Here is a 127,762-nt window from a genome sequence, read left to right as displayed (position 1 = left end):
AATCCTAAAATAATTATAAAAGTAGAATAAAATACAAGTAAAATAAAATGAAAACTCATCATTAAAAAACAACAAAATAATATATAATATCTATATATAAACAACTCTATTTATGCTTAGTACTTGTTGATGGGCTGACTTCATCGACATCACATCCTAGGATTCATGTATGTCCTCATCTTTAATTGGTGTTGTCCTCAACCACGACATCATCTTGAGGGTTCTAGTTTTACCTATGTTTTAGTTTATTCATTCCATAATTATTTGTTGAGTAAAAGATTGAATTGATGATCATATGCATTTTAGTACATGTCAACATGTGTTTTTTAGAATGCATCTATAAATTGGATATAATCAACTTGACATTCCATATAATATGTAAAGAGGTGTGAAATGGTCAATGAAACATTTTACATTCATCACACATGTATTTTTGTTCTTGTATGTTAATTATTTGCCAAGTCTTTCTTTGAACACTAGTTTTAGGGCGGTGTTAACTTAAAAATATTCTATTTTAGTGTTGAAAAGAGTTGTTGTATGGTCTTTTGATTTGTTTGAATATTTTATGTGTTCACAAAGTATTTGCGGAGGCCACAATATATGAAAGGGAATGAAATCTTATACTGATACTCTTCAACAATAAAATAAGAATATGACCTATACAAGGTTAGCTAGACTAAAGCTATAGTGGCCAATACACATCCACTTTTCAAGAAATTATGAAAAACTATTAACATATAAAACTATTAACATATATGTTGTCATAATGCCATAATGATGGTCCCCATCATATTGTTATTATAATATCCATTTTTCTTTTAGTTCACGTTCAAGCCATTTTTTTTTATTTGGGGGTCCTTCTCAATCATTATATCATACCATGTATTAAATTTTTTTTCTTTTTTGTTTCATAACACATCTTTCCCAAAACTTTTTTTAAATTTAGATTTTTCAACCTAGTGTTGAAGTTGTTTGAAAAGTGACGTGAATACCAATGACGTTCAATTGACTATATTCCATATCTTTAACATTATATTCTTAATTCTAATATATATATATATATATATAAAACCACTAGAAATGCATTGCTAGAGGTAATCTAAGAACCACCTCTAGTTGTAATTGATTTCTTATTTAACTAGAGCATAAACCAAAGGAAATATTATATTATTTGCGTTAAAAACAACTTCACATTAAACATCTCATATATATGGGTGCCGTCAACATTAAGCAATAGCCTACACAACCTTTAAACCCTCAATTACAACTCTAAATACTTAGAAAACTCTATCAAATATTGTTGTTTCAATATCAAAATATCCATTATGATCCCACTATATAACTATACTAGTTTTTTTTATTCTTAAAGAGTCAACAATAATCTAGATAACATTTCAAAGGACTTCTCATGTGGATTACAAAGCTGGATAAGCACCTTCTATTTTGCTTGTCATGCTTTGCAGTATGAGATAATAAATATATATTATGTACTTATAGTTGTTTGTGTTGATCTTTGGATTGTATATTAATGTTTTATGTATTTTGATGATAAAAATTAAATAAAAATGAATTAATGATATGATTGAATGAGATTAAGTTTAAACATATTTATATAAAGATCACATTAACAAACATGGGGTATTGAATGAAGAAATCAACTAACAAGTTCAAGATACAAAGCAAATGAATACTTAGTTTGTAAGTGTTCATTTTAGTACTTAAATGTAAATCTTTATATCATACTTGATACAAATTAAAATGAATAAACACACTTTACTTTGTATGTAATTTAAAAAGGCTTGATAAAATGGTTCGAAGAATTCATCAAGATTAAAACTGATAAATCTAGTATTCTATATGAATTGATCGACCATTTGGTGATACCTAATGAACCAATCAACTGCGTGTTTATACGTGATGAACACTTGGAATTTTGCAGGAACTAATTGATCATTTTAGCTATCAAATAAACAATAACAACTATAAACAACTATATATATATATATATATATATATATATATAACATGTTTAATTGCAGAATTATGTATAAAATTTGAATATATATCATATACAAGTATTTCTAAGAGCAAAAACAACTTCAAAATCATCAATTATATCATATTTGTGCACTAAAACCTTTATATTCTTGCATAAGAGTATTTCATTCTCATTCTCACAACATTTACACACTTTCAAATCTCTTAAGTGCTATTGAGTGAGGTATAGAGATTGTTGCTACCCAATTTTTTATCCATGTTTTGATAAATTTTCAAAAAAAATCCAAAAAAAATATGTTTTTAATATACTTGCATCATATTAGAATTTTTAGCATTGTCTCAAAAGAATTTAAATTTTCAAAAGTTTTTAAAATGTGTTCGACTTTTAACGTGTTATTTTTAAAATCACCAATTTTCCTTATTCGAGTCGATGTTGATAAAAAAAATCCAAAACAATAAGAAAAATTAAATTTACAAAAAAAGAAAGAAGTTGAGGGACCAAGTTTGAAAACCTAGCAATATTTTTACCTATAAATACTAGTCTCTACAACACACATAAAGGGGGGTAATTTTGTAAAATAGAGGGAATCCATAAAAAAACCTAAACCACAAAAAAAACCCTAAAAACCATAACTCTTTCTCCCCACTCACACAAACCAGCCGGCAACGCCTACTCTCCATCTCTACCAAAAAAGATGCCTAAATGCATGGCGAATGCCTCCTTTTATAGGCCAAAATTTGGAACTATTGATTTGATGACTAATTGTTGAGTGGGTGGCCACATATTGACTTGGTGACAATCCTTATCTTCTTGTCTGAACAAAACGTCATTTATAACGTCCAAATTTGAACCAACTTTACTCATGAAAGTTCTAGAAAATTGTCTCAACTTTCCAGGAAAAAACATTGAGGTCATTTAAACTTCTAGAACTTGAGATATGGGCTGAACATTGAACAGTGTCTGGGCTATAGGACAAATTCAGACTTCTCCGTTGTTGCTATAATTTGGACTTAAAAATGACCTTTTTAAATCTTAGACTCCACATGAAAGTTTTAGGCCTATGTCTTAGCTTTTCATCCATATCTAAGATTTACAGCTCCGGATATGATCCAATTACTAAACAGTGTTCTAGTTTGGACTGAACCAACATCTCTTTTCTAAGTTTTGCCCTCTTTTTATCCTTTCAATTTCAATACTTAAACTCATCAATCAATCTTTTTATTTATGTGATAGGCCTGAATTTAAGATGAATATTTACCATAAATCAAAGGTATCTTATATTATTAGATCTGTTATTATAAAACATGTTTTAGTTAAGGAGTTAGTAATACTTCAAGTGTAAAATGATGATATAAAACCTTGATAAAAATACACTTTTAAGTACTAATCAGATATCAAAAACCTCATCATGATTTTATGTGTGTAGAAATCAAGGCAATATAGGGAGTGACTCTTGGATAATGCTTGTTCAAGATATATGATCAGAGATGATGCATTATTTTCAAGCATTACTAAGATCAATGGTGGAAAAGTCACTTTCAGAGACAACACAAAAGGAAAGATCATTAGAGTTAGTGATATTAGAGGTAAGTCCCCTCCTTCAATAGAAAAGGTGTTTCTTATAAATAGTCTAAAATATAATTTGCTAAAAATTAGTTAATTGTATGATAAAGGCTACAAAATCATATTTGACCATCCATGTTGATTAATCCATGATAAAGTTTTATTTGTTGGTAATAGAAAAGGAAATATTTATAAGATTAAAATTGATGCATCCACGAGGATAGAAAATTGTCTTGTTGCCAGCATTAATGATAATTTTCTTTGGCATAAAAGATTAGATCATTTAAGCATGAACATTCTTTCTAAACTTGTAAAAAATAAGCTTGTTAAGAGACCCCCTCATATTGCATTAAAAAAGAGAGTTATGTGATGCTTGCTAAATGGTTAAACAAATAAAAAACATATTTTAAGAGCAAAAACCACATTTCTACCGAGAAACCTTTATAATTATTACACATAGATCTATTTGGACCAACTAGAGCTAGAAGCATAAACGGTAATAAATATTTGTTTGTAATTATGGATGACTTTACAAGATATACATGGGTTTTGTTTTTAAAATTAAAAAAAAAAGATGAAACTATTTATGAATTTTTAAAGTTTTCAAAAAAAGTTGAATATGATAAAGGTTTTTCAATCATAAACATAATGAGTGATTATGGTGATGAATTTATATGCGATTTATTTGAAATGTTTTGTGAAGAAAAAGGATACCACCATAAACTTTCAACTCTCAAAACTCCCCAACAAAATAGGGTTGCGGAAAGGAAAAATCAATCTCATCAAGAAATGATAAGAACAATGTTAAATGAATTTAATAACCTTAAATGTATTTTGGCAGAAGCCATAAATACTTCTTGTTATGTTTTAAATCGTGTTATATTGAAACCATAGTTAAAAAGGACTCTTTATGAGCTTTGGAGAGGTAAGAAACTTAACATCTCATATTTCAAAGTTTTTTTTTTTATTCAAAATGCTTATAAAGTTTATAATAATAGAACATTTTATCTTGAAGAATGCGTGCATGTCACCTTTAAGAAAACTCAAAATGAAAAATCAATGAGATTCTAGATGACATAAATGAAAGTGTTCAACATTTAAGTCTTAATGATAAGACACCTATGAAGGAAAATAATGAAGAGATGAACAAGGATCAACCAAGCACAAGCCATCAACAAGAAATGATAAGTAACTTTTTTTATGCCACCAAAAGACCTAAGGAATGTAAGCTCTCATCCTTCCGAGTTTATTATTAGTAATCTATTTAAAGGAATTAAGACTAGGGAATCTCTTAGGAACATCAATGAGCATTGTGCATTTATTTCGTATATAGAGCCCAAATCTTTTCTAGAAGCCAAAAAGGGTGCTAATTCGATTTTGGTCATGCAAGATAAGCTAAACCAATTTGAAAGTAAGATAGTTGGAAAATAGTTCCTAGACCTAAAAATCAATCAATTATAGGAACAAAATGGGTTTTTAGAAACAAAGTTGATGAATATGGGATAATAGTGAGAGAAAAAGCTAGATTAGTCGCTAGAGATTATAATTAAGAAGAAGTTATTGATTATGAAGAAACCTTTGCACCCATAGCTAGACTAGAACCCATAAGAATGCTTTTAGCTTTTGCATGTCATATAAATTTTACACATTTTCAAATGGATGTCAATAGCACAGTTTTAAATGGTTTTATCATTGAAGAGGTATATGTTGAGCAGCCTCAAGGTTTTGAATACTTTCATTTTTCCTTATCATGTTTGTCATGACCCATTTTTTGGTTATTCCCTAAAAGTTTTACCATTTTTCATTCAAAATAAAAATAAAATAATAAAATAATAATAGCAAGAAGACTAGCATTTTGGCAACAACAACTTGGGAGGATTTCAATTATAGAAAAAGTCAAGCTGTAATTTTGGATAGAATTGAAAGCATATTTATACCCTATTATGGCCTCGTTTAGAAACACGGGCCAACCCGCGTTTTCAAAAAAATTCAATTTTGTTTTGCGAAAAATTATTTTTTTTATGTTTTTAGATCATTTTGATGTGCTAATCCAAAAAAATTATTTTTAAAAGATAAAAAAAAACATCATTTTGATGCATTTTTAAATGAAAAGCACTTTAAATTGCAATAACACTTCCAAACAGGCTTTATATCCAGAACTAGAGAGACAATGCAAATTCAAGGTCAAATTAAATTATTATTAGACAAATCAACATAAAAATTATATCAAATGATATATTTAGATTTTTAATAGGCTAATTTGATTTAATCATTAGCCAAATTAAAGTTTAATTATGTTTAAAAATTAATTTGAGTCCAATTAAAAAATTTAATTAGGTGCAGGGACTTAATTCTACTTTAAAGCGCTTAAATTAATTTTATAAGGGACTCAATTTGTGAAAACTTAAGTTTGAGAGCCTAATTTGGGCTTAATTAAGAAGATTGAAATTTTAGGAGACCAACTTAATTTTTACAAAGTCAATTTGTTTAAATCAGGGATAAAATCGCAAGAAAATTAAAGTTTTAGGGTCAATTAAGGGTTAAATTGAAGAAATTCGCGGCCAAAGACTAATTTTCAAGAGGCGTCAAACTATAAGGACCCAATTGATTGAAGTCATGGGTGAAATTGAAAAAAAATTAAAAATTTAATGGTCAATGACGGGTCAATTTACATAAATCCAAGAATAAAGACCAAAATGAAAAAGGTGTTGAAATCCAGCGATGGCATTAAAGTTCGACATGGGCAAAATTGCATAAAATTGAAAATTTAGAACCAATCAAAGGTGTAATTAAAAGAAATTAGAAGATGAAGGACCAAATTGAACTTTGGCCAAAATCCCTAATTTAAAGGCCAAAACAACGTCGTTTGAAAAAACAGAACAAGATGATGCGTCGTCTGGTCACTGTTTATTGTCTTTCTTTTTTGACATGAAAAGGTTGTTTGGGAACTACTTTTCAAAGACATTTAATGCTTCTTCTCTCCATTAAATTGAGCAAACCATACACCCCCATGATTAGTGGTGGAGGTGTAGGGGCTGGCAGGGGCCCCAACCCCTGCAAGGAAATTTGGCCCTCTAATTTTTTGTTCTTGCTCTGCCCCTGACCATGATAGTCTGACACTATACTACACCCCAGAGTAAACCTCGTCAGCAAACAACCCCTACAACTGTTGTGACATTGCCCTAAAATGGCTAACACAATCAACCTTTTTGCAGCCATTTAGACAGTTCATGATGACAACTTTGAACCAACAATTAGGATTATTCAGGTCGAATCAAGGGCCAAGATTTGACACCAGTAAAGATCAAATATCCCTCTTCCACCCTCTATAAATAGGGGTGGATTTCATGGCTTGAGAGAAGAGAAATCAGGGTGCAAAGCTGATAAAAAAAAATCATCTCTTCCTTAATTTTCTTTTGTTCTCCTTTACCAGCCTTCATTTCCCCCTCGTTTGCTCCACCTCCAACGACACCACCACCTCCGGCCATAGCGCATGACCTTCCTTGCAACACCAAGAACATTGCCAGCCACTTTTTCGATTAGGTAAGCCTCCCCCCTTGTCTTTTTATTCTTCTTTTTCACCCTTGCTAGCCACTGCATGCAAAATTTGCATGTAGTTGTGGCTTAGTTAATTTTTATTATAGTCTAGACCCATTCCAGCCCAGCAAAAAGAAAAGGCCTGACTTGTTGGGCCGCCGATCGGCCCAACCAAACCTGGCTGGGTCTGGCCTAGTTAGCTGGGTCATGCCTAGCTTAATATAATAATATAATATAATGTATAAATAATGAAAACATTCCAAGGGTTATTTCAAAATATTTGTGATTTCCTTGCATGTTTTTCTACTAATTTTGCATAATATCGGACTGTATATTTACACTGTAAGATACAATCTAGTATTAAAACATCGGTTTTCTCCGAAACATTTCTAGAAAAATTTGAAAATTCAAAGAAAGATCTTGAAATTTTTTAAGTTAATTTCCTATTTCAAAAAAATATTTTGTTTTTATGCTTATGGTCTCATCTTAAAAGTTCTCCAAACATATTTTCACAAAAAGACAAAAATACATCTTTCTCATGTTTTAAAATTTAAAATGGATATCATAATTAGTTTATAATTATTCATTAGGATTCGATCAAAATATCAAAAACCCTTCAACAATCATTTTATTCATTTTATATTAGGGTTTAATTGTTGACTTTAATATTCGGGGAGTGTAAAACTACATAGTAGAGTACACCTTCAGGTATGAAAGATACAAAGTGTAAAATAAATGCAATGTTAAAATTTAAATCTTAGAATGGTTAGGATTTAACCTGATAAGGTAAAAACTTTCTCAAGAATAGAGATCTATCTTGAACCTTAAACGAGACTAATGAATAGAAACTTGACCTAGAAAAACAATTAAACAACAATGCAGCTTATCTCAGGTAGGGTGCACTTAGGGTGATGCATCTTCCCCTTTACACAACGAGTCCCTTACCCAGAATCTTGCATACCATAGGTTTCCTAGTAATCATAATACTAGGTGGTAACTCCTAAATCTTAATCATAATTTTATAATTAAACCTAAAACTCTTTCTTTTCCTAACAATAGCTCTCTAGAGGCATTTAATGCATCATTCGACATTGTGTCACGACAATGTTTTCAACCTTAAAAATGCTTTATATGGTTTAAAGCAAGCTCTTAGAGCTTGATATGAAAAATTAAAGTCTTTTCTCATTAAAAATAACTTCAATACTAGCGAAATTAATACCACCCTCTTTACTAAGAGAAATGTAAAGATATCTTGATTGTACAAATATATGTTGATGATATTATATTTGGTGCTATTAACGAATCTCTTTGTAAGGATTTTATAAAGTAAAATCAAGGCGAATTTAAAATGAGCATGATGGGTGAATTAAGCTTCTTTATTGGATTGCAAATCAAGCAAACAAAAGATGAAATCTTCATTAAAGCAAGTACATCAAGGATCTACTAAAAAGATTTGGGATGGAACAAGTTAAGGAAGCCAACACGCCAATGGGGACATCAACAAAGCTTGATATGGATGAAAATAACAAGAATATAGACATACCAAATATCGAGGTATGATTGGTTCACTTTTATATTTAACCCCAAGTAAACTTGATATTATGTTTAGTGTTTGTCTATGTGCAAGTTTTCAAGCATGTCCTAAAAAATCCCATGTCAATGTTGTAAAATGTATTTTTTTTATATTTATATGGTACAATTGACTTATAGTTGTGGTATAAAAAAAAAGTGAGTTTAATTTGATTAGCTATTCGGATGCTAATTTTGTTGGATGTAAAGCTAATAGGAAAAAAAAAATACTAGTATAAAGTGTTACTTTTTAGGATCATTACTAGTATCTTGGGCTAGTAAAAACAAAACTCAGTAGCCCTATCTATAATTGAAGCAAAATATATTGCAGTGCGTAGTTATGCATAGATGTTATGGATGAAACAAACCTTAAAAGATCATAGACTCAATTTTAATCATGTTCCTATTATGTGTAATAACACAAGTGCTAAAAGTCTTTTTAAAAATCCTATACAATACTCATGTGAGACATCACTAAAACATATTGAAAGGTGACATTGTACTTCAATTTGTTAGCATAAAACATCAACTTGCAGATATTTTCACAAAGCCTTTAGGTAAGGATTGTGTTTGCAAAATAAGGAGAAATTTAGGCTTTCTTCATGATATTGACATTTGAGATATTATCCATTTGTGTATACATTAATGGAAATAAGCTGGACATGTTTAAGTGATGAAATATATACCCTCTTTAGCATGAAAAATTTGTTATGTAGAAAAATCCAATTTGAGATGAATTGGTTGATCGATTCGATTCATTATACCATTTCAACCAGTCAACTGATTGAAACAGAGAAATAAGTTGAACAAAAAAGGTATATTTAAGTCTTATAAAATATTTGATATGATCAAAATTGGATAAATATGATTTTTGTGTGAACCAGTTGACCGGTTCATACATCTGAAACAATTAACCGATCGGTTGAGATGAAGGATAGAAACCTTCACTATAGCCCAAATTTTCAATTTTTGATCTCTTATTTTCTTTGATTTTTAACGAATTTTTTTCGTCAAAATGATCCCTTTTAAGTGTATAAGAAGGACCAAAAGAGAAACTTTAGAAATTTCGATGTTTTAAGTTAAACTGGTTGACATGTTTAACTAATTTAAGGAAACTGATCGGTTGCTTGATAATAGAAAAAGGGCTGTCATTTTCTAGCACAATGCAAAAATCCCTAAACCAAAAACCCTAACCCTGACCCTGAACCAAAAACTCACCCTCAAATCACTCAAATTCCACTATATTAAGCTCAATTGAAGTTACTTTCTTGGATATTAAAGCTACATAGTGCCTAATTAGTACTTAAAAGTGCATTTTTATCAAGATTTTATATCATTATTTTGCACTTGAAATATCAATAACTCTTTAACGAAAGCATGTTTTATAATAACAAGTTTGATATTGTAAGATACCTTTAATTTATGGTAAATGTTTATCTTAAATGAAGGCCTATCATATAAATCAAAGGATTGGTTGATAAGTTTAACTACTGAAATTTAAAAGACAAAGAAAGGGCCAAACTTAGAAAAGAGATGCTGGTTCAGTCCAAACTAGAACAATATTCAGTGATTAGGTCATATTTGGAGTTGTAGATCTTGGATTTAGGTCTACTCTATATGGATGGAAAGCTAAGACATATGCCTAAAACTTTTATGGGAGTCTAAGATTTAAAAGGGCCATTTTCAAGTCCAAATTGTAGCAACAACGGAGAAGTCCGAATCTGACCTGCAGCCCATACATTGTTCATTATTCAGCCCATATCTCGAGTTCTAGAAGTCCAAATGACCTCAATGTTTTTTCCTTAAAAGCTGAGACAATTTCCTAAAACTTTTATGAGTTAAGTCTGTTCAAATTCTGATGTTATCAATGATGTTTTGTTTAGATAAGAAGATAAGGTTTGTTACCAAGTTAAGTGATGGCCACCGGCTTAACAATTAGTCATCAAATCAATAGTTTCAAATTTTAGCTTATAAAAGGAGGCATTCGCCATGCATTTATGCATCTTGATTGTTCAGATCAAGATCATGCTTTTTATTTCTTTCTTTATATTTTTGTAATGTTTAAGTTTGATTTCATGTTATATTTTCCTTAATCTCTTGTCTATGCTTTTTATTTCCTTTACTATACTTATGTTCTTATGTTGTTTATTTATGTTTCTCTTCTTCATTATGTTTAACTAAGTTTATTATGTCAAGGTGAAAAGTTTTCACTAATGGTGTTAGAATAGATATAATATAAACTCAACATGGACTTCAATGTTTATATCCAAGAAAGTTTGTTATTAACATGTCTTATCTTTTTATCTTACTAATTCTTAATATCTTGCTTGTTAAATGGTTAATCTAGATTGTGTTGTATAACACTTGGTACAACAAATGCTTGACACTTTCATAGTCAACCGTGTGGTATAACCTACACATGTAATATGAAAGGAACTTAATTTGTTATTAACATAAGTTAGCATCATAAATTTCTGACATGTTTAAAAGTTTGGTGTTACTAAAATATGATAATTAATATGATCATGTTAAAAATTTATAATGAACTATTAAGGATAAATCATCCGATTGGAACCTCCTTTGTTTGTGGTTTCTAGTTGATTAATAAAAAGAGTTTATACTATACTTATTTCTAATACTATTAGTGGATCTTCTAACCTTGACAATTGTTTTATACTTGTTTAATCTTCACATTAATCTTACATCTCAAAGTCCTCTTTACCTTATCATCATCATCATCATCATCATCATTTATAATTTATATAGTTAACCTCCTTTTGGTTCGACCCCGATTTTGCTGGGTTATTTATTACTTCGACACTCCTGCACTTGGGAGAAGACATCAATTTTTTGGTCGTGTCACTCTCTATGAAGCCTTATATGGTAGAAGATGTCAGATGCCAGTGTGTTGGGAAGAGGTGGGGGATAGGCAGCTAATTAGGTTGGAATTGATACAGGTTACCTCAGAAAATATATAAATCATAAAAGATTGAATGAAAGCAACCCAAGATAGATAAAAGGGTTATGTTGATAACATAAGGAGACCTTTAGAGTTTTGTATTGGTGATAAAGAATTTTTTAAGGTCACCGTATGAAAAAAAAATGTTAAGATTTAGCATAAAAGAAAAATTAGCATCAAGGTACATTAGGCCTTTTGATATCACCAAAAGAATTGGACCTGTGGCTTATAAATTAGCTTTGCCTCTACATCTGCTTAAGATCCATGACGTGTTTCATGTCTACCTATTAAAAAAGGCCAAAGTGGATCCATTTTAGGTCCTACCATAAGTCCCTCTAGAAATTGATAATGATTTCACATTGGAGGTGAAGCCGGTAAAAGTATTAGATTATAATAAAAAAGAACTGAGAAGTAAGAAGATTCAAATGATCAAGGTATTATGAAGGAACTCCCAAATCAAAGAGATGACTTGAGAAATAGAATCTGAAATGAGGAAAAAAAAACCCCGAATTGTTTCTAAATTCAGGTACGTTCAAATTTTAAGGGCGCAAAATTTATTTTATAAGGAAAAATAAAAGAGATTTTTTTTTATTTAATTAATTTGGAAATGAAGTACAAATAGATTAAATAAAATAATTTTAAGTAATGTGAGGGGGATATAATAGAATAAAAGAAAAGGCATTAAGGTATAAATTATGCAAGAAGGATAATTCGTGGGGCAAAAAGAGAAATGGGAAATAATAAGGGCTAATATATAATATAAGAAAATTGGACTATAAATATCCAATTTCTTCTCTCATTGGCTGACGATTTATAACCAAAAGAGAGGGAGAGGTTTTGTTTGATTTTTCTACTTGTTTTATCACTAAATGCATCAAAAACAGATGTAATTAGAGTGATTAAAACCTAGTTAGTCAATCAAGAGAGGTGAATTACTGTTGGGAGGTTATTTTGAAGAAATTAAAAGTTGGGGTTTGAAAGGGGGAAGATAAAAGACTTTGGATTTTTCTTGCATCCATTCCTTGAATTATCATCCAATTAAGGTAAAGAACATGTTCAAAGTGATTAATTTCTATGATTTTGTGTTTTGATGAAAAAAATTAAATTTGTTACAATTATATGAAATTGAAGATTTATAGTATTAATCATTGAAATGATGCAAATTATAATTGAACCATGTTAGAAAACTTGAATTATGATTGAGTAATTGTTTAAATTCAAAATAGAAGAAAATCCCTCTCTAATTAGTGGTTTCGACCAAAGAGGAAGAATTGAGAGATTAGGAAATTGATACATTTGTTTAAAATTATGTGAAATTATAGGTTTATAAATGTTACTAGATGGAATGGATAAGGATTTTACAAAGAAATAAGAAGAATTCTCACTTTGTTTCCTTATATAGGTTTCAACTAAGAAGAAGAGAATTAAGACATTAGAGTTTTTATAAAATTATTTAGAAATTATGTGAAATTATAGATTGTTAATGCTAATAGGTAATATGGATAATGATTTTTGCAAGTAAGAAGAGAAATTCTCAGCTTTTTTCCTAATTTATACCTTAATGCCTTTCCTAATTATGCAATGCCCCTCACATTGTTGATGTTTTGGATATGACTCGCAAAATGGGGCATGGTTTTGATTTGGGCTTTGTCAATATAAAAAGGTGATTTTAAATGAATTAGGTGGATTGTTTGATGATTAAGAATTTAATAGCGATGAAGGATAAAAAAGGAGAAGTTTATTCTCTTTGATTAAGAAATTAGACCAAACCTATTTAAAGGTATTGGACTTAATTAAATCAAGAAATGTGTAATTTATTTTAAGTCGTACCAATTCAAAAATGATACTTGTGAAAAAGAAGTAGACTTTTATATATGACAAAAACATGGAATGTACAACATAATTGAAATGAGATATTTATCATTAATTTATGAACGATAAATGACGTGTTAATTATGTTGGTATAAAGGAGATCGTAGAATTTAATTATCAACAAGGGAACTCTTCACACGCACAGACATCAGGTAAATGTTTAACACCTTTAAGTAATTTAGTAGTATGTGATTTATACTTAAAAGTGTATTTTAATTAAAGTTTTATATCATCATATTGCACTTAAAGTATCATTAAATTCCTTAACTTAAGCATGTTTTATAATAACAACTCTGATAACATAAGATATCTTTAATTTATGGTAAATGCTCATTTTAAATGCAGGCATATCTCACAATTTAAAGGATTGATTGATGTGTTTAACCATTGAAAGTGAAAAGATAAAGAGAAGGCCAAGCTTAAAGAAGAGATGTTGGTTCAATTCAAACTAGAACATCATTTGGTTATTGGATCATAATTGCAGCTATTGAACATGGATTTAGATCTTGTTTATATGGATGGAAAGTTAAGACATATGCCTAAAACTTTCATGAGAGTCCAAGTTTCAAAACGACCGTTTTCAAGTTCAAATTGTAGCAACAACAGAGAAGTCAGAATTTATCCTACAACTAGACATTGTTCAGTGTTCAACCCATATCTCGAGCTATAGAAGTCCAAATGAGCTCATTCTTATTTTGTTGAAAATCTGAAACAAATGCCCAGAACTTTCTTGAAGACTATCTATTCATATTCAGACGTTAACAATGATGTTTTATTCAGACAAGAAGATAATGGTTGTCACAAAGTCAAGAGGTGGCCACCCACTCAATAATTAGTCATCAAATCAATAGTTTTGAATTTTAGCTTTTAAAAGAAGGCATTTTCCATACATTTAGATATCTTGGTTTTCAAATCAAGATCATTTTCTTGCTTTCTCTCTTTGTAATATTTCAAGTTTTTATTAATCTCTTATTTATGTTTTTCATTTCCTTTACTACTTTTAGTTAACTTGTATCATAATTACATTCTTATCTTGTTTATTTATGTTATTCTTCTTCATTATGTCTAGCTAAGTTTAATTTGTCAAGGTGAAAAAGTTTTACTAATGGTGTTAGAATATATATATAATATAAACTCAACATAGACTTTAATGTTTATATCTAAGAAAGTTTGTTATTAATATGTCTTATCTTTTTATCTTATCAATTCTTAATACCTTGCTTGTTAAATGGTTAATCTAGATTTGTGTTGTATAACACTTGGTGCAACAAATACTTGGCACTTTCATAGCCAATCGTATGGTATAACCTACACCTATGCTATAAAAAGAACTTGATTTATTGTTAACATAAGTTAATATCATGAATTTCTGATAATATTTAAAAGTATGGTGTTACTAAAATAAGATAATTAATATGATCATATTAAAAATTTATAATTAACTATTAAGGATAAATCATCATATTGAAACCTCTTTTGTGTGTGATTTCCAGTTGAGTAATAAAAAAACTTTATACTATACTTATTTCTAATACCATTACTAGATTCTCTAACCTTGGCAATTATTTTTATCATTGTTTAATCCTCATATTAATCTCACGTTTCAAACCTCTATGTGGATCAACCCCGGTCTTGCTGGATTATTTATTACTTTGACACTCCTGCACTTGGAATAAGACATCAACTCTTTGATCGTGTTAGTAAGAATATATATCAGAAGGAATATTCTTTATCATATCCTAGTGTACAATTTTAAAATAAAAGGTCCCCAAGGGGCGTGGCGTGATGGCAAAGGGCTTGAGATTTGCACAGCAGGTCTCGAGTTTGAGTCAGGGTGTGCACCTCTTGTAAGAGCCTGGGACAATCAGGGTTTTACTCGCTCATCTGGGTCAATAAAGTGCGCTTTTCAGGGAGTGGAGTTTCTTCGAATCCAAAAAAAAAAATTAAAATAAAAGGTAAATTAATACCTTATTGAATGTGCGAGTTGAGAAACTATTTTCTCAGTTGAGGATTTAACTCCTTAAATAAAAGAATTAATGCCTTAGTTAAGGGGCAATTAAAGGAAATTAAGTCCCTGTATAATGAGATAAACGCTTTGTCTAATGGTAATTATAGAATTTAGATAATTTAAATATAAGTTAAATATTTGGGGTTTGTCTAGAGGCAATTTCAATATTTTCATAAACTCTTGAAAATTGTATTAAGGATTTTTAAAGATGTTAGTATATTAAAGACAAGCTATTCCATTAAATGATGTGGTGAATATTTTTATGAGCATTAATAAATAGTTCTTAATTCTTTTGTTTGCTGTAAAGTGTAAATTTTAATCATACCTAATATATATATATATATATATATATATATATATATATATATGAATATATATATATATATATATATGAATATATATACCTTGCACCCTCGAGTTGGGAAATAGTTGCATGGATAGGTGTCTTTTGTTAAGTGAATGCGTATTTAGAATAACCAATATTTTGTTTTAATATACTTTTATATCTAACGAATTGTATTGTTTATTTTATTTAAATATGAATAATTTAATTAAGGGATTTTTCATCACTAAATTAATTTATAGTCTTGTTATATGCTTATTTAAATGTATCTACCTTTAAAAGAAAATGATATGTACCTTGAATAATATTAGCTTCAAATACTTGTTTTATAGAATGACATGATGCTAATCCTAATCCTAATAAAAATAATGTGAAGTTAATGTTATGGTTAAGTTATGGAAGTCCTATATGATGAGACAAGCATTTGTGAATAATGTTTACACTACACCGTTAAAATTGATATATTTTAAAAATTTTATTGTTATTATTTTTTTGGGTCATAACATTTATTGTGCAATTTGTTAGTTGTTGTTTGTTGTTGTGATTTTAGGTTTAAAAAATGAAATAGGGATTATAACAAATAAACATGGAAAAAATAATAATTAATGAAATATCGATGGAATCATTGATGGAGATTTATATTCTGTTAGTTATATCCAAACCAAATTTGTTAGAGAATTTCATTGGTGATATCGTCAATGATATTCACAACTTAGCTAACATATCAACAATGAAAATATCCATCAATAATTATTATATCAATGAATTTGCGCTAGTCGGTAATTTTTTTAGTTTGAATATTCCATCAACATGTTAATTTGCTAATGGAATGGTAAAAAAAACATCAAATCCTTGACACCAAGCTAACTTATAACATGAATATGTCGATAATTTTATTAGGAATTAAAATTTCAATGAACATCAAGCAAAAACATAGATTGAACATTCCATTAATGCTCAACAATTTTCTAGCAGTAAGTATTCTCGCACAAAAGTACAAAAATATTAGCTATCATTTCTTGCATGATTATATATAAAAAGATGATACTACTTTTTATTATGTTGATACAAGGAAATAACTTATTGACATTTTTACAGACCTTTACCAAATGACCAATTTTATGTTCTTAGATATTAAATTAGATTTTGAATTATTTTTGCTTAAAGCTTACATGTTTTCATTGCATTATATTTGGTCATGTTCATGCATATCTTAGTAATATCAAACATAGCTTGAAGGAGATGAACATATGTGTATCAAGGATATAATTTTTATGGATTTTTGGGATAAATGTAAAGGTTTTAGAGATTAATGAAGAAGGAAAAACTAAGTGAAAGAAAAAATAAAATTTTGAAGAAGTAAGAACTTGTTAAACAATAAAGAAATCAACATACTAGGCCATTGGAATCGATCAACCAGTTCTATTGAAGTAAGATTGGCAAACTAATTTATCTTGATTTTTCTATCCTTGACTGATTTTCTCATTCTTTTTTTCCATAATAGCTATTGTTTATAACAGAACTAGAAAACCTAGTTTCCAATCTCAAAAACACCTAAAACAAACAACTAAAACTCAAACCAAACAACTAAAACTCAAACCAAACAAAAGTTTCTCACCCATTCTTTCAATGCTTTGAAGTTTTACCTTGCTAATAAAGTTAATTGGTACAAGAAGAGTGGTGGTGGTGATAACTTAAGAAAGAAGAGGCTATTTGATTATGATAATAATTTCTCAAGGAAGAGTGTCTTTAGTATAAAATAATAAACTTCAATGATTTAGACGATAATGTTGGGTAAAGTGAATTTATATCTATTGACATGTCTTGGGGTTCTAATTTAGTTAACCAATTCAATGCTTTACTTGAATTATGAACATGATGAGAATGGTTAATAGAGAATTATTAATAGAACTAATGGCGTAGACATAATGCTTACACCTAGGATTTTGCATGATTATTTTGGGTGTAAGTTTTCTAATATGCCTCAAATTTACAAGACTAGTGGCTTTATTAAGGAGTATGGTTTTCCAACCAAGACAGGAGATTTGTATTCATGTTTGGTACTAATATTGATGCTGATACTTAGTGTTATACCTAAGGCTAGTATGGCTATTTCTACAACATGTATATATTTGAGTATGACAATTGATGGATGCTACTTAATATATGAATTTTGTTACTAGCTTATTGTGCTATGAGAGGTACTAAGATTGACTTATTAGTTTCAAGATCTATATTTATAGAGATGTCGGTAGAGTAAAAAAAAAAAAAAAAACCTATGAATGCTATGTTTACCTACATAAAGAAGAATCTTCATTTATGATATCTAAGTTTTTCACACATCATATTGTATTTATCTATTTGCTATATATTTGAAACATATTTGCACTTATTTGAGTATGTAATATAACTCAACTTGGATGCTATATTTATTGATGTCTACTTTTTATGTTCTTTCCCTTGTTGGTTGAAGATAGAAGGAGAATTATTATGATGCTAGTGATATTCTACTAATTAATTTGAATGTGGATTATATATTTATAATTATTGATATGATCAAGCTTATATTCCTCATGATTGGTATATGAAAGCTTTGGTTTACATTTACAATATATAGGTATATAAATAGAGCTCAAAAGGCAATGAAGCTTGAAGAGGGGGAGCATTTTCTATCCTTTAATATATCTCGGTAAGCATGTATAAGACATACAATTATTATGATGCTAGTGATATTCTACTAATTTGAATGTGGATTATATATTTATAATTATTGATATGATCAAGCTTATATTCCTCATGATTGGCATATGAAAGCTTTGGTTTACATTTACAATAAATAGGTATATAGATAGAGCTTAAAAGGCAATGAAGCTTGAAGAGGGGGAGCTTTTTCTATCCTTTAATATATCTCGGTAAGCATGTATAAGACATACAATTTCTCAGTTATATTAGTTTTGAGGAATTACATGTACGAGATATAATATTACATAGTATATATCTACTCTTGGCATCATTAAGAATTATATTTGAATAAAACACAGCTAGCTCTATTCTTGCTTCAGCCAACAAGCTTCCAATTAATCGAGTTCTCTTCTACCTCCATTATCCTCCTGGTTTTGAAGGTAGCAGATATGATGGTGGATTTGACAAATACTCTGTGATCTTGTCGAATGCATTCCAATGTTCTTGTCTCCAAACAAAGTGATTTCAGATTCAACAAAAGAGTGCAGAACACCTTCGTCTTTCTTGGAGCTAAGAAAAAACGTAACCATTCAAAGTAGATCGGTCAAATATTTGCTAATATGGGACCGCTCAAGATCTCTGTCATTGCCATGAACGTGTTGTACGTGCCAGAATGAAGAAGAGCAAAAAAGAAAGAAAGAAAACCTCCTGGTTTAGGCACGCGTGATGCAACGATAACCTCCTCGTTCATGGTTTCTGTATTATGAGTCCCTTTCTTCGATCTGCATGCTGTAGCTGGTCACAATAACCTCCTAGATTTGGCAATACTTTTATGACTGGGATTGCTAATTATACGATACTTGCCAACATTACATGACTAAGACGGAGTAAATGCAAGAATATTTAGCAAAATGTTTTTACTATTTATGTATTTACCATTTCAATAAACGTGACAGTGACCCTTTTCTTTTCTTTTCTTTAAAAAAGAAACACATTAGTGTAGAAAGTGTATGCCAGGTGAAAAAAACCAAAAAAAAAAAAAAGATAAAAAAAGATGTCTCATTCACCATCTTCATTCCCAAGCATCAGTAATCTACCAAGTCGGTTAGCCGGTGTTTGGCCTATGCTAATGGGTAATTAGCCGGTTACCAAGTCAGTCCCTGTGGCTATAAAAGGAGAGGGGGGGCATGCATACACATTCATGTCACACACACATGCCGGTGGATACCGTACGTCTTCATTCTCTCTCTATGCTCATCATTTTCATTAACTTTTTGTTGTTCTAGATTTTTCGTTGTGGGTTTCGTCTGTTTGTTTCGTTGAAAAGTGGTTGCTGTTTAGAGAAGAAACATTTCAGAAGAAGAGTCAGCTGTACGTATATCATGTTTGGAGATGCATTATGAATATATCCATGCTTTCCAATGTTAAACTAAACACTCATAAGTAGTAGTCCCGATCCTTGAAGTTATACATTTTCAATCTTTTTAGGTTTCAAGATCTCCCCCCCTCTCTCTTGTTCAGCCAAGAAAGCCTTCAACAGCTAATTAAGGTTAGTGATGTTGCTTGCTTCTCTATATATTACAAACTTTGTATAATACTTGTATTGGATGTAGACGCACATGTTGTGAAAGGGACAAGAAATTCATTGGTTTGTAAATGTATATATGGAGTTCCTATTTATGGTTACCCATCTCCGTGACAAGCGACTCCTTCCTTTATTATATAAATATACGAAATACAAACAGATACTATCAGTCATAGAATGTACCATCAAGGGCTGCACATAACGAAATTGTATTTTTGCATTTTTATAGAATACATGCCAAGCTAACATGTCAATGTCTTTAATGGCAGATGATGAAGAGCAAGGCGTCTGGGGCTTGAAGGAGAGAGGGAGAGAAGAAGAGAAGAGGTGTGAGGTTATGCATGCTGACAGAAGAGAGGGAGCACAACCCTGGAAAAGCTAAAGAGAGTCTTTGCTTTTGTTGGACTGTGCTTTCTCTTCTTCTGTCACCAACCAACACAGTATCTTCTCTCTGATCTGATGTGATCCACTACCAAATCAAACCGGCGTCTTAAGATCTTCCTGGCTTTGGAATTAATTTTTTCTCCCTGCAGCATCCAACTTGGTTCATTATGAAAGGGTTATTTTGGCTTTACATAGAAACAAGAATATACAAATTCAGCTTGATTTAGGGACTGATGACCATTTCTTTTATTTTGATTTCAGCTAACACAAGGAAGCAATCAATTAAAGAGAGAAATCAAGAAATCAGTAGCAGTACAGATCCTGAAAATGGAAGATAGCTTGTTTCAACGATCATTCACTGCTAATTTGTCCTGGAAGGGCAGTCACGTCGCGTTATCTTATTTGGATGTCATTGCTTCAAGTAATTGCATCATTCATGCTATTCGATGGACGCTTGTGACTAAAAACATCATAAGATTCACAATCCATAATGTTCTGAATTCAAGATGTATTCAAAATGTAAACAATTTATTTTATATGTTAACCCTTTCTCCAGTCCCCTCCTCTAATAAAAATGAGCTGGTAATTCTAAACCCAAAGGATTACGCAGGATACATTCAGTTATCACCACTACATCTTCGATGCAGCAAAGAGATCACTCCTTCCCTCTTGGGATTACAAAGATTATGAATCACACCTGATTAAACTCATCTTCAGACCCTTACTGGCGAAGGACTTCGGGCATTCCTTACAGATTCTTGACATTCTTCAATGTCAAACCATGAGGTTCATGGCTGAGGTGTAGATCATTGAATGTAGCAAGTACTGGTTGTGAACCATGCTTCAGCTGTATGTGTGATGGTTGTACTTCCTGAAATACAAGTGACCTCGGTTGGATTTTCAGATCTATAAATTATTTTCTGTCATAAAGATAAATGCAATGATTGCTGAAAAATTAAGTATGGTATATTTTCTACTGCACAGTTTGCTTCAGCACACCGATGATTCTGCAACGTTCATGGACATTCGTCCAAGCAAAATGCACTTTCAGAGAGGCATGGCATGGAAAGGAACAGAATAGAGTGCAACTTCTGGAGTAGGAGGCTTAAAACGAGTTGACACTGAAAAATGGACTCGAGAGCACGCTTGAAACATAGGAAGGAACACAGAGGAGAGAGTATCAAAAGTTTGGCAATCGATGACCTGATACACATTAAAAAGAAGAAAATAAAAATAGGATGTTGACTGTGGTATGAAATGTGCACAGCCATTTCCCTTTAAGGTCAAAAGATGGTCCCCAAAGACTCCCATCTGTTGCTCACAGCCTCACACTTAAACTCTGCATCTGCCTCCCATCTGTTGCTCACAGCCTCACGCTTAAACTCTGCATCTGCTTCGATCACATCATAAAACAGGAGTTTCTCTTTTCCTTTGTGTTTAGATGTCCTATATTTCAATGGAAGCATGATGGATATCTTGTAAAATATTTTGCAAGAAAAAAAAAAGGGGGGGGGGATTAAGTTTCTAGTCATGAGACCTCAGGACACATAAAAAGTTCCATTACGAAGTCCAGAGGGATCAGCTATTTAGAAGCAGATTGGTCCAGGTAATCTTGCTCGGTAACATGTTTTTGTCCCGCTTGCTATAATCTCATCCAGCTCCAAAAAAAAAAAAAAAGTTCTCTCAAAGGATCTGGTTGCAGCCTAGAAATTATAACAATTAACAAAGGAAAGTATATTTTTTTTTAAGATTTAAATGAATCTTTAGGCAGGGAAGACAATTGATAGCTTTTGTTGGTAAGGGAAGGTGCTGATTTTAACCCTTTCCCACACTGTTCAGGTCAGTGTGGCGATCATAATCGTCATCTGCCTCCTTAAACGTTCACAAAGTTTCCATGCAAACAATTCTTAAGTAGATGTATTTTGAAATGAAACATGTGGGGATGTGCGATGGAACACCATCACCAAAATTAGAAGATAACTCAGAAGAGGAAAAAATCCAGTGCCGAAACATTACTTGTTTGATTACTGTGGAGATCAGATACACATTCAAAGTGTTGCAAGAAATTGTCCTATAACATGCCCAGGACGTGGCAGAGACCACACAGTTCAATACAATAGTTTTGAACTATGGCCTAAAATCTCGTAGCTAAACTTTCTAATCGCTGAATATGAACACTAACAAATTTAACAAAAAGAATTCAAAGAATCAAAACAATCAATAAAATTTGAGTCAGCAACATGATATGCAACATGATATGACACTAATCACAGTTAGAAAAAATGTCCTCAAGCGTCAGTGCAACGCCGCAAGAGAATGTGAGGCTCGGCTTCTTCCTCGCCACAGCAATAGGCTCGGCCTCGCCATTGAGGATTTGAAGGACTCTTCTCATCGTAGGCCTCCCCGAGCTGTCCGGATTAGCACAACTCAAACCCACAAGTAATAGCTTCCTCATTTCTTCCTCAAACTCCCCACTCAACCTAGGATCAGCTGCTTCGATTATATTTCCCTCGCCATACAGTCCCCATACCCAGTCAACTAAATTCACCATTTTTTGGCTGACTGGTTCTCTCTCAATGGGCCTCTTGCCGCAAACCAGTTCAAGTATCACCACTCCATAACTAAAAACATCAGTTTTTTCCGTTGCTTTCCCATAATGAAGATACTCAGGAGCTAAGTATCCCATTGTCCCAGCAGTAAGCGTCGATGCAGGACTCTTGTCGTGCTCCATTAGCCTTGCCAATCCAAAATCACCCAGCCTTGCATTTAAGTTTCCATCCAGCATTATGTTACTAGTCTTTATATCTCTGTGAATGACTTGCTGCTCGCATTCGTGATGCAAGTATGTCAACGAAGAGGCCAAGCCAACTGCAATCTTTTGCCTATGAGCCCAGTTTAAAAATATTCCTAGCTCAGAACCTTCTTCATATAGCATCCTATCAAGGCTCCCATATGGCATAAATTCATATACAAGCAGCACTTCACCCTTCTCAACGCACCAACCTAGTAGTGGAATCAAATTCTTGTGCCTCAGGCATGCTATAATTGACAACTCAGCGAGGAATTCAGTTTTACCTTCCTGGGAATGCTTCGATCTTTTCACCGCAGCAAGGGTACCCGAGGAGTTGAAGAGGGCCTTGTAGACATTGCCAAATGCACCTCTACCTATTATTCTGCTTGAATGAAACCCTCTCGTGGCTAACTTCAACTCTTTGTAACTGAATTCCTTTGGCCCTGTCACTAGCTCTGCTTTCAGGCTCTTAACTCTTTTGATCTTCTGCCACTTCCTGACAGAAAAATAACCAAAAGCCACTAGGAACGCACAAAAGAAAGCCGGACCCGCAATCCCAAGACCCAAGCCAAGTCTCTTGTGACGTTTATTCGCAGCATTTGATATAGGAATAACTGGTGTTGTTACAGTCACTGAACTATCAGATACATTGTGACGATTTGAATTTGGATTCACAGGAAGGAACCCAGAGGTTCTAAAGCTCCAATTTGCAACCAAGTGAAGCTCAGTGCTTCCTTCTGTAGAACCTGAAAACCCAACATACATATCCCTTTTAAGATACTCTGAGAGATCGATGTCTACAGTTAGTATGGGATTTCCTGGTTTCAAACTTGAATAACTCATATAGACTTCCAAGACCCTCAAATCATTCTTGTAATCAATCCAAGCTGTGATCAAATCTCCACTCTTCAAATCAATATCTTGCAAGATTGGATCAGCAGTCTTGATTGAATTAAGGCTATCAATGTCTAAACCAACATGGTGGTCGTTTGGATCATTGAAATGGGCATCAAGTCTGGTGTCAAACTCAATTGCTACAAACTTGTTCTTGGTCAACTGAGAAGAATTAACGAGACCCAAGTACTCTCCAGGGCTACCAAGAGTTTGGTTATCTTGTGAGAGAAAAAAAGACAAACCATCACCATAAGAGTTTTCATTGACACCAAGGATAGAAAAACTGAACCTTGTTGAGAAAGAAGCTGTGGTATTGGATTCTTGATCAAAAAAGGGAACAGGGTTGTTGTAGATTACAGTGCCTGAACTTGAAGAAGGCACCGTGACATCACGGGTGAGGCCAATGACACCATTCCGGAGATAAGAGTCACCAAGGAGAGTGAGATTCCGGAGACTGAAAGAAGGGAACTCAAAACTTACATTGCTACTGCTTGCTAACACAAAAGGGGAAACTTTCAAGTTGAAGAGAATGAAGAGAAAGATGCAAAATTGTATCTTTCTTGGACTCATACTCACTGAATCTTGATAGGGTTTTGTCTCTCTTACTAAAGCTTTAAGAGCGAGTTCAAGATGGAAAAGGAGAAATTTGTTTCTCTTAAACGGTAGACTTGTTGTTTATGATTTCTTGAAGACGAGTTATAGGATTTGCCGAGGGAAGATGGGGGGATTAAGCGGTTGAAAGACATGGGAGCGTGGGTAGTTGGAAGAAAGAATAATTTGTATGGGGGTCAAAATGACAATGAGATCAGATGTGGGTCTCACTTCTGGGATCAGTTTGTGGACTTTTTGACAACAGACCGTTTTAAAGATGCTGATGATTTTCATTTGTGCATTCATACACAGTACTACTAGTCAAAGCGCGACTGTGAAGTAGAAAGCAAACCAAGTGGTCATTGCAACCCTTGCTGCCAGCCACTATGCGACTGGATAACTGGATAAGTACTGGCCACAGGTTGCAGCTTTTGTTAATCATATTCATGGGTGCTGCTAGTGCGAAGGAGCTGGGTATGGCGATGATGGAATATTTAGTGTTCTTGTCTGGAGTCATGGATTTCAACACCTGGAATCGTAAAGTTTTAAAGGCATTTGGAATCTAAACGGCAACATAGAGAGTAGTGAGAGTGAGTGCATCATCAGTATGGAATTGCTTTGGAAGGCGAGTCACATGCAAAGCCGCAATGTGGATTTGGAGAATTCAATAATGACAGGAGGCCATGTGAGCGTGGGTCCAAGTAATTCAAATGGGAAATGGTTTTTCTTACACGTCAGTTAGCCGTTGCATGGATCAAAATCTTGTCGACGACATCTATGTCACTTTTAATTCTAACCCATATTTATTTATTGAAAAGTAATTTATAAAAAATTATCTTTTAAACTTTTTTATATTTATTTATTATTAAACAAATTGATCAACAGAAAATATTATTCAGTCAATGAAAAATTTAACTTGGTTTTCAGGAAAATAATTTTTTTTTTTAGCTGTGTTTGTTTACCGGAAAGTGGTTTCCGGAATCCAAACTTTATTATGTTTGTTTACCATTAGAAAAGTTGGTTAACGGAAAAAACTTTTCAGTAAGAGAAAAATTTGGCTTGGTTTTCAGGAAAATGTTTTCCTGAAAAATTTAGGCGGAAAACACTTTCCGGAAGTTGTGAAAAATTTAGAATTATCATTATTTGCTAATTATATCAAATTTGATCCTCAAACTTTTAATTGCTATATATATATATATATATATATATATATATATATATATATATATATATATTTTGTTTTGAATATTTATTTTTCAATTTTATCTCTTAAAATTTTATTTTTATATTAATTTTAATCCTTATTTTTATAATTGTTATTTGCTCTTTCCTTGTTATTTTTTTATTGAAATTTTTTATTTATCAAATTTGATCCTCATTCTTTTGATTGTAATTTATAAAATGTTGATTGTTATTATTTTAATTTCTTCATCTTTCATTTTTTTTTTAATTTTTTAGATTTGATCTCTATTATTTTAATTATTATTTATTTTATATGAGATAATTTATGAAATTATATTTTTTTCAATTTCATTCTCATTCAACTTTTTTAATTTGTAAGATTTGTTCCTCATTATTTTAATAAACTTGAGAAAAATAAAATATTAATAATTTATTTTCCAGCTTATTTTTCATGACATAACCAAATACTGGAAAGTATTTTCAACTTATTATTAATTACACTACTAAATATCAAAAAATATTTTCTCAAAATTTATTTTTTTTTAAATTCATTTTTCCAGAATTTATTTTTCAAAAAAAAACAATGATTTCCAGCAAACAAATGACCTAGTCTAATCACTAAAGTAAGTGGAATAATAACTAACCAAAATGGAACAATGCATGTCGGTCACCCACCCGAAGACCTGGGAATCCTGGAGGTGAATGCTAACAAATGGTTTGCAGCTAAGCCCATGAAAAGATCGATTACTGCATATCGGCTTTTGAGATGCTACTCAGAAATCCATGATTATCTGATCTAAAGTGACTAGAGATTTTCCATTAGAATAAGCTTTGCTGAAGTTCTTCTACTCATCATGCGCGCTGGTTTTATCACTCAACCAGCTTCTCCTGCAGCTGGAAAATGGCAGCAGCCAGGTGAGCATCAGGACGTCGAACAAATAAGACTCCTCTAAATCCTTGGTTAGACAATTTCTTCCTCCACACTAAAGAACACTTTTTTGTAACTTCATGTCGGTGAAGCTTCGTTCACTTTGGCCGCTCACCGGACAACCAGAGGTGCAACAACACAACGGGATAGTTTGTTTATGCGTGCTCGCTTTGCAAAAGATCTAATTGAGACATGATAAAAGTATTTACATGGTGGCAAACCTAAGATTTCAAGCTACTTAAATGCTAAGAACACTCGCCTACCCTTGCACTCCGAGTACAAGTCTTCATCACAGAAGATCAGCAACCAGTTACTTTCAGTTTTTCATGATTATTAAAAACAAATTGTTAAATACATTTACACTAAACACCAAAGTTTATCTTTCATAAATTTGATTCCTGTGACCAAAGACTCACAGCTGAAGTCAAGAATTACGCAATTTAAATCTCATTATAGACCGATTTTGTTTTCTTGCTTTTCGGATGGCTTCTGCTGATAAATGACCTCTGGTTTAGCACATCACTCTAGTTCCGTTACTGCTGATTTCAAACAGGAGTTCAATAACCCAACTTTTGGCACCGAAGTTCCATCATACAGGAGTGGATATGAGAGCATTAAAAGTCAAGTTGAAATCAGGAAGTCTCACTAAGTGATATGACTGCTAAATCCGTGTTGGACTGAAGATAAGCTCCATGCAATTAGGTCCAGTCTATATCGTTGATAACAAGTGCTCTGCTGTGATGTAGCAAGTCTATGAAGTGACTAAGATGAGCATGTTATATGTAAAAAGATACATTTTTGTTTAAGTGGATGCAAAGAATGAACTTCAAAAACACAACAAAGGATTAGATATGTACTTGGAGATAGAATTAATGGCAGCCATGAAGGATAAAATAAGGGGCAGTAGTTTTAGATGGTTTTCGGTTTGCCATTCTTAACAAGGGCCTGTAGATGCAGTAAAAAGGTTTCATTATTAAGAGAACAGAATACAGAAGATGGATCCAAACAATTGATCCCTGCACCAAGTTTGAGAGTGAAACTTCATTCTGTTTTTTTTTTTTTTTTTTTTTTCCTACAAATATTTGAGACAGAATAGGTTGAGATGGAGATCTAAACAAAGAGATGGGGAACAGGTAGGACAAAAGAGAAGAAGAATTAGATTTTACCTGTAACAACAGCCGCTGCTTGTTTTTGATGCACAAGTGGAATGAAGGAAGTGATGTTTGAAACGATATTGTTATGTTTCAACTTCATCCCTGCGAGACCCGAATCTCCTTTCCTCAAACTGGTTTTTCCAAATAAGATTGGCTTATTGAATCTGTTATCATGAGATTCTTTGGCCCTTTCAACATCATTTGCTCCAAGTATGCTTTGATTCTCCTTTGCATTGATGTTACATTTCCTTCTATTACCTTTCTAAGTTCTGTGTTCATGGAAGCTAGACTGCATCTATCACTGACTATCTCAGATTCATAAACCGATATTGAAGGAAGATGAACTGAGATAGCAAATGCAAAAGTGCAGCTTCTCTTTCTTTCTTATTAATTACTGATTACACGACTGATCCTATATATATACACATATATTACGTGATGGTGTTGACAGCTTGGTGTAACTGAATAGCAGTTACTAGTGACAACTGGTGTAACTGAATGTCTGTTATAACTGTTCATTCAGTTATAACAGATTGCAGGTTGTTACGTGATGCCAGTGATAGCTGGCTTATCATCCCCCCTCAAGTGAAAAGGTCTGGGAATGATACAAAGCTGAGATTTAAGAGACAAGAACTTTGAACTTGTGAGATTCTTGGTGAGCAGATCAGCTGGTTGCTCTGCAGTAGGAATGAACTGCAGCTGAAGCTTGCCTCGGGTGACTTGATCACGGATGAAATGAAGATCGATTTCGATGTGTTTGGTCCTGGCATGGAACACAGGATTCTTGGCCATATGATAAGCACTGATATTATCATACCAAAGAAGAGGAATTGCAGGGAGAGAGACACAGAGTTCTTGTAGTAGAGCTTGCAACCAAATCATTTCAGCTGTAGCAAAGGCAAGACCACGATATTCTAACTCTGCACTGCTACGTGAGACCACCTTTTGCTTGGATGAGGACCATGAGACAAGATTGCCTCCTAGATAAACCAGATAGCCACTGGTACTACGTCTATCATCAGGTTGTCCACCCCAATCGGCATCGCTAAAACCTTCCAAAGTCAGATGACTGGAAGGACTCAATACGAGACCATCATGCATGGTGCCTTTAAGATAACGAAGAATTCGTTTAACAGAAAGCCAGTGAGCAGAAGTAGGTTGCTGCATGAATTGACACGCCTTGTTGACAGCAAAGGCAATGTCAGGTCTGGTCATTGTAAGATACTGAAGAGCACCTATAACACTGCGATAGTGCGTAACGTCTGATAGAGGATCACCATCAAACTAGGATAAGTTCTGCCCAACAGCACCAGGCGTCTGTGCTGGTTTGGTATCAAACATGGAGGTTCAATGGAGGAGATCAGAAACATATTTGCTCTGACTGAGAGTCATCGAGCCATCATGATAAGTAACCTCAATACCAAGAAAGTAGGAGAGCTTGCCTAAATCTCTCAAGGCAAAGACTGAATGAAGTTTATCAATGAGGGACGAGATCTGTGTGGATGAACTGCCAGTGAGGATAATATCATCAACGTAGATAAGAACAGTGAGAGTTGAGGATTTTCCAAAGTGAACAAACATGGAACTATCAGTTTTGGAACTGCTGAAGCCCCATTGTAGAAGAGCAGAACTCAGACGTTGAAACCATGCCCGTGGGGCTTGTTTCAAACCATATATAGCCTTGTTCAACCTACATACTTTGTCAGGAAAGGAAGTGTCCATATAGCCAGGAGGCTGAAGCATATAGACCTGTTCTTGAAGATCACCATTGAGGAATGCATTGTGCACATCAAGTTGACGCAGTTCCCACTTAAGACTAAGAGCAATGGTTAGAATGGTTCTAATAGTGGCAGCTTTAACAACAAGGCTAAAGGTTTCAAAATAATCAAGACCATAAGTTTGATTATATCCTTTAGCAACAAGTCTGGCTTTATACCTGTCTATGCTTCCATCAGACTTGTGTTTGAGTTTGTATACCTATTTACAGCCTATGATATTAGCATCTGAAGGTTGTTGAACAAGATCCCAAGTTTGATTGCGATGTAAGGCAGCTATCTCTTGATCCATAGCTTGAATCCAGTATGGATCAGTGAGAGCTTGTTTGAGAGTGGATGGTTCTGAGATTTTTACAGCAGAGAGATCAAAAATGGGCTTTTTCTTTGTGATACCACGCATTAACCTGGTTGTCATGCGTGGAACTGGGGAAGAAGATGGAGGAGGAGTGGGAGGACACAACTTAGGGAGACTATTAGAATCAGGAGTGAGCTCAGAACTGTTTGGAGAATATGAGCTGGGACTATGATCTGGCAAAGAGGATGATGGGGTTACAGAATGGTTAGAAGAACAAGTAGGAGAAGGTGTTGAAGGAGTGATGATTGATGGAGGAAACACCTCATTTGAGATGACATTTGTGGAAGGGGAATTTGTAGCAAGAGGGAATTTGTGTTCATCAAACACAACATGAGAAGAAGTGTAGACACGTCCAGTGGCAGAATCAAGGCATAAGTAACCTTTATGATGGAAACTGTAGCCAAGAAAAGTGCACTGGACAGATCTATACTGCAACTTGTGACTATTGTAAGGACGAATGAAGGGATAACACAAACAACCAAATACTTTAAGAAATCTATAGTCAGGTTCTTTGTGAAAAAGAGTGAAGTATGGGGAGGCATGATTGAGTACCTGGCTAGGCATTCGGTTGATAAGAAATGCAGCTGTCTGGAAAGCATATTGCCAAAATGGCATTGGTAATGAAGCATGAGCCAACAGTGCTAACCCAGTCTCAACAACATGCCGATGCTTTCTTTCAACTCTGCCATTCTGTGCTGAGGTGTAGGGACAGGAAAAGCGATGAAGGATGCCAGACTGGTGTAAAAAAGTCATAAAACACCTGAACTCTCCACCATTATCAGACTGTATGCATTTGATCCTAGTCTCAAATTGATTCTCAACTTGCAGTTTGAACTGCTTGAAGACAGGCAAGGCTTGGTCCTTTGTATGCAAAGGATAGAACCAAGTGTAGCGGGAGTAATCATCTAAAAATAAGATGAAATATCTGGCACCAGAAGTGGCCTTGATAGAAGCAGGTCCCCAAATGTCAGTGTGAATAAGTTCCAGTGGTTTGGATGCACGAGAGCTTGAGAGATGAGTGGGTAACCTATGACTTTTAGCAAGCTGACAGGAAGAACAAACAGTAGATTTATTCTTTGCACAAGAAATGTTACACCTTTGGAGGACTTTGGTTACAATCTCAGTAGTAACGTGGCCTAGTCTGTGATGCCACAGCACCAATTTATTATCAATAGGACGAAATTTATAAGACTGAAAAGCCGAAAACTTATGATCACCAACATAAGCTAATTTCTTGTTCTTCAATACTGGGAATTTGTAAAGACCATCTTCAAGTCTGCCTCGAGCAAGCACCTTCATCGTATGTAGATCCATTCCCACTTGTGATTTTATCTTTTCCATTGTAAGGTGAAGAATCAGTGAGATTGTCTCCATTTTGAGTAAGATGATGACTTGCGCCAGAGTCAAGGTACCAAGATTCATCTGCAACAGTATTAGAAGAGGCTACCATAGCAGGAAGTGTTTGAGTTTGATTACCAGTTACCAGAGAAGAGGTGCCACTGCTCTGAGGACTCTGATAGGAGATGTCAAACCTGTGATAGCAGGCCTGAGCCATATGACCAAATTTTCCACATAACTGACATTGTGGTTTCTCAGAATTGTTCAAATTATATCTCCCAGTTTGTCTATATCTTCCTCCTCTGCTACGGCCTCTGTAGTTATTGAGATTAGAATTGTAATATTGACCTCTACTACCAGTGTATGTTCTTCCACCTCCTCTGTTACTAGAGGAGGATGCATAACTGGTAGTCATGGCTGAAATTTGTTCAATTGAGCTTTGTTTCTCAAGGCGATGTTCAAAGGCCAGAAGCATGCTGTGAACAGCTTCAATAGAGATTTTGTCATCTCTAATGTTAATTGCAGTAACAACTGCATTGTAGTCTGCTCCAAGGCCTCCAAGGAGATTCATAACCTGATCCTGCTCAGAAACAGGCTCTCCAATAGCAGCTAAACTATCTGCAGCTGCTTTAACTTTCATGATGTAATCTATCATGGTCATAGATCCTTTCTTTGTGGACTGTAGTTCTAGTCTTAATTGCATTATCCTGGCTCTTGAAGATGACGAGAAGGTTTTCTCTAATGCTTTCCATGCACAATGAGAAGAATTGTGACCTATGATCTGCGCCATGATCGGTGGGGTGAGGGAGGAGTATATCCAGCTCAGAATGGTGCGATCCTGTCGTCTCCATGCAACAAAAGCTGGATTGAGGACTCCTGGACTTAGTTCCTTCTCTGGACAGATAGTCGATCCATCTATAAAGTCTTCAAATCCATTGGCAAAAATCACATTGTCAACTTGAGACCTCCAGAGGATGTAGTTGGTATGATCAAGCTTTACAGGCAACGTGTGGTTTAGCATTTGATAAGAAGGTAAGGGCGCCATTGTTGTGGTTTGTGTAGAGCTAAGAGAACCGGCAGCTGAAGAAGACTGAGTGGGAGCAGAAGCCATCTACTGGATCTTTGGAAAAGCTCTGATACCAAGATGAACTGAGATAGCAAATGCAAAAGTGCAGCTTCTCTTTCTTTCTTATTAATTACTGATTACACGACTGATCCTATATATATACACATATATTACGTGATGGTGTTGACAACTTGGTGTAACTGAATAGCAGTTACTAGTGACAGCTGGTGTAACTGAATGTCTGTTATAACTGTTCATTCAGTTATAACAGATTGCAGGTTGTTACGTGATGCCAGTGATAGCTGGCTTATCAAAGGATTAGAACTTTTTTTGTAATATCAACAAGTGGTTCTCTTTTGACTTAGCTAACCGTCTGTTCTGAACCATCGCCATCCTGAAATGTTTCAGGTACCTCATTTGTGTTCTCATTTTCTTCACTGAAGCAGGGAAGATCTGGAATTGAGCTCACTCTCTTCTCTGAACTGCCAGACTTCAATGTGATTCCTTCCCAGAGCTTCCCAACTGGAGACATATAAGGTTTCCTAACACCCCATGCAGATCACTCCCATGCAAGGTATAGTTCACTTTGTCACTGAAGCAATTGGAATTAGCCTCAAGTTGCTTGCCAGTATTGCAATTCGTATTGATGGTGTTGGTCAGCTCCATCCCTGCTAAAAATCCTACAGGGACAGGCTGATATATATTTAGTGTTTTATGTTTGTCATGTGCAGTAGAGAAATGGGATAAAGGTGTTTCAAGGCAAACAGATTTGCAAAGCCGCTCCACAGCAATTACACTTTCTAGTGCGCTATCTGAGAGATCCAAATTTTCAAAGTCAATTCCCTCAGTTTCCATCCATGTACAGGCACACTTTGATCATCACTAAACAAATCCATTGATTGACTATGTGGAGAACTAACTGAAATAAATGGTGAAATTGCCATTCCTTTCCAACTCAAAAGTTCAGCACTTCCCAGTTTGATTCATCTTCAAGTTGCAGTGAAACTTGGTTCTTTCCTGCAGTATGCTGCCCTGTTTCATCGAAGATGACAGTAGTAGACTTTACCGCTGGAACTTTTTCCAAGGAATTACCTTGCGAAACTCCAGTGGATGGCTTTTGTCAAACTTGATGGTGAGCGTGCTCCAATGCTCCACGTTTATCTGCACTTGTACTCCCCTTCCTTCCAAGCCAGGTTCAGCCTGTCAAAAGACACTTAACCATCAGTTCCATGTAACAAAGTTCTTAACACAGCCAAGAAAACACAGTAAACAAGAAAATCCACCACAGTCAAATTCCGTTCAGGCTTAATTTTCTGCAAAAACACGGCAGTTTGGAGATCATTGAGGGGATCAATATTTATATCAAATTTTCTGTCTGAAGCAAAATGTAAGGTAATTTTACTCTTTCAAAACTGAATGTATCGTCATGGCGGATGGTTAATTGGAGGACGCAATTAGCATAATTCATTCGTTTGATAAAGATTGCAATAAATTCTTCTGTTTCCATTTAACAGCCAAAGAAAACCCAATCAGCACATATTACCATTTGGAACTGGAAGGGAGGGGAGGGGAGGAGCCAGCACAGGTATTTAGAGGCGAGCCAGTAATGGAAGAGATCCGCCTGCTGCTTCAGTTGTTCCAATATCCACAACTTCCTTTCTAATCAATCGACGTCATTAATTAATACTCAATAAATCTACTGATGATGAGTTCTAAGTACAAATTGAGAGAAGAATGCGAATTTTCTCTTCTGTTATGCGACGGAGACAGAGGGACAGACGGTGGAGATTTGATTGCAATTACAGCCCATTTGGATTTCTGATTTTTACCACGGTGTTGCATTTATTCTTAAGGTTCTTTTGTGGTTTTACCTTGGTGTGAAAGATATGGAATGTAATATTATTGTTTTTAAAAATATTTTTTATTTAGAAATATATTAAAATATTTGTTAATTTTAAAAAATTTATTTTTAATATTAAAATATTAAAATAATTTGTTTAAAATTTTTAATTTAAAAAGAAATTTGAAAACAATGTTGTAATGTTTTTTCATTTAAATAAAATGGTGGTATTTTAAATTAACTTGAATCAATCTAAATTAATTTGTTAAACACGTGATGTAAATCATGGGCTTGACTAAGTTTAATAATTTTATTTTTAGAATCTATTTTTATTTAATTATATAATAATAATAATAATAAACATAAAGATAACAAATAAAATATGGAAGAGAAATATATTTTTTTTTCAACAAAATTATCTTCTTTGGTTCATGTAATTTTTTATTTCAACAATAAAATAAATTTTTAATAGTATCATAGTTTATTTGAGAAAACTATAACAATTTAAATTAAAAAGAAAAAGCGAATGTTTTAAATAAAAAATTATTTTTCTTATTGACACATTTCTTTTTTTATTTTCATGAAAACATGTTATTTCATTAGAGACATTATTTTTTAAGCAAAAAAATTATTATTATTGTAAAAGCAAGAATCAATTAAAAAAAATTATTAACTGATTATCTATCCACAGCTATATAAAAACAATATGAGACTAATAAAATTGAGAGAAATATACATAAAAATATAATTAGAAAATTAAGAAAATAGATATTTTAGTCTTATTCAATATTAGTAAACAAATTATTTTAGAAATTTTGCATATCAAGCTAATACATAATTATTCATAAAAACAATCGATAATATTATTATAAAAAAGTCTTCATCTTCTTAAAAAGAATGCATAATTTATTATTAGCAACATGCTTTTAAAATAAAAATGTAAATAAAAAAAAGTAGTAACAGTTAAAATAAATACTTGTTTAAAATTTTAATCGTTTGAAATAAGTATTAGAAATGTATATCTTTATTATTTAACAAAAGAATATTTTTTTTTAATCATAAGCATTATTTTTTTTAATTAAAAAAAAACTCATTATGATCTCAAAAGCAAGTTCTAATTAAAAAAAATAATGTCTTTATATTTTTTATGTGATTGAAGGAAAAAAAAATTAGTTAATGAGATAAAATCATATAAAAAAATCTATTTTTTTTAATAGAAATTTAATTTTGATTAAATATCTACAATCAATTTTATTTTTTCGCATATCAAGTATATAATAATTTAAAAATAAATTGTTTCTCTTTAATTTTATATAAAAAATGTGGCATAAGTGACTAATAATTTAAATATAATATTAAGTATTTTATTAATTGTACATTTCATTAAAAATCTCAAAAAAAATAATTGGAAATAAACTATAGAAAGTGGTTAGGTGCTGGACCAAATAAATTGGGCTTTCGCACCTAGTACAAAAGAAAGAATGTTTTGGTTGCATGGTCTTGCAAGACTAAACTCGTGTGTCTAGCTTTATATTTTATATTTAAAAGGAAACAACACCTTATTGGCTCTTTTATTAAAAAAAAAAAAAAAAACATATAGCAGACTATGAGTTATTTACTTGTCTAGATTCTGATCAGTTGTGTATTTAAAAAGTTAAGCTAGGGTTTTTTGGACTCAAAAATTTATTTTTCACATATTTTCATATAAAAATACAAAAGAAAATATCATAAAACTCAATGAATTATTTATAACCTCAAAACACAACCGAATCATTCAAAAAAACACTAATTTAAACTCAATAAAAATCATTTCTTAATCTAAATATATACCTCTTTAATATTAAAAGGTATAGCTCAACTGGTCAGACTTTAGGTTTGTTTTTTTAGAAGCTACTAGTTCGAGTCTCACAAACCTCAGAGTCACTAGAAATTTATATGGTCGTCAACTTCAAGGTTTGTGGGATTAATTAAGGTACGCACAAGTTAATTCGGACATCCATGTTAATAAAAAAAATTTAATGAAAATTTTCTTGTAAAAAAAACTTATTAATATTAAGATTAATTTTTTTTAATTTTAAAATGTAATAAACCTGCAACTTCCTCTTTCCTCCTTGAATTTACTTTGGTACCATCGTCTGATCTCAGCTTTCAAATGGATTTTAGATTACTTAATGTGCCATAAATAAAGTATATAAAAAATACGAAAAACGACAATTTTTAACAAGATAGTTATAACAATAGTAGGCTGCGTTTTGTTTCCTAGAGGTGATTTTCAAGAAATTATTTTTTATTATATTATTAAATATTAGAAAATAATTTATTTTAAAAAAAAAATACTTTTCAAAAAAACAAACCGTTTATAATAAATATTTAAACAGTCATGCATTAGAGGAAAAGGATTGCATAGGATCCAGTTGCCCACGCTATCATTTATAAACTAAGCATTAAATATCAATGGTGGCATGATTGATGCGAGTAACTTCTGAAATTTTTTTTTTTTTTATTTATGTGGGTGTCCGAGCCAGCTTCCGCGTACCACTACTAATCTCACGGTCCACTGAACATCCTGCAAACTCAGTGGACATATAAAGTACCACAATGATAACAAGCGTGCACATAAAAACTCGAACTTAGGAGCAGCGGAAGAAGATAAACTCCTCCCACGGCCAAGCCAAGGCCCTCAGGAGTAACTTCTGAAACTTAAACCTATTTGATGCTGACCAGTGCTCTGTCCAATCGTATTTGCATATCCCTGAATGTTTACGTCCCCTGTACATTTGCATTTTCAAACTTGTTCAATCATCCTCCTCCCCTCGTACAAGTTAAAGGTGGCCCTAAATTATTTGTTTTAAAATCACTAGTTTTTTCTAACATGAATTTAGCTAAAAAAAAAAATATATACACAGATAGATTTACAAATAAAATATATCCATTGGCATTTAATAAAGAGTTAAAAAACATTTATTAAAAAAATTCCAGCAGAATTGAGAGATAAACATATTTACTAGGAATGTCATTATCATTGATGAAATATATGTGTTGGTATATTTTCAACATGAATTTTTTTTTACATATATTTTATTTTTATAAAACCATTAATAAAATTATTTTTTTTACGGATAAATTTTGTGATGAAATATGATATAACCGATAAAAAGTATGCCGACAAATATTATTTATTGGTGATTTAATCGGTAAAAAAAATACTGCTTACAAGCAGGAGACTTTTTTTTGTTTTTTTTCCTGTTTTACGGATGGCTTTTGTCATTTTCTACGTGAAATCTTCTTTACTTGGAATTGTTTGCCACAGCCAAAAGCCTCAGAAGGAATGATGTGGTCAGTCTTGTACTGACAGCAGACATTTTACTGTGCCTGAGATCTTGGGTTCGGGTGGCATATGATTTGCAATATTTTTTATTTTTTTTCATATACTTTTGATAGAAAATGAAATTAAAATAAGCATATAGTATTTGGATGGCATAATCTTGGCAAAAATCAAACTACCAAAATCAATAAATCTATGCCGTCTAGAAACGAGGCAGTGGAAGAATTGGAAATCTCCAGTCATTTGCACACAAAGGTTCCATATTACGATGACAAGAACAATATTTTTCCATAGATCTACAGTATCTGCCGCGAGATTCAGCTCACAAACTTTCCAAATACACAAAAATAAAAGACAAATAAAATGAGAAAAAAAAAAATAATAACAAATAAAACACACTCTAAATGGGTGATGAATTAGCCCTCGAGGTCTGACTTATTCCTCGCCGTGAGTAGAAAATTCTCAATTTAAAGGAACTTACAGCAGCAAAAGCCCTGAGCACAAACTCAATACCATGGCAACAAGTCTTCCGCCATATAATGTCACACTAGCATTGTCATCAGCTGTTTGATCTGCTACGTCGCCATCAGGTGAATCGGCCGGTGAGTCTGATGGAACAACATCGGAGGATGGCTTCTTATGTTTGCTAGATTTTGGCGCATCAGCCACCTCCTTCTCCGGGGCCGGCGCTGGAGCTGGTGTTGGTGCTGCTTTAAACAATTCCTTCGGCAGCAAGACCTTATCAATGGTATATATAGCCAGTGGCTGTTCGTCGATCAAGGTCCCAACTATTTTTGCAGTGATACTCCTGGTCTTGAGCGTCACATCCTCACCATCATTTTGAACTGTGAAATCAAACTTCTTTTGGCCATCTGTAGCTAAAGTGTTCATGATTCCGTTGTTGGATTTTAACATAGCTAAGGACTGATAAATAGGGACACCGAAGAATTCAAGAAATGACACTTTGCCAGAAGCTGTTAAATTCTTGAATTTAGGGAAAAAGGCCTTGAATGGATCGTCGAGAGGGCAAAACACTGTTAATCCTCCATCAACATTGTCCTGAAAGCAGCCATCATTTGAGATTAATGTCAATAATAAGTGATAACATTGCAAATTAAAGGAAGATATCAAGTCTATGTTGCAATTCCATCAATGGTTCGCAACGGGAGACGAGAATTACAATGCAAGTAATTTAATAGTAGCTTCTTTATCAACACATATTAAAATCAAATATTTTCAATATCATTAATATAATAAAATATTATCGAAAACATCAAAGTGTAATAAATAAAGAACAACCAAAACATGAAATAATAAATTTAAATTCAACAAATCCAAAGAAAAGAGAGAAATTTATTAATTATAATAAATATTATGTGTTTTTTAGAATGCGCGCATGTGGATTATAGATATGAATTATGGTGTAACAGATTAACCTCGAACTTGAGTGATTTAAGATCTTGGTCAAGTTTCAAATCATAAAATATAGGGCTGTAATTAGTCCAGTCAAACTCAGTTAATTCACTCGCTAAACATGAAACTCGAATGACCCGATGTAATCTAAGCAACACCTGATTTTTTTTTAACAAATAAAAAAAATTAATTTATAAATATTTGGCATCACACTTTTTTTTTTATAGCATACATCCACATAGATCATTTCTTAAATTTTTAATAAGAGATAACTATATTATTTTTTTTTCTTTTCAATAATTTACATCAATATAGATTGTTTCTTAACTTTTTAACGTAAAATAACTATATTACATTTCATTTATTTTTTTAGTAACTTATATCCACATGCATTATTTCAAAAAAAATTTCATGTGAGATATTAAAATATAGATATATATTTTTTTTCTAGTTAACCCGAATTAATCTATATGACTCGAGGCCCGATCTCTTGACCAGATCAATCCTCGGGATGAGTTTAATAACTATGGCGTGGGCTACTTGATAAGCAAGGATAAAATATAATAAAATCTCATTAAAATACCATAAATAAAAGATACATAAAATAGAAAATAATAAATTTAAATTTAACTAAGCCAAAAAAATAAAATAAAAATATTAATCGGTGAAAGATTGTGCACTATATAATCAATATTATAAGACCTCATCAAAGTCTTAGAAAATGTCGGTTATATTAGTTATGATGAATATTATATAATGTTTTAGAAAGGATTATGATTTATTAAAAAAGATATAATTTTTTAAAACAACCGAAAGAAAACACGAAGCGACTGGCTAGTTTAAAGTACTCTATAAAAAAAATCAAATAAATAAAAATATATAATCATATATCCACATTACACGGGCACACTTGTTACATAACTTTTGACCGACATGGAATTAAGTTCTTGGTGGCAAATCAATAGTTGTATAATTATAAATTTCTTCAAATTTAATTTGGGATTGATTAAAAATATATTTCTTCAAAATTAATTTGGAATTGATTAATGTATGGCGATCTATTATCGATATTAATTAATACAAACAAGTGAAAAGTATGTATTAACTAACACGTAAGAAAAATCAAATTATTTGTTAATTACCTGATATGTCTTGGAAGCTTCAGGATTTGCAATCAAAGTATCAGCAAAAACCTTACACCCATGAGCTGACATTATATCAGTTATATTCATAGCACTTGGCTCTGGTGTGGGCGCCGCTGCCACGTCCGACGGCAACACCTTACTGATCTGTATAACGGAAATGTTGTAAGGTATCTCCTCCAAAGACTTGACATAAAAGACATCAAGATTCCCTTCATTATCCTCAGGTCCAAAAGCCACTTTCCCTCCCTTAACATCCGTTATGTTAACGAATCCGGTCGACCCAGGAGCCGACCCGGTGGCCTGGAACATGGTGGCTGCCAACGCCGTTCCCTCTCGTATCTGGTGGAGTTTCTTGGTGCCGAAGTAATCCAAGAGGACATGGAGGGAAAGGATGTTTTTGACGGTGGCGATTGATGGGTGTTTTGAAAGGAGTTCAGACATCGCTGCGTTGTCGACGGCGCAGATGGTGATGGTGGTTCGGCTGTTGATTTCTCCGGCGAGGTGGGTTAGGGTGAGGTAGTGGTTGAAAGTGGAGAAAGATGGGTGCTTGCCAAGTATGCGAGTAATATTGTGGCCACGAGTGAAGGTGGTGGAAGTGGACAGGAGGAAAAGTAGAGAAAGGAGTATAGTAAGCCGCTGCATTGTGTTTAGAGAGAGAGAGAGAGAGAGAGAGAGTATGAGGCTTCTTGTGCTGAGTCCTGGCGAACGAGAGAAGGAGGTGTTGAAACTGAAGTGAGTTGGAGGAGAAAGGAGAGGAGAAGGGGAACTCTGTATAGAGAGATCTTGGAGGAGAGGTAAATGAATATGGGTTTGGGTTTTGATTAATTTACTTGTCAAGCCATCCTATGTGTCTACTTGTTGTAATATTTTTTACTAAGCGAGAGAGAGAAAAGACAGCTTCTGAATATATATCCTGTATTGTAATGTTGAGTATTTAAAATATATATTTTTTTAGAATTATATTAAAAAAAATATTTTTTTTGTTTTTAAAAATTACTTTTAATATCACTACATCAAAATAATATAAAAATATAAAAAAATATATTTTAAACAAAAAAAATTAAAAAAAAATTGGAATGCGGTTTACATAGCGTTCCAAAACACACCCATAATAAACTGCATTTAACCCCAATATTTAGAACCCGGTTATTTTTATGTTTGAAAAGTATTTTTAAAAAACTTTTAAAATTTAAAATTTTTATTTTAAATTAATTCTTTTTTATATTTTCAGATTGTTTTAACATATTGATTTTAAAACTGAATTTTAAAAAAATAAAAAAAATATATTATTTTAATACATTTTCAAGCGAAAAGCACTTTAAAAAAACAACCAGTACTACACTATCAAATGAGCTATTAGGTGGTGTTTGTTTTTGCGGTCAAACCATGTATTTTTAAAAATTGAATTTTTTTTAGCTTTAATTTATTATTTTGGGTTTATGGATCGTTTTGATGTGCTGATGTCAAAAATAAATTTTAAAAAATAAAAATAAAATATTATTTTAATACGTTTTCAAATAAAAAACATTTTAAGAACTTTAAATTTCAAAAACAAGAGTGTTTGTTCTTGTTTTGGTATAATAAATGCTCTAAGAATTAATGTATAAAATGTAATAAATGGAGTATTTATAGCTCATTAGTCTTGTTCGTTTGTGGAGATAAGGGTTGAAAAGTCATTTCATCCATGTGATATTTTAAGTTGTGTTCCAATCAAAATAATATGTATTAGATCAATATAAAATATTGAGGGACTTGTGTGGAAATCCCAAAAAATTAACGAGGGAGTGTAGGGCTCAAGCGAATTGCCTAAGCCTATTAGGGGGGGGAATAGGCCTAGATATCTTGCTTAAGGCCCATTGTCGATGGGTCCAGGTAATGCCTAAACCCATTTTTTTTTGGGCTGTTGGGGGGTTTAAAGCCCGTTAAATTTGAGTTCATCAATAGCCTCCTTAAAAAAAAAAAAATTATATCCCTTCATTGGAGAGTAATGCTATTACACTAGAGAGACCTCATACAAATCTCTTTCAGAGTGGTATTATTGCACTGCAGAGACCTCATATCAATCCCTCAAAAAGTGTAGGGCTTGTCTAACAGGTTGATCTCACCTAATAAATGGAACTCATATAATAGGTAGAATTCATTTTTTGTGTATCATCAGAGTCCCCCCAAGTTCCGGTGACACCTTTAGGCATGTACAAGCCACCTTAAAAACTATTTGTGAGCATGGCCTTGGGGCGTAGTTGTGAAGTGTAGTTGTGGGTATAAACTGAAGACATAACCGTGGGCATTGTTATGGGTGTAGTCGTTGGCACAATCGTGGGCGTAACAACAAGCATAAACATTGGCTTAGCTACTAGCATGTTATTGGCATAGTCATAGACATAGTTGCTCATATAGCTACCGCTATGTTGAGATTTTGTTAGTCATGAAAAATGCTGAGAAATAGGAATGAACTAGTTTTTTGTTCATTTTCCAATAGATGATGCCAATGATAAGGTCCTAAAAAATTCAACTAGGTTGGGAGCAAGACTTATATATTGGATAATTAGTTAATTTTCTAGTTCTAGTAATTTAATCCATTTTCTCTAGTAAAAGTGGTTGGTTGTTGATACCTCATACCTGGTAAGCCAAGGTGCCTAATAATTGATACTTATAAAATATCCTCTATAGATTTGAGGACTCTTAAATATATAAATAAGTTTTTTTTCAATAGAGAGGAAGTGAAATTATATTTTAGAGATATTAACTTTGAAAATATATGTGCTAAAAATTATTGAGAATGAATAGATTGTAAACCTAGAACTTGGAGGATTAATGAAGTATTTATAGTCTATGAGTCTTGTCTTTTTGTAAAGAGGAGGGATTGAAGAGTCATTTCATCTATGTAACATTTTAATTTATATTTCATTCAAAATAAACATATTAGATCAATATAAAATATTAAGAGACATGCATGGAGGTCCTGAAAAATTATCACAAGAGTGGCGTGCCCAAGCGAGAAGCCTAAACCGATAAAGGGTGAAAAATAAGCACAAATATGCTACCTAGAGCCATTGTTATTGGATCTAGGTAAACCTTTTTTTTTTTTTTTTGGGTCGTAGAGGGGTTTTGAGTGTATTTAAATTGGGTTCATTACCTATTAATTATGTATTAATAATATGTATTGATTAAATTATGAATTTGATATTGTTTATATGTATTTTACATAATATATTAATATGTTATTATTATTATCATAAATTAGGATTTACAAAAGATAGAAGTGCTTCAATCAAATAAATGTTCGAACGGAATCAAGCAATTAAAACGATATATAGTACAAAAAAAAAGGGTGTGCATGAAATTGGAAAGACGACAACAGACTTTAATCGTTTGACTAAAACTAATAGAAGATTGTAAAACAAGAAAAGAAAAAAGAAAAGAAAAGAAAGATTATTGGTTGAATAGAGGAGCGGCAGGGAAAAGATCACGTGGTTTGAGAATCACTTGATCAGAAATCAAGGCACTAAGAAGTACACAATAAAAAGACGCACATGACAAAGACTAACATCACAAGAATGGCATATACCCCGACGCTCACTGCCTCTCCGCTACTCTCTCCTTCCTCTTTTTACAATGCTTCACCGCATGCACTGGACGGCCCCACCAAAGTCCGATGGGCCCCAGAACTATAGGACCCACCCGGTGTTGGAGGTCATGTCATTAACTCTTCTTCGATTCTGGTGGATCGGTACTGATATTGTGTCTCTGTTTACCAGATTCTCGCCGATTATTAATTGTCAAATTGCTGACCACAAGATTTTCCACGCACTGACGACAGTGATGATGTTGAAATTATACGAGTATGGCGGTGCCCTTTTAAATTATAACATTTATCTTCCTAAGTGGTTGAAAATACTTTTATGTAGATATTATAAAAATCAATTGAAAAATAATTTATTAGTATTCTAATTTTTTTTTAGATTTTTTAAAAGAATATGACTAAATTAACATATAAAAACATTAAAAGATGATGAAATTAAAAAATAAAATTTAATTTCATAAAATTATCTCAAATAAAAATAAAAATAAAAAATGATGATATAATCTGATAAATAAAAAAATTGAAGGACGGTGAATTGAAAAAAAATAATTTTATTAATTATTTAAAATAAATAAATTGCAATAAAAAGAATGAGACCAAATCTGATAAATAAAAAAATTTCAATAAAAAAAATAGGAGAAAAATAAATAACAAAAAAAAAATATGATCAAAATATATATAAAAATCAAATTCTAAAGAGTACAATTAAAAATTAAAAAAAAAACAACATAAAATAATAAAAAGATTGAAAACTACATTTGATATAATTAACAAATAATATAATATTTTTCTAAAAATTAAACTAAATTTTTCTAACAAGAAAATGTTTTCCATTAATCAGTTTTTCCATGAAACAAGTAAAAATATATGTTTACATGCCACACCAATAATTGCACACTATTGGTTAATATGTACAATTAGTTTACTGTATTAGTAGTAAAGAATACAATAAATAGTACTAAAAAAAACTCTTAAAAAATACTTATATAGACATAGATTTTTATGTTGGTTAGTGTTGTGGGGTTAATTAAAGAAAGTCTAGAAGAGTGCCAGTTATATATATATATTCTATTTTAAAATCAAAATTTAAAAGAACGGCTTGCTATATGATAAAAAATTTATTTTGAAATAATATTTTGAATATCTGTTTTTCAAAATATATTTTACTGATTTACAATTAATTCATAAAATAATCTTTCTTAGAAACAAATAATTTTGAAAGGATGAGATGCATAAAATAATTGAAAGGCTGCTTCAATTAACTCTCTTACATTTTTAAGTTGAGATGGAATCCTGTGTTTACAATCATCTGTTTTTGAAGCATGGGAATCAGAGTCCATAAAGGTTTCTACAGTCCACACGCCATGAGCTCAGCAGACTTGGTTGCACACACAGATATGGAACACTAAAGATGGCTTGGTTTTTGGGCGAGAAACGAAAGACTCAGTGATCGTGTGTCGTGGTTCAACCTTTCTTTAGAAAGGCAAGGAATTAATTAGCCTTTGCATGTAACAAAGGTAGGAATAAGCTATGCCAACCTAATGCCTGGCATTTATTTATTTTTTGTGTTTTTAAAAATATTTTTTTAAAAAGATTTAATTTTTTTATTTTAAATTAATATTTTTTTTAGTGTTTAGATCATTTTATATATTAATATCAAAAATAATTTTTAAAAAATAAAAAACATTATTTTAATGTGTTTTTCATAAAAAAAACACTTTAAAAATAATCATTACCATATTCCTAAAAACTTATTATATTTTCTTGTTTTCTTGACATTATGGTTCATTTTAATGTATTTTTATTTTTAAATAGGACTCATAATATCTTTCTTTAAGTTTTTCATGTAATTTAAACATGTAGGTTGAGAGTGGTTTTTTTATATATATGATATTGCATTATTTAAAAACGTTATGAAATTGTAAATAAAAATTGTGAGAGATAAAGTCATAAATTTATCGTAAATGAACTTAGAATAAGTAAATATATACTCCTACCATAGAGGAAAGAAAAAAGAAAAAGAAAAAAAAAAAAAAGAGAGAGAGACTAGATAGCTAGCTGGTCTGTCATTTCGTAACCTTGGTTGAGTTGTTCAAGTAAAGTGTAAATACCATTACCAAACGTGGCTGATTGATTATAGAATAATTCGCCATGTCAGTGTCGGCACGGCATCAAACTAATTGTAAAAAAGGCACCACACATCCTTAAGCCTAAGCCGGGGCATTTTCGTAGTTAACGTTAATTAAGGGGGTGAAATTGTTAAAAAAGCCAAATAGAGGTATCGACATAGCTTTAATAGTGTTTGGGATTTTTTTTCAATGCAATTTTTGTTTAAAAATATATTAAAATAATAATGTTTTTTATTTTTTTTAAATTTATTTTTAGTTTCAATACATAAAAAATTAAAAATCAAAAACACTTTTTTTTATTTTTTAGTTAATACTGTGGGATCTTTCCTTTCGTTTGTGCCCTTGTGGGGGTGCGAGCTCCAAAACGTGCCAGGCTGGCAGGTACAATAAGAGGGTGCACGTGAATCCAGCAAAATCCTCCACCGACAATCTCAAGTGTGGTTTGTTTGCCCGTTAAGGATTCTTTGCTCTGTTTTCTCAAAGTTGTAACGCGACGCCTCCTTCCCTGCTATTCGAAACGATCAAGACAATATATATAAAAAATATAATATAAATTTAGATTGTAAAATTATAAAATAAAAAAATTAACTAATTATATATATTTGATAATTCTAATTAAAAAAATTAATTACATTAAATCTGATAATTATATCAATAATATTATAATCAATGAAAAAATCTAAGTAAAATAAGAAAGATAGTATAAATCAATAAATTAATGACTTGAAAAAAAATAAAAAGTAAGTCATAATAAAAATTTTCAATGAAAATTACACATAATTCATTAACAACTTGGTTGTTCCATCACAATAACTCTTCATAGACCCATTTTAGATTGCAAGCTACTAAGTCTAAATAAGAAATTAATTAACATAAATTCAATAATGAAATAAACTTCTAAACAATATCTAATGCGCTAGAAAAAATTTAAATTAAAAATAATTATTCATAAATAAATAATACAAAAAAGTCTTCATATTAAAATTTCTCCATGTAGCTTGAATCTCTAATTTTTTAATATTCTTGATGGATTTGAGTCCTGATTTCAAACATATCAACCTCTCTTGTCTTGATAAATTATTGGGCCTACGATATATGGTTGGCAAGCTTCAAATGTCTAGTTTCCAACCCAACTTGAATCACTATAAAATCCTACTGGTAGCTCTAGATATGTCTTAAACAATACACAAAGGTCTAGTTTGACATATTTGATAAGATTCGTCAACTAACATTAACCATCTAAAATATTATGTTCCCAAACTCCATTTGACCTAAAACTTGTGCTACAATATATTTTCATGTGTCTAATATTTTTGTGTAAAATTTAGCTATATCCAATATACAGTTTGAAAGATATGCTCAATCTCGCAAAACTGGTCAGCAGACATTTTAAGGTCAAATCTGAATATGACTTGATTCATATAATAAATTTAGTAAACTCGTAAAATCAGACTGAGTTTGCTGATTTTGCACGAGTTAAGTCTGATTTTACTGGTTTTCAAGTTTTAGTCCGATTTCATACGTTAGATACATGTTGACTCGTAGAATCGTATAATTTTACGAGTTAACAACAATGGTGTAGATTTCTCTCTGTCTCTCTCTCTCTCTCTCTCTCTCTCAAAACATCAACTTTGAAAATTTTGTATAGTTTTTTATCATAGTAAAAAATTAAAAAGTATTTTAGTTATCTTGTCTTTTTTTAAAAAAAAAAAACTAAATTTAGTTTTCATAAACAATAGAATAAATATAATCAAATACAAAATAAAGAAATATGATAAACTATAATCTAATTTCATTTTTAATTCTTAATTTTAATTACAAATATGTTGTAGTATACATCATAACCCAATTTTGGAACCCTAATTATTTTTATTTTTATATAAATATACACCTTTTATTCTTTTACTTATATTATTGTCATTTTTATTCAGAAAAAAAAATTCAAAACAATATTTTCAGGACACAAGAAGACAAGCCTTAAACCACAAAAGATCAAGATAGGTTGAAGAAAGACTTGATTTGAGATAAAGTTTAAGTTTGGAATCCTATTTGGCTAAAATTAGAAGAATTAATTAAGTTTAATGACTTAATTAAACTTCTAATGGGTTTTAAGGATTCAATCAAGGACTTAATTGATGAAAAATTAAGTTCTAAGGCCTAATCGGGTCAATTCTCAAAGATTCAAAGAATAGGGATTTCATTGAAACTTTGAGAAACCAAATTGTTGCAATCAGGGATTCAATTGAAAGAAGTTAAAAGTTTAAAGGTTGTTGGAAGGTCAAAATTGAAGACTTTCATGACCCCACCAACTAGCAAAAACACGCGTAACTCTAGAGACTAAAATTGATCAAAGCAGGGGCCAATTTGAAAGAAATTGAAAGTTCAACGTTTATTAGGGATCAAATTGAATAAATTCAAAACCAAGGATCACTTAAAAAAACACTAAAATCAGAGGAGGCATTTTGAGATTTCAAAAGGCACAATTGAATAGATTAAAAAATTTTAAAAGCCAATTGAGGGCATGTGTGATGAAATTTAAATAACAAAGACCAAATTGAAGATTTTTCAAATCTCAAATTAAAAAAAAAAAAACATAATTTATAGGGTTTAGCCAAAACGGCACCGTTCAAGATATTGCGCATCTTCTTCTTTCAGTTTTAGCTTATCGAGTAGGCATTGTTAGGTGAATGAACTTGGCAACTCTAACCACCTCTTGGGCTCCAACCACCACTGACTAATATAAGAGTTCCCCTCTTCATGATGGTGTCACCCTTGATTGATTTTTGTACCCCACCTGCCATATGGAAATCCTTAACTTCTTGTCCTAGGTCAGCTTTGACTGATTCAAAAATTTCAATAGTTTTTGGTCCAACTTTGAATTAATGGCAAAAAGCTACAAGTCTCCAAATGGAGTGTAGTTTGCTTTAGTTGAAGAAAAACATCTCTTTTACAATGTCCATGGTTTATTTTGTTCCAATAACATTTTATCTACCACAATTAAATCAAAGAAGAGGCACCCCTAGTCAACCATTTTTTGACTAGTTTCAACTTTTTTCTCCCAACTCTTTCAAGAAACTCCCAAAGGTTGCTAGAGACCTAGAGACAAAGAAAATTGATAGAAAAGAGAAATAAAAATGAATCTCTAACAAAATAAAGAAGTGCTCTACCTGTTAGTTTTAGAATACCACTAAGGGGAAAGTGGTTTTGTAACCTCTTGCCCTTGAAAGACTATAAAGAGGGAGAGAAAAGAATGAGAGGGGGTCAGATGCAAGAAAAAAACACATATAATAAAAGAAAAATGAGATAAAAATATTTAGACTTTTGGAATAAAAAGGGAGAAAGGAGGTGCCAAAGAAGGAAGGAAGAGATTTTTGGTCTTTTGGAGCTCGAATAGAAGTTATGAATTCAATTAGTAATCAAAAAGGAATCAAAAGGAAACCCATTACTCTCATTTTTTTAGGTAAGTCTTCAACTTTTAATGAGAAGGTAAAGCTCAATGAGCACTCCTCTCCCTTTTTTTATTCATGTTATAACTGTTATTTGATAGTTTAGTATTTTGTTTGAGATGCTTTTAAGATGTGATTTAATCTTTGTTATTTTTAATATGTTATTTTTAGTTATTTTTATGGTTTTTATGTATGTCTTTCTTGTTGTTTAGGTTTGGTTTCTGGGTAATAACTACCATAAGTTTATGTATTTTTAGCCTGGGATGTGTTTTGGATTAATGCTTTTAACTTGTTTGATTTCTAGATGCTTTTGTTGAGGGGGGGTTTAAATGACACTATTATATTGTTTTTGTTTTTCTATTTTACTAGTCTATTTAAAGCATGTTCTTGCCTTTTGAGTTTTGCTTGAGTCAAGTGTAATGATAAAGTGTTTGGTTTGGATCCAAATTGCATAAAATGTAGGTTGCTTTAGGTTGATATTTTTGAACTTAGAGGGTTTTTTTTTTTTTTTTGCATGTTTATGATGATTTTGTTGTTTTTATTAATTCTTTTTAATTTAAGTATGTTTGGTTTTTGATAATGTGTCTTGGTAAAACCAAAAAACATGTTTTGAAGGTCAACAAGGGTCACTCTCGGTTTGGCAGTGTTTTCTAGGTAGTTCTGGTTTTGTATTCATCCTATGAATATTGTCTTATATACTAGTTTTAGAGCTCGTTTTGATTCAATTCTGTTTTCTGCAGGTTCATATATTTTATTAGTAATTAATCTAGGACTTTTAGGCATCAATATCATGTTTTTGTGGGTTTAATCTTAGGATTTTAATTTTTAAACCAAAACTCATTCTTGATAAAAATGTGAATTTTGAGTGATGATCAAGGCAAAATTACACTTAATTCTTGATCTATCTTGGTTTGCGCATAAAAGCATGCTTTTTATTGCTTATGACTTGGTCTCTTTAGTGTTTTGTGTTTTTAGGTTCATGAAGAACATTCATCGTGTTCTTCATTCAATTGTGTGTTTGATCTGTTTTTCTATGAAATTTCTATGTTTTTTTGTGTTTTTTAACTTTGATTTGTTTTGGTTCAAACCTTTTTTTTCGGTTAGTTTTTTGGTCAAATCTTGCTTTTTTTGCTTAGTTCATGGTTGAACCAACACTATAGGTTGACCCGAACAAGTCAATTTTAGGTTAGTTTGTAAGGCTTTGTTTGGTTGAATTTTCTTTTTGTTAAGGTTTTTTGGTCTAAAGGGTTGTTTGGCAAATACACTATTATACCTACTTTGACAATTTTTATGTTTTTGAATAAAAAAAGGTTTCACCAAACAGACCTCCAAATAATTTCAAAAAAAATATGAAAAAATCCAAGGACCTTTTTAAATTTAAATTCAAGGATAATAAACTTTATATTGTAAAGTACTGATCCAATATTACAAATACTTGTCTGTTGTTGAAAACTCCCCAAAAAATCAAAATTACTTATAAAAAATTCCAAAAAAATGTGTTTTTTTTATTTATTTATGTATATATGCCAAAGTCTCTAAAACAAATAGGTTATTTTTGCATATTTTCTTATAGAAAAACATAAAAAAATATTTTGTCATACTTTGAATACATCTTTATTTAGGTTTAATAACTAGTATATTAAATACATGAGAATTTAGCCTATATTTCAAAACACCAAAAAAATATTTTTTTTTCTTTCAATATTTGGGATTACAAACTTATACGTAAGATTTATTTCTGATTTTTAATAAATGATTTTTTTATCGTTTATTTTATATGTTCTAAATCTTTTTACCAAAAATTTATTTTGTTTAATATATGAAATTGTAAACTTGTACGTAAGATGCCTTTTCGGTATTAAATAAAAGATAGTTCCTTTTTTTATATGTCTTGACTTTAGACTAACTAAGTTTTAACCTGATAAGATAAGGACATCCTTACCAAGAATGACTTTTTTAAAACTTATACAGATCAATGGTTAGAAAACACAATAAGACCTTAGTTTATATTAGACAAATAACAAGGCAGCTTACCCTAAATAAGGTATTTTGAGGGTGATACGTCCTCCCTATTCACAACCTATCACTTTATCCAGACTCTCATAAACTAATAGGTTTTCTAGTGACCATAATGTTAGGTGACAACTCCTATTCCTTTGGTTTTATTAATAGCAGACAATAATTTCTTGTTCTTTTCATCGTTCCTAATCATGCTAATCCCGCTCTGAAAGGACAATCACCATGATGTTACACATGTGTTTATGTTTTTTTTTTTTTTAATGTTTGATGATATTTTTATGTCTTTTTAGCACTATTTTATGTTTTAGCATTCACGTGAATTAATAAAAAAAAATATTGTTTTCTTTGCTTAATGTTTCTTTGAGTTAGTTGTTAATATTTGGTGGGTGTTCAGAATGGTGTTTGAATGTTGTTCTTACTGAAATGCATGTTTTTTGGAATATGCCAAATGTGGTAATAGGTATTTGATGCATATTTCTAGGTTTTCAGCTCATGTCCTAGGTTTCTGGATTCAGTTTTTATCCTAAAAAGTCAATTTTGGATTGAAGTTTGATGTTTTATTGGCTATCAATGGAGCTGTATTTTTGGAAGTTAAAATCCTAAGCATGTTTTCAATGATTTGATGCTATTTTTTGTTATTTCTAATTCAAACATGTTTGTCATGAACAATGTGGTTTATATGGAAGTTTACAGACCTAGAAGGTCAATTTATAGGTTTGGCAGTAAACCTTTTCTGAGCAACCTAAGTTCGTGTTCTTCATGTTCATCTGAATAACATTGTCTTGAATACTAGATTTAGGTTTTCTTTCAAGTTTATTTTGGTCTCTGCATGTTCGTACATCATCATTAGTTAATAATTTAGGTTGTTCTTGCATCAATAACATATTTTTTAATCTTAGGGTTTAGTTTCAGACTGAAACCCTCTTTCAATAAAATTGTGTTGGTTTAATGATAATCAAAGTAAATGGACCCTCGATTCTTGATCTATGCTTGATTTTGAACAAAATCTTGCCTTTTATTACTTCGAATCTGGTTTGGTTTGATGTTTATATTGTTGGGTTTGAATTTGAATATTCTTCATTATTCTTTATGTTTGATTTATTTTGGTAAGAAATTCTTATGATTTTTGTTTTTTTAGTTTTGATTTTATTTTGATTTAAATCTTTATTTTGGTTTAATTTTGGGTTGAACTTTGATTTTTGGTTCGGCCCATGGTTGAATCAATGTTTTCGAGTCAAACCGATCAAGTCAAAATCGTATCACTTAGTAAAGGTCTATTTGGTTTGCTAATATTTTTGTGAAAGAGTTTTGGCCTAAAGGATTGTTTGACAAACACATCCTTAGACTTATTTTGACTGCTTTGTTTTTTTAATAAAAATAGATTTTGCCAAACAAACCTAAAAAAATATCCAAAAAATTTTAAGACCAATCTAAAATTATTTGTGGGTCTCTTGCATCTTTTGTCAAAACTTTTATTTAATATCGGGTCTGTATAATTATACTATAAGAAGTGAGCCTGGTATTAAAATACCTATTTTCAATCAAATTTTCAAAAAAAAAAATAGTAAAAAAGCTTCTCATTTCAAAAATATAAAAATATGTTTTGGATTTAATACATGTTTACATAAAAATATAAAATTGATTGTACATTCATTTATAAGTTGACGAAAATGAGCCTAGTTAAAAAAGTTACACTTTTTTAATCCTTTGAAAAAGAGACAAACTTTTGAACTTAATATTCTTACACTTTGGCTAAACATGAGAGAAGATTTTTGGACATGAAATGAGATCAAGAAGATTTGGTTTACAATCTTTAAATCAATGGATATTGGTTTTAACTATGTTTGATGTGCTTTTATTTCCATTTAAATTATGAATTTGTTATTTGGTTATATAATATCATGTATCTATTTGCTATTTGATGCCTTCTTTTTTGATGTACCATGGTTGAATCAATGTTTTCGAGTCAAACCGATCAGGTCAAAATCGTATCACTTAGTAAAGGTCTATTTGGTTTGCTAATATTTTTGTGAAAGAGTTTTGGCCTAAAGGATTGTTTGACAAACACACCTTTAGACTTATTTTGACTGCTTTGATTTTTTTAATAAAAATAGATTTTGCCAAACAAACCTCAAAAAATATCCAAAAAATTTTAAGACCAATCTAAAATTATTTGTGGGTCTCTTGCATCTTTTGTCAAAACTTTTATTTAATATCGGGTTTGTATAATTATACTATAAGAAGTGAGCATGGTATTAAAATACCTATTTTCAATCAAATTTTTTAAAAACAAAGTAAAAAAACTTCTCATTTCAAAAATATAAAAATATGTTTTGGATTTAATACATGTTTACATAAAAATATAAAATTGATTGTACATTCATTTATAAGTTGACGAAAATGAGCCTAGTTAAATACATATTTACACTTTTTTAATCCTTTGAAAAAGAGACAAACTTTTGAACTTAATATTCTTACACTTTGGCTAAACATGAGAGAAGATTATTGGACATGAAATGAGATCAAGAAGATTTGGTGTACAATCTTTAAATCAATGGATATTGGTTTTAACTATGTTTGATGTGCTTTTATTTCCATTTAAATTATGAATTTGCTATTTGGTTATATAATATCATGTATCTATTTGCTATTTGATGCTTTCTTTTTCGACGTACGAAAGAAGGACAAAAATGTAGTGCTTGTATGCTTAACATTTATTAATTTAGAGACAAAAATGTGGTGTTATAGTTTAATGTGGATTGTGATATGCATGAATTTTAGTTCTTTAAGTTATTATAGTAGGTTATGATTTTGATGATGACAAGTGATTAATATTTTATGATGATACATTTATGAAATGCTATATCTTTATTATAGCTCAAACATTCAAGTTGATATAGGGAGCTTATAATATTTAAAAATTTATATTGTTTTTGATTAGGAGAGTATAATATTAAATATCATCTTTATTTTTTTATTGCATGAATTGCTTGTGATAAGGGGAGCATGATATTAAATATCATATTTATATTCTTATTGCATAAATTGTTTTCAATATAAAAAGAGAGGGATTGTTAATCCAAAGGTCTTTAAAATCATGGATTAATTATTTTGATGATAATAACAATTAGTGAATTTAATATATATATATATATATATATATATATATATATATGTGTGTGTGTGTGTGTGTGTGTGTGTGTGTGTGTGTGTCAAATTTTTAATGTTATAGGAATCTTTTTACATTAATTTGAAGCAATATGAACTCCTTAGATGTAAATATGACTTGAAGATGCCTAAGTTTATATTAATATAATCAAGTCTTTATAAAATTTAATTTGTTATAAAAAAAAATGAATTTTATCCAAAATTGTTACCATCAATGTTTCTTTATTTCAAAAACCTACACATAGTGAAAGATACCTTATAATAAATTATTTTATACAAAATATTGGTATTACCACTCAAATTTGAACTTTATCATATGTGTTCTTGCACTTTTAATCACCAAAAAAGCTTTTTATTCAGTTTTAGCTAAAAGTCCTCATATATGGGTTCTTGTATTAAAAAAAAATTTAACCAATTTTAGCTAAAGTAGTAAACTCGCGATTTTTTTATGAGTTGTACTTGACTTTTTGCAGAAGAGCTAACTTGTCTGAAGTGGTTAAATTTTTTCTTTTTTATATTCAAACCTTTACAACAAATCATTTTCTCTAAAAAACAAATGGTGATATGGCATTCCTAATAAGAGGAAGAACACTCCAAAAAAATCAAAATGTTTAATGGCTATGTGTGAGTTTTTTTATCTATAAATACCACTATTTCACTTCATATGAGATAACACACAAGCTTATCTTTTTACAAGTGGTTACAAATTCTGTTATCTAAAAACTTTTATTATTTTTATAATCTTTACAAAGCTTTAAACTTTCTTTACATCAAATTATTACTTTCTTAAATGCTTGGGCTCAATTTTATTGATATCTTTATTTTCATTGTAAGGTGTGAGAATTCTTATGAGAGACATAATTATTGTAAAAGTGTAAGTTATATTTGAACTTGGAAAAATATTGGTTGTAAGCCATTGGAATATTTGATCTTGATTCTTGAAAAAGATTGTGAGTAAAACGTTTTCTCATCTTGATCCTATAAAAATATTATCTTATTGGTTTCACCCATTAAAAAGGTTGTTAGTTAATAGCGAATACTTGAATAGAAATTCCAGAAGTGAAATAAAAGATTTTTCAAACCATTATTTTATGTTTGAGAACTCATGGTTATGCCTGATCCAAATTATATGGAAAAGAAAACAAAAATATTCAAATTGTTAGAATAATTTCTTATAATTTGACATATTAACGAGAGATTTTATCTCTATTAAGAGAGAAAATCTCTCAATTATCCTTATTTAGCAAGGAGAGTCAACTCTCTTAGTTAAAAATTAAAAGTTTTTTTTTTTCAGTATGTAGTAATGATATATACAAAAGCTAGAGTTCTAAGTGAGAAGAGACTCATCCTCAAACAAAAAAGCTTCAATCAATATTGTTCAATATTATAAGATTCTTGAAAAGTAGAATATTGTTTTGAATCATGTTTTCAAAATAAATCATTGGGTATTTTTTGGTTGACACATAAAAAAATTTAGTTTTGATTTTGATGAAATTTATAGAAACTTTAAAGGTATATCTAATCAATCACATGCTTCTGCTTATGAATACTTGTTATTCTTCACTCTTTTCTCAAATTTGTTTTAGCTATAAGTTTTTTTTTCCTTTTGAATTTTCTCATTGTCCTTTTTTTTTTTTTCCAACTCTTATGGTTTGTAACACCTTTTTTTTCTTTAAAGATAAAACAATAAAATCTTCATAAAGATGGAAAAAAACCCATTAAAATGTTTTTGTTTATTCATCTATTGCCTATTGAATTCAGCTCTGATTTTCTCAATTTGATGGCTTCGTTGTTTATTTGGACAAGAGTTGTTGTCATAAGAGAAAGTTAAAATCATTTAGTTTTTTTGTGTTAACTGCTTGTATATAGTCATTGTGCGCAGAAAATATATGATGGCTAGCATGCATTGTAAATTTTGGGAGCTTGGTTTCATCCTAAATAGGATTTATCACATTCTTTTATATGTGAATTCTTTTGTACTCCAAAACTAATGCAAATATGCGTATTTGTATTTTTTTTTTGTGTGAATAAACTATGTGTTTGCTCTTTTTTTATCTTACTATTTTCTCATTAACAAATATATTTAAATATCTAAGGTGGCTATCACTATTCATTCTAGTTCTTTCAGTTAATTACTACATCTTAACTTTTATTTTTAATTTAATCCTTGTGTGATCTAATTTCATCAGATATTGTTTGTTAATTGTCAATTTGTTTTTAAAAAAGTTAAAAGTGAGAGAACCAAACCATTAAATATTGGAAAATTGCATGGTCAATCTAAAATTCATGAAAAAAATGCTTTTCAATCCACCTAATTTCCTTTTTCCTCCCTTTCATTCCCTTTATTTTTTTCATAATTTTTTTCATTCAAAAGTTTATTTTGTACATTTTTCAATGTTTGGATTTAAGAGATGAGAGAAAAACTTGCTGAAAAATAGTAAAGGAAAAAAAAATTATTAGTTAGCCCTATTTTGACCACAAAAAAGAATGATTTTTGTATCAATAAGTTTCTCTTCTCAATAGAAATTCAATAAAGATGTGTTTTTCTCTAAACATGCTAGTAAAAAATAGATCATGTTTGTTTGACTTTTTATGATTTGGTTGATTTTTGTTTTAGACTGATTTTTGGGCGGTTTAGGGTTGGTAAGTGTTTATATATATATAGTTTTGAAGGTGTTTTGAGGTAAAAAAAATAAACAAACAATTTGGGTTTATAGGAGCTAAGAACTTATACCTTTTTTTTTTTTTTTTTTTTATCACTAGAGGTGACCAAAAAACAACTAGTTAAGAATACATCAACTACTATTATTTATGACCGGTCGCCCTATTAACAAAAAAAAAAAAAAAACAAGAGTGTATGCTTTTTGTTGAATGGATAAAACACAACAAGGTATGGTATGGGCTTTTTTATTAAGGCCATATGACATCTTTTTCATATTTTTTTTTTTATTTTTTTATTCCTTTCCATTGTTATTTTTATTTAAATATTGATTCATGACATCTCTCTTATTTTTTAAACAAATTGAATTACCTTGTTTTATATATATATATATATATATATTAGTTGCATGATACTTCAAATAGACTTGGATTTGTCTTGAATTTTGTTTCTTATATTTTGGATGGACAGGTGATGATGATTTCAAACAAAGTTTAGTTCAAAGAGGTCAATTTTAAAATTTAAAGTTGAAAGATCAATTCTCAAGTAACTTGAAAGATCTCATATAACATCAAGTGCTCTATTAGAAATTTGGATGATTTTGTAGTTGCAAAAATCTTGAAAGCTCAGGCTAGCAAGTTGAAAAATCTTTTTCGTTTAGAATTGGCTAAAATTTAAGAAGGGTTTTGCACTTTTAAAATTTTATTTTTATTCCCGCAATATCTGTTATAATTGACATGGTAGCAGGGAAAGGTGTTAGTTTGATTAGAAGAAAAATGAAACAAAATTAATTCAAACTATTTGGAAGCACAGTTGTAACCATATTTAAAAAAAAAAATTAATTTTTTTATATATTTTAATGCGCTGATCTTAAAAATAATTTTTAAAAAATTAAAAAAAATTATTTTGATATATTTTCACATACATTTTAAAATATAATCACAACCACTCTTCCAAATATATCCTTGACTTTTTTGCCTCTTATCTCATATCTTAATTTGGAATTTAGAATTGAAAAAAGAGATGAACCTTCCCTGTCTACTCAAATCTACACATCTAGTTTGTAGCACGCGGTCACATTAAAATGTGTTATTTTAGTTAATTTTTTTAAAACAATATTTGAGTGCTAATTTTTTAAAAGAGCCCCCCTATGGAAACCAAAACTGCTCTATCAGGCTCAATGAACCATGTCCACCAGCGTGCGGTGGTGGATGAGACCGAGACCATCATCCATTCCGGCAGCTAACTATTCGGTCTCTAAATACTCGTGTCCTGGCCACCACGTCCACGTCAATGCAATGCCAAGTTTCCAGATAGAGGGGGTTTTACAAGCCAAAACTCGTTGCTCCTTTCTTCAGAATCTTTTCATTTATTACTTGTCAGCATGATTGGAAACCAACTTTTCCGGTGTCATTTAATCTCCACCGTGGTATTTGTTAATTTTGCTGGAAGCAACAAGCCAAAAAAAAAAAAGGCTGTGATTGCTAGCTATATAAATCTAAATCTTCGAACCACTATCGTAGTGTAGTAGCTCCTAAAACAGACATCAATCCCTCGACTACACGTAAGATGCCGACATTTTCCCTCTTCTTCCTGGTCCTGATCTCACATGCCACTATAACATTCTCTAGACATCCTCTGCACAGAACATCAGAAGCAACCAAGTGGTAAGTCAATGTTTCATGCTACATGTTCACAAGAATATTTAAGATCAATTTCTGAGAAAAATAATGTAACAGGAGCTCAACGAGAAGGCAGCTGGGAAATGATGCATGCAGAACCGGTAACCCTATTGATGATTGTTGGAGATGCGACCCTGATTGGGAAACCAACAGGAAGGTGCTAGCTGATTGCGTGATTGGGTTCGGACGCAATGCTGTGGGGGGACGAGATGGTAACCTCTATGTAGTAACAAATTCTGAGAATGATGACCCTGTAAACCCAATTCCAGGCATGCTCCGCTATGGTGTCATCCAGGAAGAGCCTCTGTGGATCATCTTTGATCAGGACATGGTCATCAACTTGAAGGAAGAACTTATTATGAATTCACACAAAACAATTGATGGCCGGGGGCATAACATCCAGATTGCGGATGGTCCTTGCATAACCATTCAAAATGTCAGTAACATTATCATACATAACATCTACATACATGGCTGTGTACCAGGAGGAAACGCCATTGTAAGAGACTCCACAAAGCATTACGGTTTGAGAGGTATTTCGGATGGGGATGGGATATCGATATTTGCGGCTAGGGATGTGTGGATTGATCATTGTACACTAGCTGCTTGCCATGACGGACTGATAGATGCTGTATCTGGCTCAACATCTATAACAATCTCAAACAACTACATGTTCAATCATAATGAGGTTATGCTTATGGGTCATAGTGATGATTTTCTTGATGACAAGAACATGCAAGTCACAATTGCCTTCAATTTTTTTGGTGAAAATCTGGTTCAAAGAATGCCTAGGTAACTGAAGTTATTATTAACTTTACCCTACAACAAAACTGCATGAGCAACTGTAAATATTCATGGCGCTCCCTTTTCTTCTCTGCATCCCTGGAGTTATCAGTGAATTGCTATCTAAATGTATCTACAAAGTGTTACAGGTGCAGGCATGGTTATTTTCACATTGTTAACAATATATATACTGGTTGGGAGAAGTACGCAATTGGTGGAAGTGCCGATCCAACAATCAACAGCCAAGGGAATGTTTTTATGGCATCAGACAACAGTGACACTAAGGAGGCAAGTTTCTCTATCTTAAAGTGAATAGGCTTTACTTAAACAAAATGAAGGGCGTCTTTACCTACAGATAATTAATCACTTGACAGCTATCTCATTTCACCTGAGAGCTTACTTTTTTTATCCCTCCAAGGGGAAGGGGAACAGTTCATTCTTCACAAATGAAGCAATAACTGAAGTAGAATTTTAAATGATAAAAAAGGCTAGTGTCAAATCATGGACACTTCAACTGTCCCAGTTAAACATAGTTGTTCAACTTACCAGGTTACGTCCAGTTAGGGAACTGCTCAACTTACCCTTTTGTTCCTAAAAGTTCACTTCACATTCAGGTGACTTGGCATGAAAGCTTGACTGGATTTGAGGAGTGGAAGAGCTGGAACTGGAGATCAGATGGAGACATGATGCTCAACGGTGCTTTCTTCACGCCTTCTGGCCAGAAAAGTCCTGCAAGCTACATAAAAGCATCAAGCATGGTACCAAGACCATCTTCATATTTAACAAACATGTCCCCGCAGGCTGGAGCTCTTAATTGCCAGAAGGGTTACCAATGTTGAAGGCAGGACACCTAACTTTATGCTTCTGTCTGTTTAATTTTCCCCTTATTTAATTAGCCAAGGCTCAATAAGATTTTCAATGCTTTGAACTCTACCACCATGGTAAAATTAACGAAAGCTTCGTAAAACAATATGAATTGGTCTCAAAGAAGCACTCAATTGCAATGCAGTCATAAGTCAGTAAGGATTAGTAATTAGCTGAAGCTTGGAACAATTCCCATGTATCAAGGGATACAACACCACTGTTCTTGACAATTTAGTACCATGTTCTTGTTAGACTGGGTTTAAAAATAATTTAACAATCTGTGAACATCTTTGTAACAAAGAGAACACAACAACTCAAAATCTTATCATTCAGTCTGAAACACGTAACTGACCTTACAGCTTCTTCTTGTGATGGCAACAGTGGTAAGTATTTGCCTCAATCCTGTCTGCAAGAAAATGTAGCCATATGAATAGAGGAAAGGAAAGGGGAGAGAACAGGGGCGGCATACTAAAAATGAACACTTATTTTTCTAGATAAAAATTATCAAGAAAAATAATAAACATGCAATTGATTAAAAGATATCTCGCTTCTCTGATAGAGTATGAAATGAAAGGAACACCTCTCTCAGCTCTCACCCTATTCCAAAACAAATGATGAGTGAATCTTAGTTATAAAATAAATCACAGTAACAGAACAACAGAGAAAGACGAGAAAATACATCATTGGCAAAAAAAAAAACGTGGGTCACATCTGTTTCAGTAAACATGATTTTGGAATTCAGGATGCAATTCTAAAAAACCCTAAAAATTATGGCTAGAGTTTACTCCTTCTGAACTTCGCTGCAACATGCAGCAAGATTGCAAACACATAAAGATCTTGGTGAGACTCTCTGAGATTGTTAATTTTTTTCAAACATATCCAGAAACACACCAGCCAGAGCAGCATATCAAAGATATAATCCCAGTGAAATTCTTGTGCAAACTATTTTGAGCTCTGAAAATGCCATCACAACAGATAATCGATATCCTAATAGAGAAAATAGTTGCTGTTAGTCCATCCATCCATGAAACTAAATATGTAACTTGAAGACATCATAAATTGATTACGTAGATGTCTGGTTAGAATAAACAAAGGCAAACAAACAGTGGATTTGGTTGGTGCCTAAAATAAAGTAAGATTTTACCTCGTCAAACAGGTCACCAGCATTTCTTCTTCTGAACAAATCTATCCTTCCTTGCTTTGTTATTATCCACCGATTGTCACCCATTTCTCATCCCTCTCTCTCTTTCTCTCTCTCACAGAGACGAGTGTGTTGATTCAGAAGAAATGAATTTCTCTCTTCTTTTTTAAGGTTCGATTTTTTAGATAATTCTAGATTTCTATGGATAAAATAAAAGCCAAACCTCAAGAAAGCCCCCCTGACGTCGATCAAAGTTATCAATTCTGCATTGGTAGATGTTTTATTTTTTAAATTAAAATAAAATATTTTAGTTTAGTAATATTTCAGCATGTTATATATATATATATATATTCAACAAACATAATTTAAATTCAAGATAAATTAATTATAAATTATGTAATACAAACACAATGCCAAATAAATATAATTTTAAAATTTAAAATATTTTTAAATAGTCAAAATTAAATAGATTTTTAACTTAAAGTAATTCAACTTAAACAAAATATCAAAAATATTATGAAAGTAAAATGTTTTAACACAAATATTTTAAATATAAAGTTAGGTCAATGTTATAAAGGCTCATAAAATCTAAAGCATCCCTTATTTTGCTCAAATTCCTACAAAGTATAAACATGAAAAAAAAACAACATGAATATATACCATATATATTAGTGATAAATCTAATTTTAAAAAATTAATATCATTGTTAATGAAAATAGTAATAATAATTTTCAATATTATTATTAATATCATTGTAATTGAAAATAGTAATGAAAAAGAGCTTTTTATACTTTGGTGGTTTAATTAATCAAATTGAACAAAGTTCAATTTGATTCAATGACTTTTTAATAGCGGAACGGAACATGTGGAATGAAATCGGAACGTTCCAGCTGAAATTTAATCGAAAAATCCGGAACGGACCAATATTTAAAATGAGATGAAACTTGTTCTGTTTTATCTCGTTTTTTAAATTGGTATGGAACGTTTCGATCATTCTGAGCGAAACAGAACGGAATTGACAACCTTGGTCTTGATTGGATCTTTAAGATATTTTTCATCCTAATTAAATCTTAACTTATCAATGAATTCTACATAAAATCCTTTCTCTTGCTTTTAGTCAATAAAACTCTTGAATACTTGCATTAAACTCATATGAATTTATATTTTTCATACAAAAACCAATGAATTTGATGATTCCCACCATAATTGATCAATTTGATGTTAAATTGAGATAGATCATGGTTATGTTGCAAGTATAAATAAGACAAGATTTTGCGTGGAGCCCATGCAATGAAAACACTTTAAAAAAAAAATAAAGTAATACACTTAATATTTATAAAATGAAATGTTCCTTATATGTTAAATACTAGTGTAGAATATTATATTAGCACAGGCAAAGTTAAATCTACTTTGGGCAAGATAGAGATAGTCAACTATAAATATATCACAAAAAAGTTTTTAACCATTTTACACTTAATATTTTAGGTTATTACAGTTGGTATCAGAGCTAATGATTTATGATTCAGTAAACTTATAAGAATAAAAAATATGACCGATGAACAATATGTATTATGAGATAGGATGGTAAGCATCAGAAACAGAGCTCAAACTAATCTACTATCACATAAGAGCAAAGAGCTAGTTCAAGATGATAGAAGTGATCAACTAGAAGATACGACGAGGGGACATTGTGTTTTATGAGCCAATTATACCTTTATCATTGCTATAGAGAGATACCCTCATCAGTTTCCTACGATGTTTAGAAATCTTCAAAGAGACCCCTGTCTATGTTACTACTAGTACCACATGTGTTCTAGTTAGCCCCTGTATACTTTGAATAGATGGTGAGAACAGTGATGACTGGTATTACAAAAACCATAAACAATATAGGTAGAGAAAACACATATACTTTATTCATTATGTGAAAATGTTTGAGAGATTAGGTGTGCTTTCTTTGATGGAGTTAAAGATGCAGAGGTAGCTGGACACTAGCTTTACAAGGTTGATGAATCATTTTCCAAATTAGATCCCAATACCCATGAAAATCCATGTTAATTATGTATTATATTTATTGGTGAATAGTGCATAATCATGATAGTTCATTGTTAAACAATGAAGGAGTGGGGAAGCATTGGTGGGAAGGACTTTAAAACAAAATCTAAGACTAAGTATTGCTCCAAGTAGTATAGGAAGCAAAAAAAAGTATGAGTTCTTAGCACTGTAGCAAAGGATATATTAATGCTTGAATATATCAATGACTATTTCAGGATCTCTCTATATTTGCCTCTATTTTAATGCCTATAAAGAAGCATTGTATTGATAGCCTAAGAGATGGGTTGTATCGAGAGATCATAAAGGGGTTAGTTACTCTCTAACTAACTAAAATCCAAGAATTAGTGGAGGTAACTCAATCTTTATAAGCAGTGCTAAATAATCAAAGTCAAGGCTTGTAAGAATAGGACCTATATTAATTTAGAAGGAGAAAAAGACTTGGATCATATCATAAACTAGCTATCTTGAAAAGGAGAGGAGGTGATGAACAAGTAGTAGTAAGTTGTGTAGAATTAGAGTATAGAGCAATGACCAATTTTATAAAGGTGAGAGCTATTTTGTTCTAAAATAAGCCTCTGGTAGGTCATCATAACCTATCAAAAGGGGATCATTTAGAGGACAATCTCATCCTAGAGTGAGACAAGCTGGTAGTTCTTTTGGAACACTGATGTATGTGCATTCTATATATCCCTATTGTGAACATTGTAATAAGAAACACCATGGTGATTGTTCAATGATCGGAAGTAGGTGTTATTTATGAGGGCAAGATGGTCATTAGTGGAAGAGCTATAAATACTTGGATAATGGATGTTATTTATATGGTGACCTGAGACACTTTAAAAAAAGTTGCTCCTATTGGAACCTAAAGAGGTCTTATAGGTATAGTAGTCAATGATAGTGAATCGACCATGTAGGGGTTCATAAAGACCTGCTCAATTTGCAATAAACTTTAGTAGGGGTCAATCATATGTGTTATATGAGAGGGTTTAAGGGAGGGTCTTCAATATTATTCAAAGGGATGCCAGGACTTTCCCAAATATGATTACAGGTATAATACTATATTTATATTATTGTGTTGTATAAATAAGTTGCATATTAAATTGTGAGTGTATAAGCAAACATGAAGGTGTATATATGTGTATGTAATTGAAACTTCATTGTTATATGTTTTGAAATCAAGGGTTAGGAACAAATAATAAAATAGAAAATATAATGTTTGTATTAAATGATATGTAAGATAATGTTAAATTCATAAAGAGTGTATGATTTGCTGATCTGGGAGCAACTTATTCTTTTATGAATAAATTTAACATTCCAAAAGGTAGTCTGAGGAGAGGATTATTTTGTAGTACTACTCTAGGAAAAACCATAGATATTGATGATGTATATGAGAGGTGTGTTGTACAAATTAGAGACTAGGAGTTAGAAGTGAATTTGATACCCCTTGTCACTACCCGACATTATGATAACTTAAAAAAGGGGAAATATATATATATATATATATATATATATATATATATATATATATATATATATATAAGAGTAAAGGTTTTATTTAAGGAGTCATTACCTAATATTATTGTCACTAAAAAACTTTAACTAGTCAACAAAGATTTTATGATACGGGACTGGTTATGCTAAAGAAAGATTCTATCACCCCTAAAATAACCTACCTGAGGTAAGCTGCATTGCTAGTTTTGTCCTAAATTGTTAACGGTTTTTTATGTTATGTCATTAATACTCTGCCTATAATATTCATAACTCTGACATTAATGAATATTTAACAAAATACACAAAATTCATTCAACTTGTTCTAACCTATATCGCAAGGCCTTGCTGAACTCCGACTGACTTGAAAATTTACTTTAATATAGAACAATATTCCAGAAAACTATGAGTAAAGATTCGGCCTCATCTAATTGTCGGATTGAGAATTATGATTGTTGCCGTAAAACTAAATTGTAGGCACAACTACGCTAGAATCTGAAATTCCTAGTTTAACCCTTTCTTAGATCATATAATTCCCTCTCAATTCAAGATGATTCATCCTTAAATCACCAATATAATAGATGTTTCATAAGCCCCTTGTTTAAGCCTTCAAAGCTTTTTTCTTGTCAACACTTGCCTTCAACAATTTTGTATGAACATAGCAGCCATTATCTTTCATCTTTCATCCTTTCGATGTTATTGTTCCTCTCTCTAAATGAAATTAACAGAAGAATATAACTTGATTAATGAAGCCAAGCTATGATACCAAATAATAAGGACCTTTTGATTACGTGGTCAATCAACCCACAACAAAGATGATACAACTTCTGAAAAGCTAAGAAATCAGGTTTGATAGGGGTGTGACATTATAGAAACCTGTCTCAAGGCATTAGCATTATTGGAATAAGAAACTCACATCCAACGAATATCAATTCATGAACAAGTATAAGGAAGACTCCATGAAAGCTAGTTTATCTTTGATAAGTCAAATTTGTTCTTTCTCTTAGCAAAGAAAACGTGCTCTATCATGCAAGACATAAGATTATTTCATAAATCCATGATTGTTGAAGATTTTAAGTTACAAAACCTTAAATAATAGTTCAACTAGCAACCTTGATAGACCTAAAACTTGCAAGCTAGCATTTACACACTCACAAATAAACCTAAAGTTTGTTAACTAAGCCCAAACATGAAGAAGATAATAAAAACAACAAATTTGATACATGAACTAAAGTTACTGCACATAATTAAATAAAAATAACCTAAGATAGATAAATTACTAGTTTAAATAATGTCATGGATGAAATTTTCATCCTAGAAACACTAGGATCTTTGTTACCACTTTTAGATACCCAAAATAAGCTAGGAAATTAATTGTTGAAATTGTATTCCCTTTAGTTTTCTTATTCGTCTAGGATAATAAATTGTAACTTGAAATAATCCTCTCAAAACATGAAAAACCCTTATTACCTCCCTTTAACCTTTGTTGTAGGGTTAAAAAACTCCCAAAAAATAGCTAATAAATTTATCATTAAACTCCCCAAAATACCACTAGCCATTCTTTTTTTATGCAGCTAGGATAAATAAAGAATCTTTGTAAGAAAATAATTTAAAATATTAATGAATTCATACCATACTTAAAAATTATGTTGCAGCTCATAAAATATCCTTGTAAAATTAGAAAATTCTCAAAACAAGTTGCCATATTTTTTTAGAAAAATAATTCTTGCCAAATAGAAAATCCACAAGTCAAACTAAAGTAAATAACAAAATTTATTCAATCTATTCTAGGGTGTGTTTGTTTGCAGAAAAACAGATTCCGGGAATTCACTTTCCTTGTTTTCCCATGTTTGGTAGCCATTTGAAAAAGCAGTCAATGAAATCTAAATTCCAATCAAACTTAAGAAATTAACGCTCGGAAAGGAAAGTGTTTTCCTTCTGTTAATGAAAGGAAAACACTTTCCTTTTGGCGTGCGTGGCGCACGCCTGCCGCTGCACAATGAATTAATTCACTTGCTACAGTAGCAGCGAATTATAATTCACTACTACTGTAGCAGATAATTCACTGCTACTGTAGCAGAGAATTACGGTTGGTTTATTTTATTTAATTCCTGGGTTTTTGATTAAATTAAAGTTTAATTAAGTCCTCAAACTCATTAATTCTTCAATTAAACTCTTGATTTCATTAATTAAAATAATCTAAAATTTAATTAAATCAATTCTCCAATTAAACCCTTGATTTAATTAATTAAACTAGTCAAGAGTTTAATCAAATCTTTAAACTTCCAATCATGTTGCCCTTAACCCAAATTTTAATTCATCCTTCATTTATTTTATTTTTATTTTTCATCATCTTTTTTTTTTTTAAATAATAAAAATAAAAAAGGTCAAAATTTGGGTTATGACAATTGTAAGTGATTAAATATTTTATATATATTAGATAAACTTGAAAAAAAATTTAATTCATTAATAAATTATTTTACAGTTCATTTTCCATAACACAACCAAACACTGGAAAGTGTTTTTCAGTTCATTTCTCATAACACTACCAAACATCGGAAAATACTTTCCCGGAATTCACTTTCCAAAAGAAAACCACTTTCCTGCAAACAAACGAAGCCCTAACTTATATTACAATGCCTTCCTAAATTCTGATTGATCTGAAAATTTACTCTAACATAGAACAATATTCCAAGAAACTCTGGGTAAAGTTTTAGCCCGATCAATTATCGAATTAAGAATTATGATTATTGTTGTAAAATTAAATAGTAGACTTAATTACACTAAAATCTAAAATTCCTACTTCAACCCTTTCTAAGAATATATCACAGAAATAATGAATCTTTAAGCTAAGCCTATATGTGTTGGAAGTAACCGGTTGTTTCATGATTTTTCTAAATATAAAGGGATAATTATATCTTATGTAAAGTTCTTTCTAGTAACCTTTGAAGCTAAAGTAGTATACAATGTTTAATGCTGTGAATATTTAAAGATGGAAATTGTATATTTTCATCCTATTAATTTTGAAATTTTAAGAAAAAAATTTCATTCTTTTATTGTTAAAGTAACCTAGTAAAAGAGAATATATATAGACACACACATACATACATACATACATATATATATATATATATGTATATATATATTTTCTTGAAAAAATATGTTAGATAGTAAAATGACAAAGAAAAGTCTTTAGAAAACATTTTATTTAAAAAATAGCACAGCATAATGTAACAGTAAAGCAGTTATGTACAATATTTTATGATATCCTGTCTCTTGTAACCGAACGATCACAAAGGCAAAAAATTATGGATGCTTCTCCGAAGCAAACACAAAACTGTCTTGTCTCCCCAGGCTCATCTCCTCAACCAAGGCAACCGTAGTGTCTGCATTTGAATATCAAATCAGGACCGTAAAATCCCATATACTGAAAAGATATAATAAAATCAGAGCCATCCATCCATCAGTTCCCAGAATCTGACAGTTTCATCCTAGGTGGCATTCAACTACAATTTAAATCCGGATTTTGAGTCCGAGAGATAAATAAAAAATAATAAAGACACCCATTTCGAAATCGAAGGAGAATGTGTCCCAAGTCAAGGAGTTTAATTTTATAAGCTAAGCAATCCTATCGAATCAACAAATTAGAGTAATAATAAATCACTGTAAGTTTCTATTCTCTTCATTTTCATGTTTGTTATGAACAAGACTCGTCAATTTTGCTCTTTCTTGTTGTGCGAGAGTGTCTTTTTAACTGCTGTTTAGGGTTCTTTTTTGTGAAGTGTGACTCTTGATTTTTGGGTTTGGTTCTGACGTGTAATTGAATTTGTGTGTTGCCTTTGGTTTCTGTGAAAGTGCTGGAAATGAAGGGAAATTGTCGATATTTTAATTTAGGTTTTTTGTTTCTTTAATTCACAGAGACTACGGAGCTTGAATTCCTGGAATTTCTGCTTAATTGAGCTTAAGAAAGTAACTTTGGCTTAATTTCAACTTCCATTTTTTTTTTTTAAAAAAAAAAAACAATACGACAAATATATTTAAAAGATCTGTGGTTTTTAAACCAATACGACTGGATTTTATTTTATTTTTTCTTGTAAATCTCGTGTTTTGGGTTTTCTCTAAATTTGTGTTATTATTCCTTGTTTCCTTCAGAGGAAAGTTGCCACCTTTCTTTCAAATGGACTCTTTTGCCTACTTTTTTAAAATTGTTCCATGTTTCGATTTCCCCTGTGTGCATTCGGACTTGTGTGCTTCTCTTGGCTTTCTTCATTTGTTACTTGTTAATCGTGACCTTCTTATTCAATATGATTTCCCCCCTGAATGCAGCCTTTTGCTGTCTACTCTAAACAAATGGGTGAGGAAGAAAAAGGGACCAAAGTTCCAGAGGTAACGGCAAATGGGACTAGTGCTCCTGCAAAAGAGAATCCCATTGACGTTATGACTGAAAAAACAGAGGAAAATAATGGAATAAAAGAAATGGAAGAAGATAAAAATGATAGCGAGAAAGTTGAGATTGCAAGGATGGATGAAGACCCCAAGGTGACTGAAGAAAGGGAAAGCAAAGAGAAAGAAGATGGATTAGAAGAAGGAAGAACTGAAGCAATGGAAGAAGAAATCAAACCCAAAGTAGATGGAGAGATGGAAGAAAAGGAGAAGGAAGCCAAAGAAGAGGTGGAGGCGAAGGTTGATGTGTCCAAGGAGAAAGAGGAGGTGGAGGAGAAGGTTGATGTGTCCAAGGAGAAGGAAGAGGTGGAGGAGAAAGATGGTGGATCCAAGGAGAAAGAAGAAAAGTTGGAGGAGGAGGACGGGGAACGATCAAAGCAACGTGGGAAAAGGAAGAATGATGGGAGGAAAGCTGAAATGAAGAAGGTAATGGAAGAGAAGAAGGAGCCGGAGCCAAGGACTCCTACTTTTGATAGGCCACAGCGTGAAAGAAAATGTGTTGAAAGGCTGGTGGCTACTGTTGACAAAGATGCTGTCAAAGAATTCCAGATTGAAAAGGTGTTTTTTTATTGCATTTTCAGGGTACAAATTTTGTATGCATGTCATCTGGGGAATTTAATTTATACTTCGCTTATGTTAAAAATGCAGGGCCGAGGTATCCCACTTAAAGATATACCTAATGGTATGGTCCATCTTTTATTTCTGAATTCCTTCTTATCTTGAATTTCAATTTTGATGCTGTCAGACAATTTCTTGTTTTGCTTGTGCTCTTTTTGGTGTAACAAATATATTAAATGAAAGTTGATGATCTTGAAAGTGTTTACTGTGCAGTATTGATTCTATTGCACCTTGGATATCCAATTTCTTTTTAACCTGAGTTTCATCCTATTGGGATTATAGGCCTTTTCATTGTAATATTAAAAAGTGCTCAATTTATGTCTATACATTTGTTATTGACATTTTAATTAATGTCTGAAGGCTAAACTACGTGTTCAGCTGTTTTGATTTTTTATTGTCTTCCTCTTAGAGGGTTGTAAATTGATTATATATTGTCTCCAATTTTCATTAGTGCTCCTATATTTTTACCTACATATTGATTTGGAGGTAGTTTTGACTTCTGATTCTATAATAAATAGTTAGATTTTGTGCTTGTGAAAAACTCAGGATATCGTTTATGTTGTGGTGTAATATGACTTTTAAATGTGTAAACCAGAGTTAACAGGATGTCTACCATGCCCCTTGAATGCCATTTTTTGGATCATGCGATCTAGAATGGCATTCAAGGGGGATGGTAGCCATCCGAGTTCTACTCCGGTTTACTCTGATCGCATGATCCAAAAGTTGCAACGTGACTTTTTCTTATTTTTATAGTTAGTACATTCTTTTGTCATCCTTTACTTTTCCCATGCACCCTCCTTCCTTTTGCTTTAGCCTTGTGATTGTTTTCCAAAACTTGTCAACTATGGTATTTCTTTTCTTTTCTCTTTGTAGCAATTGTTTCTTACATGAATGGTTTTTACCATGTCTATGAGGGTGGTTGAAGAATAAGGGAATATCTCTTTCATAAATCATTCATTTTATAGTGGGTGTGTTGAACATATCCATGCAGAGCAATGGGTGATTGAAGTGATCCCTGAAAATGTTTTCTCTACAGTGGCGTTCAAGTTATCAAGAAGGAAGGCTGATGATACATTCAAACTGCTTCATACAATTCTCTTTGGAAGGAGAGGAAAGGTAATCCGATTTCTCTTTAATTTCTTATTTGCTCTTGCTGTGATCTTGTCTTTCTCACCTTTCCCTTGTGTTTGATTTGGAGGATGTTGAACACAAATATAAACTGGGTTCTTATCCATTGTTTGTGGAATGGAACAACTGGGGTTTGTTGCATTCCAATCCTTTCTTTATGCAATTTCAGTTCCTTGTTTTTGCAGGCATTGCAGATTAAGAGTAATATATCCCGGTTCTCTGGTTTTGTGTGGCATCAAAATGAGGTGAAAAAATCACCTTGAGATACAGATGATTATTCTTTTTCTGTACAAGTGCTAATTTTAAATGCAGAATGTTAGAGGGTTTTAAGAATTTTGTTTATCTCTGTCATTAACTCCTTGGTTCCTTATACCATGTTAGTCTTCCGAAACACTGATCACTATTGTCTTCTATAATTATTACAGGGGAAAGAAAAGAGTAAAGTGAAAGAAAAATTTGACAAGTGTAATAAAGAGAAGCTGTTGGAATTTTGTGATGTGCTTGACATACCAATTACTAAGGTTACTACAAAGAAGGTGAGTTAATCAACTAATTGTTGTTTGTTAGGTTTCAGCTCATGTGGTCCAAGGATTGATTCTTGCTCTCCATGATTTTCTGATCTCTCTAGCTCAGACAATTATTTCCTTCATCCACCATTTATGAGGAAATAAATCAGTTAATTTAGATATCTACACTGCTTCCTTGATGCTGTGCACGGGGAAGGGATTTTTCCAAGTTATTTCTAACTTTGTTAATGGTATAATTTTGTTAATATGTAATTTGATTAACCATATAATTGTCATTGATTAGAAAATCATGGTTTAGCCTTGTGAATTCTAGGTTTTCTAATCAACATTGCTTCTGTCTCTGTGTGCACATGAGCATGCACGCAAACAATCTAGCATTATGTGAACCTACAAATCCTGCTGTTTGAGGGATGCATTGGTGTTGATTTTACAAACACCATTGTAGTTTCTTTCTTCTATTGAGGCCTATCCCTAAATGTCAGGGCTTGTTCTTTCTGTTGAGTTAAATATGCTACTACAGTGGTCTTAAAATGCACGCACAGGAAGATGTTGTTACGAAGCTGTTAGATTTTTTGGTGGTCCCCCATGCTACAACCAGTGATTTGCTTGCCGAAAAAGAGAAGGTTTGTTGACCTTTATCCTCCATTCCTATGAAGTTCGGGTGTTGCAAATTGAATTCCTTTTCCATGACATCTATTTGAGTTTTGATGTTTATTTGGCTGTCAGGAAAACGTGAGCAAAAAGCGCAAGAGAGTGGCCAAAAGTTCAACATCTGGGAGCACACCATCAAAACGTTCAGCTAAGGTATAATTTCTCTTGTTGTAAGTGTGCTTTGTGATTCGGTCAATGCAGAATCACATCTAGAAGCTTTGCAAGATTATGGAGTTGTTGTGTATGTCAAGGTTACCCATTGTGTACCCAGTTGGCTCTAAGGACATGCTTGTGGGGAGGGAGAGGAGGAGGGAGGGTGCAACTGTGATGCTCCTTAAAATTTGGTGTCATGTCACATACATATCTTGTATTCTGTTTGTGAAAGTCTTTCGCTGAAAAGCTGGTGAATTGCTGTTTGTGCAATTCTACTGCTTTAGAAGAATCTGATAGGTTGCACAAGTTTACAACAGCTTGAATCCATTTGTGCCTCTAGAGTGTTTATATTATTTTCCCTTTTTAAAAGGGTGTGGGTTGTTTTGCAGAGTCGAAGAAAGGCTGCTGATAATTCAAAGAGGAGAGATAAAAGGAGTACATCTGATACAGAAGACGAGTCAGAAGAAGAGAAAGCAGAGGAAGATGAAGAAGAAGAAGAACAGGAACATGAAAATGTAGAAGAGCAAAATGAAAAAGGTGCTCTTGAAAAATCTGATGCTGAAATCTCTGAACATTCTGAAAGTGAGGAGAAAAATGAATCTGTAGAAGAATCTGAAGAAAACTCTGGAAAACACAAAAAGAGATCGGCTACATCATTGAGAAAAAAAGCACCTTATGGAAAAGCTAAAACCAGAATCTCCGTCTCCCATAAGTCCAGTCCATCAGTGAAAAGAACGCCTAAAAAATCTTCATCAAAACACATTCTTTCTGATGAGGATAGTGATGCAAGTCCAAAGGTTTCCCCAATGAAGAAGAAAACTGAGAAGGTATCAAAGGAGAAACACTTGCCTTCAAGGAAATCTACCTCCAAGGAAAACACAGGTAAATTTCCTTTTTGTTTGTTCATCATGGTTTTAATATGTGGTTGCAATAATACAGGTATAAAATATTGGTTGCAGTTAAGAATCTTTTTGCAACTCTTAGAAAATTTGTAGTAAATCACTTATTTTTAATAATTTTACTAAATAAGCATGATAACAAAACTTCCAATGGTTTAATTACATATAATGGTACAAATAATATTCATTGCAACTTGTAGTTGTGTAAGAAAATATTCATCTCCATAAAATTGAAAATTAGTTTAATAATAACAAGATCCATGTACAATATAAGCATTAAAAAATGAAACAAAGAAATCTAAGAAATCAAAGTTCAAGGTAATATAAATTTAAAAATATTGGCAAAACTTAAGATGCTAACCAAACTTTTGAAAATCATTTAAAAATAATATCAATGCCACTATAAATCTTCAGTTAGGTATAAAATTATATAACTAAAAAATATTTGCAAGTTGAGTATGAAGTTTCAACAGATTATTTGTAAATAATGTAAAAGAGTTGGGATATTTTGTCAACCTTCCAAACTTACAGTTTATAATATTCACTTTAAAATAGGCAATGAAATTTTTTTATATTTTATTTAGGTTCAAAATCATGAGATTTTTTAAGAATTTGGTGTGGGTAGAAAAAGTAGTGAAAGTTGAAAAGATGATATGTAAAAAAAGTAAAGGGAACATGTAAAAATGGAAATAGCTGGAATATTGGAAAGTAACAGAAAATAATTGCCACAACGCCATTTTCTTGTGAAATGGAAATGGTAATGCAGTGAAAAATCTGTTAAATTATGGCTTTACAGACTGTAATGTCCTTTTTAGATCTATTATTTATTTAGTTGATTGTTCTCGTTTAGAAATGGATTGCTGTTGTTTATTTGGTCAGAAGATGATAATATTTGGAAATGCTATAACTCACCCTTTGAATCTATAATAGAAGTTTCTTTGAATTTAATCATGGCTATCTTACTCTCGTGAAATTGAAGTGTGGTGCTATTGTTTTTCTTTACACTGGCGTATGAATTTTTTTTTCTTTTACTTGTTAAGGTAAAAAAGTTGGAAAAGGGAAGGAAAAGGCTAAAGTTAAAGAGAACAAATTGATGCCAAGTGATGATGAGCTTAGAGATGCAATATGTGAAATTCTTAAGAAGGTGGATTTCGACACGGTAAGATCTGATATCATTGCTTCCTATTGATGTGACAGGCTAATAATAAGCAATTAGAAATGCCACAAACACAGCATGCTGGATACAAACGTAGTGACTGATGATATTCTGCTGTTTTGAAAGATTGCTTAATTGTTCAAAACAAAAGACTCTAGTTATTGTGGTTGTCATTTTTACCAGCTAGATCTTAGCGATCAAATTTGGCGACCATCATTTTCTGCATAGAAATGTTATTGAATTCCAATGTCATTTTTTCCATCTCCTTATTTCAATATGTAATAATTGTCCAGAACTAATCAGTAATTTGTTATTTGCAGGCTACATTCACTGATATTCTAAAGCTACTTGGTATGTATTTTTTACTTTCATTGGTTTGAGTAAAGTGTGTTTCTTCTTATCTGGAAAATACCATGACAAGCAATCTTATGAAAAATTGACATGGCATGCAAAGTGAGGGCCATCTCAGATTGAGTAAATAAACAAGCCCGTAGTCTCGTTTCTATAGTTGTGATCGAACATGCTTGCTTCATCCGCAAATTGACTAGAGAATGTACAATTTTACCATCAATCTTTACAGTACATTTGTAGAAAGGCAGGCATATGTAGTTTGTCTTTCAGTAATTAAAGTGATCCTTGTGGTCCACATGTAAAAATGAATCGCATCTTGAATGACAATACGTCTGTCAAGGTTTGTCCTGTTTGGGAGATTTCTTAAGATGTACCGGGCATAAAAAGAAATAGCAACATTTGCCTTAAATTCTGTTATTGTAATTTAGAGAGATCATGTTTGTATTTTATTTGTGGTTGCCTGAAAGTAATCTGGCCACATTGCAGCTCGGCGATTTGACAAGGATCTCACTACAAGAAAGTCATCTATTAAGCTTGTGATCCAAGCTGAGCTCACCAAACTAGCAGACGAGGGTGATGATGAAGACGGAGAAGGTGAAGCATAGAGAGATGAAACCCAGTCTGCTGGTCAAGAGGTTTTGCAGACTTTCCGGGAATAGTGTAGCTTTGTGTTTTATGTTTTCATTTCACTCGTGCACAAATGATTCTTTCTGTAAGAATGGCCAGCTGTAATTCATTCTTAGTTTTCAATTTGCTGGCAAGCAGACAGGCATTTACTAGAAACTAGAGAAGGTGAGCCTCGTCATGCTTTCCACTATATATATTATGTTCTAATCATGTGAGGTCGGTGATGACAGGTTACTATTTCTCATTTTTTTGTAATCTTCAATCCAACTTGTTATTTGCCTAGCTGATTGTGTGTTGATGATATCGTTTTTCATTTGTTTCAATAAATTGAACTCACAGGTCTGTCTCAGTATGATTCCTTCTGGTATTGTACAAGATGCGACCATTGATCAAACTGTTGCCGATTGCCAAGCTGGTCGGCCGATCACCAGAGCCTGGTCCGTTGTGAGGGAAGCACCGGCAAACAGGCTTGCGAAAGCTTTCCAATTTGAACACCAACCGAGGAGATGCATGGAGTGAGGATGTTCGTATGGTCTTGGTACTAGGAAATGGGAACTCGAGAAGCGGTGCCTGAAGAACCTTTAGCCCGTTGTCTCTATCAAGCGTCGTTTTTCCCACAAGAAATTTGAGGTTAGAGACGCCATAGCAATAAAAGGTCGTCAAAAGAAATAATTGATGAAAAGTGTCTAATGTCTCATAATTAACGTTAGGGGGGTTTTACTGTTAACGAGTCCTATTCTAAACGTATAATGTCAAATATTTCTGAACATCCCATTTAGTCCAAAACCAATAGATTTGTGCGGCTCCATCATGAAATAAAATTTGAGCTAAAGTTCATTTTGGTCCTTGCAGTTAAATAAATTATCCATTATGTCCCTCAAAACTATTAAATTAGCCCCTCCTAAATTCTTATATAATAAGAGTTCTTCAATAATAAGTGCTTCCTTATGTGATCTAATATATAGATTTGTGTTTTTTTTTTTTTAATATATATTGAGATTGTGACAATTTTTTTCAATAGTGAAATAAATATGAAGAGTTTAAAGTACTAGACCTAATATTCTTGGGTCTGGCTGTGGAGCCAGACTCAAATACTATTGGGTTTGGTTGTGGAGTCTGATAAAATATCATTAGGTCTAGGTGGGTAGCCAGATTCAATATTATTTGGTCTAGTTGTGAAGCCAAGCTCAAATGCTATTGGGTATGGTTGATAGTCAGACTCAGCAACACTTTTTGACTCAAAATAGAAAAGACAACACCCCTAGATACTACAATGTCGTTCACAATACAAACATTCTATATCTGCAATATGGTTTCCACTATACAATGAGTCTATATCCACAATGTTATTTTTTTAAAATATTTTGTTAAAAAAATTATATTGAGATAGTATTTTTTTTATTTTTTTTAAATTTACTTTTTATATCATCACATCAAAATACAAAAAACATAAATAAATATTAATTTGAAGTAAAGAAAAAAATAAAAATTTTGAAATTTTCTTAAAAGCGTTTTTGAAACACAAAAATAAACATGCTTTAATAAAAAAATTCAACCCAATCTGAAATGAAAAAAAAAAATTATTATTACCGAACTTTTGTATAATATAAAAAAAGTCACATTAATTTATTTATTTTTACAGTATGAAAACAAATCAATAAGAGAAAAGAAAAAAAATTCAAGAAAAAAAAACTAAAATTAAAAATATCTTAAAATAAAAAAAATTAAAGGGAAAGAAATTAGTGCCGGTGTATGAGACATTGCTACTCTGCTATGCGCTATTCATGGTAATGCTACTATAGAAAATATTTTATTTGAAAATGGTGATGATGTAAATACATTTTGTGCTTTTAAACCCAATTCAAATATTTTTGCATTTTTAAAAAATAATTGTTATTGACCTGCTGTAGAGTGCACGCCACTATACTTAGTTATTATATTATTATACGTAACGGTTATTTTTTAAAATATTTTTTTTTTTTTAAATTTTATTTTTTATATCATCACATAAAAATAATACAAAAAATAAAAAAAACTATTAATTTGAATTAAAGAAAAAGGTAAAAAATTAAAATTTTTTTAATGAAATGCAAAAACAAACATACTTTAATAAAAAAATTCAACCCATAACCTCAAATGAAAAAAAAAAAAAATATCACCATCTAACTTTTATACAATATAAAAAAATCCCATCAATTTCTCATTTACTGTATCTTAAATTTTTTATATCTGATTCGTGCTTGCATTATTAAAAAAAAAAGTAAAAATTAAGAAGCATATTTATTAAATTCGAACCGGTTTGATAGGTCCATTATATAGCTGAACCAGTCTGGTAAGATAAAAGATAGTATAAACAAAAACCTGACAAAATCTAGTATCGAACTCGTACGTAGTTTGTAAGTGACAGGACCATATATGTGTGTGTGTGTGAAACTCCGTTCTTCTGATTTGAGAGATCTAGAAGTTTGTTTGTATGTCCATTACTTGTCTTCCTCATGTGCGCACACACGTATTTCCATTTCTTGCTGAAAGACAACTCATTTGGAATTTATAGGATAAATTTGGCAATTAGGATGTAAAATGCCGAAGCAATACTCTTTCTTTCTTTCTTTCTTTCTTTTTTATTTTTTGGTTAAATAGCTTCTTCATTGTTTTCAAACGGGATATTTATTATATATTGTAGTTAAAAATTATAATAAAATTTTGGTTTTGCATGAAATAATTGAACGATTATAAGATTATTTTATCTTATTTAGGAATAACAATATTTAGTTAAATTAGGCTTTTTAGAAACACAATTGAAAAAATAAAAATGTTATATTTCATCAACTTATTTTTTAAAATAGTATTATTCTTCCACAACATTTAATTTATCATGCTAATTTTTTTTATTAAATTTTTTTTCTAACCACCATCAAGGCTTTAGTTGCTGAAAAGATTCTACCCAACTACGGATACTAGTGTTTCTGACACTATATTATTTTTCCTCTTCCTTTTGCTTTTGATTAGTATTTTTTTTAAAAAAAAAAAAATAATTTTTTTTTAATATTTTTAAGTTTTGATGTGTGATTTTAAAAATAATTTTTAATAAATAAAAAATATTATTTTATTATATTTATAAATAAAAAACACTTTAATCACCATCACAATTAAAAAAACCATATCAATTGTTTTCTTTGTTTTTTCTTTTTACTTTTTACCTACCTCTCACTTTTATTAATACCAGGGAAAGCAGAAATTCAAAAAAAACAAGAGAATGATGTCCTCACACTTCAAACTCAAATGGATCATCATGTCTCATTGGGTATTCATTTTCTGCAAACTTCAATTACAGAACAGCCACATTTTGAAAAACTAGATTGGCAAGCGGACTACTATTGCTGCAACACTAGAAAAATCAGTGGCATACATCCGAGTGTTTTTACAAGGGGGGAAACTACCAAAAAAAAAAAAAAAGGAATCTTGATTCCTCCAATAATCTAGAAAGTTTAGTAAGAATTATGATTCCAAGAAGAGGGATGAAAATTCACAATTTCTTGTGTCCGGCATTAAAATTATGCAGGGAATGGAATTTCATCAATTCTTAGATCTAACAAGGAACCAGTTTTTAGTGAAATATTCTTTGATGTCTTCAATGCAAATCTTCACTTCATATCCCTGTCTACCAAAACTTCAGTTACTACTACATTTTACATTATCCTCGAGCCCTCAGCGACGCCAGAGGCGGCCTTGCTGCCTTTGTTCTTGCATTCGCCTGTATCATCATTTAATTCAAATCAAAATGCCATACAAATAAGATTGTGCATGCTCAATTTAGATCTCACATTGGTATCTCAGCTTCTCAGCATAGAATTTCACATATTCAACAAAAATAAAATTAAACGGACAACAATGCAAAGTACCTCTGATAATCTTTAGAACGTTCAAGGAACTCTTTTCCTATATCCCTTCTTTCATAAGATGCCAAAACTGTTCTGATGTCAGATGGACTATTGCGAGCAACATCTGTGTGAAAACCAAAATAGCAGGATGCATTTTATACAATACTAAAATGAATAAACAATTATGATGATGATCGAAATAAGGTAATAGCCTGGGGATTTACTCCAGGCGCAGTGTGCGAACTTCTATAAATGGAAGAACCAAAAGTATACAAGAGTCTCTGCACTTCACAAAATATACCCAGTTTTTTCAGTTTCAGCAAAGGTTATAATATTTTTGCCTTCGTTTTGGCTGTAATACTTCAAGAAAAATGTTAATACCTTGTATGCAATGAAATCCAAGAATATAACTGTTTCAATTCCATGAGGACAATCAAATGGACCATAATATGTGCTTGCAGAAAGGAAATTCAACTTACACTCAAGAAAAGGAATAAGATCCAAAAGTGCTGTATCCAGAGGTACATCACCCGTTTCATCGATCTTGAATGGCTTAATCGGGACACAATTTTCTGGCTGAAGGCTATTTTCAAATGCATGGCCACTCACATAGAGGATTTTGCCCGGATCTCTATTAAGTTTTGAAAGATCCTGCAAACAATAACATACATTAAATACAGCTTTCCAATTCACAAAAGCACGGTAAAAATAACACAAAAATTTATACACGGCAGTGAAATTGAGAATAGCAAAAGGCTTAGAAGGCATGCCAGAATTACCACATTTCATTAAAGGAAGCAAGCGTTTTGAGAAGTAGCAGCACAGAAACTATACAAATTACAAAATGGTAGAAAAGCAGCTGATATGATCTATGGGAATCACGAAGCTTCACTTACCTTTCCAGACACCACTGATTTTGCAAAATCCACAATGATAGACAGCTTTTCACAAAATTTAAGCTAATTAATTGGACATGCTGAATGGAAGCCTCCACTGTGCCCAAATATCTGCCCTAACTCCAGTGGATTTCCGCTCTTATCCTGTAATTCCTAGACCACTTAACAGCATGTCATTGGTATATCTATATCATTTTCATTAAGACTCTATCCCAGAACCCAGCCCACCCAAGAACTTGTGCCAGGGACTAGAGCATCACTTCCTTTTCCCCTTCTTTCTTCAAGGCTTCAGTTTATATCTAAATCTTATGAACCTAAGATAGAATTTCAAATTTTGAGTTCCAAATTCATCCTTAGGGTGTGGTTTTGGCATTGCAGTTCAAGATTGCAACCGCAGTTTGCTAGGTGTGGTTAGCCCAAGCATACCTAATGATAATTAGGCCAACAATTCTAAACCCCATGATCTGTATTTGCATTCCAAATCACCATTTCAAGCATTCTTTTAAAACATCCACAAACTTTGCAGCTTCACATCTAGGATATGAAACTTTAATCAGCAACGACAACTAACATCCATGGCTTCAGAATCGTTTAGACAGAGTTTCTGGTTTAGAGAAAGTCAAGCAGCATAGCAGTGAATTGTAACCAGCTAAACAAATCCATGTCACAGACTGTTTGGTAAAGATCAATTGTTACTGTAGCTCACAAATAAAGTATACTTGAAAGGACTTAGAAGTGATGCAAATTCTGTTTGTAAGAAACCTCTACATGTCACCAGCATCAAATTGATGACGAACAATGCAGAACTAAGAAAACATGCCAAGGGAAATGGAATGACAAAAGTCACAAAACATGCTGACAAAAAAAAATATTTTGAGAAATGAATTTGTAACATGATTACAGAATTTTATCAAACTGATTCAGTTTTGCAGATAAGCAACTGACAAAAGTCACAAAACATGCTGACAAAAAAATATTTTGAGATGAATTTGTAACATGATTACAGAATTTTATTATACTGATTCAGTTTTGCAGATAAGCAACTCCAATTCATTTAACTGAACGTTCTAAAGAATGGTCATGAACTCCAATATAGCAAAATTAAACCTAATGCTTATACGCAATTCAGCAAGCAAGAACATAACCAGAACCAAACAGCATTTCCAGATGGAGGACCTCTAATGCCATCACCAGGCCACATGCAGAGAAGAAATTTTGACTTTCAAAAAGAGAGAAACAATCAAGGAAACAGACAATCATCTACAAGCAGCAATTTGCCAGAGTAAAAATGAGAACAATTGCAAAACCTGAAAAACAAGTCATCACCCTTAAATGAAATGCATCTCAAAGATAACATAAACTATAAAAGGCATGTAAAAGAAAATATGACATACTCTATAATGCTTGCCATCCTGATACTTGGTAGCACTCCTTGATAGCCTGTACCTGATAAAGTGGTTTGTATCCAACCTTTCAACAACAGGATCGACATACTGCAGAAGCCCAAAACAGAAAATTCATAATCACAGTGCATCATGGATTATAAAGATTATCCAAAATGGGAGAAAATGAATCTCCATTACCATACTTAGCTGATCTGAATACACAACAATTTCATAGAACCGTCCAAGGTGTTGCAAGAAGTCATCTACTCCCGGTCGTTTGAATGTTCGCCAGCCCCTGTCACGCTTCACACAGAGGAACAGAGAATATTATCATTACAGTTTCACTGGATAAAAAGCTTATGTGCATATAAAAGTAAAAATTAGACTGCAAGCATGGATAATTTTATACACTGAACATACAGAGACCAGAATGGCGTAGGGAATGTCCCATCTTAGTTTACTTACCAGAACAGAAATGTCAAATGACTGTAATATAAGCATGCATACAAGATCTAAAGTTATTGAGCAAAATCTTAAGACATGTTTGATAATACATAATTCCAGCAGAGGCCTTACCTTCCAATCACTATAAATTATTGTCTCGTTAAGATCTAAAACAAGAGTAAAAACATGTTGCTCAGCAGGATGCAAATCAGGAAGAAGTTTATCTGAGGCTGGTTCAGTAAAACCCTGCATAAAGCATATTGAGTTCATGGTTTATGAAGGAAAACATGAAGCCAAGATGTAGAGGAACACATATAACAATACTTGCACTCACTTTGACATGTTCTTCCAGTAGCTTCCTCAGATCCAAGTAAAGTTCCACCACTTTAGCAGGAACTGGAATATCATAGGCAGACAAATGAAATTAGTCTAAAGCAAATGATAACACTAGAGAGAGTATATGTCACCTTGCATTAAAACAGGCATGAAAGAATCACTGAAACAGCCTGAAAACATGCAAAAACCTAACTACCAAAAAAGCAGCATTCTGTCCATGGCTAGTCCTGACTTGTGTATTTCAACATTCTAGAGGTATAGAATGTTTCAGCAATTAATTGGCATGTCTTAATAACACGAAAAGAAAAGAAAAGAAAATCCAATAACAAGTAGTTTAAGAGAATCCATCTTAAAATCTCAAATTACAGTCTGGGGGAGGAAATTAAAAGCTTTTGATGAAAAACAATTTGGCAGAGAGAAGTGGAGTGTCATTAACACTTGATGGGGTGTTTATAAAACCAGCCTTTGGAAGTCAACAGAGCATTGAACTTAATACAATGGTAGCTAAAATCCTATTGAAGATGCAACAAAAATCTTAGGACATGCAGATGAAAAGGGGGGCAAAAATAGACTGTTTATGTAATAATAATAATAATAAGAAGAAGAAGAGCAACAATTAGAGGAAGGGGCAAACCTGTCATCACTGTGGAGTACAGCAAACCTTGATACTTCTGAGCAGAAAAATATCAAAATATGTTTATGTCTCGTTCCTTGGAAAAGGTAGGTGCAAACATAAAATCAACTCAACTATATGCCTACGAGCTAATTTACTACTGAGATACCTCGACATTGGAAGCGTCACTACTAGCAGTATAGTTTACTGATTCTCGCAAAGTTTTCGTCTTCTCCTCCACTTCATCCAAACTGTAGGCTGAAACATCACCAAAAATAGTAGAATTTTATTTTATTTTTTCCCGCATTGCCAAGTTCAAACACTCAAATATACATACTATTAGGAGGACATTTTGTTTATATAGTTCAAAACAAACCGTAAGAAGCGTATCCAGCAAAAGCAGTGGCTCCAGTGAGAGCGCCAATAATTCCATACTTGAAAAATTTCCATGCCTTATTCTCCCGAATCCCCGAAGCCTGCGCCGGTGCTTCCTCCGCCGCAGCAGCAGCAGCAGATTGATCGGGTATAGTTGATTGAGAAGAGATGATGCGTTCTTTATTTGAACAAAAGAATCTGCGATTAGGTTTATTGTTTCTTGATATGATTGAGAAAATGCGAGATCGAACTACTGTGGAAGCCATATATAATTTTAATTTTATTTTTAATTTTATTGCTTTTGTTTCTGGGTTTGCTGGGTTTAACAAGGGTTTAGTGTCTGCCTGGAATTTTGTAGAGAGGGACAGTTGGGAAGGGGAAATGAGTACTCGGGTTGGTTGTTTCGTTTCAAGTCTTTAAAGGATCTGTTTGGACGACGGTGTATCGTGTGACTAGTCAGAGTCTAGAATGTAGAAATTAGAAACTGCCCTGTTTGGTAACCGACTTTAGACTCAGGAAGTGTTAACCTGTTTTTTTAAATATTTTTTCTTTTTAAGAAAACAATTATTAATTTAATAATTTAATTTTAAATATTTTTTAATATACTGATATCAAAAACAAATAAAATAATATTTTGAAAAATAATTTTAATTAAAAAATATTTTATATTACATCTGATTTATCAATTGTAATCTTTTCTATTTTTTTCTCTCTTTTTTACCATTTAATTTCCTGTTTTGGGAATATCATAAATAAGTTAGTAGGAATGACACTTCCAATTTTTACTCAACTTTACTTTAATCGAAAGTAGCATTCACAGGTGAAGGTTTCGTCCGATCTTTTTTCTTTTTTTTTACTATTTCTTTAATTTATATATGATTATTATAAACCTTGTAAAACAAACCTTTAACTTTTAATTAAATTTTACTTTATAAATAATATATTTTTTAATTATATAATTATTACTGCAACATTATATTGCAAACCTACAAAAAAAAAAATCTTTAGGTTCCTAGTACTCTACTTTATAATTGAATCTTTTTTTTTGTTTTTTAGTAATCCGAGGTGTTCAGACCAGCTTACGCCCACGACTAATCCCCGGACCTACTTAATATCCTGCAAGCCTAGTAGGCAAGTAAGGCACCACGGGGTGGCAGGCTGGTGCGGAGAGAGAATCGAACTTGAGACAGTTGCAAAGCAAGCTTTGCAAGTTGACCACTAAGCTAGACGCTCAAGTGCATAATTAATTAATCAAGTGCATAATTGAATCTTATGTTATGATTGTGAATGATGGATAACAATATAATTATAATTAATGATTATTTAAAAAAAAAATTGTAAATTTAACATGTAACAGTATGCTTGGAACTCTTAAATTAAATTAAATCAATTCATATATTTAGAGTTTTTAAAAGTTTTTTAAAAAATAGACCGGTTCAGTTTGAGTTTTATAAGCCTGAAATTGAAAAAATCAAACCAAACTGAATCCAAACAAAAAAAAAACTGAAAAAAAACCGAGTCAAACCAGTTTGAACTGGTTTTTGTTCTAAAATAACCGAACCAAAATCAGTCGGTTTGAACCCGTTTTGGTTTGGTTCTGGTTAAAAAAAAAAAAAAACAGTTCTATTACTTTTTTTTTTTTATAAAAACTAAACGAGATAGAAAATAATCACTCATATGACTTGCTATTTCAGATCTACACTAGCCCTATTTTTAACAAAACCTCAAGTGACTCCTCGAGTCTTTACCTTCTTCAACTTCGCCGACGGGCTTTGACAATTCCATTGCATGAGAAATCCGGCGAAAAGTGTATGGTAAAGCACTTTTCCTGGCCGATGTCATCTCCGTAGTCTGTTGCTGTTGTATTGAGAATGCAAGCCTAGAAATCTTGAAGTGATGCAATTATATGGTATGAGTCATGCCAAGTTCACTCGTTTAAGAATATCTTTTCCATGGAAGTTTCCATTATACTCTGAAAAAACCATCACCAAGCCCAGATTCTTTGAATAATACATGTTACTGCCAATATATTTTCACCAAGCTGTTCTATGGGGCTGCATATCAGTGCAGTTATTGGAGTGTCGTGTCGGTTGTTTTTTCAAAGCGGTTCTATGGTGATGAGTGAAAGTATTTTTTTTTTAATATTAAAAATACATTTTATATACAAGTTTATAATTTTATATTTTGAAACAAAATAGATTTTTGATGTTTTATCGAAATGTAAACCAAGTTCTTGTGGTTTTAATAAACTAGTTATTAAATTCAATATGCATGTAAAATAAAAAGATTAGTTTTGCGATTTTCAATATGCTAAATTATATAAATAAGATTTATTTTTGAGAAACTTGGTCATATACAAATTAAAATAAAAATTTTATTTTTGAATGAAAGATTTTTTGTTATTGTTTTTGTGGAAGAAAAAATGATTTATTCAATACCCAAAAAACATCTCATGTGTAGATTAGAATTACAAATATTAAATATGAGAAGATAGAAAAATACAAGGAACTCAAAATTAATTGCAAAATGATATTTCAAAAATCTTGAAAATTTATCAAAATTAGACTAAAGTCATGTTTGGCAAAACACAAAAAAAAAAAAAAAAAAATTTAATCAAGCTATTTTAACCATGATGTTAACTCAAGATGAATTATCATTCATCAACTCAAAACAAAGCAACAAAAAAAAATCCACACGAATCTTATTATTTTCACAAACTTTGTTCAAATCCTATATTAATTCAAACTTATCAATAGAAACCAAACATAATTCATGTATCAATAATTAATGTCAAAAAAGCAATCATAATTTGTCCAATAAAATAATTTAAGGTTATGGCTTGACCTTCTAAGGCATTTGATGTGTTTAAGATGCATTGAAATTGACATTATAAGTATGGGAAAAGTGGCGACACGTGGATCCATGCGTCATCATTGATTGAAGAGCAAGAATCGGTAGAGTTGAAGTGACTTTTACTCTTCTTCTCCTTGTGCTGGTGGTGAGTGTCACGGTTACCTGCAAAAACACAAAATCACACTAGACAATTTATTTTATTTTTGTTTTTTTAGGATTGGTTCTCAATTTCCCTTTTTATTCTCTTTCGCAGATAGTCAATGAGTCTATTAGGAGAATGTCGCTAGCAATGATTGCTGGGAGGAGTTAGTGGTTGCAGGATCAATGATGGGTTGTTGCTAAGGGAGATTGGATCGAGTGTAGGAGCGAAGATCTGTGGCATGAAAGAAAATTGCAATATTGGCACAGGGCTATGGTTTTTGGACTGTTTTTTGGTTAAGGATCTGTGGAAGCGAAAAACAATGATGGGTATCTTGGCAGAGAAAAAAGGGAAATGATTTGTGAATGATGATTCTCTTGGTTGTTTGAAAGACCTAGCATGGTTTGAAGCAAGAGTTAATACTATTGTTGGTGGTGGACATGAGAGCTGCTGGTGGCTAATTAAAAAGGTCAATTAGAGATGAGGCTATTGCTAGTGATGGTGATTGGGGGGAATGGTTCTTGCTTGCAATGCCGATAAAGGCAGCTCATGGTTTGGATTGGGTTGAAAATGAGAGGGATTGTGCTTCATGAAGGGTAAAGGAGAATTAATTATTCGGGTGTTTTATTATTATTATTTCCTTCTCTTCATAGGGGTCACTGGTTCTTTGTTTTTTCAAAGAGGGAGAAAAATCTTTAGTGTGTTGTTAAATGTCTAGAAGGGGATAAAAGACATTTGTTTTTTTATCGCCGAGTGATGACTAGGTTGTTTCTTTTTTAGGAAAATGAAGGCTAGTTGTTTTTTGTGTGTGGGAGGGAGGGTCTCTCTATTTAATTGGTTCTGGTTTATAATTTTAATGGCTCTTCTAAAATTCCTCATCCATTATTTTGTGTGGTACAACCACCTATTTATAGGTAAAACAAATTTCTTCTTCTTCTTCTCTTAATTGTCTGATCCCCAAGCAAACTTGGTAACCAAGTAATCCAAAATCATTTTGGTCTCTCATTTTCCTTCTTTACACTTTGGTCCCCTTTATCCAAATATTTTTTTTTTAATTTTTAATGTATCTTGTATTTTTTGTGTTTTGATATTTCAAATCCTATCAATCTTTCATACCAATGACAAATCAAAAAGCTCAAATTATTCTCAATATTTTCTTCTTGAATGATATCCAGGCTAAAACAAAAATAAGGGTGTTTGATGTATCTGACTTGCAGCAAATTATAGTGAATTTTGAGGTAAGACATCATGAATATTTTGATGAGCTCGGGGTGTTGAGGAAAAAAATTACAAACTCTAATTAACTAGAAAAACATCTGAAACTCTCTTTTTGACAAGGGAAAATTTGCAAACTTTGATTAATCAGATAAACATCTAAAACTCTTTTCTAAGGATATATGGAGGGATAAAGGGCATACTCATAGTGAACTTTTCAGCATTGGCTTCCATGTGTTGGGGGTCTTTCTTTGTAGTGAATGGTTCGTCCTTGCAGATTGGTTAATCAAGCCTTCTCTCTTTTTAGAAAGTCATCTTGCTTTTATTCATGCTGAACTCTTCTATTTTCTTCTTTTAGGGGTTGGTGTTTAAGGGTGGGCCTATAAATATGACATGCATATGAAAAAAAAAGTAAATTAAATGCAAGTTTGCCCTTCAAGGGATGATAATGGTCGTCACTTGGTGTTTTATTACATCGATGATAGAATTCATATTCGTCTTAATCAATTTTTAATAATCTAGACTTTTGTAGAATCTATGTGATCATTGTTTGCCACCTAAAAATCCTAGAATTTAGGATGTTTCATGTTAGGCTTTTCTGGATGCAATTTACAAATGACACATACATTCTAAAGACAAGTTCTAATATTGAAGTGAACATGGGTAGGCTTTTTATCTTGTCTTAAAAAGGTCTCAGATATGCCTAATGACAGTATTTGTAAAGATAATATGGAGGTGTTGCAAGGAATGGTTAAGGCACATATGCACATCATTACCAAGCTGACACTCAAATATGAATTGGGCATTTCACGCATCTAAATCATGACTGATAGTTATAGGACAAACTGTTAATTATACAATGCATGAACAATATGTACAAAGATTTAAACATATAAACAATATTTACAAATGACATGTTGAAATTAAACATAGACCAAATAAATTAAAACACAATAATCAAACAAAAAAACAAAGCTTAATCCATATGTATCCACAATAAAGTTGTCATTATGTCGCGCATGTATAGCATCATGATGATCATCCTCCTAGAGTAAAATCTTTGTGGTAATGGTGAAATAATAAGAAATTCTTGATCTTTATCAATAAAAAAGGATGGAGTTGTCACCTAGTATTTTGGTCACTAGAAACTCTAACTTGTTTCAAAGTCTAAATAAGAGGATTGGTTGTTTATAAAAAAGACGTATCACCCATAATACACCTTATTCAAGATAAGTTGCATTATTTATTTGTCTGATATAAACTAAGATATTGTTGTGTTTTTTAACCGTTGGTTTGTCTAAGGCTTAAGAAATGTCCTTTTTGGTAAGAAAATCTTTATTTTATCAGGTTAAAACTTAATCATTTTAAAGTCAAACACAAGAAAATAAGAGACAATTTCTTTTTATTCAATATCGGGAATACATCTTACATATAAGTTTATAATCCTATATATTGAAACAAAAAATATTTTTGATTTCTTTGAAATGTAGGTCAAGTTCTCATGACTCTAATAAACTAGTCATTAAATCCAATATGTATGCAAAATAAGAAGATTATTTTTGTGATTTTTAGTATGCTAAATTATACAAATATGATCTATTTTTGAGAAATTTATCCATATGTAAATTAAAATAAAAAACTATATTTTTGAAAGAAATTTTTTTTATTGTTGTTTTTATGAAAAGTAAAAACAATTCATTCAATACCATAAAACTATCTGCATGTAGAATGTAATTCTAGATATTCGAGGGTCAAAAATATGGGGAAATCAAAATTAGTTGCAAAATGATCATCTAAATTTTTTGAAAATTTATATATAAAAAAAATAGACTAAAGTCATGCTTGGCAAAACATAAAAAAAAAAAATATTTTTAATCAAGCTATTTTGACCACGATGTAAACTCAGGATGAATTATTGTTCATCAACTCAAAACCAAGCAACACAAAAAATTCACATGAATATTATTAATTTCATTAACTTTTTTCAAATCACATATTAATTCAAACAAATCAACACAAACCCAAACCAAACATAATTCATATATCAATATTTAATGTCCAAAAAGAAATCACAATCTAAAAATAAACTCACAATTCACCACAAATATTCAAATCATTTCAAAATAATAATAAAAACATATCAAACCAAATTAAAGTGTCCAACAAAGTCTAAAATTATACACAACAATAAATATTATTCAAAATTTCACAATATTTCAGCAATTTATCTAAAAAAATAATTTGAGGTTATGAATTGACCTTCCAAGGTGTTTGATGTGTCCAAAATACACTAAAATTGACACGGGAAGTATGGAAACAGTGGCGACGTGTGGTCTTCACACGCCATCAAGATTGGCAGCGTATGGCTTTTACTTTTCTTCCCCCTTGTGATGGCAGTGGTGTCAACAATACTTGCAAAAGGCACAAAATCACACTACACAATTCATTTTATTTTCATTTTTTTAGGATCTATTCTCAGTTTCCCTTTCTTCTTCTCCTCCACAGACAATTAATGAGTTTATTATAAGGAAGCCATTAACGATGGTTACTAGGAGGAGGTGATGGGCCACGAGATCAGTGATGAATTGTTGCTAAGGAAGCTTTAGTCGAGCTATAGGAGAGGAGGTCTGTGTTTATGGGTTTTTAGATGTGGAAAAAAATTACAATGATTGCATATGGCTATGGTTTCTGGAATGTGTTTAGGCTAAAGATCTTTAGGAGCTAAAAATGATGAATTGTATCTTTGGTAAAGATAAAGAAAAGGCTAGTTTATGTGATGGTGGGAGGAGGGGAAATGAATTATGAATAGTGATTCTTTTGGTTGTTGAGAGGTTGCTGGTGGATGTGGTGTTGTTGAAGAGACCTAATGTGGATTGGAAGGAGAGTTATTGTTGTCGTTAGTTATAAATGTGGGAGCTACTGGTGGCTGATTGAAAAGGTCGACTAGAGATGAGGCTGTTGTTGGTAATGGGGATGGGAAAATGGATGTTTTATTATCTTTTTGACCTTCTCTTCACAAGAGGTCATATGCTATTTGCTTTTTTTAAAAAAAGAAGATGAATCTTCAGTGTGCTATTAAATGTCTAGGGATGAAGAATAAAAGTTTTTTTTGTTATTTTTGAGTGACAATTAGGTTGTTCTTATTGTGGTAAAAGGAGAGCTAGTTTTTTTTTTTTTTTTTTTTTTTTTTTTTCTGTGGGAGAGAGGGTCTCCCTATTTTATGAGTTTCTAGTTTGTAATTTTTAATGGCTCCTTTAAAATTCCTCACTTTTTTTTTTATGTGATACAACCATCTATTTATAAGAAAAATAAATTTGACATTTTTCTTCTAATTACTTGGTCCCTAAGCAAACTTGGTGACCAAGCAACCCAAAATCATTTTGGTCCCTCATTTTATTTCTTTGCACTTTAGTCTCATTGTCCAAATATTTTTTTATTTTTGATGTATCTTATATTCTTTTGTGTTTTGATATTTTTTAAAAAGACGATACTAACATTGACTCAATAAGAAAAAAATGATTAATGATTTTAAAATGAGCATGTTAAAAACTGAACGCGTTGAAAGTAAATTTTTGAATTTTAAATTCTTTTAAAAAGATGATGAAAATGCCAAAAACAATGTAAATATATCAAAAATATATTTTTTAAACTTTTTTTGTTGTTTTCTTTTAAATAAGAAAAAAATGGTCAAATAGGGTTATGACATAAGTGATTATTCTTTAGAATTTAAAGAGATAATTTGTGCATTGAATAATATTGCACAAGCTATTATGAACATAAACCATTAAATTAGGAAGTCTGAGATAATTAAAGTAAGAAGAAAATTGGAATTGAAGGGATCAAATCTTTTTGAAATAATTGAATGACTTGTAAACAATCTTAATCTTATTAGAATATATTTTTTTAATATCTAATGAAGCTACGGTTTAAATAATTGGTAAAATTAAAAATATGTTATTAAAGAGTTCAAGTGAAGCATGGAAAATAATCATAGACTTGTCTATTTGGTAATGTGATTGTGTTGGTATGATATTTATTTTATCTATGTTTGGTTTGAGTAAAATGTTATAATTTTTATTGAAATATTTGTAGATTTTTTTTCTCAACATTCCAATTAAAAGATAAATTTGATCAAATTTTTTTTAGCAAATATATATTTTTTGAATTTTTTTAATAAAGAATTAATATGAGATCATTTTTTATATTTATATCTTTTTTAAAATGTCTATATTTTATGTCATTATAAATAAATATAAGGGTCATTGTAATAAAATGAAATCTTTTTTTAACCAAAAAAAATAATGATTTATGAATTAAGAGCAGAATAGTCAAGATTGCTAATTAAATTTATTTCTATATATATTCCAATTAGTTTGATTGAATTTAATTCTATAGTTTAATATTTTATTTTAAACATAAAAAATTATAATGGATTATCAATTGAATTCAAATATAATTATAAATTGAATTCAATTTTATATGTAAATTCCAAACAAGATGTTAGTATTATATTATACCTTCTTTGTGAGCAAAAGTTTTTTTTTTTTTTATTAAGATATTTTCATATCTTGTCATTTGTCTTAGTGTTGTATTAATAATTGAAATATTGTAAATCTATCAATATCAATAATTTCATGTATTCTCTAATCCTCCATTTGTGTAAATATGTATATATCAAACATATTAGAATATGCCCCCTTTAGTACACATCATGCATATAACAAACACCCAGTATTGGTTTTTCATAATAATCTTTTCCTTTTCCCATATAATTCATGGGTTAATATTTTTAGAACCCAAAATTGTCCATGTAATATATATATATATATATATTTTTTGTGAATTAGGCATGTTTTAGTTTTGGTATAATTTTATTAGGAAAAAAAAAACATATTTAAGATTTGTCCGAGGTGCTTTATTATTTATATAGACCATGCACATTAACCCCCCCTTCCCTCTCTCTTTTTATTTAAGTATATTAAATAGTTTTAATAATATATCATTCAACTTGTTCATGAGATAGTTCATAATAAGTTGTAAAAAATTTTGGAGTAATAATTATAAGACCAAGTTAACACTTAACTTATGATTTATAACAAAACTTAATGATTTAATTTCTCAATATATCCAATTATTTTTAAAACATGGGTATTCAGTGAAGAATCATTTATTATCTTGCAACACAATAATTTTTTAAAGGTCGTACATGTCTCAATCCTATTAGCCTCAATTCTTTGAGATACATAAAACATAATATGAACATCTATATTCTTATGTTTTTTAAAGTTTAAGTGACATACTGGTTAATGTTACATATATAAATTGTTCATCATCATAAATATAACATTAATATTCATTGCTAGCTTTTTTTTTTTTAGTATTCTCAGCAAGGGCGTTTGAAATTAGTTTTTCAAGAATATATAACTTTTTTTTCTTATCTAAGAACAATTTTTATATTTCAGTTGTAATTCAAAATATCCAATTCAGATAAAGGAATAAAAGACTTTTAGATGCATGGTTTATCTTTTATTATTTTGTTTTAAAGGTGGAATTGTTATTTTATTGTGTTTGAAAACATGAAAAGCCTTTGAAACCTCTTTTGGCCTATATAAAATTTTTTGATATGAAAAGTAAGTTATTTTATTGTGTTTAAAAATTAACAAAAAAAAAAAAAACACACGTATCTTTGATAAATCTTTAATTAGCAACGAGTTTTGCAAAAAGATCAAATTACCAAGGATGTAATTTTGTTTTTGGAAGAGCAAAGATGTTATTGCGGCAGAGAACAATCAACCGTGGTTTTCAAATAGGGTTTAATTTGTGTTAATTTGAACTGGACAAAACTAATAAAAATTTTAAATAACAAAACTATATATCGAATTTTATTCAAATTTAGAAATAAAAATAAAAATAAAATATACCGTATCTTAAAAAAAATAAAGATAAAAATTAAATCTTAGGTTCATTCAATTTCCTTCGCTTATGTTAGGACTAAACATATTTTCGTAAGACAGCATATTAAAATTTTCTTACAAATTAACAATTTCAAACACAAATCCCTATAAAAACTCTTTGAAAGGAAACTCGCCACCATTGTAGCAAGACAAATCTCTCAAATCCTTGTCATGATCGCAAGCAAATAGGCTGAGCGTATCATACTGATTAGGGTTTTGATTTAGATTTTTTTAGTGAGAGAGAGAGATGAATTTGAGTGATTTAAACAAAGTATGGGAAATCAAAGCCCTGAAAAAACCAGGAGAAGAGGAAGCCAAAAAGATGTTAGACAAAATAGCCAAACAGGTGCAGCCCATCATGCGTAAACACAATTGGCGTGTCAAGCTTCTCTCTGAATTCTGGTATTCTTTTTTTTTTTTTTTTTTTTAAATATATTATATTATGTACAGTCTCTGTTTGGCTGCTGAGAAATTAAATGCCCCAAAAGAAAGGATAAGAAAATTCCATTTTGTAAACCCATTACCGTGCCGAAGTTAAAATGTGATTCATTCATCAACAGGCCGGTTAATGGTGGAAAATGAAATAAAAAAAATATTATTTTAATAGTTGTAATGGCGAAATTAGTTAGATTTTTGAAAACTGCTTGAAAATTATGGTTTCTCATTTACATTCTATGTTGTTTTGATGCCAAATTGACTGACGACTGAAACTATATGTTTGAATCGGACTTCAGTCCAAACAACCGGTCTCTTCTGGGATTAAATGTAGGAGGTGGGGTGCATGTGAAGTTGAGGCTTCGTAGACCAAACAGGGATTTGGATTTCTTTCCATTCCATCAGGTTCTTGATACAATGCTTCATGAGCTTTGCCATAATGTTCATGGCCCCCACAACGCCAACTTTTACAAGCTCTGGGATGAACTCAGAAAGGTCCTCTATTTCTTTTTTCCTTGGCATTTTATTTTAATTAAATGTTTATATGCAGTTATAGCCTGTCATATTGAATTTCAGATGTATTTCGTGCATCTTTAATCTCCAAAACTTTTTTCTTGTTTGTAAACAATCCAATAGTTTTAAGTCAGGCAATATGGTTCCGCTATGACCCACCTCACTTGCTCCCGTTGTTTTTAACAGGAGTGCGAAGAGTTGATTTCCAAGGGAATCGCTGGCACAGGAGAGGGGTTTGATCTTCCAGGGAGGTGTTTGGGTGGGTTTTCCCGCCAACCTGCTCTGTCATCTCTTCGCAAAACTGCCTTAGCTGCTGCGGAAAAGAGGGCGAAGTTAGGATCCATGCTGCCATCTCAGCCTAAAAGGCTTGGAGGTGATAGTACCATCATGGTTGCACTCAGTCCAATACAAGCTGCTGCAATGGCTGCAGAAAGGAGGTTGCAGGATGAGATCTGGTGTGGTTCTCTGTTGGCTGAGACTGATGAGACCTCTGGTGATGGAGAAACTAGCTCTGATATTGCAGAAAACCCTGTATCTATGGGGGAATTTACAGAAAGCTCAAGGTTACATAACTGTAGAAAAAGAGGTTGTGAATCAAATGACAGAACAGCTTGTTTTTCTTCCAAAGGACATTCAGTTTCAGATTCTAATTTTGTAGATTTATCCAAAGATGCTTCAACATCTGGGTCTATGCTCGATCATGGCACCAACCTTAGAAAAAAAATTTGCAATTCATATAAGGATCCATTTCCTGATGCTACTACCCACATAGAAGGTAGCTTCATTGATTTAACGAGTGATTCAATTTTTGGATCCACAACTAATCTCTATACTAGACATATTATAGAGGCACCTCCTTTAACCAGTGATTCATCCTTTGGTTCCATATGTAATCGTGATTCAGCACATAATCCAGAGGCATCTTCTTTGTGGGAGTGTGGAACCTGCACGCTACTGAATCCAGTAAGTGATCAGCATCATGACGTCAAATCAATTGTTTTGCGGCTATGCTTCATTGGAAATATATCCTGACTATTTTTAATGCTAGATTTTCGAGTTACATGATCCATTCCTTACACCTCACAGCTTAAGTACATACTTGGGACTGTATCTCATATGGACGCAGATGATGCGCAGAGTGTTTTTGGCTTATAAATGATTTATTTTAATTGTTCAAGATGGTTTACATTTTTAGCATATAATTTATATTTTCCAGTTTTTTGTTTATAAATTTGCTTAAACACAAATAGCATACATTGAAATGAGTACCTGCTTTATACAAAATGCGATAGTTGGAGATTTTGTTACTGTAGATTCAGTGATGACAACCTTATCTCTCGAATCTGTAGATAATGCGCATAGTCTTTTGGTTCTGTAAAATCTTGATTTGTTTAATTGTTTAAGATTGTTTACATTTTTTTTTTCCAGCTTACAAGTTGAATTTTCCAGTCATTGGTTTGTTAATTCCCATTAAATATAGAAGCATGTTTTGAAATGACTCCCACTTTGTACTAAATGCAACAATTGCAGATTGTGTTATTGTTTTGTCCAGAAACAACAATCATGTCTCTTCTACCTGCAGATACTGTTCTAAGTATTCATTTGTTCTTTTTTGTCACATAAAAGGCTGATTATTTTATTGTTCAAGATTGTTCATGTTTGTCTTCTTAGAAGTTGAATTTTTCCATGTTTTTGCATGTTATAAATTTGCGTTAACTGAAGACTTTAGTATCTATACAAGACAATGAGCACCGGCATTATACTAAATGCTATAACTGAAGACTTTAGTGTTGATACAATGGAGCTGGTTTCTTGGGTCCCATTAGTCTATAATAGCTTTAGTCGAGTAGGGAACAAAGATGACGAAGCAAGGAAAATGGCGCAGTAAAATTTTGAAGGTCTTGTAAATATATACTTTGATGCTCAACTGAACAAAATGTGTATTATACTATAATGTTTTGTCCATAGCAACCAAATATTTCTCGTCTTCTTTTTACTATTGCTGAATTGATGAGCATTTTTTGTGTCATGTGTTGATTATTGCAGCCACTAGCCCCAATATGCGAGCTTTGTGGCGCACAAAAGCCCAAAGATGCCAGCACCAAGAACAAAATCTGGTCCTGCAAATTCTGTACTTTGGAGAACAGTCTGAAGCTAGACAGATGCTTAGCATGTGGTCAATGGAGATATTCAAATGGTCCACCGGTGTCAACTCGTGCTCCCAACCTTGGCACCTGAGGCATGCTCCTAACCTTGGCACCTGAGGTATGGTTGTACATTATCCATAAACTATAACCTCTCCAAGTAACTCTGCCTGATGAATGATTACTAGCATGGCTCTTTGGGTTCCAATTTTTATCATCAGGGTTGAGATATAGAATGGTCAAATTGTTAAAATGGCTTTTGCATGCACATGTGGTAACTTTTGTACTTAATAGATGCTCAGTAAAGTTCTAATGTTGAAATTAAAGGTTAAAACAAGTGTAATTAGGGATGTCTAGATAGAGTAAGCATATACATATACCATTACCATTTTAGACTATGATTTATCTTCTTTCATTGTATATAAAAAACCTCGTACATTATTTGGTGTTGGGGGCAAAAATTTATCTGGGAAAAAAATTTGAAAGCACCTAACCAATGAGTGAGAAAATTTCAAGTGGATCATTCCTCCATTTATGTCCAAATAAACACAAGATTAGTTTGACAATATCGTATAAGAAATGAAGACCATATCCACCAAAAAAAAAAAACACAAAAAGAAAGAAAATTCATGGATGTATTTTCCTTTCCCCTTACCATAGAGTTTGGTTAAGAAGATTTAAGCGATAAGAAAAAAGTGGAAAAGTGGAGGGATGAAAGCAGCTCTTCCAAATATTTATGACTCCTGCCCTACTTATAAATTTAACTGGATTACCTGATGTTAAAAATAATTAAATCAGGAAAATATTAGAGTTTGTTTGTGGAGCTTTATATTCAACCAAACCATACTTTAAAAAACCAAATTAATTTTAGGTTCAGTTTTTTGCACATTAATTATATTAGAATCCAAATTGACTGGTATTTTGAATTCAGCTCAGTACAGGTTTTCGGGTTAAACCAGACAGTGCTCACCCCTAAAGAGTAATGCTGGTAAATGAAATCAAAGTATAGTATAGGGTGATAAGTGAAATGGCATGGCATTATATAGGAGGCCCGCTGTAATATATGAACAATCTCAAACAGTAGGTTGTTTAAATGTAATTTATCCATTAAAAAAGCTAAATTACGTTCTAGGATAGTGTCTGCAACACTTTGCACTCTTTGCAATTACACCTAACAACCTCCCGGTTCTTTTAGTGGGATCGTGGAAAGGGTATTATGCTCCTTAAATAAATGAAACTCACACAGCTAGATCACCATGGGGGGTTTGGATATGTCCCGGCGCAGAAAGGATAGAATCAGTAGAGATATAAATTTGTTTGGTTAAAAGGATAAAAATAAATGTATTTAGAACAATTTTGAATTGAATTTCTGTGTATAGAAGCTATAGAGAAAACATGTTTTTAGAGATGTAAGGATAAAAACGATTATTATCATAATTTTAAAATCCAACTCGAAGATTGATTGAGGGCAAAACCCGGGTCATGGGTCAAGTTAACTCGAGTTAGCGTAAGAATAAAAGTGGTTACTTGGGGGTCGATTTGAGGCAAGGTCCAGGTCACAAATGAGGTTGATCATTGACTTGAGTCAACAACAGGATGAAAATAATTATTATCATAGTTTTAAAACTTAATTTAGGGTCAAACCAGGGCAAAGTTCGAGTCATAGATTAGGAGAGGCAACCCGGGTTGACTCAGGTCAATGTAAGAAAAAAAGCTTTTATTATCATAGCTTTAAAAGTCTGACTCGGAGGTTGATTTGGGTAAGGTCTTAAGTCACGGGTCGAACCAAACACACGTATAAATAAAAGTGATTATTGTTCAACGTATGAATAAAAAGTGATTATTGTTATAATTTTTTTTATTTAGATCTAGCAGTATCCTGTCCTGCATATCCGATTTTTTTTTTTTTTTTTGCTGTATTCTCGCCAATTTGATACGCATCATGTATCTGTATCTTATATGGTCTTGATATGGATACAGGGACTTTTTGGAGCAGCCATGTTTCCTACGGCTTGGTGTCTTTTTGTATCTTTTGGCGTGTTAAATTCAAATTTCCTCATCTTCTCCATAGCAGTCGTGAATAGCTCTTGAACCATCACTTGTTTGAAGGATGAAGTGACGACAAGAGTTAAGTAGCAATTTAAAGTTCAAATTGAATGAATAGAATGGGAAAAATCAACCAGCAAATATGAAAACTAATGACAAGTGTTTTTGAAGGTGGCCTTGAGGCCTCCTAAGCTTTGTTCTGTGTGCTGTTCCTTCACTGCACAAAATGACAAGTGCAAATTTCTATATTAATCGAGAAACCTTTAGAAAAGCTAATAACAATAATTGTAGTCATTAACTTCTTTTTTATGATTTTAAAATAAATTTAAAATTATGATGAAAAATTATGAAAAAACTCATTATTTCTTGATATAATAAGATGTGATTTTTATTAAAAAAACACTTTTTAAAAAGATATGATTTATGAGTATTTAATTGAGTGGGCATAACTAAAAGAAAATCTCTTGTAAATGTTCAATGAAAAGTTACAGAGATGAAAAATATAGTTGCGATCTTTACAAAAATTCTAATCTTTTAAATATTTTAACTCTATAAAAAAATATATATTTTTATATAAGAGACATGATAGTTTATAGAAGAACATGAAAATGAAAAGAGGTTTAGGTCCTGTTTTAAAAGTGTTTTTAAAAAAAATTAAATTTTTTTTTTTTTTATTTTAAATTAATATTTTTTAGTGTTTTTAGATTATTTTAATGTGTTGATATCAAAAATAATTTTTAAAAAATAAAAAGATATTATTTTGATATATTTATAAGTAAAAAATATTTTGAAAAGTAATTATAATCACATTCTCAAATATATATGTAGTATCGTTGTCAATGGAACATTGTAGGCTATATTTCAAATTTGTGATCAACTTCATAAGTCCATTTTAAATGACACTCAATTTGACTAAAAAAAACACACATAACCTAAACAGATTTAAGAAACATTGTAAAGATAGAGAAATAATGCAAGTCTTATCAAGAACATAATGTTTTTTAGCATGTTTTATGCGAAGCTAAAAGTGTATATATACAATATCATTTGTAAGTTAAGGGTGTGTTTGTTTTTGCTTTTATTTTTGTGTTTATTATGAGGTACAACCTGTCACAATAAAAAACAAAAGAACAAAAGCAAAGAATTCATACTTTTACTGCAATATTTTTTTGCTTTTAGTGGTGGGTCCTACTACTAAAATCAAATGCATCAGCAAAAACAATATACATTAAATCTCATCATACATGTTTTAGCAAATTAAAATATTCAAGTTCATGCAAAAATTGAAGAGTTGTTAGAGGGGTTGATCAAAAAGTTGCCTACGTAATGATAGTAGAGAGAACAACTTTCATTATAAAAGGATTGAAAAAACAACATTTGCCTTTTAGATGATTTTCAAAAGCCTATAAACAAGGCTAAATAATCACTATTTCTACAATGCATCAATGATCTTAATATTATTGATGAAGGTAAGAAAAAATTAAAAAAACCTGAATCACTAAAGTCATAAATTGCAAAAAAAAAAAAAAAAAAAAGCACCTCATTTTGCGAAGCATGGAAGCAAACTGAAGAAGCTTGAAACCCACTGCACTAAATCTGGGCTTCCTTTAAGGATGATTGCTGTATGGATAAAGGTTGTTACATGCTAAAAACCCTCCAATGCCAATATAAATTTAAGGTTTTTAAGTAGTGATAACGGAAAAAAGTGAATAGAGAGAGAATTTAATACTTTTCTATGTCTTGTCTTAAGAGAGAATCCCTTTTTTATTGTTAAACTTTAACATTTTTTATTAACAAAAAACATGAAAAAATATAGATAAATATCTTGAAAAAATCTTTTGACCTAACCTAAGGTGTCAACCTTATTCCTCTATTATAGATGTAAATAGAGTTATCATAGACTTGTAACTTGTGATTAAAATGAGAGGAAGGAAAAGAGAAAAGAAGAAGAAGAACTCGGTCGGGGGTTAGGTGATTCTATTAGGCTTGGCCCAACCGAATATCTTATCATTATCAATTGCCCTCTAAAGTAATTTTTTAACAAGGTGTTGTTAAAAATTAACTTTATCATAAAGCTATATGCAATGGAGAAATTGAATGATATATACAAGGAATAACTTGAACTTACAAGAATGTTGGTGATATTATGACTAATATTGGTGGGAATTAAAACCTACATCCATGTCAAGAATTATTGGACATCTTTCATATTGTTGTGTATGTAATATGACTAGAGAACTTGGTCCACCATGATGACGATAATTATCTCAGGAATCACATTACTGGAAATTAAAGATGTATCAATATCAGGAATCATTGAACATCTTTCATCTTTCACATGACTGTGTATATGATAAAGCTAAAGAACTTCTACCATGACTGATGATAATTATCTTAAGAATCTTGGTAAATATATCACTATTTCACGTGGGCATGCCAAATCACTTTAATGTTGTTGGTAGAATTACTCTATAAATAGTCATTTCTTCTTCTCCTCCACTTCAATACCTCATTCTTCTTTCTTTCAAATTCCTTATGGTGAATATCTTTTATAAGTAAAGACAGATGTGAGGAAACTTACTCATTTTATAGTGACTCTAGAGCTAGTACATTTATTAGTGGGAATAAGAGGGCTAGATTTTCTCTTGAGGTGCATCAAAATCCCATGCTTGCATTTAATCCACCTCAACCCCATGACCTTTTATAAAAGTGTTGTAGCCAATAGAGCTAGTAATCATCTAACACTTGACATGATGTGGGGGTATAATGGTAGGACTCCATTTGCCCGCAAAAGACTAAGTAGAAAACTAAAGTCAACAACTGGAAATTTTGAGATCATAACTCTTATATGCATGCTTAGGTTTGTGGATATATTTCCCTTGTATGGTTTATTTAGAGACATATTTTCTTATTATAACATGTTTGTAGGTTAGTTACACCTAATTAGTGGATGATTATAGCAACTTTTAACAAATACCTGAGACTTAAAGTTTAAAATCCTATTGTTGACCTATTTAAATATTGTTATAGTTTATCTAGTTCTCCTGAAGCTAAAAAAGGTATAGTATGGTCTTATAATATTTCTAAGAGAAGAACACCAAATCTCTTGAAAGATATTTTTCAAGGCAAAGCACTCTCAATAAAAAAATTGGATGAGTGATTGGATTATAATGTGTTATAGTGGTTCTATTACCTCTATTAAAATAATGCAAGGGATGTTTTCCAGCCTAGAGATTGTGTTGTAAATAATATTGTTCTTCATTTGAGTCCAAATAAGGAAAAGATAATTGTCAACATTACCTTCTTTGGTTGGCGGAAGGGTATTCTCTATTAGACAACATATATGGTATGAGTGATATTTTGTCATTTTTTTAGAATCTTGTGCAGAATACGTGTTATATTGATATTTGTCTATGTTACTCTAATGGGCCCAACTCTTTGAGAAAAATAATTAACTAGAAAAAACAAGCCTAAAAAACCTCATCATCATCATCACATCATCCCCTAAAAAGAAGTAGGTAGAGTCTCAAAAAGAAGAATTTGAAAAGAAAAACTTATAAGAGCAGGAAAAGGCTGTAGAAAAACTCAAAATAGAGGAATTAGGTGAAACTCATCTAAAGAGTGGTGAAATGGACTTTGAACTTGACATGGGAATAAAGAGGAGCAAGTATGCTCTATGTCCGAGGAGTGAGAAAAGATGTAGTTCCTTGCCTATGAATTTCAAGCTTGTAGATGCCAGTTCTCCCATGATAATGACACCATCACCTAGTCCGTTGCCAAACCCTGCACATGTTATTGCTTAGAATCATGTTGTTACAAGTTTCGTGACTACTTCACCAATCCCTATCAACATCCCTAATGATATAAGTCAAAGTGATGGCCTTGCTATTGGCATTTCTTCTTTTATTCCTCCTCTTTTATGGTTTCATCTTCAATTCACACAAATTTTTATGAATCATATAACTATTAGTGATTATGGCCCCATGCTTTATGAACCTTCATTGATAGGATTCCAACCTCCTAAAGAAGTGATATAAATTAATAAAGAGAGATACGTCATGACTTTACTGTTTGGAAATTGTCGCATGTGAACGCACTAGGTTAGAGAGGTTGTTTGGAGTCACCACAAGTTATTTGGTTCAAGGTCGCTAGGAAACTTAGGTATATTAGTCTTGTCAGATATTTGAGTTTTAGAAACTGATTGTGGCTAAAGAATGTATTAGTATCCTTAGCGCATCCTATCTAAGGTAAGTTGTTTTGTGGTTTGATGTAAATTTAAAGGTTTTGATGGTTTTCTAGTCGGTAATCTATATATAGTTTATAATTAAGATTTACTTGTATGAATAAATCCGGTGTTTAAGAATTTATTATGGACTCGTGTACCGAAATAAATTCTTAGGAGAAATTTCTTTGTAATTTGTGTATTACAATGAAAAATACTTATAATTAAAATTGGTGAACATTTAGAATAACTTCTAAAAAAATTTTTGGTCAAGCTCCGATATTTCAAATATCAGTCTCATTTGTAGTAGGTCCAACATCCTTTACCAGGATTTTTAACTATTAATTCTCATGAATTAAAAAATAATGATTTATTGAAATATTTGAACATATAAGAAAATACAAAAACACACGTCTAACCATAATTTAAATACACACATCAACATTTAAAAATTGCAAAAAGAACCTTACAAAGGTAAAATTATTATTTGGAAAAAGTTGCTTAGACTCGGGAACAATGCTGGAAAATTCTGGGTTGTAAGAACAATAGCAGCACGTCTTCTCCACGCGCCACCATTTCTATTGACGCGTGAATTCCACATGTTGTCTCGTATGAACTTGAAAATCAAGTGGACTTGAAAGATCTCCTCCTTTCCTCTCTTCCGATACCAACAATGATGGTCATCGTCACTTACAAAAGATGAAAAACTTACAAGCCAGTCAATTCATTTTTATTTTTATTTTTATTTTCATTTTTTAGGATTTATTCTTAGTTTCTCTTTTCTTCTCCTCCATACACAGTTATGTTGTAAAGGAAAATAAAAATAGAAGATTTTATCAATTTTTTTTACTTGAACTTTTTTTTAAGTTAATCCCTAAAATAAAAGATTTCATCAATTTTTCTTTTTGCTTTTTGATCAAAAAGAATTTACTTTCGATGAAGCATAAGATTAACCTAGAGAAAACTAAAACACGAAATTTTGATCAAACTAATTCGATCATAACCAACAAAACCTAGATAAAAACAAAATGATCCCTAAATAACTTCAAGTTTTTCTTCATTTATGCATCATCTAAGCAAACAAAAATATGCATCTAGTCCATAACTTTTCATATTTATAATCAAATAAATATACAAATCTTAGATTCAAATATAACCAAACCCTAATGAACTTTAAATTTTCTTTTATTCACCATCATTTTTAAAGGCAAAAAATATTTTTAAACACTAATTCTTTATTTCTTGAATCATAGAAACATAACGGGTTCAGATCACAATTAAGTGCCCGTTTGGCACTGCGGTGGAACCTGCTTTTTGCAAATTTTCAAATTTTTTTTTTGTTGCTAAAATTAAGTACGATTTATACTTTTTGGATCGTTTTGATGTGCTGATATCAAAAATAATTTTTAAAAAATAAAAAAATATTATTGGCATGCTTTTCGGCACGAAAAGCTATTTGAAAAGCAACCGCTACCACACTCCCAAACACCCTCTAAACCCTAAAACATAAACTTTAGGTTTTCTTTCATGCATTATTTTCTAAGGAAATGAAAAATACATATTTAATTCTTTTTTTTTCATATTTTATAATCAAAAGCATATAAAATCCAAACTAAACAGAACTAAACTCTAAAAAATAAACTTTAAGTTTTCATTCATGCATTTATTTTCTAAGAAAAGTCAAAACAAATAGTCAACTCCTACTTTTTTCTAGTATTTTGTGTTAAAAAAAACATATAAAATGTAGATGAAACCTAACTAAAACCTAAAAACACAAACTTTAAGTCTCTATCAATGCATTACTTTCTAGGAAATAACCAAAACACATAGCTAACCCCTATATATATATATATATATATATATATATATATATATATTTTTTTTTTTTTTTTTTTTGTGATAAGAAAAACATATAAAATTTGGATTAAATCTAACTAAATCCTAAAAACACAAACTTTAAGTTTTCATTCATGCATTATTTTCTAAGAAAAAAAACATGATATATATAAAAAACTATTTTGAGAAAAAAAAACCCAAGGAAAGAAAAAGAGAGAAGAGGGGATGTGACTTACCTCAAGGATGATTTGAAATGAGAGGGAGGTGTTAGTTGGTCCTTGATGGCAATGACAATACTTAGCTGGCGGTGGTGGGGTGTTTTGGATGTTTTTTTCTCTCTAGCTTTTTTTTAGTTTTTTCTTTTTAGTTTTTACTTCTTTTTCTTTATTTTCTTCCTCTTTCGCTTATGAAACTCTCTAGTTTAAAAAGAACAAATTTATGACAAAAAAAACCCATTTATTCTTTTTTCACCCTATTTAGGCTCTTATGGTCTTAGGGTGATTTTTATTTCTTTTACTTCTTCTTTTTTCTTTCTTTTCTTCTCCTCCTACTCGTCATTCTTCTTACTCTTTGGCTTTCTCTAAGCTTAAACCCCTTTTTCCTTCTATCTCTCTCTCTCTTTCTCTAATTCAACCTTTTCTCTTTCTAGGCTTATCCCCTCTTTCTTGCTCTGACCCTTTATTTATAGGCAGAGGGTCTTAGAATATTTCTAGGTGGAGCAATCATGTATCTTGATTTTCTTGGATTGATCTTGACCCTTCACCATTGATGTAAATTTTGTAACATGCTCAGGTTTGTTACTTTGACAAGCTTTTTAAGCCATTCCAGAGAGGTAATGCAACTAGTTTTTGTTAAGGGTGAAGTACATGTTCGAGTGAAGTGAGATGTATGTCTATTTTTATTTCTAGGACACATGAAAGAGAGAGAGAATGGAATGTCCAAAGTTAAGCCAAAGTAGGGGGAAAAAAAAAACTTAATGCATGATAAGTGTGGTCATGCTGGGGAAAAGGGAAGAAGATACCAAAAAATGATGTTGTTTTTCGGTTTTTTTTTTTTTTTGAATTTTTGTTTTTGGTGAAACACATTTTTTCACTAAAGCTTATTTTCTTTTCTTTTTTCAAATTGGTCCTGAAACTTTTAATTTCTTTATTTTTTTACCAATTTCAATTTTTTTCCCAATATTTCTTTCAATTTAACCCTTGATTACATTCAAAATAGTCTCTCAATATTGATGCATTTTACAATCTAGTCCTTGGCTTTTTAATTTGTGCATTTCGGTCAAATTGACCCTAAGTCTCAATTTTCTCTTCATTTACACCCTTGATTGAATTAATAATGCCCACCAAGATTTAGTGTCCTTTTTAATTTAGTCATTGGTCTTTTAATTCTTTCATTTTTTGTAAAATTAACTTTAGATTGCAATTTTTTTTCTCTTCAATTAAGTGCTTGTTTGATCTCAAAATTATTTCTAACCTTTTTTATATGTTCTAGCTTAGGTCTTGCTTTTTAAAAATTCATTATTTGTCTAGTTTTACCCCTAATTATGTTTTTTCTTTCTTTCTTTATTTTTTGTATTTTTTTGAATTTCATTTATGTTTTCACAGTTGTCTTTTTTTTAAAAAAATCTATCAAGTTTTGTCCACAAAATATTTTGATATAATTTTTGTTGTTGTTTTAAAAGGATGTAAAAGTTAGGATATTATAACTCTTACAATACAAAAAGTAGAATCCATAAAAAAATTATGCAAAACATATCAATAAAAAACAAGAGCATAGGGATAAAACGTATCATTTAACTCCTTTTTATCTCAAAACACTTCAAGGTTAATCCAAGAGCAAATCAATTAAAATTTATAAGACAATAACATAATATACAAAAATGACAATGTATATTCAAGTATTTTTCTAGCTTTCCTTCACCTGTTCTTGCTTACTTCTCAAGTTAAAATGCATAGAAATAATGGGTATTTAGAAAAATAAAAATAAAAACATTAGAAAATTAGTCACAAACCCTTGTATGGAAGAATGCATAGCACACAATCTTTCTAAAATAGAAAAAATCATGCAAAAACATCAATAGTCTGATTTTGGACTTTAATAGCCTGGTTTTGAGCTTGCTTAGCTGATTTCAACTTTGGTTAGTTTTTAAATTTTTACAATTGAATTTTTTTTAATTTTTCAAAATGTTTTTCTGATAAAACCTCTATATATATATATTTATGATCCTCCTAATTATTTCTTTTCAAATGTAATCCTTCCGATCATTATTATCTTCAAACATATTAATCCATTTTATGACTTATTGCATAAAAATTAAGCTAAAGGTCTTGATCACTTGGAAGCTCCTTTCTTTTCCACTATAGAAAACAATGTTTAAGATAGAGCTTCATTGACTTGAGAATCATATAATCTTTTTTTTTTCATGCGTGTAAAATATTAAAATCCATACTTAAATTATCCATTAAGTTGATTGAAGCATTGAAAGATAAAAATAAAAAATAAAAAAGAAGAAGAAAGAAATAGCGTTCATTAATGTTATTAATCAAGAAAAAAAAATCCCAGGTCCATTCCTGAAGGACGACCTGCGTGTGGCTGTCCTTGATGAGTTTGGTAAGGGCTAAGCCCATGCGAAAGAATAAAGTTGGTGTTCAGCCACGCCAGATCAGATGTGGGCTTTAAGTGGATCCCGAGACGAGAACAAAATTATTTATAAAAATGTGAAAAACAATTGGATAATCCAAGTCCAATAAACAGCTAGAGGGGTTCACGCAGGCGCACAACAAAAAGATAAGAAGAAGAAGAAGAAGAGAGAGGAGTGGCCACTTGATTGATTGATTCAAAAAACAAAAAAATGATGTCTGCAGCTTCATTCACTACAACGTTAATCCCTTCTCCTACGATCTCAACTTCTCCTTCATTTCCTTGTAAAACAACGAAGCTCTCGACTTCTTGTTTTTCTTTTAACAACAATGTCTTGAAGACTACCCTTAAACCCTCCTCCCTTTCAACATGTAGAGTTTTTGCTGCTCCTGAAGCTTTGGATTCTCAAGCCACTCTAGACCCACTTCCAGATATCCTTGACGGACCTGACTCTGATACCTTTCAGGTCTCTCTCTAACTCTCTCCTTTCACTCTCAACAATCAAGTAAAGAAGTTTACATTATGAAGAGAACGAGTTCTCTGCTTTCCTGTGACGGAAAAAATACGTTAATATGATCTTTACTTAATTCACTTGTTAATCCTGGGTCTTGTAGGTTGGAGATTCTGAGACTTCCAGTCATCAATCAGTCAGCATTGCTGCAGATGCAGACATGGTATATATTTCTATCTGCCTTATCGTTTTAGATGTTTTCACAGAATGTAGAAAATTAATGAGCTTGTGTCTCTTGGGGTATTCTGAGCTTGTGTTGTTGTTGTTGTTGTATTACTATTTGGGATACCAAAACTAGATATATAGTTTATTTCCCTATTTATTTCTATCTTCAATAATCAATGAATCAAAAGTAATTTGAGTAAGAGTGCATGTTTTCATAATGTTTTCCATGTTGAAATATTTACCCATAACACTTATTGTTTTGTGCTGAGTAAGAGTGCATGTCCTCTCAACTCCACCCTCTGTTCGACTGCTTATGAAGATTCTCCTGGCTGGTGGGAAGTAACATTATTTCTGGGTTATAACTTTATAGGATTTGTTCCAAATGGAAGCCTTTCTTTGATATACACGCCTTGAGTGAGCCTACTTGTTCAAATATCTTTGCATCTGTGGTCAATTGATGCCTGAATGACCCTCATCTTATTCCTTATGATCTTTTATTTTGGCCACCCTTTAACTATGTAATCACTCTTCATATCACATGCATAGAGTTTTCATTTTGTCTTCATGTTGCTTATAGATGGCACCGAAGCAGAAAATTAGAATCAAGCTAAGATCTTTTTGGGTCAAATTGATCGAGGACTCCTGCAAGCAGATAATGGATGCTGCAAGGACCACCAATGCGAAGACCATGGGTCCTGTGCCATTACCAACCAAGAAGCGTGTTTACTGTGTTCTTAAATCCCCCCATGTGCACAAGGATGCAAGGTTCCATTTTGAGATTCGAACCCATCAACGTCTTATAGATATTCTGTACCCAACTGCACAAACAATAGATTCATTGATGCAACTTGACCTTCCTGCTGGAGTTGATGTGGAGGTCAAGCTCTGAAGTTAGTGAATCTGCACTTAGGTAAACTTCACGACACTTTTTAGTTGCTCCATGTCACTTTCTTATCTACAACTTGGCTTTTCTCCATAAACCAGTATCTCCCCCCCCGGTTGCATTATGGATGCAATGCTATGACATATGAAGTATTTGACAACCTCATCACTCACCTTAATGTTTCCTGGATCTCTGCACGATTACTAATATGAATGGTGCACTGTTTATTTTAAAAGAAGAAATATTATTTATGCCAAGTGCGAATTAACAACTGCAATGAATTTCATGAATCTATTTCAGGGCTTTTATTTTAAAAACATTTTCATAATTAGATGCTTGGACAAAAACATTCTGACAGATTCTTATTGGTCATGGTTTGGATTTAATTATGTTAGTTTCTCAACAATGAAACCCTCAACCCCATAACTGGTACTTTCTATTATAAATCCCATCTTTTGTGCATTGTTTTATGCTGGTTCATTCTTTGTGGGGCTGTGCTTGAAACTGGAAAATGGTTAATGACCTCAATCATCTACATTGCTTTGCATTTTTTATTATTTCATCTTCTGCACTACTGTTCCTCTTCAAATAGCTAGTCTACCGTAATATTGTCATTGATATTGTAGCTATGGTAACTTTAACATTTTGTTCTGAGGTCTCTCTTTCAGCATATTTTCTTTCTTTTGATTCCCTCTTCTTGATTTAACTTTTAACAGTTCCTGATGTGTATGAAATGAACATTGTTGTACTTGGTGCTGGATTTCTTCCTAGAAGACTAGGCTAAGAAAAGTTGATGTTTCATTCAAGCCAGTGGAAGGTGATTGCATGAACAAGATTGTGAAGATTGTTTGCCCATACATCAACGGTTTCTTTTACCCCTTTCCCTTCTGGTTGGTTGATTTTGTAAGCAATATTATGCATGAAAAGTCACCAATGCTGGCCAGATATTGGTAGTGAAATGTAGGTGTATAGAGCTTTTCTGTCTGTTTTTTAGGTTCTGATTTATGTTTTCATTTATTCAAACCTAACAGCTAATGAATCAATCAGCCTCAATTTATTTCCCTTTCTAGTTCAAGCGCTCTTTTGTCTCTTTGTACAGCGCATGTGTGAATTTCATTCATTAGCTGTCTTTAATCTGCAAAGCATGCTGGGAATGACATCAGTAAACAATTTTTTTGTTTCAGCACATTATTTCATTTACTACTGGGTAAGTTACTTGTGCATTCCAGAGGTCTTATTAACATTGGATTTTTGTCTGAATTCTTAAATAGCGCATATATAATAGTGCCTGGAGTTTTATGTCAAGGTAAAATTTTAGTCCCTCCATAGTTATTCTATTGTTTTTATGTTAGGGGAACTTCTTAGCATTTTTGTTGCATTAGTATGATGGAGAAAGACAAAGCAAAGGCCATTATGGAAGCACAACCTCTATAAAATAAGAAACAATTACATCACTCTATTAGCAAAATTAATTTCATTAGGAAGTTATCGAACACTATAAGAAAGATCATGCCATTTAATACAACTATCTCGAATGTTCTTCTCTTTTCGAGTTTTGGGACTAAGATTAGCTGTTGCTGATCTTCCTCAAACTCCTCATTAGAATCCGAGTCAATAATTGAATGGGCCATTACAACCTCATTCAAGTAGCCAAACGAGTAAGTTCCCTATAAGGGCTACTTTTTTGCTCATTTTCCAAACATCCTTTTCATACCGAGCAGCATTGTTTATAAGGATATAGATAGCATTTTATTTGTTTTTGATGAACCTCTATCTAATATCTCATTGCATCCTCTCTAAAGTTAACTTGTTGCACTCCTGTTCTTTTTTAGCTATAATGAGTCCTAAATTGGAGTGCATAGCTACTACCTATGGTTTTTCTTTGGTCATTAACAATTCTAGTTAAGTTAGCTAATGTTACCTCTTGTTTTGTTTTATAAAGTGCTTATGAAAATGTGCTTTTATTTGCTTTCAACTATTGATTGAATTGGGGAGCATTATAGAGAACTAATGAAAGGTAGTTTTGGTTAATGAACAACCAAACAACCTTGCCTTTATGAAGGGATTACCAACACTACCACCACTCAAATATGTGAATTTAGCATCATGTTTCCTTGTTGACACTTGTATTCCCTAGAGAACTACTTAAAAATCAACAATTTTTACTCTTTTAGGAATTAGATAGAGTTGATCAACCATTCAAGGTATGGACAATGGTATGTTGGTTGTGTTATAGGTCTCATATCTAGCTATCATCCTGCTTTATGTCCACTATCTAGCCTTATTTATCACAAATGTTAGGCTAGTTCAATCATATCGATTCTTTCCTTGGTTGTTGGTCAATAACAGGTCCTCAAGGCATCTGATTATTGATAATACCTTAATTGACCAAGAGTTATGATCAACTAAGAGAAAATGATCGGTTGTACCAGCTAGAGTTTGTGTAATCGACTAGAACGTTTAGTCCTGTTCTGAGCAAGAGCTTTTAATAAATTAAATTAATTAGCGTTATAAATTAGTTATGATTTATATAGTTATCAATAAGGAGATAAGATAGTGCTCAATTTGTATTAGGATTTATCATTTAATCTTCTTATTTGATATGAATAAATCTATATAGGATTAGATTTAAGTATCTACATAGAACTCTAGCATTATAGCAAAATATATAGGCTATGCTAGCTATTAGGAAAAAGGGTTAGCCTTATACATGCAATTTCAACACAATTTATCATTCTTTCTAGTTTTTATTACTTATTTTTCTTCTTTTTTAAACACTTACTTTCTTCTATACGTGATGGATGAAACAGATAACTTTTTTAAGGTTTGAGGTTTGGTATCCCCATATTCTATTCTATTTTATTCGCAAGGCTATTACCTAATTACGCTCATGATTCAATTTCTAGTTGTGGTTAGAAACAAGAAATGAAAAACAAATAGCTTAATTAACCAAAAACTATCTTTCTAGGTCAACATATTAGCATGCCAAATGGAAAAGACTTAATATTTATTCTATCAACCAAAAAATATGCTACTAAATAATAATACAATAAAATCATTGCTGTTACACTTGATGAACAATGAGTACAAGAGATATAAATGGGCTTGTTTCTTAACTGTGAATAGCTTGAAATTTCATCTCCACATAACCGTATGGATCAGCTAGGGTTAGAAGTAGCATGATAGTGGTCTCTAACATTAAACTCACCCCTGCAACATGGAACTCCATTTGAACATGGTTCTATATGCAATTGTTTATGTTTCCACCTCTTTTAATGTCATAAATACCAACTATGGATGGGTATATAGGTGTGTGGATATATATACACATATATTTTATATCTTATATGGACTAGATAGTATTATAATATACTTATCATTAGCTGTGACAAGAACTAATAACGATAGCTTTAAAATGGTATTTTTTATTAGCTTTTAAACCTTTTTAATGCTGATATGAGGGTCACCCAAATGGAGATGAAGAGCACAAAACACAACTTACCATGACAATATCATGGTAACTAATATGAACCATGCATGCCATATTTGATCAATTGAATAATGAACTATGACAAAGCAAGTATGGAGTTCCTCAAGCTTATTTATTTGGAGGCGTATCCTAGAAAGTTCTATAGCCATAATCATTATAGTAGGGGTTTTTGAAACTAATATTCTTCGTATAGTGGAGCATATATCAATATATCAGACACAACAACAAACCTAGAAATGATAGCCTTTAATACACTAATTCCCCTATAAATATATAGGCAACGACAAGCTAATTGTATGGCCTAGCAACCTTATTATCCAATGCAACAACTAATTATTGGGTAGTTTAATGCTATATAAGTTATTTTACAATAGGTGAATCTAAATCCCCTTTGTATAGCGAGCAATTGTTATTCATTAGCAAGTATGGGGAAAGATACATGTGGTGAAACTAGCTCAACATCTAAGAGAGATGGGGTTAAAAATTGGATGAATAGTAACACTTGTAAAAATTGCTTATATCCTAAAGGGGTTAACAAGTTGCATCTAATTCCTAAAGGAATAAAGATTGTAAATTTTAAGCAATTCTCTACGAAAGACAATTAATCAATAAGAAAACACATCACTAATATGACATTGACACAACGAATCCTTTCATGAAACTAAGGTTGTTTAGTTCATCACTAATAATAAAAAAAAAGGTTTACATTGGTTCTCTACGCTCCTACTAAACTTCATCAATAATTAAAAAGAGGTAGAGACTCACTTAAACAAGCACTTATACATAATAAAACTCATATTGGTTAACTTAGCCAAGATTGTCCATAACCTAATGAGTCGGTTAAAAGTTATGTCTTTGGACTTAAGATGTTAAAAACTAAGTGCATTACAGCTATTATAGAGCATAAGTGCATTAAAATTATTTTAGAAAAGATGTAGTGGAACATGAAGAAGTGGTTTGTAGAATCCATATACCTAGACATCTATGCCTCACATGTAATATTGTTTCTTAAAAGGTGATGTTGGTAAAATAAAAAACAAAAAATCACTAAGAGAAATATATTTATTTGACTATTTAGACAATGCCATGAACATGTATTCTTTAATTGATTAAGAGTCAAATGAGAAGCTTGAGAACATTTAACAACTTATATTAATCATTGAAATAGAAGAACGAAGATAATTTGAGATTATGATATTAAAAAAGCCTAGAGAGGTTATTGATTAGTACTTAAAAGTGCATTTTTATCAAGGTTTTATAATATTATTTTGCACTTGAAGTATCAATAACTCCTTAACTAGAGCATGTTTTATAATAACATGTCTAATAATATAAGAAACCTTTATTTATGATAAATGTTCATTTTAAATGTAGGCCTATCACATAAATTAAAAAATTGATTGATGAGTTTAACTACTAAAATTGAGAAGACAAAGAGAGGGTTAAGCTTAGAAAAGAGATGCTGGTTTAGTCCAAACGTGAATACTATTCGGTTATTGGATCATAACTGGAGCTGTAGATCTTGGATTTTAATTTGGTTTATATGGCTAGAAATCTAAAATATAGGCCTAAAACATTTATGAAGAGTCCAAGACTCAGTTCTTTTGTTTGGAAGTTCAAATCTTAGCATCAAAAGAGAAGTTTGAATTTGTCTTGTAGCCTAGACACTATTCAGTATTCAACTTATATCTCGAGTTATAGAAGTTTAAATAATCTCATTCTTGTTTTGTTGGAAAGCTGAGACTATTTCCCAGAATTTTCATGAAGACTGTCTATTCAAATTCTAATATTAACAATGATGTTTTCTGCAGACAAGAAAATAATGATTGTTACCAAGTCAAGAGGTGGGTCACCCACTCAACAATTAGTCATCAAATCAGTAGTTCTGAATTTTGGCCTATAAAAGGAGGCATTTACCATGCATTTACGCATCTTGGTTTTCAGATTAAGATCATATTCTTACTTTCTTTCTTTGTATTTTTTTAATGTTTAAGTTTTGCTTTTATTAATCTCTTGTTTATGTTTTTCATCATAACTATGTTCTTATTTAGTTTATTTATGTTTATCTTCTTCATAATGTTTAGCTAAGTTTATTATATCAAGGTGAAAAGGTTTCACTAATGGTGTTAGAATATGTATAATATAAACTTAACATGGACTTCACTATTTATATCCAAGAAAGTTTGTTATTAACATGTATTATCATTTATCTTATTAATTTCTAATACCTTACTTGTTAAATGGTTAATCTAGATTTGTATTATATAACACTTGGTACAACAAATGCTTGACACTTTCATAGATAACCTATACATGTGCTATGAAAGGAACTTGATTTGTTGTTAACATAAGTTAACATTATGAATTCCTGACAATATTTAAAAGTATGGTGTTACTAAAATAAGATAATTAATATGATCATATTAAAAATTTATAATGAACTATTAAGGATAAATCATCTGATCGGAACCTCCTGGTTTTTAGTTGATTAATAAAAATAGTTTTATACTATATTTATTTCTAATACTATTAGTAGAGCTTCTAACCTTGACAATTATTTTTATCTTTGATTAATACTCACAAAAGTTATCTTCAACTCATTTTCATTTGTTGTTTATAATTTTATATAGTTCACTTCCTAGTGGTTTGACCCCGGTCTTACCGGGTTATTTATTATTTCGACATCCCTACACTTGAAAAAATACATTAATCTTTTGATCATGTCAGCTATTAAATCTAGTAGCATAGATATATAGGCTATCAAAGTAGTTGGAAAAAATGAGTAATATTTTAACATAAAAATCTTTAATTAATTGACACGTGCGAGGAAAATTAAGCTCTTTAGCAATCATATCATCCCCACTACTAACCAAATTAAGGGAAATGAGTATTATAAGTGGCATGGAACTAATAATTGTGTCGTCTTCAAAAACTAGATTCAAAAGGCATTAAAAGCTAGTTATATTTGTTTTCTAGACAAAAGATGAAAGTGGGCAACCATCAATTCCCCAATACAACAACAATATTGATTATTATTCTATTGAAATTTTATTTTTTACAATTTGATAAAGTAATTATTTTTTGTGTATCTTTTTAAGATTTGAAAAAGTCTACAATAAAGTGGGTCTTGGAATGTGCAAGAACGCTATGTTTGGGTTACATCTCAGGTCTTGAATATCCAAGACTAAAGAATCGTACTTCTAGAACAATTACATGAATTATTAATATATGAAGTAATGATCTTCCTACACTTATAGATGTATAAAGAGTCTCTTAAGAAACCTATCATACTTACTTTCTCATTAATGATATGTAAAGAATATTTATCCCTCATCATCAATGTAATAGAAAGCAATGAACATTTCAATCCTTTTTAAAAAAAAAAAACGACAAGGTTCAGTGGGTATAAATACTTTCTGAACCTACTATGTAAGAGTTTATAATATTTTTATTTTTTAAAAGCTTGTATATATTTCAGAGTATTAATTACCTTGAGAAACAAGAGTAAACATTATTTGTTCTTGTAATCCAAGGCTCTTTTAAGTCATATATTATTTTTCTATAAACATATTAATTTTATTATCATTATCGAAGAATCTTTAAATTAATTTGGTGCTTCTTAAATTAAACAAAAATTTATTTATCTAAATATCTTAATTAACCATTACCCATGAATTAAATAACATGTTACGTAAACATCACGAGTTTTTGGTACATCATTCCAATTGCACATGGCGAGAGGTACCTAGGATATATTGTTAATTTTTAATATGTGATTAAGGAGCCGTTTGGTAATGCGGTAGGAACTGAGGTGCAGCCAAAACGCAAAAAATATATGTTTGGTTACGTTGAAAACGTGGTTTCAAAATGGTGGGACCCACCCCCTGAAGGCTGAAACTGCGGTTTGAAAAAAGTGGCCACTAGCTGCTGCTGACCAGCAGCAACCTCAAGCAACCCACGGTCTGTCAAGGGAAAGTATAATACTCCAAAAAAAAAAAGCCGTTGGATAATTAACACACCCTGAGCTGAGTCCCATAACTCCTCTGCAAATCAATTCAAAAAGCCTCAAGCTCCCATCAATATTCTCCTCCCCACTGTCAAAAAATTCAAGGAATCCTATCTTGTCGTTCACCATTTCCATAGCTTCAAACGGCCTCTGTATACTCTGTTCACTGTTCACCATCCTTTCTTCCCACCTAGCAAATCCCTCCTCCATTTTTTATCCTTTCTTTCCAAGCGCCTGAGCTGGTGAGGTTGCTGTAAAATTACAGTCGTTGCCACTGTTTTTCCCTCCCCCCTGTCACACGAAAAACAGGGTCAGCTTCACAAACACACACAGGACAAAAAAATTGTCTCATCCACTGTAAAAAATAATTGCCCCTTCTGTTTTTCTACCCCAAACAGCTTGCCATTCGCCTGATGTTGTAGATCCACTCAATATAAAGGTATATTGCCATTTGTTTAATTTTGAAGTTAATCTGCAGCATGTTAAAATAATTTTCCCGTTTGAATTTCTTCTCCCAATGTGTGCGTGATTGTTGTTGTTATGCCTGCAGAGTCGATTTTTATGAGAGGCAAAAGAACAAGGGGAGTCGATTTCTGTGAGAGGCAAACGAACAAGGGGACGAGAAATTACTTGGACAAAAAGGAGACGGGTCTGCAGTAGAGAGTATGTTTTCTGTTAAAATTTTACGCCTCCCTGAAGATAATTACAGATATGCATATATGTTTAGGTGTTGTGTATTGTTCTGGGAAACATATAATTTATGAATATATTGTGTTGTAAGGATTGTGAATTAAGCACAACATTTTGCTTGATGCTGATATGGAAAAAAAATCTGGTGCTGTGATAATAGGTTAATTGACCATCTGTGTGTTTTAAATTTTTTTGCAGAATTTGTTCTAATAATTGTGTTTAATTCGGATAATGTTGTTGCCATTTGAGTCAAATATGTGTTGCTTCATTCGGATGGTGTTTATGCCTTGATCCTACAGAATTTGTGAATACTTATGTCTTTTGCGATTTGAGAACTAGGAGGTGATGGTCACAGAAAAAAGAATGTATACAATCTGTTTGGTCTGTTTATGCTCTCGGCTGGAAACTATAAAGTTCACTGGTAATGGATTTCAATTACCTTGATGATGCATGATGATGTGCAATATTGATGTGTGTAGTTTGTAGGGCACATGCATATTGTGTGGACTGGCTAGAATTGTTATAGGGTGGTAATCACTTGTAGGTGAACACTTCCTTCCAATATTACGCAAATGATTAGCATGTTATAAAAATTCATGATGTTTGGTTGCAAATATGTTATCCAAATAGGAATGGATAATCCAGAAACTATTGATAAAGCTGCTTGGAATAAAGAAATGTTGCATGTCTTTTGTGACCTTTGCATCAAGGCCATCAACATGGGAATGAGACCGAATACTCATTTCGACAAGGCCGGTTGGAAATATTTACAAACTTCTTTCAAAGAAATAACTGGTCACGCATTCACAAAGACACAATTGAAGAACAAATGGGATGGCTGCAAAAAGGATTGGAGGATATGGACAAAGCTCATTTCAGAAACTGGTGTGGGCTGGAGTGCAGAATTAGGGACAATTTCTGCAAGTGATGAATGGTGGAAAACAAAAATTCAGGTTATTTTGTTGCTCCTTAATTTTAAATTTCGTTGTATCTCAGTTCAGTAATTACCAAAAAAATTAGGCAAGCTACATTAAATTAATTCTATTTGTTCTGTGTAGGAAATAAGAGGCGCAAAAAAATTTAGGCATGCTGGTATCGAACCGTCTTTACGGTTGAAGTTCGACAGAATGTTCTCCAACATTGTTGCTACTGGACAGTACGCATGGGCACCATCGGCTGGAATCTGTCGTGATGATAATGTTGGTGTTGATGAGGACCCAAATGCCAATGACGAACAACCTGATTTGGAAGAAGGAAGCGGTGATTCAGAAGAGGATGGAATTCCAAATTTCACTGATGATGTGTGCAACATGGTTAGAGGGGTTAATATGTCAAGCAGTAGCAACACACGCAGCAGTGGAAAGAGAAAAGAAAGAGAACGTGTTGACGTTCAATCAGGGAAAAAAAAAAGAAGTTCTGGAATTGGGATGCAGTTACTGTCACGGTTTGATAACATGGTTGACAGTATGTCAATCAATAGTGATTCCACATCTATATTTAAAGATAGGAAAGGGTGTAGTATTCCTGAGGTTATGATTGAGCTGCACTCAATAGAAGGAGTTCATATTGGTGATGATTTTCATGCGTGGGCTACTGAGTTCTTGGGTATAAGAAGGAATAGAGAAATGTGGTTCAGTATGGGTAGTCTTCAAAACAAGATGATATGGTTGCAGAAAATGTTTACACGGCGTAAGGCACCATAGACGAGGAGGTATATATTGACCCTGAACGCATGCTTTTATAAATTTGTTGATAATATTATTATCTAAATTGTTATATAACATGTTTTGAAATGTATTGACAATTATGTATTCTTTCAGAGATCTGAAGATAATCGACCAGAATTGTTCGGGACTCTATTTGTAATTTTAACAATTCTCATCTCACATGGAGAGGCTGTGTACAAGTCCTATTTTTCGGCTATGGAGCATAAATATTTTTTATTTTCATGCAAACGGACTGTATATTAAAGTATCGAAAAGTTGCACTGTTATTCGATACGAGCTACGTATTATGAATTGCAATCCTGAATGTTTCTATGTATTTGTAATGTAATATGACATGGACAATGCTTTTATAGTTTACAAAATATGCATGCTTAAATGCAACCGGTAGAAAATGCAAAAAAATGGCTGTTAAATTATCGACATTAAAATTGCTTAATTATAAATTATACTGCTCGGAAAAAAATTTCTACGTCCATTTTAAAAGAAAAATCAGTTGTTTTAGTTTGGGTTAAAAATATAAATTGAGGTCTAGAAGCTTAACTTATTATTGATTTCTATTTCTAATAAGTACACATGATGTGCGGCAAGGGAAAAAAATATGCAAAATATGTAAAACGTTTTAAAAAAATTTGAAAATAAAAAAATACAAGGATTCATAATACAATTTATATGCAAATATTAAAGTAACTAGTACACTGTGATAGAACATGCACTCTGGTTACAGAAGATTAAACGTGAAGATACAAAATATGCAAAGATTGAAAATACAATTCACATGAAAAATTTAGCTAAGTGGTACACTGCAATAAACTGCTCCCGACATTTCAGCCTAGTCACAGAAGATAAAAAGTAAAAACAGAGAAATATGCAAGATTCAATATATATAATTCACATGCAAAAACAAGCTATGGTACACTGGGATAAACTGCTCCTCACCTTGCCCATCGGTTGCAGAAGAGAAAAGATAATGAACACAGGTTGTTGAATACCGAGCTTATGTGACAATGCTGGAACAAAACACTTTGTGAAAAGAAGAAGCAACCTCACAGGTACCTGCAATGCTTCAGTAAAAGAACCTCACAGGTACCTGCAATGCTTCAGTAAAAGAAGATAAAACAAAGAGCAACCAGCAGATACAGAAATGGAAATGCAGGGGAACAAACTCAGCAGATAAAAAAGGCAACCACGGGATAAACAGAGGGCAACCACCACCAACATTCCTTGTCACCACCAAAGCAACCGGCTGCCCTCATTGTCGCCAACAGCAGAAGCACCACCAACAGCGGGGAGGAAAGAGTGCAGTAGGGAAAAAACGCAGCAGAGGCAGTGTGAATCAGAGGCAGTGCGAAGCAGAGCAGATTCAGACAAAAAAATAGGGCCACCACAACCAACCTGCCTCGCCGTTTCTGTGCAACCGTCTGCCCTCATCTTCGCCAACGACAGCAGCACCACCAACAGCGGGGAGGAAAGAGTGCAGCAAGGAAAAAACGCAGCAGAGGCAGTGCGAAGCAAAGCAGCTTCAGCCGATAAATACAGGGCCACCGCGGGATAAAACCACACCACCACTGCAAACTCATCATCGTCTCCACCATAGCAACCATCTGGCGTCATTAGCTTCAACTGCAGCAGCACCATCATCAGGAGAGAAGCAAGGAAAGCATACTGGAGAGTGAGAAGAGCAGGAACATAAACACCATCACCGAAGTCCACCACCGTTCCCCGCCATTCCCACAGCCAAACACACCTCGCGCCGCCAAGGGTAACCTCCTCTGTCCATCGCCTTCTCCTTCATTCGTCTGCTGATGAGTAAAAGTCGGTGTCCACTGTTCATGTAAAATGTGAACAGTGGACAGTGTATATATAACTTTAATGCAACAATTTGGGCAGTAAATTTTTGTTTAGTGTGAATTAGTATAATATAATAGTTGCATGGGAAAATTAATCGTGCATGTATTACATCAAACATTGTGTTTTATTTTAAAAAAATAATTTATTTAACATGATTAAGTGTTTATTTATGTAGGATTATACATATGGAAGAAGAACGTTTAAATGCAATATTTAATGAATCTCTTGATGATGATTATGATAACATAATGGATCGTGTTGTTGATCACGTTAATTATCGTGGTGGTGATGACAACGGTGGCTCGGGAGGGGATGGTGATGATGGTGCAAATGATGACGACGACGACACTGACGACGACGACAACGATGACGACGATGATGATAGTGATGATGATGAAGAATCGTTTTGGAAGCGAGCATTTGATAGGAAAAAATTAGCTGTGTGCACAGCTGGGGCACTAAACATTTATTATGTCAATCATATACATAAAGAACCATGCATGGTTTCATACAATACAGGCATGCATTGGTTAACTGAAGTTTTACGAGGACATTGGCAACGATGTGTCAACATGTTTAGAATGGACACATCAACTTTGTTGAGCTTGTGCAGTGATTTAGAAACAACGTATGGGTTGAAGCCATCGAGAAGGATGAGTGTGATTGAAAAAGTTGCAATATTTCTATATACAATAGCACTAGGAGCATCAAATAGGGAGGTGCAAGAGCGATTTCAACATTCGGGGGAAACTATTAGTAGATGCATTAAAGAAGTCCTCGCAGCAGTATGTTTGTTTGCAGTCGATGTCATAAAACCAGATGACCCGAGTTTTTCAAACACTCCACGAGAAATTGCAATGAATCCTAAATATATGCCGCATTTCAAGGTACGAAAAATATTTATGTTTTTATTGTCAGTATTCAATTCAAAAATTGATGTATGCATGTTAGTAAGTAACGACATGATATTGTCAATGGTTTTTTTTTTTTTTTTGTCAGAATTGTATTGGTGCAATTGATGGGACACATGTGCGGGCTTGTATATCAACCGAAAATCAAATTCCATTTATCGGAAGAAAAGGTGTCCCGACTCAAAACATAATGGCGGTTTGTAATTTTGACATGCGATTCACGTTTGTGTGGGCAGGATGGGAAGGCAGTGCCCACGATACACGTATTTTTCATGAGGCTATTGAGAAATATAAATATAAAATTCCCAACGCCACCAGAAGGTAGGTATACAACATAACTTGTTATGTTCTTAGGTATAAAATTTGTTTTATATTACTAATTACAAGATCAAATTTTGATATTGTTTTTAATTACAGGTAAATACTATTTGGTTGATGCTGGATATCCAAATGAGTATGGTTATTTAGGTCCGTATAAAGGTGAGAGATATCACTTACAAGATTTTAGGCGTCGTGGACAACCTAGAAATCGGCAAGAAGTTTTTAATCGTGCACATTCATCGCTACGTAATGTCATAGAACGATCTTTTGGAGTATGGAAACAAAGGTGGAGGATTTTACTAAACATGCCTGCTTATCAATACAAAACGCAAGTTGAATTTGTAGTTGCATCAATGGCACTACATAATTACATTAGAAGAAGATCGCATGATGATGTTGTATTTGCGGAATTTGATCGTAATCCCAATTATGTACCTGATGACATTTTACCAGATGTTGTGGCACGCCCTGAAAGCATTGGAAACAATAGGCAAAGCAGGATGAATTTCGAACGTGATGGGATTGCAGATAGTTTGATGGAAGAATAAAGTAGAATTTATAATGTCTTGTTTCATTAATGATGCAATAGCAGTACTTAACTCTACAATATTTTCTATTGCAAAATAAGAATATTAATGTCTTTTATAGTTATTTTATTACATCAATTTGCAAAGCTTGCTTGTATGGGAGTATAGAGCTTTTCATTAACGAAGCAGTAATAAAATATTTTTTTCACGTTGTAAAAAATTATTGTTGCGACCGGCACACGAAAACGAAATGCACACGTAGGAAAAACAATTAAAAATTTTTATTATGAAAAAACATTTCAACATCTTTTGGGAACGCAGTTTGCACCGCATAAACGGTTACCAAACACTGTAAACTGCTTTTTGTTCAACCTCAATTTCAACCACAGTTTTAACCAAACACATATTTTTTCAAACCAACCTCAACTAAAAGTGCTTTTTTTGAAACAGCTTTTTTAAAACCACAACCGTAACAGCAACCTCAATACCAAACACACCCTAAAGCTTATGATTTAAGTGGTTGGAAAATAATATAATTTGATTGCTTTCAATTGATTAGCTCTGAAAAGTCTTGTACGCATGGCTCGTCTACGTATCAAAACCATACAACCTAACCACTTCCATTTTACAAGTGTTAATAGAAGATCGATCGATAACAAGGTAGATTAACGAGACCGGTTAAGCACGGTGGGTTTACCAGGTAACCCGCCCATGTGAGTTTTCCGGGTCTGCTAGCTAAAGCAGAGTCGGGTTCGATTAGCCCGGAACACCCGGGCAAGCCGGTTAAAAACCGTGAAAAGAAAAGAAAACTCGCCGCCTGGTTGTTAAGACAGGGCAAAAACGAAAAAGACTGAAGTCGTCGAAAACGTAGCCGTTTTAGAGGAAGGAACAAAGAATACAAAGCAGGAGAAGGAAAGGGGTCTGCAAAGTGAAAAATAGACTAGAATCCACCTTAATAAGCTTTGTATGTGGTCTCTCTCTACACTTTGCAATAGTTAGCTGCTCCGCTGCTCCCCTCTGCTCCACCGCCACACTGCTTCTGTTACAAACGAACAAACTAAAAACTGTTTAATTCTTCCCTGTTTAGGTAGGCGCTCTTTCTTTTTCTTATACACGCATAAAACAGCTGTCTTTTTTCTGTTCAATTTCAATGGGGAATGAAAGATTAGTAGATATCACAGGGAATTACTATTGCTGTCGGTAATTGGGTGTTTTTAATTTATTAAATTCGATTAATATTGAAAGATTAGATTTCTTTTCAGTTTCAATTTGGGTTCTTTTTAATTAGAAGTAATAGTAATAATCTCCAGCTCACTGATTTTTTATTATGATTTATAAATTTGGGTTTGGATTAGCTTAGCCTCTTTTTAGAAAATGAATTAGTGGTTCAATCTACTGTTTTTGTTGTGGATTTAGTTAAGTCTCGAGTCAGCATGTTAAAGCGTAGGCCATCTTTGTTTATTTTTGTGCTTATGGTACTGCATCTAGGAATCTAGTCAATGTGCTATTGTGGATTGCATTGACAATATCATTTCTGGTTTTTGAATGAAAATTGTAAATTCTATCCCGATATTAATGTGGTATGCATGCCAGCACAGACCCTAGTTGGACTCTAATGGTTGTTCAGGCACCTCCAAAGCCAATTCTCAATAATTTTAATGACGACGACGATGACGACGACGGTCCCATAGTTTTCAAGAGAGGTGGTAACTCAACCTCTAAGCAAAATCAACCAAACCTTGAAGCAAAGAAACCATCTTCATCTTCTCAGAATTCCAATGGTCAAAGCTTGAATGCCCACAAAGGCAAATCACCCATTTCATCTTCCAATGCATCCCCTGTGAAGTCTCCTATAGGGAGCCCGAAAGCATCAGCTTCATCTGCCAAGGCATCCCCAATGAAGCCACCAGTGACATATTCTAGAGTGCCAAGTTCTTCAATTGATCAGTCGAAGCAGGCATCTAAACAGGTTGTCTCAAATGCTGTTAAGGAGGAGACCAAACCGATTGTGGATGATGATGATTCTGAGGATGATAAGCCCTTGAGTTCTAGATTTAAGGGGAGCACAAACAATGCCAACAAAGGGGTTACTGTACCTGCTTGTGTCAAGGATGAACATTCAGATGATGATGAAGTCCCTTTATCCTCGAGGTTTGCACCAAAGTCAAATGCAGGGTCATCAAGCTATAAGACTATCAGTTCTAGTGAGAAGACATTGTTGGTTTCAAAAATTCAGCTAAATGGTTCTACTGCAAAGGACAAGCAACAAAAATCTTCTGCTGTGCCAACTAAGAGACCTATGGATAGTAAGGTTCCTTCAAACCAGTCTTTTGCTAAAAAACCAAAACTTTCAGATGCATCTACAACGAAGCAAGTTACTGTCAAGGCTGAGCTGAAGGCAGATGATGATGACCACCTTACAATTTCCCAGAGAATGAAGAAAGCAGGCTCCTCATCTAACAAATCATTGTCTGTGAAGCAAAAGGTAACAAAAGTTGTTTCTTTGTCATTCAAGAAGACGACCAAGGATAACAAGAAACAAATGAAAGATTCAAAATATTCAAAGTCAACAAAAGTACAGCCTGGCTCCAGTGATGGGCAGAAAAAATGGACGACCTTGGCTCACAACGGTGTCATCTTCCCACCTCCATACAATCCTCATGGGGTTAAGATGCTTTACAAGGGGAAACCAGTTGATTTGACTCCTGAACAGGAGGAGGTATGTTTCAATTAGTTTATGGTGCCTTACTATGTCATTTGTGTCCATAAGTTAATTTCTATCGCTTGCTCCTAGTCTGTTTGAATTTCTGTACAGTGGAAGGTTTCAAATTTCTCCCTATATGTTTGGTGCTAGCTGCATTTAAACTTTGATCTTTTAACCACAGGTTGCAACCATGTTTGCGGTGATGAAAGATACAGAATATGTTCAAAAACCACAATTCCTTCAAAACTTTTGGAATGATTGGCGTACATTACTAGGGAAGAATCATGTAATACAGAAGCTAGAGGCCTGTGATTTCAGCCCTATATATGAATGGCATCAGAAAGAAAAGGAGAAGAAGAAACAAATGAGTACTGAAGTAAGTTGGTAGATGTATGGCCTTCTATTTGATTGAGATGCAAAGCATTAGTATGATGTGAAAGTGAGCAATTACCATCAATTGCACATACCTTTGAACTTGAATGCCAACTCAAATGCTTGATATATGTTGTCGGAGTGTTGCTATTGTTGTGTAAAATTGTAGAAGTACTCCCATTCCTTTGTTCTCTGCCAAAGAGCCTTATGGAATCTTTTCATCCTCTATCTGGTAATGAAGCAGTAACCGTGGCAGTTTCAATTGCTTCATGGAAATAACCCGCACTAAAATATGCCATCCTGCATCTTATTGATCTCTAGTGTCTTTAGAGATTAATTTTGCATGTATGTAATCCCTCTTTAGACTTGAGAAAAAAACGTAATCCCCCTTTCGAATGTATCATCATTTCAGTTTCACATGTGACCAAAGGTAGCTTTTCAGTGTAGAAGCCCATTACTTCTGCCATATTCTTTGAGAATAAGTTTCACATATTGTCATTCTCTTTGATTATCAGTGTTGTCTGTCCATGTAGGAGAAGAAGGCTCAGAGAGAAGAGAAATTGAAGCAAGAGGAGAAGTATATGTGGGCGATTGTTAATGGGGTTAAAGAGAAGGTAAGTATCTGTGGATCAAGTGTTTTTATTAGCATTGTAAGGGAAATGCTATATCTAGTGAACATTTGTATGCAAAAGAGCGTGTGTGCTCGTGTGCACATGCAGGTTTCTGCATCTATGGCATACATTCTAATCAATAATGGTTCCTTATTGCTGATTTTATTATTTGAACTCTGTGCATTTTGTTTTCTTAATGGAGTTCTCATCTCCTGCATTTTAACTGTGCCAATTCTGATGATTATCTCAATCTCAGGTTGGGAATTTCAGAGTTGAACCACCTGGTCTATTTCGAGGACGGGGAGAGCATCCAAAGGTTCCAGTGACATCTTTCTAACCGTTAACTGAGATATAGAGCTTTCAGCTTTGACTAAATTTTATTTTGATGTTCATGTTGGTGAATGACTAAATTTCCCCAACCTCATTTTTTCCCTTTGACTGACTGTTGGTATTTACCAGATGGGAAAGCTGAAAAGCCGTATTCGTCCCAGTGACATTACTATAAATATTGGAAAGGATGCCCCAATCCCAAAATGTCCTATTCCTGGTGAAAGGTTTGGTTTCATACAGTCTCTTTCAAATTGGGGAAATAGAAGGGAGACACTACTTTAGCTTCTGTTGATAACTAAGTATTGTTTGGATTAGCTGAAAATTGTGAGAATTTTGGCTTGGCAGGTGGAAAGAAGTGAAGCATGATAACACTGTTACATGGTTGGCATTCTGGAATGATCCAATCAATCCAAAGGAATTCAAATATGTATTCTTGGCTGCCAGCAGTTCCTTGAAGGGGCAAAGTGACAAGGAGAAATATGAAAAAGCAAGGAAGTTGAAGGTATTGATCTATGAGCTTCTGGTTGTTGTAACCTGTCATATGATTGAGGAGCTTGCCTTTAGCTTCTGTATTTTGAGTGCAGGACTATATACACAACATCAGAACAGCTTACACCAAGGATTTTGCAAGTAAAGATATTACAAAGCGGCAAATAGCAGTGGCAACCTATCTTATTGATAAACTAGCTCTTAGGGCGGGTAATGAGAAGGTATAACAACTGGCTAAACAAGCTTCTTGAGCCCTTGGCAGTTGATTTGGGCCTCTTAGATTGGATGTAGCACCTTTTCATTTGGAGAATGTTTTATTGCCTTGTGATTGGAGTCTTCTTTCACAGATGAGGATATAATTATTGAAGAAAAATAAGGCTTTTAC

At 32.1% G+C, this 127,762-nt stretch overlaps 9 protein-coding genes and 1 long non-coding RNA gene across 20 annotated transcripts in view; 6 read left to right on the top strand and 4 right to left on the bottom strand.

Moving 5' to 3' along the window:
• Nucleotides 1-22,503: 22,503 nt before the first annotated feature.
• On the bottom strand, nucleotides 22,504-25,096 carry LOC118035389 (probable L-type lectin-domain containing receptor kinase S.7). The gene has a single exon (XM_035040933.2). The coding sequence runs from the start codon at nucleotides 24,754-24,756 to the stop codon at nucleotides 22,765-22,767; it is 1,992 nt and encodes a 663-aa protein (XP_034896824.1). The 5' UTR covers nucleotides 24,757-25,096; the 3' UTR covers nucleotides 22,504-22,764.
• A 12,886-nt stretch (nucleotides 25,097-37,982) lies between these two features.
• On the bottom strand, nucleotides 37,983-41,078 carry LOC118035373 (fasciclin-like arabinogalactan protein 1). The gene is made up of 2 exons (XM_035040927.2): nucleotides 40,296-41,078; nucleotides 37,983-38,799 (listed from the first exon to the last, which is right to left on the bottom strand). The coding sequence occupies exons 1-2, from the start codon at nucleotides 40,938-40,940 to the stop codon at nucleotides 38,218-38,220; spliced, it is 1,227 nt and encodes a 408-aa protein (XP_034896818.1). The 5' UTR covers nucleotides 40,941-41,078; the 3' UTR covers nucleotides 37,983-38,217.
• A 17,547-nt stretch (nucleotides 41,079-58,625) lies between these two features.
• Nucleotides 58,626-62,023, bottom strand: LOC140956184 (uncharacterized). The gene is made up of 4 exons (XR_012171286.1): nucleotides 61,776-62,023; nucleotides 60,984-61,037; nucleotides 60,349-60,503; nucleotides 58,626-58,940 (listed from the first exon to the last, which is right to left on the bottom strand). It is a non-coding gene; the product is annotated as an uncharacterized lncRNA (long non-coding RNA).
• On the top strand, nucleotides 59,037-60,167 carry LOC118035346 (probable pectate lyase 22; the record flags this gene model as incomplete). Its single annotated transcript, XM_035040872.2, has 1 exon — nucleotides 59,037-60,167. A coding segment is annotated over one exon (744 nt), but the record flags the coding sequence as incomplete, so codon positions are not given.
• A 6,647-nt stretch (nucleotides 62,024-68,670) lies between the features above and the next one.
• Nucleotides 68,671-76,706, top strand: LOC118035345 (DEK domain-containing chromatin-associated protein 3). Of its 4 annotated transcripts, none has more exons than XR_012171260.1 (13): nucleotides 68,671-68,977; nucleotides 69,639-70,313; nucleotides 70,404-70,437; nucleotides 71,365-71,489; nucleotides 71,687-71,746; nucleotides 71,927-72,037; nucleotides 72,571-72,651; nucleotides 72,755-72,832; nucleotides 73,222-73,714; nucleotides 74,772-74,890; nucleotides 75,208-75,238; nucleotides 75,725-76,030; nucleotides 76,205-76,706. XR_012171260.1 is itself a non-coding variant. In XM_073412683.1 (12 exons), the coding sequence occupies exons 2-12, from the start codon at nucleotides 69,663-69,665 to the stop codon at nucleotides 75,841-75,843; spliced, it is 1,902 nt and encodes a 633-aa protein (XP_073268784.1). In that variant the 5' UTR covers nucleotides 68,671-68,977; nucleotides 69,639-69,662; the 3' UTR covers nucleotides 75,844-76,147. The 4 variants fall into 4 exon arrangements, 2 of the variants coding, with proteins under 2 accessions (XP_073268784.1, XP_034896762.1); XR_012171259.1 differs by having other exon boundaries at nucleotides 75,725-76,095; XM_073412683.1 differs by lacking the exon at nucleotides 76,205-76,706 and having other exon boundaries at nucleotides 75,725-76,147.
• A 2,634-nt stretch (nucleotides 76,707-79,340) lies between these two features.
• On the bottom strand, nucleotides 79,341-84,200 carry LOC118035390 (mitochondrial import inner membrane translocase subunit TIM50). Of its 2 annotated transcripts, XM_035040935.2 has the most exons (10): nucleotides 83,797-84,198; nucleotides 83,590-83,678; nucleotides 83,442-83,478; nucleotides 82,806-82,867; nucleotides 82,604-82,717; nucleotides 82,226-82,330; nucleotides 82,037-82,135; nucleotides 80,226-80,397; nucleotides 79,768-79,870; nucleotides 79,341-79,619 (listed from the first exon to the last, which is right to left on the bottom strand). In XM_035040935.2, the coding sequence occupies exons 1-10, from the start codon at nucleotides 84,059-84,061 to the stop codon at nucleotides 79,574-79,576; spliced, it is 1,092 nt and encodes a 363-aa protein (XP_034896826.1). In that variant the 5' UTR covers nucleotides 84,062-84,198; the 3' UTR covers nucleotides 79,341-79,573. The 2 variants fall into 2 exon arrangements, 1 of the variants encoding a protein (XP_034896826.1); XR_012171171.1 differs by having other exon boundaries at nucleotides 79,574-79,619; nucleotides 79,768-80,397; nucleotides 83,797-84,200.
• A 9,777-nt stretch (nucleotides 84,201-93,977) lies between these two features.
• Nucleotides 93,978-99,388, top strand: LOC118035348 (DNA-dependent metalloprotease WSS1). 3 transcript variants are annotated; one of them, XM_035040876.2, is made up of 6 exons: nucleotides 93,978-94,358; nucleotides 94,691-94,886; nucleotides 95,091-95,679; nucleotides 95,809-95,867; nucleotides 96,951-97,169; nucleotides 99,029-99,388. In XM_035040876.2, exons 1-5 carry the CDS (start codon nucleotides 94,204-94,206, stop codon nucleotides 97,140-97,142), a joined length of 1,191 nt encoding a protein of 396 aa, XP_034896767.1. In that variant the 5' UTR covers nucleotides 93,978-94,203; the 3' UTR covers nucleotides 97,143-97,169; nucleotides 99,029-99,388. The 3 variants fall into 3 exon arrangements, with proteins under 3 accessions (XP_034896767.1, XP_034896765.1, XP_034896766.1); XM_035040874.2 differs by having other exon boundaries at nucleotides 95,091-95,867; XM_035040875.2 differs by having other exon boundaries at nucleotides 95,091-95,867; nucleotides 96,951-97,174.
• Nucleotides 99,389-107,881: 8,493 nt separating this feature from the next.
• On the top strand, nucleotides 107,882-110,426 carry LOC118035402 (small ribosomal subunit protein uS10c). Its single transcript, XM_035040953.2, has 4 exons — nucleotides 107,882-108,258; nucleotides 108,407-108,466; nucleotides 109,046-109,378; nucleotides 110,068-110,426. The coding sequence occupies exons 1-3, from the start codon at nucleotides 108,004-108,006 to the stop codon at nucleotides 109,355-109,357; spliced, it is 627 nt and encodes a 208-aa protein (XP_034896844.1). The 5' UTR covers nucleotides 107,882-108,003; the 3' UTR covers nucleotides 109,358-109,378; nucleotides 110,068-110,426.
• A 6,952-nt stretch (nucleotides 110,427-117,378) lies between these two features.
• Nucleotides 117,379-119,786, top strand: LOC118035401 (uncharacterized). 2 transcript variants are annotated; one of them, XM_035040952.2, is made up of 4 exons: nucleotides 117,379-117,510; nucleotides 118,168-118,490; nucleotides 118,596-119,248; nucleotides 119,358-119,785. In XM_035040952.2, the coding sequence occupies exons 2-3, from the start codon at nucleotides 118,170-118,172 to the stop codon at nucleotides 119,238-119,240; spliced, it is 966 nt and encodes a 321-aa protein (XP_034896843.1). In that variant the 5' UTR covers nucleotides 117,379-117,510; nucleotides 118,168-118,169; the 3' UTR covers nucleotides 119,241-119,248; nucleotides 119,358-119,785. The 2 variants fall into 2 exon arrangements, with proteins under 2 accessions (XP_034896843.1, XP_073268907.1); XM_073412806.1 differs by lacking the exon at nucleotides 117,379-117,510 and having other exon boundaries at nucleotides 117,743-118,490; nucleotides 119,358-119,786.
• Nucleotides 119,787-123,472: 3,686 nt separating this feature from the next.
• The window catches only part of LOC118035400 (DNA topoisomerase 1 beta), a 7,931-nt gene continuing 3,641 nt past the window's right edge, over nucleotides 123,473-127,762 (top strand). For 2 of the 4 annotated variants that reach the window (XR_004685182.2, XM_035040950.2), the window contains exons 1-8: nucleotides 123,473-123,958; nucleotides 124,470-125,590; nucleotides 125,757-125,951; nucleotides 126,481-126,561; nucleotides 126,815-126,874; nucleotides 127,018-127,112; nucleotides 127,234-127,390; nucleotides 127,473-127,598. Coding sequence is in view for 3 of the 4 variants with exons in the window: in XM_035040950.2 (XP_034896841.1) it covers nucleotides 124,487-125,590; nucleotides 125,757-125,951; nucleotides 126,481-126,561; nucleotides 126,815-126,874; nucleotides 127,018-127,112; nucleotides 127,234-127,390; nucleotides 127,473-127,598 (1,818 nt within the window). In the remaining variant the exon portion in view is untranslated. The remainder of the gene's footprint in view (nucleotides 123,959-124,469; nucleotides 125,591-125,756; nucleotides 125,952-126,480; nucleotides 126,562-126,814; nucleotides 126,875-127,017; nucleotides 127,113-127,233; nucleotides 127,391-127,472; nucleotides 127,599-127,762) is intronic. The other 2 variants (XM_035040951.2, XM_035040949.2) reach the window with 1 other exon arrangement.

The sequence above is a fragment of the Populus alba genome, chromosome 11 (assembly GCF_005239225.2).
Source record: "Populus alba chromosome 11, ASM523922v2, whole genome shotgun sequence".
NCBI lineage: Eukaryota > Viridiplantae > Streptophyta > Magnoliopsida > Malpighiales > Salicaceae > Populus > Populus alba.
This window is presented reverse-complemented; position numbering and strand designations above follow the sequence as displayed.

Excerpts from the sequence above, each read along its gene's own strand:
- LOC118035373 (XM_035040927.2), bottom strand. The coding sequence starts at position 40,940 with ATGCAGCGGCTTACTATACTCCTTTCTCTACTTTTCCTCCTGTCCACT. Across the intron at positions 38,800-40,295 it reads AAGCTTCCAAGACATATCAG|GACAATGTTGATGGAGGATT; the intron begins GTAATTAACAAA and ends GGCTGCTTTCAG.
- LOC118035390 (XM_035040935.2), bottom strand. The coding sequence starts at position 84,061 with ATGGCTTCCACAGTAGTTCGATCTCGCATTTTCTCAATCATATCAAGA. Across the intron at positions 83,479-83,589 it reads GTGACGCTTCCAATGTCGAG|AAGTATCAAGGTTTGCTGTA; the intron begins GTATCTCAGTAG and ends TTTTCTGCTCAG. Across the intron at positions 82,868-83,441 it reads GTACTCCACAGTGATGACAG|TTCCTGCTAAAGTGGTGGAA; the intron begins GTTTGCCCCTTC and ends ATGATATTCCAG.
- LOC118035389 (XM_035040933.2), bottom strand. The coding sequence starts at position 24,756 with ATGAGTCCAAGAAAGATACAATTTTGCATCTTTCTCTTCATTCTCTTC.
- LOC118035402 (XM_035040953.2), top strand. The coding sequence starts at position 108,004 with ATGATGTCTGCAGCTTCATTCACTACAACGTTAATCCCTTCTCCTACG. Across the intron at positions 108,259-108,406 it reads CTGACTCTGATACCTTTCAG|GTTGGAGATTCTGAGACTTC; the intron begins GTCTCTCTCTAA and ends TGGGTCTTGTAG. Across the intron at positions 108,467-109,045 it reads TTGCTGCAGATGCAGACATG|ATGGCACCGAAGCAGAAAAT; the intron begins GTATATATTTCT and ends TGTTGCTTATAG.
- LOC118035345 (XM_073412683.1), top strand. The coding sequence starts at position 69,663 with ATGGGTGAGGAAGAAAAAGGGACCAAAGTTCCAGAGGTAACGGCAAAT. Across the intron at positions 74,891-75,207 it reads AGAAGGTGGATTTCGACACG|GCTACATTCACTGATATTCT; the intron begins GTAAGATCTGAT and ends TGTTATTTGCAG. Across the intron at positions 75,239-75,724 it reads TGATATTCTAAAGCTACTTG|CTCGGCGATTTGACAAGGAT; the intron begins GTATGTATTTTT and ends GCCACATTGCAG.
- LOC118035401 (XM_073412806.1), top strand. The coding sequence starts at position 118,134 with ATGATGTTTGGTTGCAAATATGTTATCCAAATAGGAATGGATAATCCA. Across the intron at positions 118,491-118,595 it reads GGTGGAAAACAAAAATTCAG|GAAATAAGAGGCGCAAAAAA; the intron begins GTTATTTTGTTG and ends TGTTCTGTGTAG.
- LOC118035348 (XM_035040874.2), top strand. The coding sequence starts at position 94,204 with ATGAATTTGAGTGATTTAAACAAAGTATGGGAAATCAAAGCCCTGAAA. Across the intron at positions 94,359-94,690 it reads AAGCTTCTCTCTGAATTCTG|TCCAAACAACCGGTCTCTTC; the intron begins GTATTCTTTTTT and ends ATCGGACTTCAG. Across the intron at positions 95,868-96,950 it reads CCTGCACGCTACTGAATCCA|CCACTAGCCCCAATATGCGA; the intron begins GTAAGTGATCAG and ends TGATTATTGCAG.